At 45.7% G+C, this 144,179-nt stretch overlaps 1 protein-coding gene across 1 annotated transcript; it reads right to left on the reverse strand.

Moving 5' to 3' along the window:
* Positions 1 to 5,660: 5,660 nt before the first annotated feature.
* LOC143995846 (vomeronasal type-2 receptor 26-like) lies at positions 5,661 to 106,777 on the reverse strand. Its single transcript, XM_077490564.1, has 6 exons — positions 106,486 to 106,777; positions 89,567 to 89,855; positions 53,637 to 54,416; positions 16,535 to 16,750; positions 13,618 to 13,741; positions 5,661 to 6,951 (listed from the first exon to the last, which is right to left on the reverse strand). The coding sequence occupies exons 1-6, from the start codon at positions 106,749 to 106,751 to the stop codon at positions 6,059 to 6,061; spliced, it is 2,568 nt and encodes an 855-aa protein (XP_077346690.1). The 5' UTR covers positions 106,752 to 106,777; the 3' UTR covers positions 5,661 to 6,058.
* Positions 106,778 to 144,179: the final 37,402 nt, after the last annotated feature.

A 144,179-nucleotide genomic window follows, 5' to 3' on the forward strand; every position in this document is an offset into this window, starting at 1 on the left:
CTTATATATATATATATATATATATGGACTTTACTCACTGTCCCCTCCCCTCTTATCTCTTCATATTAACTCATGCATTGTCTCCCCTAAACACACGGTCATGCCCGGCCCTGCACTACTTTTTCTTTTCTGTCTTTTCCATTCCGGGCCTCACTTTCTTATTGGACCTCCATCTACTTCCCAGCCTCTAATATACTACATTTAGGATATTTCTGATATGCATGTATACAGTGGGGAGAACAAGTATTTGATAAACTGCAGATTTTGCAGGTTTTCCTACTTACAAAGCATGAAGAGGTCTGTAATTTTTTTCATAGGTACTCTTCAACTGTGAGAGACGGAATCTAAAAAATCCAGAAAATCACATTGTATGATTTTTAAATAATTCATTTGCATTTTATTGCATGACATAAGTATTTGATCACCTACCAACCAGTAAGAATTCCGGCTCTCACAGACCTGTTATCTTTTTCTTTATGAAGCCTTCCTGCTTTCCACTCACTACCTGTATTAACTGCACCTGTTTGAACTTGTTACCTGTATAAAAGACACCTGTCCACACACTCAACCAAACAGACTCCAACCTCTCCACAATGGCCAAGACCAGAGAGCTGTGTAAGGACATCAGGGATAAAATTGTAGACTTGCACAAGGCTGGCATGGGCTACAAGACAATAGGCAAGTAGCTTGGTGAGAAGGCAACAATTGTTGGTGCAATTATTAGAAACTGGAAGACGTTCAAGATGACAGTCAATCTCCCTCAGTCTGGGGCTCCATGCAAGATCTCACCTCATGGGGCATCAATGATCATGAGGAAGGTGAGGGATCAGCCCAGAACTACACGGCAGGACCTGGTCAATGACCTGAAGAGAGTTGGGACCACAGTCTCAAAGAAAACCATCAGTAACACACTACGCCATCATGGATTAAAATCCTGCAGAGCACACAAGGTTCCCCCTGCTCAAGCCAGCTCATGTCCAGGCGCCTCTGAAGTTTACCAATGACCATCTGGATGATCCAGAGGAGGAATGGGAGAAGGCCATGTGGTCTGATGAGACAAAAATAAAGCTTTTTGGTCTAAACTCCACTCGCCGTGTTTGGAGGAAGAAGTAGGAGTACAACCCCAAGAACGCCATCCCAATCGTGAAGCATGGAGATGGAAACATCATTCTTTGGGGCTGCTTTTCTGCAAAGGGGATGGGACGACTGCACAGTGTTGAGGGGAGGATGGATGGGGCCATGTATTGTGAGATCTTGGCTAACAACCTCCTTCCCTCAGTAAGAGCATTGAAGATGGGTCGTGGCTGGGTCTTTGAGCATGACAACGACCAGAAACACACAGCCAGGGCAACTAAGGAGTGGCTCCATAAGAAGCATCTCAAAGTCCTGGAGTGGCCTAGCCAGTTTCCAGACTTGAACCCAAAAGAAAATCTTTGGTGAGAGCTGAACGTCTGTATTGCCCAGCAACAGACCCGAAAACCTGAAGGATCTGGAGAAGGTCTGTATGGAGGAGTGGGCCAAAATCCCTGCTGCAGTGTGTGCAAACCTGGTCAAGAACTACAGGAAACGTATGATCTCTGTAATTGCAAACAAAGGTTTCTGTACCAAATATTAAGTTCTGCTTTTCTAATGTATCAAATACGTATGTCATGCAATAAAATGCAAATGAATTACTTAAAAATCATACAATGTGATTTTCTGGATTTTTGTTTTATATTCCGTCTCTCACAGTTGAAGAGTACCCATGATAAAAATTATAGACCTCTACATGCTTTGTAAGTAGGAAAACCTGCAAAATCGGCAGTGTATTAAATACTTGTTCTCCCCACTGTATGTTGTCTTTATAGCGTTTTAAACAAACCCCTTATCACATCTATACCATCCAGAGAACAAACAGGCTCCCCATATTTTCAACAGATTAAACCCAAGTAAGCGACCTATAAAGTACCTTGAATTCATCAGCTGGTCATACTATGTTATGTGTTTTTTTGAATACTCTTAGTGAACTATCATTATTACTTTATAGTTTCTGAGGTCTCTTACCCTCCTATATGGGAGGTTTAGCATTAAATCCTATGCCCTTGGCGTGGGCTTGTGAGGCACCATTGGACGACCCCCCTTCTGCTCCCCCATTTTACTTTTATGGTTTTCTCCAAAACACATTTGGAGATTGGATGCTCTGTATTTGCTTGGTAGGTACAGTTTTGCTGTTGTGTTGATTTGAATACTGTGATGATATATCTTTTGTTGTTTCATTAGTACTATTAGCACGCTTTTCTGATGAAGCCAAAGATGGTGAAACATGTTGATCTACAAGTATGATAGAAATTTCTCCATGCTACATACCAACATATGGTTAAACCTATGTACAATATCTCACAAAAGTGAGTACACCCCTCACATTTTTGTAAATATTTTATTCTATCTTTTCATGTGACAACACTGAAGAAATGATACTTTGCTACAATGTAGTGAGTAGTGAGTTTACAGCTTGTATAACATTTTGTGTATAACAGCTTGTGTAAATTTGCTGTCCCCTCAAAATAAGGCAACACGCAGTCATTAATGTCTAAACCGCTGGCAACAAAAGTGAGTACATCCCTAAGTGAAAATGTCCAAATTGGGCCCAATTAGCCATTTCCCTCCTGCAACACTAACGAGTCATGCAACTCATTAGTGTTACAATGTCTCAGGTGTGAATGGGGAGCAGGTGTGTTAAGTTTAATGTTATCACTCTCACTCTCACATACTGGTCACTGGAAGGTCAACATGGCACCTCATGGCAAAGAACTCTCTGAGGATCTGAAACAAAGAATTGTTGCTCTACATAAAGATGGCCTAGGCCAGTGATGGCGAACCTTGGCACCCCAGATGTTTTGGAACTACATTTCCCATGATGCTCAGCTACACTTCTGAGTGCATGATCATCATGGGAAATGTAGTTCCAAAACATCTGGAGTGCCAAGGTTCGCCATCACTGGCCTAGGCTATAAGAAGATTGCCAAGATCCTGAAATTGAGCTGCAGCACGGTGGCCAGGACCATACAGCGGTTTAACAGGACAGGTTCCACTCTTAACAGGCATCGTCATGGTCGACCAAAGAAGTTGAGGTCACGTGCTCAGCGTCATATCCAGAGGTTGTCTTTGGGAAATAGACATATGAGTGCTGCCAGCATTACTGCAGAGGTGGGGGGGGGGGGGGGTCAGCCTGTCAGTGCTCAGACCATACACCACACACTGCATCAAATTGTTCTGCATGGCTGTCCTCCAATAAGGAAACCTCTTCTAAAGATGATGCACAAGAAAGCCCGCAAACAGTTTGCTGAAGACAAGCAGACTAAGGACATGGATTACTGGAACCATGTATGTGGTCTGATGAGACCAAGAGAAAATTATTTGGTTCAGATGGTGACAAGCGTGTGTGGCGACAACCAGGTGAGGAGGACAAAGACAAGTGTGTCTTGTCTACAGTCAAGCACGGTGGTGGGTGTGTCATGGTCTGGGGCTGCATGACTGCTGCCGGCACTGGGGAGCTACAGTTCATTGAGGGAACCATGAATGCCAACATGTACTGTGACATACTGAAGCAGAGCATGATCCCCTCCCTTTGGAGACTGGGCCGCAGGGTAGTATTCCAACATGATAACGACCCAAACACATCACCAAGATGACCACTGCCTTGCTAAAGAAGCTAAGGGTAAAGTTGATGGACTGGCCAAGCATGTCTCCAGACTTAAACCCTATTGAGCATCTGTGGGGCATCCTCAAAGCGAAGGTGGAGGAGTACAAGGTCTCCAACATCCACCAGCTCTGTGATGTCGTCATGGAGGAGTGGAAGAGGACTCCAGTGGCAACCTGTGAAGCTCTGGTGAACACCATGCCCAAGAGGTTTAAGACAGTGCTGGAAAATGATGGTGGTCACACAAAATATTGACAATTTGAGCCCAATTTGGACATTTTCACTTAGGGGTGTACTCACTTTTGTTGCCAACGGTTTAGACATTAATGGCTGTGTGTTGAGTTAATTTGAGGGGACAGCACATTTACACTGTTATACAAGCTGTACACTCACTACTTTACATTGTAGCAAAGTGTCATTTCTTCAGTGTTGTCACATGAAAAGATAGAAGAAAATATTTACAAAATGTGACGGGTGTACTCACTTTTGTCAGATACTGCATTTTTTAAATGAAAGCTTTTTTATTTTTAACAGTAGTTTGTAAAACAAATGAATCACACCTAAAAAAATCCCCCCCCTGGTTATACTAACCTATTATCTGATTCAAGGGAAATACGGTATTTACATTTTTGGCAGTACCCACAAAACTCTACACCTCTAATATTATAGGCACTCGGACCTTACCCTGACCCTACGTTTGCATTACTGCATTCAGACAAATACCGCTGGATGCAAAATTCAGGGTTCTGTACCTACTCTTTTCAGCTAAACCCAATATTGTTATACTTCATGAATTTCCTTTCACAACCCAGTATATTCAACACTCTTAGGCCGCGTACACACGGGCAGACTGTTCGCCCAACTTTGTTTGTCAAACATTTCGACAAACAGTCCGCTCAAAATTTGCATGAACGGACTTGACCACACACGATGAACGAACAGTCCGCTGAAAGCGTGCGCGATGACGTGAACGGCATGTACGACGGGACGAAAAATACGACGTCCAATACACTGCAATGCAACCTTCGCCGTGTAAATCCTTTCTGAGCATGCGCGGAACTTAGTTTGACGAACAAGCCTACACACGAGCGGACTGTCCGCTCAAACCAAGATCAGCGTACTGTCTTACGGAAATTCCGAAAAACTTTGTTCGTCAGACTGTCCGCTGAAACTGTCCGCTGAAGCCCACACACGAGCGGACTGTCCGCTGAAACACTGTTCAGCGGACAAAGTTGGGCGAACAGTCCGCCCGTGTGTACGCGGCCTTAGAGACTTAAACTATCAGTCTGAAAAGGGAAAACTACTAGCATCAAAAAATGTACTACTACCAAAAATATGCTCTATCTTGGTCCATATGGTTAAATAACCCAACTGTACTGTATAAGACTGATGACATGTACTTACATTGCCTTCTCTTACTGACTGGAACTATTTCCTTGCTTTATTAGTTCACTCCCTTATTTGATTACCCCCCCCCCCCACTGTCTTTTTCTACTACCCAGGCTTAACCCCAAACCTTAATCCTCCCTTCCTACACCCCCTTCTACCCAACCTTAACCCCAATCCTTAATCCTCTCTCACTATACCCCCTTCCCCCTACATCCCCAGGATGAAGACATTGGTTCTACACCAACACTACTGGCTGTGAGCTTATTTTCAGTCTAATAATTCTATCTGGCCTGTTTTTCTTCATAATTCTGCTCTTGTCATTCATTCTGCTGTAATTTGTACGGCTTCATCCTTCTGTACCCCTCTACTGTTTTATAAAGTCAATAAAAACTATTGTACATAAAATGAAGTCAACTCATCACCTAAAATGTGAACTTACTGAGAACATGTTCTCATCAACTTCAACTAATATTACAAATTATTGGAGAATACACCAAGCCAAATTAATTTATTAATATAGCTGGATACATCTGCATACAATAATAAATATGAATTATGATATTACAAGCAGTTTATAAAAGAACATGTTTAATATTTACCTTTCTGGAGGGTGGTGAGTAAAAATTTTACCATCTTGAAAAGCGATGGGTGGTGCTGGTATCTGACACTTTGTGATGGTTTTCTTCCCCTCTGGACTCTGTGGTTCCTCCTCACTAAGTGACTACTTTGTCCTGTAGTGATGTAACAGCCGGTGGAAGGAACCACTACACCCAGCAGGGGACAAGGTTTCCAACAAACCCAAAGTGTCAGATACCAGCGGTGTCCTTAGTTCTTCAAGAGAGCAAACGGTAGACTCTTCATCTACCTCTCCGGGAGAGTAAAAGTTTAAAAGTAATAATGTTCATTCTCAATATGCTAACGAAATACTAAAATTAACAATAATAGAGATAAAGCTATAACTACTGGTAACCCAATGTTCCTCCATAAATATTAGTGGATAACTATTTTTACATTTAGGTCAGGTCTGAACAGAATTTGGTAACATTTGTAGAAAAATATACAGCCAAGAAGTCCAGAACTTGATGCCATTATAGCAAACACCTCCACAGCCACCATGTATTTCCCTCTGGTGCTCAGGTAGGCCGGGATCATCGCAATCCAGACACTGCAGAACACCAGCATGCTGAAGGTGATGTACTTGGCCTCATTAAAACTGTCCGGTAATGTCCTGGCTAAAAAAGATATAATGAAGCTCACAGCTGCCAGAAGCCCCATATATCCCAGGACAGAGTAGAAGCCGATAACTGAACCCTCATTACACTGAATGATGATCTTTCCCTGATAAGAATGAGTGTCCTGATCCTGGAAGGGGGGAGAAATAGACAACCAAGAGACACAGATTATGACTTGAACCAGTGAGAAGACACAAATGATACAATTGGGCAGTTTTGTTCCCATCCATTTCCTCCAGGGACTCCCAGGTTTGGTGGCTTTAAAAGCAATACACACCATGATACTTTTGGCAAGTAAAGAAGAGACAGCAACTGAGAAGATGACTCCAAAAGAGGTTACACGTAGCATGCAGGTCACATCTACCGGGCGGCCAAGGAACAAGAAGACGCAGAGGAAGCTCAACATGATGGAGACCAGGAGAAGATAGCTCAGGTTCCGGTTATTGGCTTTAACAATTGGGGTGTCCCTGTAATGTATAAATAACCTCAATATTAAACCAGTCAGAAGGCAACAGAGGATGGAGACGGGTGAAAATACTGCAACAATTGTATCATCCGTGTAGGAGAGAAATTCCACCAATTTTGAAACACACCTATCCTTCTTCTCATTTGGCCATTCATCATCAGGACATTTCATGCAGTTTTCACTGTCTGCAGGAAGAACAATATAAACACAATGAGCGTCTGGGCCAGAGCTTCTGAGAAAACATAGGTACATAGTTAGTCTGGTTGGTACAATCCTATACCCACAGTTGGTCCAGGGGAAGGCAAAAAACCCAAGGAAACGTGATCCAATTTGCTCCAACAGGGGGATTCCCTGGATCAACATTACCTATAAATGTTATATTTTGTACATTTAGGAAAGAATACAGGCATTTTTTTAAAGCGATCTACATAGCTGGCCAAACCAAGCTCTTGAGGTAGTCTATTCTAACATTTGAACAGCTTTTACTGTGAAGAAACCTTTCTGTATTTGTAGATTAAATCTCTTTTCCTCTAGATGTAAAGAGTGCCCCCTTATCCTCTGTGATGACCTAAACTGAATAACCCAACACCAAGTTCACTATAAGGACCACTTGGAGATCATATTCCCCTAATCTACTCTTCTCAAGAGAGAGTAAATTAAATTCCTCTAATCTTTCCTCATAGCTGAGCTCCTCCATGCCTCTTATCAGTTTGGTTGCTCTTCTCTGCACTTTTTCCACTTCCCCGATATATTTTTTGAGACCTGGTGCCCAAAACTGAACTGCATATTCCAGATAAGGTCTTACTAATGATTAGTACAGGGGCAAAATGATATCTCTCGCTCTCTGGAGTCCAAACCTCTCTTAATACAAGACTTTGCTCGCTTTGGAAACTGCAGCTTGGCATTTCATGTTATTATTATGCTTATGACCTACCAAAACCCCCAGATCCTTCTCCACTATGGTTTCTGACAGTTGTACCCCCCCTAGAATGAATGATGCATGCAAATTCTTAGCACCAAAGTAAAGTATTCCCCCCCTTGGCATTTTTTGTGTTTTGTTGCCTCACAACCTGGAATTAACATGGATTGTTTGAGGATTTGCATAATTTATTTTACAGAACATGCCCACAACTTTGAAGATTTTTTTTCTATTATTGTGAAGCAAACAACAAATAGGGCAAAATAACAGAAAAAAATCGATGTGCATAACTATTTACCCCCCTAAAGTCAATACTTTGTAGAGTCACCTTTTGCGACTATCACAGCTCCAAGTCACTTTGGATAAGTCTCTGAGCTTGTCACATCTTACCACTGGGATTTTTGCCCATTTCTCCTTACAAAACTGCTCCAGCTCCTTCAAGTTGTATGGTTTGCACTTGTGAACAGCAATCTTTGTGTCTGACCACAGATTTTCTATTGGATTGAGGTCTGGGATTTGATTAGGCCATTCCAACACATTTAGATGTTTCCCGTTAAACCACCCAAGTGTTGCTTTAGAAGTGTGTTTGGGGTCATTGTCCTGCTTGAAGGTGAACCTCCGTCCTAGCCTAAAATCACATACAGAGTGGCACAGGTTTTGCTCAGGAATATCCCTGTATATAGAACCATCCATCTTTCCCTCAACTCTGACCAGTTTCCCTGTCCCGAATGCTGAAAAACATCCCCACAGCATGATGCTGCCACCACCATGTTTCACTGTGGGGATGGTGTTCTTTGGGTGATGTGATGTGTTGGGCTTGCGCCAGACATACCGTTTTCTTTAATGGCCAAAAAGTAACATTTTAGTCTCATTGGACAAGAGCACCTTCCTCCACACATTTTGGGAGTCTCCCACATGCCTTTTCGCAAACTCAAAACGTGCCATTTTGTTTTTTTGCTGAAAGTAATGGCTTTCTTCTGGCCACTCTGCCATAAAGCCCAACTCTATGGAGCGTACAGCTTATTGTCGTCCTATGTACAGATACTCCAGTCTCTGCTGTGGAACTCTGCAGCTCCTCCAGGGTTACCTTAGGTCTCTGTGCTGCCTTTCTGATTAATGCCCTCCTTGCCCGGTCCGTGAGTTTTGGTGTGCGGCCGTCTCTTGGCAGGTTTGCTGTTGTGCCGTGTTCTTTCCATTTGGTTATGATAGATTTGATGGTGCTCCTAGGGATCATCAAAGATTTGGATATTTTTTATAACCTAACCCTGACTTGTACTTCTCAACAACATTGTTCCTTACTTTTTTGGAGAGTTCCTTGGTCTTCATGGCAGTGTTTGGTTAGTGGTGCCTCTTGCTTAGGTGTTGCAGCCTCTGGGGCCTTTCAAAAAGGTGTGTATATGTAATGACAGATCATGTGACACTTAGATTGCACACAGGTGGACATCATTTCACTAACTATGTGACTTCTGAAGGTAATTGGTTGCACCAGAGCTTTTTATGGGCTTCATAATAAAGGCGGTGAATATATACACACATGCCAATTATCAGTTTTTTATTTCTGATAAATAGTTTTATGTATATATTTTTCTAATTTTACTTCACCAACTAATGCCGCGTACACACGATCGGAATTCTCATCCGAAAAAGATGTTTTTTCCGACGGAATTCTGCTCAAGCTTATCTTGCATACACAAGGTCACACCAAATTCCGACCACCAAGAACGCAGTGACGTACAACGGGGCTATAAAAGGGAAGTTCAATAGCCAGTGTGCCACCCTTTGTGCTCCTTCTGCTAATCTCGTGTTTATCTTGTGTTAGTAGAAGTTTGGTGAGAGACAATTCGCTCTTTTCAGACTTGTGCTTTTTAAGATCATTTTACTGCTGTTCAGTTTGTGCTTGTGGGTTTGTATCTGTTTTTCGGTGCGTTCCTGTCTGCTCGTTACTGATTTTCAGCTTGCTCTTCACAGGCCTTGCTGTTCTTCAGTGCATTCTATTTAGTTAGTTCTGACCAGCCGACCGCTTTGAAGCCTTGTTGCGGGTACGTACTCGTCGTAGAGTTTGTGCTGTGCGGGGGCTTGGTGCTGGGCTTCTAGCTTTGACCCAAGCCCAGTTCATGAACAGGGCAAGGAGGAGTTCATGGACCAAGAATTGTTTGCTCCAGCATAACCAATTCTCTCACATGCCTTTGCTACGGGAGATCCAGAAGAATAACCCTGATGATTTCAGGAATTTTCTCAGGATGACGGACCCCGTTTTTCATTGTTTGTTGGCTTTGCTGTCCCCGTATATCAGCAGGCAGGATACCTGAATGCAGCAAGCCATCACTCCTGAGCAGAGGCTAGACGCCACTTTGCGGTACTTGGTGATTGGGAGAAGCCTGCAAGATCTCAAGTTCTCAACAGGCATCTCCCCCCAGGCTCTGGGGATCTTTATTCTAGAGACCCGTTCTGCCATCATCCAGGTCCTGCAGAAGGACTATATTAAGGTAAGATTTCTCCTTTAACATCACATTCTATGTATTTAATGTTTGCTAATATATTATATTTCTTTCATCATTCCCTAATTACCATGATTGTAATATGCTGTGAATTTTCTCTTTGTCCCCATGCATGCTGGAATTTTTAAAAGTTTTTTTTTGTCCTTCATGCATATTTGCATTCACTAACCTCCCCAGCATGCTATCCTGGGCCCATACACACTTAGCCTAGTCACTTAACAATTTATTGTGTGAGCTCCATTGTAGTGCTTTACCCTAAACACCTCCTAAAATGTGTACAAATGTTATTTGTGTCCTTAAATTCAGGCAGAGTGGAAGAGGCTTATTTCGGAACCCCCCCCCAACCGCTAAGTCAGCTGATAACAATACTCTATCTGCTGACTTTGCCAAACCCATACACACTATACCGACCTCTTTTGTGGTCAGATTTAGATGAACTCCCCAAAGCATGTAGTGAAAATGCCTGCCTGAATACTTTCAAATGGTACTGTTTAAAGTTTTGTTCTCCAATTATCTCGATAGGTAATTGCAGAATTTAAAAGCACGTCCACATCGTCCCACCACCCCATTCGGGGTCATACTATTATAATTAGAAGGGGTTTCATAGTATTGTGTTGATGGCGGTGGTGTCGGTGACACATATTTCTCTATGTGGACATGAGGATGAATGGCCAGGTGTCGAATGGTGGAGTCTTTGCCCGGATCGAGTTCTATTGACGTCTTGAGAGTGGTAGCTTGGAATTGCCACCTCCGGAGAACGTGGAAGGACTGCCATTTATCTTCATTGCAGATAAGGCATTTGGTCTGGGTGACCACATGATGAGACTATTCCCCCACTGGACCCTCACCCCAGAGAAGAGGGTTTTTAATTACTGGCTGACCAGAGCCAGAAGAGTCATGGAGAATACGTTTAGGATCCTGGCTAGCCGGTTCTGCCTAATTCAAACAGTCATAAATATGGCGGAGTACAAACTGAACCACATAATTTTATCTTACTGCATCCTGCATAACTTTTTGAAATGCAATAATCCTAGTTATGTTGGTTCAGTTGGGACTGAGGCTGGACTTCAGGAAACCATGACGGCCCTGGAAACTGGCTGTCCTGGCTTGCCACCCCCAAAGCCCCCATGAAGTGTGAGAAAAATATGTAGACTATTTTAAAGGGTAGGGGGGCCATAGCTTTGCCAGCAAATTTTGAATACATTTTCTCTTTTATCAGATAAAATCTTGATTTTCATTTACTGCTTGGGTTTATTTTTGCTTTCGCCTAGGTTTCCCTAGTGTACTTGTAGTGCCAAGTGGTTTTTCCATTATTAAATAACACCCATTGCCACTGTAAACACCAACTTAACACATATTATCATTGAAAGAAGAAGCCACACATTGTTGAGTATAAAACCCTTTATTCCGTGCACATGTACATATGCATAGTAAAACATATTTTGGTTAAAAACCCAAATTCTTGGTTTCATAAAGTTTTTTTTTTTTTAGGGTACATAAACAGGCATGTTTCAAAATAAAACATACACAACTCAGGAACTTACAAAGTTCAACATTGAAAAACTGAAGGCAATATCAGACATTATAGTGTCCAAAATGTGTTGCTATTGCCTTCATCAGATGGTGTGAAGTCACCCCTGTAAAAGCCAAATTTTGAAGATGCACACAAATTGGAAGTCAAACTGGGGATTTCCCTCCTGATCTCATGCCTAATGTCAACATGTGCTATCTCCCATCATGGAGGATTAATGGACGTGTTTTGGGGGTGCAACCACTTCCTCTCACATACTAGAGTTGCGAGGAAGGGGTTGCAGGCACAAAACACGTACATTGATATCCCCTGATGGCAGATAGCACATGTTGACACACTGTGTGCATCTTCAAAATTTGGCTTTTAAAATGTGTAAAAAATGTGTCCACAAACTTACAAAATGGTGGCATTTTTGGGGTATTTATATTTTTCCTAGTACATCAATCATGTTCTTCCGTTTTTGTTCAATCTCATTTGTTTTTTTGCTTTATAAAGTCTAAATCACGACTACAAAACATTATGTCCTGGATTACCCTTTGGGCACTGTCACTGGTGAAATGATGTGACTGTTCTTCCACAACCTGCACATCACCTAAAACAAAAAATACACACCATGTATTATAAATATGCAGGCATACATCTATTACCTGAATCTGGGGTGTCAGACACTGACCTGTTGTGGTGTTAATTTCAACCACCTCTACTTCCTCCACATCCTCAGGTTGTGACCTCTGTTCCCCTTCTTCAGGAGATGCGGGGTTCCTGGTGTCCTCATATTTTCTGAGTCTTTGCTCCCCTATGAGAATGAAACAAAAAGGTATACTTAGCATACAGATATTCGAGGCCAGAATTAGGAATATGAAACATTGCTTGGAAGTGGGATACAATTGTCTGTTTTGGCAGAGTTCAAAGCTGAAGACATGATATTTTCCCTTACCAAAGCTGGAATACTTACCTTTTTTGGACAAGTTTCACACATGTAGACACCCCAAGTATCCACTGGAGCACCTGTGTGGGACACCCTAAAAAGTTTGTTCTTGTGCCCCACACTAGTGCTCCTGAGTCCAGATGTGTAAAGAGCTGCTGAGTGTCCTCTCCTTACATTACACTGAATCAAGTTTGCAATTCCTTCTGGTTTCAAACACATCTAGACAACAATGTCCTAAACTTCTTGAATACAAATTAGCACGACCAAATGTAGTTAACCCTGTATCTGCCAAAAACATTGTATTTAGTTGACAAACGAACAATGTTTACTACTACTACTAATAATAATAATAATAATAATGACACACGGCAACTACTTACTTTTTAGAAGAACTCTCTTGATCTTTCTGTACTGATCCTGCTCCCTCAATTTCAGATGTGGCCATCATTTCCTCAATTGCTCCTTGGATCGTCGTATACCAAAAGACTGCAAGCCAGGCCTTCTCGTCCATCATTAGTGCCTGACCTCACAAATGAACTTCTGGAAGAATGGTCAAAAATTCCCATAAACACACTCCTAAACCTTGTGGACAGCCTTCCCAGAAGAGTTGAAGCTGTTATAGCTGCAAGGGGTGGGCCAACTCAATATTGGACCCTACGGACTAAGACTGGGATGCCATTAAAGTTCATGTGTGTGTAAAGGCAGGCGTCACAATACTTTTGGTAATATAGTGTATATGTGAAGCGTTGCATACATTTATGGTGCTATATAAGTACCTTTAATAAATAAGTAGTAGTAGCAAAATATAACTGGGCAGGGCTGATACCATTCTTCTGATTTCAGTCTACAAAATCCTGTGTGCAGTCAGCCGACAACAGGACTAAATACATTTCTGGCAGGATCAACAGGTATCTTTCTTTACTTTCAGGAACCTTTAAAGTGATAAAACATGGGAAAAATGTGTACAAACTGTACCTGAAATGTTGGAGATCTCTCCTTCTGGACATGGAACGCACTCATAGCAGCATTTATGGATGGAAGATCCATACTTTTTTCTGCTGCCAGGTAGACAGGGATCTGAGCACAAAGATACCGGAACCTGAAATCAGATATTATCATTATTATAATGTAAATGTTGATCATTTCTCATGAGCCTATACAAACTAAGTGTTACAAATAGGAATGAGGTTCAGGTTTTCCTCTCCAATGGATTCAAGGTGAATTCTGCAGGTCTGAGATCCATTCAGGGGTCGGTATTTTGTGCGTTTTCATTCATTTGTGGTGTTTATTGATTTCTGTTGTATGTTGATAGGGCCTCTATTTTTGGATAAAGTTCACTTTCTTTTCTTCTAAATTTCAGCTCCCCTATGTACCAATATGCCATTAATGTACTACTTTTCCAGAAATAAAAACGCTTTATGTTTATCTTACACATCCCTTACCTCAGTGTCTAGCTGGATATATAAAAACATTTCTCCATTACTTCCTGGACAGACCTTGGGACATGACCCCGGAAGGAGTTTACCAGCTGACCTCACTAGTACACACCCTGCATCATCTATCCTCCTACTCCCCCACATCTCTTCCACCCCTCACCAGGTGTGCGGTTTTCCTATGCAATCAGTGAATACCATTGTCCCTAAATACACAGCCATAGATCGTTCATTTGGCAGAGTGTACAGGAGCTGAGCGATCAGATAACAGCCTATGTAGATAGAGCTGTAATATTGAAAATAGGGGAAGTATGTCCTGGGTTCTGCAAAGCTCACCATGCGCTATACAATATCCTTTAGATGTACCATCAACTACACTATATTAACAAAAGTATTAAGATGCCTGCCTTTACAAGCACATGAACTTTAATGGCATCCCAGTCTTAGTCCATAGGGTTCAATATTGAGTTGGCCCACCTCTTGCAGCTATAACAGCTTCAATTATTCTGGGAAGGCTGTTCAGAAGGTTTAGGAGTGTGTCTAGTTGAATGTTTGACCATTCTTCCAGAAGAGCATTTGTCAAGTCAGGCACTGATGTTGGACAAGAAGGCCTGGCTTGCAATTTTCAATCTAATTCTTTCCAAAGGTGTTCTATCGGGGTGAGGTCAGGACAGTCAAGTTCCTCCACCGCAAACTCACTCATCCATGTCCTTATGGACTTTGCTTTGTGCACTTGTGTGCAGTCATGTTGGAACAGGAAGGGGCCATCCCCAAACTGTTCCCGCAAAGTTGGGAGCATGAAATTGTCCAAAATGTCTTGGTATGCTGACACCTTAAGAGCTCACTTCACTGGAACTAAGGGGCCAAGCCCAACCCCTGAAAGAAAACCCACACCATAACCCCCCCCCCCCCCCACCACCACCAAATGATGTTGAACTCTACGGACTAAGACTGGGATGCCATTAAAGTTCATGTGCGTGCAGTTGTCCCAATACTTTTGGTAATATAGTGTATGTAGTGCAGGGGCCTGCCTGATTGAATATAGAGTGATTGGATAGATGGTGTGTCATCCTATTATATAGTTTTGGTTAATCTAAAGGAGATTGTACAATCAGATTGTATAGTGAATGGCCACCTTCATACATCTAAAATTAACTAGTTGCGCTTTCAGTACCATCAATTGTTAACGGCACACCAAAACACAGAAGCAAATACACTTTTGCCACCTGAAAAAAATGAGCAACAAGTGCATCAAAACGCACAGTAAAAAACTTGCAGCCCGTAACATGCCAAAATGTCCCATGAGCTACTTTGCCACGTGTACGCGCGTGTCACGGGAAAAAAAGAGCCAAAGAACTAAGTGTGGGATCTGAAAGTGAAATTGGTGTGCTTACACAAGAACAATAATGTTCTATTCACATCTGTGCATTTCCGAACGCATGACAAACCACGCAGAAAATGCATGCCCTGCCTTGCATTTTAGAAAAGCGCTGAAAACGCACCAAAAGTGTATAGCTGGTTGCTAAGTAGCAGGTCGGGAAGCTGAATGTCCTTAACAACCGATGAGCCATCAGCTGTCAGCAGGGCAAAAGAAATTGCCGGCTAAAAAAAAAATTGTAAAAAAAAAAAAAAATGGCGTGGGGGTCCCCCCCAAAATCTATACCAGGCCAATTCAGGTCTGGTATGAATTTGGAGGGGACCTCATGCCATTTTTTCTTTTCATTTTGGCTTGGTAAAGTGGACACTGCGGGTAAGGAGTTGTCTCCGGGCTGAAGTTATCACGGCCGGAGGCCTATTACGGTAGCGGGCCGGCAGTGTAGAAGGTGATATGTGATTTGGGGAAGTGCCGTACAAGACCACCGGGGAAAAGAACTGATAGTTTGTTTGGGTTATTATTATTATGGTTAATGTTGATATATATATATATATATATATATATATACAGTATATATATTTATAATTTTGTAAATAAAGGCTGCTATGGCCAGTTATACCCCAAATAAGCAAGTGTGGTCTCGTTCTTATAGTTAAGAGGGCAGAAGATGGGTTGGGGTGTAATAAAGGGGTAGCAGTCAATTACCTAGGGTGGTGTACCTCTTATCTGCACTGGTCAAGTAAATTCCAGTATATGTATTTTATTTTTTACCAAAAACACGTAGCAGAATACATATTGGCCTACATTTCTGAAGAAATTTGATTTTATTGGATATGTTTTATAACAGAAAGAAGAAAATATATATTATTTATCTATACACAAAATAGAATATAAATACTGTTCTACATCCACAAAATTACCGCAATCATCAATCTTCACTGACTCGGAAAAATTACCCCTTTCATGGACATCCACATTTGCTAGTACTGTATATCTTAAAACAAGGCTAAAAGATCCCAATAAATCCAAATGATGGATCTCCTCAGCAAACAATATAAACAGAAAACATCGAGTCATTTCTTACTTTGCCAGTTTTCCAGAAGCGGGGATTACTCATATTGGGAAATGTTTCAGGCACATAGTCTGGGCCAAGAAGAGTGGAAACTTTGTAAAGATGAAGATGTGACCGGTTAACACAAAGCACGCTGATTAAATAAAGTTTAGTTGGATTTTCATTCTTCTCATTAAAGTGGATATTGGTTCCGTCCCTGTAATGAACATTCCTCACATATTTGTGCAGCTTTTCATGGAAGACAGAAATACACACATTATTATATACAGTTATACAAAGTCTGAGATAAAATACAAAGTGGTCAGATTCAATGTACTAGTTGGCTATTCTATAAATGTGAATAGAAATGAAGGAATCAGGAGAATCACGCATTGTTTATTTTTTAATTATCGTGCCATGTCTCCATATACATCTCTCTGATATGAAAAGAATCCTCCAACCCACTAATCCTGAGAATCAACCATTTGTTTTATTTTCAGATTGGATAATTTTGTATATATATATATATATATATATATATAGATCTATATGGATATATCTATATAGATCTATATATAGATAGATATCTCTCTCTCTGTCATCTCTGGCAGGTGCTAGAATGCAGTCCATTTAAGTGCCAATTCTTTCTTGGAACCAGCCCATTGGGAGTGTCCTCTTGCTGTGCATTCTGGGAGAGGGTACTTAAGGTGCTGACGTCACGTCCTTCGGGGGTTCCGGTCCAGAAGTGCTTTCTGGACCATTTGGTCCTCCTGACCAGCCCCCAGGGCTCTCATGGCCTGGGGTGCGGATCCACCCAGTTCCGAGTCTCGGGGCTGGCTGGCCCGAGGCAAAGTAACTGAAAGGAGGATTCGGAAAGGTGGTCCAGTGCCGTCTCGGTTTGTGGACAGGCCTAGCAACTGGAGAAGCATCAAGGGGAGGACTCTTCGAGAGAAGGCCACGCAAAGGCTGGCTTCTCAGAGGGAGCCTGGAGGCTTAGTTGAAAGACCCCAAGGGAATCTGACCTCATATGGTATTGCCAGACCGGCTGCAAGATACTGGTAGTGTATGAGGGTTCTCTAAGTTTGTCTATATCTTTCAGTTATTTAAGTGTTCTACAACAAGTCTGTGGCAGAGACTTTATTCAAGTGTCCTATAGCAAGTCTGTGGCAGAGATTTCACTTTGAGCACTCTATCGGCTGCTAGGCCTAGTGAGAGAAGGACTATCCGATAAGGGTGAGGATCCAGTTGTGAATGCCTATTCTCTTGATTTTCTAATGTGAGATACTCTTTTCTACTTGACCAAGTTCCAAGAGTACCTGGACTTTCTACCTAAACCCTCTAACCCTACTTTGAGAGACTGTGTTTCGTTTATTCTTCTTTGCAAATAAAAATCCCTATAATGGATCTGGTGTCAGTCTCTGCAGTTCTTGGGCCATCTACCTCAGGAAACCCCTAGACATTCACGAGGTCAAGAAGGTAACAGTAAGCCCAATCAAATCAGCCGCTCCTTCGGGAGTCAGTGCTACATATACATACATATACATATACACACACACATATATATATATATATATATATATATATATATATATATATATATATATATATGTAGCACTAACCCCCGAAGGAGCTGCTGGTTTTGTTTTTTGTTTTGTTTGGGCCTGCACTTTGCTAATGAACCCCCCTTTTTACTTGATTCAGTCCCCTTTAAACAGCTGTGGTGCAATATGAATATGTAATGAAATGGTGAGAGATAACCCCACAATACAATATAATATACCTGTATTATTACCAGGATACCCGATGGCTCTACCTGCTGGGAGAAAAACAATACTCCACACAATTGAGGTACTTAACCATAGATATACCTTACTGTAAATTAGGATAAACAGGTGGTTACAATAATTGTACTGTCACTCTAACGTAAAGCAACAGGACAATGAATCAGCACAATAATTATACCAGGTGAAACTACAAGGGAGCTCCCCCTACTTTAAAAGCTAGTTGCAAGATCTTGTTAATAGTACACAGTCTTTAATCTTCATTTCTTCTGCTAGCTATGATGGCCTTTTATAATTTGTAATCCAAATGGTAAAGAGGTTAGGCTGAACTTAAAAGTGATCCTGTCACTATCTCTGAGACTACAAATCCCAGCGAACACTGTATATGAGTTTATCTGAATGCAAATGTGTAACAAAAATGTGGGCTGCAGCCCGCTCACCAACTGGATCTCAAGTCCCGTTCAACAGCTCTGGTCTGTTGCACTGTAGTTTGCTGCAATGCCAGATGACTCCACTGGGTGAGCCGGGTCCTATCATGCCCCCGGGAAGTGTCTCTGGATCTCTCCCGATCCGGTCACCGTGTCTCTCACATTGTCAGATGACTGGCAATGTCTGTCACTCCAGCGCTCTGCAATGGCTGTAGGCCGCTCCTCCTTAAGACCTCCTCGCGGGTCCTCACAGTCAGACTATCCGTACGGAAGAGGCCTAAAATGGCCACTTGGGCCCCTTTTATAATCTACCCAGCATGTTCTGTCTGTTCTGTTCCAGGTGACCATGGGTAGGGCACCTGGCATTCTGGGTAGGCATAGGTCAAATAAAAGGAACATAATCATAGTCACTTCTTATGATGCTTTCCAATGTTCAAGAAAGAAAAATCCAAGTCCATTTCTTGATATTGGCCGCTAGATGGTGCCAAATACTAAGTCATGATAATGTCCATAGACTTACATTATAATAAATTTAACATAGGATCAGTAGGCAGAGATGTCAGTGCCACACATATAGATATATCTATAAATATAAAAAAAAAAAAAAAAAAAAATATATATATATATATATATATATATATATATATATATATATACTCTGCATTTAGTATAGACTAGATATTCAGAAAAGAGTCTATATTCAGTCCAGTCCATGCCCCACACTATAATATAAGGCTGCTGCTTTCATGGCGGCCGTATATAGTATATATGAATGGAGATTATGCAAGTAGTTAGTGTCAGTGTAGTACGTATAATACAATTCAAAGTATATAGTGCAATCAGTGTTGTAAATATAATACAGTTCAGAGTATACAGTACAGTCAGTGTAGCATATATAATACAGTGGAGAGTATATAGTGCAGTCAGTGTAATATAATATATAAATTGCTAGCACTTGAACTGCTGCCTTTTCAGTTAATAGATTTGGCCCCTCTTCCGTGAGTTTGTGGAATGTGTGGTTCCTCAGTGGCAGGTTCCCAAACGCCACTTTTTCTCATGGAAGGAGATTCCAGCCCTCTACCGGCATGTGGAAGGCAATGTCTTGGCCTCGCCGGACAGGGCAGTATGTGGTAAGGTGTATATTGCCACTGACTCATGGTCCAGCAGGCATGGACAGGGACATTACCTATCTTTCACGGCGCATTGGGTGACTCTTCTGGCAGCTGGGAAGGATGCAGGACACCACGCCTCAAAAATGCTACTACTGGTGATTCTGACACACCTCTCTCCTCCACCCGCCCCTCTTCTTCTTTCTCCATAGCCTCTTCCTGTGCTTTGTCCTCGAAACCAATGGTGCTCCGTAGGCGTTCAAGAGGCTACGCAAGTACCCATGCAAGATGATGCCATGCGGTGCTTGCTCTGGTGTGCTTGGGGGACAGGAGCCACACTGGGACAGAGATTCTGTCAGCTCTGCAGGGGCAGGCTGAGAGGTGGTTGACGCCATGCCAGCTTAAGCCAGGCATGGTGGTTTGCGACAATGGCACCAACCTCCTCTCCACCCTCCGACAGGGACAACTGACCCATGTGCCCTGTTTGGCTCACGTCCTTAACTTGGTGGTGCAGTGGTTCTTGGGCAGGTAGCTGTGCTTACAGGATGTCCTGAGGCAGGCCAGGAAAGTCTGTGTGCATTTCCGCCGGTCATATGCCAATGCTCGGCTGGCTGACCTCCAAAAAGAATTTAACCTGTCCAAGAGCCGCCTAATCTGTGACATGCCCACCAGGCGGAACTCAACGTTGCCCATGCTGCAGCGGCTGCACATGCAGCAGAGGGCCATCAATGAGTACCTGTGCAACTACAGCACCAGGACAGTGTCAGGGGGGCTCGGGTTTTTTTCTTCATGCCAGTGGGCCATGAACAGGGATGCATGCACTGTCCTGTCACCATTTGAGGAGGCCACGAGGATGGTGAGCAGTGACAGTGCATCAGTGACACTGTCCCTCTTGTCCACCTGTTGGAGTACACGCTGCGTGGAATAATGGACAGGGCACTTGAGGCAGAACAGAAGCAGGAAGAGGAGGACTTCCTTACCTCTCAAGACCCCCTTTATCCTGCTGGCCCATCAATCACACAGGAGGAGGAGGATTGTGTCAGCATGGAGGTGGAGCCTAGCACTCAGCATCAGCAGCAGTCTTTAAGGGATCATTTACAGTCCTAACAAACCCATGGACTTGTATGTGGCTGGGAGGTGGTGGCTGCGGATTATGTCGTCCTTAGTGACCCAGAGGACTCCGGACCGAATGCCTCAGCTAACCTCCGCTGCATGGCCTCCCTGATCCGGCAAAGCCTGTGGAAGAATCCTTGTATTCATTGGATCAAGGAGAGGGATCATTACTGGCTGGCAACCCTCCTTGATCCACGTTACAACGGTAAGGTTGTGGACCTTATCTTGCCATCGCAGAGGGAGCGGAGGATGAAACATCTTTGGGAGGCCTTGCAGAAAGGTCTGTACAATGCGTTCCCAGAGACTGGGAGGTTACAAATTTCTGGTCCTGGACAACGTGTTGCTGAGGCTTCGGTCAGTCACAGAAGGAGCGGTGGAGAAGGTGGCCGTCTGACTGATGCGTTCAGACAATTTTTTAGTCTGCAGCCCCAAGGTATGATCGGTTCCAGCAACCATCGCCAGCGTCTCATTTACATGGTACAGGAATCCTAAGGGGCAAGATCTGAATTGGACACCTTTCCCACACCTTTCTTTCAGAACGCATCATTCAGTGCTGCTGGGGGCTTTGTAACCGATCACAGGGTGTGCCTGTCCACCGACTCAGTTGATCGACTGACCTTCATAAAAATGAATCAGTCTTGGATAACCACCGGCTACCAAGCACCTGATGCTGATGTAACCGAATAATTTTTTTAAAAATGTCAGATCCCTTCAAGACTGCCTATGCTGATGCTGAGTGACTATCCTGTTATGCTGAGTGACTATCCTCTTCCTTGATCATGCTGATAGCTTGTAAGAACATTTTTGGTTCTGGGCACCGCCACCAGTGGCTAAGGCCCAATTTTTCTGCCCCTGTTTAACAGGGGCGTGTAATTACAATTTTTGATGCAATGCTTTGCAACAGGGCTCATTCCTGCGCTCCAACTAGAGTATCTGTGAGGGGTTGCAGTGTTGTGGCACCAGCACCAAAGGCCCAATTTTTCTACCACTGTTCAACAATGGCATGTAATTACAATTCTTGATATAATAGTTCACAGCAGGGTGCTCCAGCGCCCACCAAGATTAACTGTGAGGGCTTACAGTGTTGTGGCAACACCAACACCTAAGGTCCAAATTTCTGCAGAGCATATAGGACAGGCCTATATTTTCAAATATCCAACTTACAAACGACTCCTATTTGCAAATGGAAGGAGACAACAGGAAGTGAAATGAAATCTGCCCCTAGGAAGGGAAATTCTCTCCTGTAAGCCCTTGTACACATGGTCGGACATTACGACAACAAAATCCGTCGGATTTTTTCTGATGGATTTTGTCCGAAACTGGTGTTGCATACACACGGTCGGACAAAGTTGTCAGAAAATCCGATCGCTCAGAACGCAATGACGTTCGTTTGTTGCGACGGGACTACGTTGCGGCTAGTAGCCAATAGCTTTGGTTTCATAATTTGATCTGAGCATGCGTGGCACTTTGTCCGACCGGAATTCTCTACAAACGATCAGACAAAGTCCGATAGGATCATGTTGACGGAAAATTTCAAAGTTGTCAGAAAATCCGATCGCTCAGAACGCAATGACGTTCGTTTGTTGCGACGGGACTACGTTGCGGCTAGTAGCCAATAGCTTTGGTTTCATAATTTGATCTGAGCATGCGTGGCACTTTGTCCGACCGGAATTCTCTACAAACGATCAGACAAAGTCCGATAGGATCATGTTGACGGAAAATTTTATATCCAGCTCTCAAACTTTGTTGGTCGGACATTCCGATGGAAAAAGTAAGATGTAGCCCACACACGGTCGGATTATCCGACAACATGGTCCGATCGAAATTTAGTTTCCCATGACGGGACGCTGCCCCGATACGAAATGAGTGTATGGAGTACTGGCTAGGGTTCAGGTGAAGGTTGCAGAGAAGTATCCTCATGTGCTTCATGAATTGGTCGGTGTTTAGGGGCTTGACAGGAAAGGGTAGAAGGGCAGAATGATGCAGAATGAAATGGTCTTTGCAGTGGACCAACTGGCGTTTGCGTAGCGCTTGGCCTGCAGGGCTGCTACAAGTGAATTCTCCGGGTCGTGAGAACCCTTAGAAGGCCAGGCACATGGCTGCTTGTAGGACCATACTAGGGAGGAGACCGAATGGCGATGTAGCCAGGATGGTTGACATACCCCTAAAGATGTCTCCTGTTATGGGTAGGTGTTTGGCGCTGACCACTGGTTGGAGCCTCTGAGTGCCACATAGAATGGCCTGTATTGCGTGAGACGTAAATAAGGAGGGTTTTGTGGGGTCCCAAAGGGACAAGAAATGTTGGATACTGCCTAGGTATAGCCGAATGGTGTTGTGGGATAGAGTTAGCTTAGCATGACAGTGTGAAATGAAGGCCAGTATCTGTTTGATACTAGACGTTTCTTTGGAGTGATGAGTGAGGAACTTGTTGAAGGCCCTCCAGGCTGTCTGGTAGGCCTTGAGGGTGTTGCGGGAAAGTGAGGAGTTGATAACCCGAGTTGCTGTCTGCAGATGTTGAGCTAGTCCAGGGTCAATTGAGACCAGGCCGGGATAGTGGCTGATACAGGATCGGCTCCGGGCATCTGTTCAAAAAATGATATGTAGTTAAAACGGGAGAGTGCATCTGCAGCAAGATTGCGCTTGACCGGAACAAATGAACTATAAATATTAAACTGAAACTGTAATGACAGCTGTACCATCCTACGCAGGAAGGACATGATTGCAAGAGATTTGCCTTTATTTATAATTTCTGCTGTGGCAAGGTTATCGGTAGTGAAGGCCACGGTTTGCCCGGTCCAGCTATGGCCTCAGAGCTGTGCGGCTGCCACTATAGGGTAAAGTTCGAAGAGGGAAGATGCATTGGTGAAACCGGGTATAGCTAGTATCTGTGGCGGCCAGGGAGCTGCAAACCAGAGATGGCCAAAAATTGTCGTGAAGTCTGTGGACGCCGCTGCGTCTGTCACTACCTGGGGTGACAGGGAAGACACGGTGGGAATGAATAATGATATACCGTTCCAGGTGGAAAGGAACTCCTCCCACATTGAGAGGTCCACTACTGCTGCGTTGTTGAGACGGGATGTTGTGTACAGGAAAGGTACACTAGTAGGCGGGACACAAAGGAGCAACCCTGTGGTGCGCATGGCAAAATTGAGCATCCCAAGAAGGGATTGCAGTTGCTTTTTGGTGCACCCTCTGGTGCTGGTGAAGTCACGGAGGACCGCCCTGGTGCAGGTCAGTTTGTATATATATATATATATATATATATATATATATATATATATATATATATATATATATATACACACACACATACACTGAAGCAGGAAGCAATATACATTGGCCCGGAAGTGAATCTGTACACAGGAACATAGTTGCCAACTGTCCCGAATTTCCCAGGACGATCCCGGGATTAGGATCCTTATCCCGAATTTATTTTGTCCCGGGAAATGTTCCGGTAAATTTGGTTTGTCCACGATAATTTCGCCGCCGGCCGCTAGCAGTCCACGGCCGGCGGAGAAATTGTCTCCTCCGGCCGCCATTTTAAAGAAGACCAGAAGCTGGTCTATAGAGATGCTGCGGCGCCGCACACCCCCGCTGCTAGTGTCTATGGAAGATGGGCGGCACCGCAGTTCAAACTGTCTTTCCGCGAGGCAACGACAGTCACGGCGTCCGGAGGATCTGTCGGGGGCCAGTCAGCGTGAGTCTGGAGATGTCGGGGGCCAGTCAGAGTGAGTCTGGAGATGTCGGGGGCCAATCAGAGTCTGGAGGATCTGTCGGGGGGGGCAGTCAGAGTCTGGAGTATCTGTCAGGGGCCAGTCAGAGTCTGGAGGATCTGTCGGGGGGCCAGTCAGAGTCTGGAGGATCTGTCGGGGGGCCAGTCAGAGTCTGGAGGATCTGTCGGGGGGCCAGTCAGAGTCTGAAGGATCTGTCGGGGGGCCAGTCAGAGTCTGGAGGATCTGTCGGAGGGCCAGTCTGGATGTCAGGGGGGCACCAGATGTTAGGAGGACTGATGGGGACACCAGATGTAAGGAGAGGCTCCGCTGATGGAGACACAGATGTGAGGAAGGCTGCTCTGATGGGGCACCTGATGTAAGGAGGGACTCTGCTGGGGGCACCTGATGTAATCTGGTGGCAGGCAATATGGCTAGTGACGCGCTCATGGCTCCCACTGATTCGGCATTATGGTGAGTTGAATGATTTCATTTTATATTACAATGTAATAATAGAAATAATGCGCTTCAATCATCCTGACACCATAACAATCATGGATGATTGAAGCGCTAACACCAGGTATTTGGAGTATCTTTATCTGCTGATTGTCAAACTCTGGAAAACACATATTGCTATTGTGGTGTAGGACCGGGGGCTGCTGTCCCTCCATCCCTCCCTCCCCCCCCCCTTTCCCTCTCCCTCTCCATCCCGCATTCATCTCAGACTCTAACCACAACCTTTCGAGCCACGCCCATGTAAGCCACACCCACTATTTTACGTAAACCACGCCAATATTATACCGAGGCGTGCTGCGTGCGTCGCATTTTCACCTTTCCCTGTGCCATGCCTATATCTGCATACCCCGCCCCCTAATTATAATACAACTCCGCCTACTGCCAAAAAAGTGTCCCGAATTTTTTTTTTACAATGTTGCCAACTATGCAGGAAGTAGGTGTGTGTTTTGAGGCCAAATCATTTAGACATACACACATGACCCAGACAAACACCACCCTATGTAAATATAAATAAAAAATTATCCTATTTCGCAAATAAGGATCATCTCTTCCTCAGAGAACAGTGAGCGGGGCATGGTGGTGGGAAGAAATTAGTAGCAGTACAAGCAACTTCCTGTAGGGGCGTGATATCATTCCTGTGTGCTGTCCCAGCACAGGTGCATACCTCCACGCACACAGCAGTTGCGCATCTCACATACACAGCGGTCACGTATCTAGCTGTAAGAACCCAATTTTTATGGAAATGAATAGGAAAGCAGATGCAGATTTCCAGGACTGGACCAACCAATGTTTCTAGTGAAAGGCAACTGGTGTTTTCTATTAAACAAGGTCTAAATTTGCCATTGACATGTATCACAGTTGAACTTAGGAATGTGTCTTTGCAAAGTTAAACTAAATGAAATCCTTTCAGATTTTTTGCTTGGGGATAGAGTGCAGAGGGATTAGAAGTCTTGTCAGTTTTTGGGGATGTCTGCACCCCCTGGTAGGGTGAAGATAACTCACAAATTTTGCCGGTTTCTCCTTCAAATGTATTCACTTCCTGTCACAAACAGGAAGCGAGGGTAAAACCCTACCAATGTCTTTCCTTGGGGACACACAGGTCAATCGAATTAGTGTCCCCATTAGGCAAATTGCACTCTAGCACTTTGCTGTGCACACCCCAAATTATTAGGTATCTTGAACTTTGGAGTTTATTTACTTAATGCAAATCCACTTTGCACTGCAATTGCACTTGGAAGTGCAATTTCTGGAGATCCAAGGGGGACATGCAAGGAGAAATAAAAAAACATCATCTTTGCTTCTACATGATTGGATGATAAAATCACCAGTGCTTCCCCTCAGATTTGCAGTGAGTACACTTGTATTGCAGAAAGGATTTGCCTTTAATAAACCCCAAAATACCTAATAATTTGGGGTGTACATGACAAAGTGCTAGAGTGCAATTTGCCTAATGGGGACATTAGTTAGGTTGACCTGTGTGCCCCCATGGAAAGACATTGGTAGGGTTTTACCCTCACTTCCTGTTTGGCTATGTGACAGGAAGTGAAGCCCAACCTAATAGACAAGCAGGTTTCTAATACTCATTTGTTAACCAGTGTGCTAAAATGGAAAATTGAATACTTACCACTCTGTAGTTTTTCTTTCCTGGTTCCTATCCATGGCAGCATACACACAATCCATGCATATTCTACCATGAAGGCACCAGGAAAGTAGCTTTTATGCCGCGTACACACGACCGGACTTTTCGATGGACTAGGTCCAACGGAATGAATCCGTCAGATATTACAATCGTATATGGACTCCAGCGGACTTTTTTTCTTCAAAAGTCAGTCGGACCTAGAAATAAAACATGTTTCAAATCTTTCCGATGGACTCGAGTCCGGTCGAAAAATACGTTCGTCTGTATGCTAGTCCGACGGATGAAAACCGTTGTTAGGGCAGCTATTGGCTACTGGCTATGAACTTCCTTATTCTAGTCCGGTTGTACGTCATCACGTTCAAATCCATCGGACTTTGGTGTGCTTGTGTGTGGCCAAGTCCGTTTGTTTGGAAAGTCTGTCGGGAAGACCGTCGGACCTGGTCCATCCAAAAGTCCGGTTGTTTGTACGCGGCATTAGACAAATCACACCTTTGTTTGTTTTGCCATGCCAATCAGCCTAGTTAAGCTGCAGGTGGAAAATATGTTGCATGAAAATTGTTTGGGGGGTGTAAAATCCATTACTTGGATTGAGCATGCATCTGCAAAACAAATTATTAACAAAACTCATGAAACATAAAAATTTTCTACAAATTGTATTGGTCAACAAAACAGGATCTAAAGGGTGTTTTTTTTTGTTTGTTTTTTGGCAGGGGCAAGATATAATTTAATATTATTTGATTTATGGTTATTTTTAATACAGCTTGAGCTATAAAAGCTGAGTTGTTGAGTAGTTGAGTTTATTATTTATTCCTCCAGGATCTGGCTTCCCGATTCAAGCAGCTTCCGGTCTGGGAACCCCGTGTCAGCAACCTCAAGTACAACCAGCGGCTGCACCTATTCTGGTCGCAGTCGCAGCCAGACATTCACTACAACTACCAGCTCCGTCCCGTTTCTCTGAGGACTCCAAGGCCTGCAGGGGGTTCCTCAGCCAATGCACTATTCATTTTTTACTCCAACCCCAAAATGTCCTGTCAGATCAGATGAAGGTAGCGCATATTATATCCCTCCTGTCCAGCAAGGCGTTAGCCTGAACTTCCCCTCTGTGGGAACTGAATGATCCAGTGGTTTCTAGCCTGTCTGATTTCTTGAAACTTTTTCAGAATATCTTCGAGGAACTGGGTCGTGTCTCCTCAGCGGCCAGCACCCTTTCACATCTCCTTCAAGAGTCTGCTTCTGTGGGACAGTACGCTTTTCATTTTCGTACTTTGGCTGCTGAGCTGAGCTGGAATAATAGGGCTTAGTTGCAACATTTTTACATGACCTCTCTGATAGAGTGAAGAGTGAATTAGCAGGAAGAACTATCCCTGCTGATTTGGACGGTGTCATCACCATGTGTACCTAGATCGATATTAGCTTTCAGGAGAGGACCCTGGAAAAAAGATGCCAGCACTCCCCATTCTTTAGGCAGCCTGAGTTCCTTGTGCCCTCTCTTCGACCTGAGGAGCACCTTCTTCCAGCTGAGGAACCTATGCAGCTGGGCTGGACCAAGTTATCCCCTGAACAACACGCAAGGCGCAGAACTCTGCTCTATTGTGAGTCCAAAGGTCATTTTCGTGGCACTTGCTCTCTTCGTCCGGAAAAACGCTTGTATCTAATACATCTGGAAGGTGGGGTATTGGACCCTGAAATATCACCTTCACCTTCTTGTCATCTTCTTTCTGTGTTCCTTTATGTCAGCGCTTCCTCTTATTTGGTCTTAGCATATCTGGATTCCAGAGCCGCTGGCAATTTCATGGACTGGGGAACTGCATCTTCCATGAGATTTACCCTTTTGCCCCTCACAACGCCATTGGTGGTCTTGGCGATTGATGGCACTGTTCTCCCAGGGGGCCCTATCTGCTTCCAGACCCTCCCTGTTAAGATGTCGGTAGGGACACTTCACCAGGAGTGGATATCCTTCCTTATCTTACCTAAGGCCTCATATCCTATTTTAGGTCTTCCTTGGTTATGGCTCCATTCTCCAAACGTTGATTGGACTGCTGGACAGATCCTGGCTTGGGGTTCCTCCTGTTCCTCCTCCTGCCTACTCAAAGTTGCCCCAAAAGGGAAACTTCCTGTTGCCACCTTCCCAGTATCTTCTGCTCTTCCCGCTGCATATAGCGATTTCTGGGATGTGTCCTGCAATAGTCGGGCTAATGCACTCTCTAGGTCATGTGGCACTCTGGATGAGGAGCCCACCTGTGAACTTGAGCCGATCATTCACTCCAGTTTGCATAACCATTTACCTCTCCCTGTCCCTTGGACACACAGCCAGGCTAACTTGTCCACCAGTTTCACAGTCGCTACACCCTGCGATGCGATTGTGGTAGTTGCTGCACCTGGCGATGCTATTCAGTCGGCCTCTGCACCAGTTATGCCAGTCCAGCCTATGCCCAGTGAGCTTCCTGCTTTTTCTTATTCAGAAACTTATGTAACCTGGCCTCAACCTACTACTACTACTACATCCATTCAAATCTGTCTAAGATGCTCAATCCATCCTTTGTATAGACTGCCTCATTTTTTCAGAGCTCTCTGCATTCTGCTTGTGTTTCAGCTATCCAGCTTGACACGTCACCTTCTAACCAACCTGGTCTCAGGGATCCACTGACCTCTGCCCTGTGCTGGATGTCCAGCTCATCTTTAAGGGTCTAGGGGACCCTGCTAAGACTCCTGATGGTCTTCTCATGCCCTTACCCATTCCTAAAAAGCCTTTAGTCCTCAATAAGTCCTCTCCCTACCTTCGTGTCGGTCTGTGAGGATAATCTAAAGTATGAGGTTAGTCAAGTTCTGGATTCCGTGAAGGAATTTCATTCTTCAGTACCTCGTACGTTGGAAAGGGTTTGGTCCTGAGGAGAGGTCTTGGATCACTGCATCTGAGATCTTTGAGCCTCGTCTGTTGAGAAGGTTGCATCTAAAGTTTCCCTTTAAGGCTGGACCCAGGTGGGGGAGGGGAGGCCTCGTAAGAGGGGGGGGGGTACTGTCATGGTTATGCAGTAATGTTTTTCTGTCAGCTGACCTCTCCATGTGTTCAGATTAAGAGGCCAACCACTCTCACCTGGCTGCTTAAGTAATCTCTTCTCAAAGCATGGCTCCACCCCAGCCCATATCAAGGATCTCTATTTTAAACTGTGCACTGCAAGCCAGCTCTGCTGATCAATATTGTGTGATTTGGCTTCCGTGTGCTCGTTGCTCTGTGTCTTACGTCTGATCCAGTTTACTGATCTTGGCTTGTCTGCAACTCCTCTTTAAGTGTTTTTGGGATCTCAAATCTGTGTAAGACTATCTAGGCTGCCTAGCTTTGTGGGTTTTGGTTTTATCTTGATGTAATTGATTGATAAAGATTTTATGGGCACAATTAATTATTTCCCATGATGCTTAACTATACTGCAGAGAGCATGACCATCATGGGAAATGTAGTTCCAAAACATCTGGGGTGCCAAGGTTCACCATCACTGCTCTATATGGTTGCGATGTGAAGGCACAACCAACCCCACTTGTTACTTCTATCCAAAATCTGCAAAAGAGACACCAGATTTTATCTAGAAATTTTTTTTAATCTTGGCCTGAGTGTACTATAATTGCCTCAGTTTGCAGTGCCGACTTGGAACTATTGTCGTGTGCTTGGTTCAATTTGCAACCCCACAAATGTGGAAAAAACATCTAAAAATCCCTATATACATTGATCTGTGTGATCTTGTTGAAAATCCCCCCATGTGCTTCCCTGGGTGAAAGATACTGGAGCTCTGCAGGAGATCTGACATACCTTTCAAATATGTGTGAGTATATACAGTTGTGCTCATAAGTTTACATACCCTGGCCGAATTTTTGATTTCTTGGACATTTTTCAGAGAATATGAATGATAACACAAAAACTTTTCTTTCACTCATGGATAGTGTTTGGCTGAAGCCATTTATTATCAATCAAATGTGTTTAATTTAAATCACAATCACAACAGAAACTACCCAAATGACCCTGATCAAAAGTTTACATACCCCAGTTCTTAATACCATGTATTGCCCCCCTTAAACATCAATGACAGCTTGAAGTCTTTTGTGGTATTTGTGGATGAGGCTCTTTATCTTCTCAGATGGTAAAACTTCCCATTGCTCTTGGCAAAAAGCCTCCAGTTCCAGAAAAGCCTGGAGCTGCATGAGTGAAATGAGGTAAGCAGAAGGCTGGCATGAAAGGGTTAACAGGGGACCATCTATTGGTGGTTGTTTGGTTAGCCTGGATTGGGTAAGGGGCAGTCAGGGGAGGGGGCCGGAGTTAATGTGAGGGGACGTCCCCTTCCTTCCTTCAACACAACATGGGGAGAATTTTAGGAGGCTGTGTGTGTTCCAGGTCTGTGCGGCAATTGTAACCCAGAACTGGCAATGGCAGACTTTGACAACCTTCTAGCGCGGTTAAGGTTGGAGGTGGCGGCACGGTCCCCGGGGTGGCTGGAGGAGACTCTAGGGAAGGTACTGGGAATGGTGGCAGAAGGTCCTGGCCTCCGGAGCATTTCTCGCCCAACTCCACTCCCAGGGCACAGCAGCAGGAGCGGAGCTCTGTACGGGCTCCATCGGGTGGACCGGCAAAAAAGGTGGCCAGAAATACTAGGGGCAGCCGGGCCAGCGTATCTCCAGGCGGGCGGGCAGCAACACAAGGAGGCCAGGATAACATGGTGGGGGGCTCAACCATGCCTACACATCGGGAACAGGTGGGGGCGGGCCCGGACTCCACCCACCGAGGCATCTCGGGCAGGACAAGCCATCAACGGGGGAGATCTGACCTTGCGGTGGCCAAGCCTTTTACCCCCATGGCCAGGCCACCCCAGGGGTCAAAATCTGCAGCCCAGGAGGAGTCACAACCAGTGGAGGCATCTAGCAGGGCTGAGGTGGACCACACCAGTCCACGCAAAGCGGCAAGGAAATCAGCGGATGGGTATGCAGCCAGGAAGAGTGTGCAGGCAGCTGCTGGTCCTTCGGCATCCAGTGCAAGACCACCTGGAGGGCTTTCGGAGGAGGAGGAAGATGTTGCTGGTCAGAGGTTTGAAGGAGAACTGACGGGGTCCGAGGACTATCTACCTTTGAGGCAAGCTCCAGCGGGAGAGACGAGGAGGTTGGCTGGTGGGTTCGCCCCCGTGCAGCCCGGTAAGTCACGTTTACTTTTAACTGCAGTGGGGGAAGTGTTTGACAGTGGGGTGGCAGTATGTGGGGGTAGGGGGGTAACCCAGCTGGGGGCAGCGGGCGGGCATGCAAGTCCAGGTGAGGCTGCGCCAGCGGCGGGCGTGGGTCAAAGTCCTAGAGCGGAGGTGGACAACAGCATGTTGGGTTTTCTGGCGGGGATAAAAATTAGTTAGCAGGTTCGAGAAGAACGACAGGGCTCTCGCCAGCCCGGCAGCAGCCTGGGTTCCACCTCCAGGGGGGTTGGGAGTGACCTCAGGGCCCGGGGTGGGAACAAATATGACCACACCGGCAGCGGACACTTTAGTAGGGGTTGGCGCGGTGCCGGAACAGCCGGCTCCACCCAAGACCACAGGCGTCAGTGATGCCGCAAACAAGCAAGACATCTTCCGTTTGGCGGATTCTGCAAAATGCGAGGTGTATGTTTGTTTCGAGGGGCCGTTGGGTGCGCATCTGAAGCCAGAAGTGCAAGAGAAGATATGGAAAATGGGGAATACGTAGAGATATTTTCCTTTCTGCCGCTTGAGAAGTTCAACCTGGATAGGGTGAAGCCCGATGATTCCAAAAAAGAAAATGAAGAAAAAAGGAGGTATAGATTGATCCATTGATTGATTGATTGATTGACACTGGCCATGATTGCAAGCGTTTGCAATCATGGCCAGTGTCACTGGTGAAAAGAACGCTGAGCATTGTTCAGCTCTTTTTTGCTACATGGATTCAGTCGGAGAGGCATATAGAGTATACGGGGGCACAGCCTGGTTGAGATACAATGAACAATTTAGGCAACGGAGGGCAGTGCGGCCGTAATTGAGGTGGGATCATAAAGACATCAGTCTTTGGATGCGGCTCATGACATCGGCGAGGGCTCCGGGTCAGTTTTTTCAAGGGGGGGCCGGTGGACCTTCTTCCTCAGGACAACCAGCCAATAAGAAAAAGGGGACGTGTTGGCAGTACAATGAGGGGTCCTGCAGGTTTGGAACCTCATGCCGGTACAAGCATGAGTGTTCAGGTTGCGGGGGGACTCACCCCCGTCCTGCTTTAAACAAGGTAAGGGACGTGCCGGAGATGCTGCGCACAAGAGGGAGGACGCCGGTGAGAGTGGAAAGGATGCAACCGTTTCTCGTTAGATACCCGGATAAGACAGCGCCGCGTTTGCTTGAGACAGGTTTTGATGAAGGTTTTAGGATTCCAGGTAAGTTGGAGACGGTTCCTCCGGTGTCGCGCAATTTGAAATCAGCAATGATACATCCGGGCGTAGTTTCAACGAAACTGTGTAAGGAAGTTGAATTGGGGAGTATGGCCAGCCCTTTCCCAGCCCTTCCGATTCCGGATTTGGTGGTCTTCCCATTGGGGGTGGTGCCAAAGGAGGAACCTAACAAATTCAGGCTAATTCACCACCTATCCTTTCCAAAAGGGGGGTTGGTTAACGATGCCATTAGGCCAGAGGATTGTACGGTCAGCTACACTTCATTTGACGTGGCAGTAGGCTGGGTTCACCGGGGAGCACTGATGGCAAAGACCGACATCGAATCGGCTTTCTGACTGCTCCCGGTTCATTCGGAAAGTTTTCAGCTCTTAGGGTGTCATTGGAACAAATGCCTGCCAATGGGATGCTCGATATCCTGCGCCCTTTTTGAGACGTTCAGTTCTTTCGTCGAGTGGGTGGTGAGAGATGTGGCACAGGTGAACTCGGTCATCCACTACCTTGATGATTTCCTCTGCGTGGGTCCACCAGCTTTGAAGATCTGCGGGGTGCTCCTAGCTATGCTGGAACACATTGAGGAGCATTTCGGAATACCATTGGCGCTGGAAAAGACGGAGGGGCCAAGGAAAGTGATCACTTTCTTAGGTATTGTCTTAGACTCAGAGGCTATGGAGTGCCGATTGCCGGGGGGGACAAGCTGGAAGACCTAAAGAAGGTGATAGCAGAGATGTTGGGGATGCGTAAAGTGCAGCTCCGGGCCTTACAATCCTTGTTGGGGAAGCTAAACTTTGCTTGTTGGATACTGCCAATGGGTCGAGTATTTTGCCGGCGGCTGTCATCAAGCACGGCCGGGGTGAAGTCGCCCACACACTTTGTGCGCTTAGTGAGGATGCACAGGGACGACTTAAAAATTTGGCATCCTTTAATGGGAGGGCACTGTGGATGTTTGGCTCAGTCAGCAACTTCAATTTGGAGTTGGTCACAGACACCGCTGGATCATCGGGATTTGGAGCCTTCTTCCACTGACAGTGGAGTGGGCAGGTGACTGCAGTCCTGGGTTGGCGCAGGGTTTACAAAAAACCTGGTGCTCCTGGAATTTTTTCCAGTGGTACTAGCGGTAGAATTGTAGGGCGCTTCTTTCAGGGATCTGAAAGTGCTTTTTCACTGTGACAACATGGGAGTAGTGCAGGTTCTTAACAGGGTATCGGCATCATCTCTGCCGGTTATATGATTATTGCAACACTTGGTGTTGCACTGCCTGCAGTTAAACGTTTTTATACATGCGGTGCTTTTACCTGGTGTAGAGAACGTGATAGCTGATGCATTATCTCGCTTTCAGTGGGACAGGTTCTGGGAGTTGGCGCCGGACGCGGAGCAACACGGAGTACCTTGTCACGGATGGTTATGGTAGACTGCATTGGAAAGCTCACAGGTTGGATCAGGAGGTCGGTGACCGAGACTACGTTGGCGGCATATGGTAAAGTATGGGAAGAGTGGGTTGCCTTTATTGAGGGTACAGGGGAAGAGCCGGCTGGTCCCAAGGTGAGGTTATTACTATTGTATTTCATAGCTAGACATATAGAGGATGGGGTCTCAGGGTCATCACTGAGTAAGAAGATGGCTTTTTATTTAAATGGCAAGGGCTTCCGGATTTCACAAAGGATATCTGGGTGCGCCAGGCTCTAAAAGGGTACAAGAAGACAATGGGGCGCAGAGGCATCAGGCAACGGTGTCTTTCGAGGTCCTAAGGTGTATGTTGGAGCAGTTGGGAGGGGTATGTTCTTCGGCTTATGAGACAGGGTTGTTTAGGGTGGCCTTCCTATTGACGTTTTTTGGGGCATTTAGAATTAGTGAGTTGGTTAGCCCCTCCAAGAAGGTTCAAGGGGGTATTCAGCATTGGAATGTAACATAGGAGGAGCTGACGGTTACGGTCCTCTTGCGCCGGTCCAAGACGGACCAAGGAGGAAGAGGCAAGAGGATACTGATATTTGCAGTGGCAGGTTCCCCCTTTTGTCCGGTCACAGCAGTAAAGGGGTTTTTGGAAAGTAGGACCCTGGTTGCGGGGTCCATTTTGGTACATGAGGATGGTTTTCTTCTTTCCAAGTTCCAATTTATAACAATTTTCCGGAGGTGTTTGAGGAAGTTGGGGTTAGATGACAAGGAATTCTCGTCTCATTTCTTTAGGATAGGGGCGGTGATGGAGGCAGCCAGGCATGGTATGGATGGGGATGCAGTTAAGCGTATTGGGCGATGGGAATCCAATAGGTTTAAATTGTACATTCGCCCACAACTTTTGGTTAGTCCTGTTCAGGCAGAAAAGTGGGGACCTTGAAAAGGGGAATATACATGTCAGGTTTTTGAGTTCATGGTGGAGTGTGTGTTTTCTTCTATTCCAGGTACAGGGCCATATTTGATTTGGATTTTGGGACACTCTAATGTGTGCTGGGGGGGCAAGAAGGGCAGTTGTGAGGTCGAATGGTCGTCAACTTGGGTTTTCCAGACGGGAAGCCTGTGTTTGATTGCTGGGATTTCCGGGGATATTGTGGAGCAGGATGGTCACAGAGGCACAATATTTTGCTAGGCTCAGCAGGCCCCCGGATGTGTTAATTCTACATGTGGGGGGGAATGATCTAGGGGTCAGATCTATGTTAGATGTGACTCGCAACATGAAGTTTGACATATCGTGGCTGCATATGGCATTCCCCGAAATGATTATAGTTTGGTCAGACATGGTGGCTAGGACATCATGGAGGATGGCCAGATCTGTCATAGGGGTGAACAGGGCCAAGCGCAATATTAACCCCTTCCCGCCGAGCGTACGCAGATCTGCGTACTCGGCTTCCGGGGGGTATACCGGGATGATGCCCGCACCTGCAGGCATCATCCCAGTACCGTTTTTTACAGCGGGCGATTGGCTTTCCAGCCATAACAACCGATGCGGCTAAAAGCCGCTCGGCTGTTATGCCGGAGGAGCGGGAGGGGACGTCCCCCCCTCCCGCCGCCTCTCGCTGCTGTTACCGGTGCTCCCGCTCGATCGGGAGCACCGATCAGTGGTCCGATGCCTCCGGCTGCTGCGGAGGAACTGGAACGAAGCCGTAATCGGCTTCGTTCCAGTCTCCTCATCGTAAACACGGAAGCAACGTCATGACGTCACTTCCCGTTTACTCGGCTGCCAATGGCGCCGGTTTTAAAAAAATATCCGGTATTCAGAATCGCCGTTTTCGGCGATCTGAATACATTGAAGTGTAAAGGAGGGGTGGGGGGTCTTTTAGACCCCCGATCCCTCCATTAAGAGTACCTGTCACCACCTATTACTGTCACAAGGGATGTTTACATTCCTTGTGACAGCAATAAAAGTGATCAAATTATTTTATTTTTTTTTTAAAACAATTTAGTCGTTTTAAAATAAATAAAATAAATAAAAAAATAAAAAATAAAATTTCAAAGCGCCCGCCGTCCCCGCGAGCTCGCGAAGCAAAGTAAACACATACGGAAGTCGCGCCTGCGTATGTAAACGGTGTTCAAATCACACATGTGAGGTATCGCCGCGATCGTCAGAGCGAGAGCAATAATTCTAGCAGTAGACCTCCTCTGTAACGCTAACCTGGTAACCGTAAAAAAAATTTAAAGCGTCGCCTATTGAGATTTTTAGGTACCGTAGTTTGTCGTCAATCTACAAGTGCGCGCAATTATAAAGTGTGACATGTTTGGTATCTATTTACTCAGCGTAACATTATCTTTCACATTACGCAAAAAAATTGGGCTAATTTTACTGTTTTTTTTTTTTTTTATTCATGAAAGTGTCCCTTTTCCCAAAAAGTTGCGTTTAAAACACCACTGCGCAAATACCGTGTGACATAAAATATTGCAACAATCGCCGTTTTATTCTCTAGAGCCTCTGCTAAAAAAATATATATAATGTTTGGGGGTTCCAAGTAATTTTCTAGCAAAAAATATGGATTTTAACTTGTAAACACCAAATTCCAAAAATAGGCTTAGTCATGAAAGGGTTAATAGAGACATTAGTAAGTTTGTGGTAAAACATGGGGGTTTAGGTATAAGGCACAAGGACCTTGAGGTGGAGATCTGGAGGTATTTAAGGGGAGATGGAGTACATCTTAATGATGTAGGGGTCGACATGTGGACCCTTGGGCTGCAGGATGGTGCGCAGAGAGCATGGCGGGTGTGGAGGGGCTTCCAAGGGTAAGGTGTTTCCCTTGGAAGCTGTGGCTGAGGTTGGTCTTTGCTGGTGAAGCAAGATTTGTGGAAGGATGAGCTCAGGACCCGGTGGTGGGATGGGTTCTGATTATGGTATCCCATAACGGAGGTTATCTGGAGATTGGTTATGGGGGCGCTGTGGCAAGTGGGCGTCTCTGAGTCAGCTCGTCGGCTTGAGGCCGTATATTCCACTTGAGAGGTTCCGCAGCGTAATTTTGGAATACATTATGGTTTGATGGAGGACCTGCAAAGACCAACGCTCGGAAGGATTGATGGTTGTTTTGCATAACAGATGTTGGTTATATATTGTTTATGTTAATTATATTATTTATATATATATATATATATATATATATATATATATATATATATATATATATATATATATATATATATATATATTTATAAGTTTGTTAATAAAATAAGGCTGCTACAGCCTTTTTACTCCAGAAGTTGTTTGGCTATTATTTAAGGTGGGACAAGGTGGAGTATAAAGGAGGCAGTTTACACGAACTACACGTTTGAGATCTCCCCAGAGAGGCTCAATGATATTGAGGTCAGGAGACCGAGATGGTCACTCCAGAACCTTCACCTTATTCTGCTGTAGCCAATGACAGGTCATCTTGGACATTCCGACATGACAATGATCAAAAACACAAGGCCAAGTATGTCCCATGTGCAGCTTCCTGGCTGATGAATGCAAATGTTCCTCTGGTATATTTTAGATAACATACTGCATTCACCTTGCCAACAATTTTGACCGCATTTCATGTGCCTTTGTAGCTCACACATCCCCAAAACATGAGCGATCCACCTCTATGTTTCACAGTAGGAATGGTGGACCTTTCATCATAGGCCTTGTCAGGGCTTTTTTTCTCAGAGAAAAGGTGCAGAAACTCATCCTCTCTGTCCACCTCTCCGCCCCAACCATGCCCAAACTCTGCCCCAACACCCAAACCCCACCCCCAGCCACACCTTCCTTAGAGGAGAGATTTACAGAGGCTCCAACAAATTGTAATGAGTTAAGGCTTAAAACTGTGTATCACATAAGGAAAATTCCCCAAATCCCCCCCAGCTCTCCTCTCATAACAAATCCCCTCCTAGCTCTCCTCTCATCACAAATCTCCCCCCAGCTCTCCTGTCATGGTTATGCAGTAATCTTCCTCTGTTTGCTTACCTCTCCTCATGTGTTCAGACTAAGAGGCCAGCCACTTCCACCTGGTGGTTTTTATAACCTCTCCTCTAAGCGTGGATCCACCCCAGACCCAACCCTATATTAACCTGTGCACTGCAAGCCACCAGTGCTGATCAACCATTGTGTATTTGGCTTCCTGTTTCCTGCTTGCCATGTGCTCTATGTTTGTCTGTTACTGACCTTGGCGTGTTCTTAATGATTCCTGTCTGATTTTGACCTTGACCTGTTGGTGTGTCCCCGACCATCCCTGTCTGCCTGTGACCCTGAACCTTTGGCGTGTACTCTGTTGTTCCTAAACAGAAGAAAAAACAGCGCCAATCTAAGTGCAGTATTTTTAGATCACAGACATTTAATTTGTAAAGTTATACACTCACTCTCTACCAGAAAGTTTCAGGCACATCATGTTTTTTTAAAAAGGTCTCTGGGGGACATCGCAGGGCTCCCGAGGAGAAGCGGTTTCTCATTCGGCTGTGTCTCTCGTCCGGTGGCGCCGGTGGTTCCCAGCGTCGCACGGCCCGGTGTAGCAGCGTCAGGGAGGTCCGTTCGTTGGTACGTTGGGGGCGCTCTGCGATGACGTTCGTTATGGTTTACGTTGCACGCGTTCGGAGCATGCGTGCTCCTTCATCAGGCATCTGGGTCACCATATTGGAAGTGGTTTAAATAGGGAGAAGAGCAGTTCTAATTGGTCGTTCGAGTTCAGGTTCCACCTTGTGGGGCGGAACTGTTCCGACCAAGGCATGGTGTTGATAAGCTATGTGCTGCAGGCTTGTTGTATATTGTTATTGTGTGTGTGTCCATAGAGGAACAGTTTAGTTTGTGTGTATATATAGATACAAATTAGAAATGTGGAAAAAATGATAAAAGTTGTTTTTTTTTATTATTTGTTTAATTGTTTTAGAAAACACGAAGATATTTATAAAAAGAATTTTGTAAAAAGAGTACAAAAGGAAATAGATTTATAAAAGAATTAATATAAAAAATTATTAGAAATTGAAAAATAAAAATAGAAATAGAAATAAAAATAAAAATAAAAATAAAAATACCAATGAAATTAAAAATAAAAATAAAAATAACGATAAAAATATAGATAAAAAATATTCAATAAAAAGTAGGAAGTGTTTTTTATGATTGTATATGTGTGTGCATTTCGATTCACGTACACACACTTTTATGTACACATATATACATACACACATACATATATATATATATATATATATATGTGTACATACATACACACACACGCGCGCGTGGACCTACATGCAGTGGGATCTGAAAAGGCACGTTTATTCTGATTTGTGGTAGGGAAGGCGGGGGGGGGAGGAGGAAAAGGTGAGGGGAGCGGATTCTAAGTCTCATTAAGAAAGTGTGATGGATACAAATTAAACAACTGAGTTGATTTCTATGTCCTCGTTGAGGCCTCCAGGCGTGAGGGTGTCTAACGTATATATCCAAAAAGTTTCTCTCTCGCAGAGGCGTTTAAAACGCTCTGCGAGGGGGAAGGATCCAGGTATCTGTTCAAGGGCCCAAACTTGCATGCCCTCTGTGGACCCTTGATGGTGTTCTTTAAAGTGTCGTGGGATAGTGAGATTGGAATCCCCTTCTACTGATCGGCGATGTTCGCCGAACCTCTTTCTTAGGGTGCGAATGGTGCGTCCTATATAAAGTAGGTTGCAAGGGCAGCGGATCGCATATATTACAAACTCAGAGGAGCAGTTGTAAAATTCTTTCAGTTGGTATGTATTGCCCTTAGTGGTAAAGGATTTTTGGCGGTGGTGGACGAATTTACAGGTAAGGCATTTTAGTTTCTTGCATTTGTAAGGATTGAGGTATGTTGAAACAAAATGGTTGACCTTATGTTTTACTAAATGCTTGTATTTTTCTATCCTTCTCTTTAAAATAAGGACTAGTCATCTTTAGTCACGTACGCATAAGGAGAGGCCGCATCAGCCCTAAAAAGCAGTCTACGCCCAGAAGATTGTCTTATCAGCTGATAACACCCGGAGAATTGTCTTTACTTTGAAAATGTTGTTTTTTTTACATTTGCTGATGTTTGCCCTTTTCTGTCTATAAAAGATGTAATAAACAAGCCTCAGAGCCACAGTCAGTCAGAGACAGTTAGAGTTAACGACGGACTTCTGAGCAGAAATACTGAATACTTCTGTGTCTCTTTGCTCGGATAAGAACTCTAACTAACAATTGGGAAACGGTAACATAACCTGACAAATAGGTGACTTGTTGAGGTCACACCTAACATTTCTGGCGCCGCGAACACGGACTCGCTGAAGAAACTACAAGAGGCGAACGAACATAAGGACGGAACGAAATGGTCGGGCACATCAAAGAACCACAGACAAATCCTGCGCAGGTAAGAAAAGCTTTATTTTCTTATAAACTCTGTGCTTCTTAGATTTGTGCCCACCTGATCTGTCTGAATTGTTCTTCAGGTAAACACCAACCTCTGTAGTATGCGGGTCTTGAACTTAATATTTTGGCTTATGTTACCGTTGTTTCTTGTCTGTCTACTTGTCATCTGTCTGTTGTGAATGAGATAAGCTCTGTTTGTATGGTGTGAATTGAAACATATATCATCCCAATGGGTAACGGAATGCGCCCTTAACTCGTAAGAGTACTTTGGGGGTCCGACACTTAAGTTTGATATACGCTTTTTGATTCATGAGCCTAAAAACGGGTTGAAAGTATAAGTCCTGACTGCCTCGATAAAGCAGGAATAAGAAACGAATGCTGAGAGATTCCATGGTAATGGGACGGGAATAAAGGTCTCCACAAAGTCCCGGAGACCTAGTCATATGTGTTTGGCCACCAAAAGGGAATGCTTGTATATGTTGTAGCCGTCAGTCTGGTCATAATATTTGTCAGTTGGCTAGCATATAAGGTAATTCGATTTCAGAAATCTCATCTAGGAGAGGTTTTTAGTATTTTGGCACCCTAGGAGGAGAAGGCAACGAGACACTTAGTAAGTGATCCAAACGCCACCTAGGCAGGACTGTCAAAATGGGCCAGACACATGGTAAACCCCAGGAGGAATCTCAGAAATGTTATGCTGTTAAAGACATAATTACAATGTTGTATGGGAAGGATAAGGCACAGGGCACAAATAGGATTCTCAAGAAATTGGGGATGGATGGAGAAAATGGATTAAGTGTAGAAGGTTGGGAAGAAATAAAGAAAGACAGACAGGGAGAGATATTGCAGAACAGATGGGTATCACAAATACGATGTTTAATTAAGGTTTCCAACAGGGCTAAAGAGGAGGGATGGGAGTATTGTCAGGAAAAAGGTGGATGGGATATGAAGGTCCGACACAAAAGTCTTCCTTCTGCTCCCGGCGATAGGGTTAATACGGGAGATACTCCACCTCCTTATAACACCACCACACCAGGTAATGAAAGACCAAAACTTTATCCTTCCTTAAGAGGAAGAGGATGGGTATGCCGAGTATGCGGTACCCAGAATACAGACTGGGCACAGGAATGTGTACATTGCGGCGCTCAAAGACCAGAGCCCGTAGCTCCAGTCCATAGTCGGACTAGGGTAATACAAGTAAATAATCCAAATGCGGGTCAAGCAGGACAGCCACCTACAGTGACCCGACAAGTCGTTCTGAGGACATGGACACCTTGGTCGGCTGACACTCTTATGGCATTAATACAGAATGCTCCTGATCCCGTAGCAAAACCTGCCGCATTCTGTAGATTCGTGACACAATTACTAGACACACATGAAGCGACTTGGCAAGATGGGGAAGATATATGTAGACATAAAATGACACTAACGATGTTTAATCAATTTATGAATGAAATTGCTCCACATAGACCGAATGGGGATCCTACCACAGATCCACCAGGAATACACCCTCGTCATATAGACTCTAGACCCCTGTTTATTGCTCAGTTACGAGAATTTTGCCAAGGGAAACAGCAGGAAAGGGGTTCGACAGCGCCCATAAAACAGGCCCCAGGTCAGACTGTTACAGAATTTTACCTCAACATGGAAAGCATGATGGCTGACGAAGGTCTAGATTTAGCCTTACCCGTCACCATTAGGGCTTTCAATCGACAGTTTATGGAAGGACTAGTACCCCAAATAGGTGACAAACTGAAGGCATGTACTCCCGAATGGAGAGCCATACGGGACAGAGGAACATTGTTGCAGAAAGCACAAGGCATAGAGGCTGATTTAGCAGAAACTAAACCCAGAAGGACACCGGGAGTTAACACTGTTGCCCGGGTCAATGAAGGAGGGAATTCCTCCCGTAAACCTCTTACCTGTTATTACTGCAACAAGGTGGGACATATAAAAAGAGACTGTAGGAAAAGGATAAAAGACGAACAGGAAGGAAACACGGACAGAGACACGAGGGACTACAGACAGAGGCGTACCAATGATAGGGACGATCCGACCGCATGACTTGCCCCAGTCCTAGCTGAATCAGAGAACAAAATGCTCCACATGTTGATGAAGGTGGAAGGTAAACATATTCCTTGTTTGGTTGACACAGGAGCGTCACGCAGTCTGTTGTCTGATTCAGTAGTCCCTCCACACATGACGTCCCGTGACACCATACCCATAAGTGGTTATGACGGTCTTTTGACTGATGCCCCACTGACTAAACCTTAAAAAGTAAAAATAGGGGGAATGGCAACCACCTGACACTTGTGTATTGTTGCAATATGTAGATGACCTATTGTTATGTTGTCCGGATAACGATACTTGTTTAAAAGCCACTCTATCATTGTTACAATTCCTGGCTGAAAAAGGGTGCAAGGTGAATAGAACTAAGTTACAGGTATGTCAGAAAAAGGTTGTCTTTTTGGGCCACTGTATATCCCAGGGTACTCGACATCTCACTGAAGACCGAGTCCAGGCCATAAGACAAATGAATATCCCACGCAATTTTAAGCAACTTCGTATGTTTCTGGGAATGGTGTCATATTGTAGACAATGGATACCACATGCCAGTTCTCTGATGCAGCCATTATATGATTGCTTGAAAATAGTACCCTATGTACTCACAGAAGCAGGTCATGAATCTTTTAGCACCTTAAAAAGGTTACTGATTTCGGCACCTGCGATCGGGATCCCTGATTATACCAAAACATTTCATTTGTACATTGCTGAAATCACGGGACACGCAACAGGGGTGTTGACACAACAACACATCAAACAAAGGCCGGTAGCATACTTCTCGGCGGCTCTCGATCCTGTCTCTAGAGGATCACCGTCCTGTGTACGAGCAGTTGCAGCAGTGTCAATTATCATTGACAAATCCTCAGAAATTGTCTTAGACAATCCTGTAGTGGTACAAACCACACATGACATACACGCCATCTTATCACAGGTCCAACCAAAACACATATCAATGGCAAGGCAGCTGCGTCTACAATGCACTTTGCTCCTACCCCCCAATGTTACCTTTCAGCGATGCACTTCTTTTAACTTAGCACAGCTTTTACCATTACAGACAGATTTGACAGGGGGGAGTAATGATGATAATGGTGTAGATACAGCACAAGATACTCAGGATTCTGACACACTTTCATTTCATGACATAACATCTGATGAACACGATTGTTTTCAACTTATGGAACAAGAAACCACGGGGTTCCCACATGTCACAGACATACCCATTGCAAATGCAGAACACACACTGTACATAGATGGTAGTAGATTTGCCGATGACAAAGGTAAATATCACACAGGTTATGCTGTGGTAACGGACACACAGGTAATTGAGGCAAAGTCACTACCAGCACACATGTCGGCACAAGAAGCGGAACTAACCGCTCTAGAGAAAGCCCTAGAACACTTGGAGGGACAAGAAGGGAACATTTACACTGATTCCGCATACGCCTACGGTGTGGCACATGATTATGGCCACATATGGAAAGCTAGAGGTTACCTTACAGCAGCAGGCACACCTGTTAAACATGGTGAAGGAATCAAAAGAGTCCTGAACAATCTTCAAAAGGTTATAAGAGTAGCCATCATGAAGATAGCGGCACACACGAGCGCAAAAACAACTGAGGCAAAAGGAAACGCATTTGCAGATTTAACTGCAAAGAAGGCAGCTCTAGGGGAAGTAAGCCCTGAGACCTTAGCCACGGTACAGGTGAGTATGCCCGAAACCACATGGCAGCAGCTAATCGAACTACAGGAACAAGCAGGGGCTATTGAGAAGGACCGTTGGGTTAAGGAGGGAGCTGCACCAGGCCTTGACAATGTATGGAGAGAAGGAGACAAAATATGTCTACCCGGTTCTCTATACCCCGCAATGGCAGCGGCTGTTCACTTACCCACTCATGTCAGCTCCAATTCTATGTATAGGATTGTAAGCCAAGGATGGCTAGCCCCTGGATTCAGTAGTACTGCAAGGAACTACTGTGCTGCATGCCAAATCTGTCTGATTAATAACCCAGGACAGAGAGTGAAAACCCCACGTAAACATCAGGTCCGGGCCCAATATCCCTTTCAGAGACTGCAGATTGACTACATACAAATGCCTAAGAGCGGCCCCTTTGAATTTGTTCTCGTGTGCATCTGCCTATTTTCAGGCTGGCCGAAAGTTATCCTGTGAAATCAGCTACGGCAAAAGCCACCGCCAAGAAACTGATTACTGAGCTGATACCTAGGTTTGGTCTCCCAGAAACAATAGAATCAGATAGGGGGACACATTTCACGGGAGAAATAATGCAAAATGTGATGGCAATGTTAGGGGTTCAACAAAGTTTTCATACTCCTTACCACCCACAGAGTTCAGGATCAGTAGAAAGAGTAAATGGTACAATCAAGCTGAAAATACAAAAAGCTATGCAGGAGTTGAACAAACCATGGCCTGAGTGCCTACCCTTAGCTTTGTTCTCTATTAGGTACACCCCAACAGGAAAAACAGGGTTATCCCCATATGAAATACTGTTTGGAAGTGCACCTAGATTAGGTTTATATTTTCCTCAAAGTATGCAATTACAATGTGATAGTTTAACTACGTATGTAATACAGTTGCAACAGCGTCTGACTAAAATCCACAAGAGTGTGTATTCTTCTCTTCCAGACCCTAATTCTGTCACAGGTACACACGATCTACAACCAGGAGACTATGTGTATGTAAAGAAACATACCAGAAAGACACTGGAACCAAGGTTTGAAGGTCCTTTCCAGGTGCTATTGATTACAGCAACCTCAGTGAAATTGGAAGGGAAACCTACCTGGATCCACGCTTCTCATTGTAAAAAGGAGCCAGTTGGCAAATGACAACATGTATCTTTTTATTGTTTCAGTAATTCTGGCTAATAGTTTGGTTACCTCACAGAATAAAATATACAAGGATGAAGGATTTTCTAAAAAAATGTTATTACTGAAGTTTAAATATGCTTATGCCCAGAGTCAGGATATGAGAAATGTTGGATTTGTAGCAAATTACACCCCAGCACAGCAAGTATACCACTGATGGCAGTTCCTATAAACTATACTGATCTTGCTAACAGTAGCATTAACAATTAGAATTACATGAATTAGCAATTGAAAGTATGAGTGCAGCATTGACAGGACTCTGTGAAACTACTGAGGACTATGAGTGCTGTACTTGGATACATAACACCAGCATTGAGGTACCTGATTATTATGACATCATTGCACAACACCGTACGGAAGTAAAGAATTTACAAGAGAAGGCCCGAAATATTGGTCGCGACTGGGATCTGTTTGGTGGAACTTTTAGTTTCTCAGGGTTATTCTCTTGGGTTAAGAAGGCAGCAATGACGATTATAGTGGTGCTCTTATTCGTATTTTTCTTTTATGCATGCTTTAAACTGCTCATATGCTTTTGCAAGAAAGCCAAGGTAAATGATGCGGAAAAGATGGAACTTTTGTGAAGATAGGTAGATTTAGTTTCTTGACATCACCCATCTGTCAGAAAAGCCACTCTTCCTGAATTTTAGATGTTGGTACTGTCCAGGGGGATGGGTGTATACCCCTCTGACAACTCGCGGTCAGGGAGAGTACTTTGGATATAGGCTGACTAGAACTTGTTCAGGTGGACCCAGGGCAAGAGGGAGGGGTGATGTCAAAGGGGGAAATGTAAGGATTGAGGTATGTTGAAACAAAATGGTTGACCTTATGTTTTACTAAATGCTTGTATTTTTCTATCCTTCTCTTTAAAATAAGGACTAGTCATCTTTAGTCACGTACGCATAAGGAGAGGCCGCATCAGCCCTAAAAAGCAGTCTACGCCCAGAAGATTGTCTTATCAGCTGATAACACCCGGAGAATTGTCTTTACTTTGAAAATGTTGTTTTTTTTACATTTGCTGATGTTTGCCCTTTTCTGTCTATAAAAGATGTAATAAACAAGCCTCAGAGCCACAGTCAGTCAGAGACAGTTAGAGTTAACGACGGACTTCTGAGCAGAAATACTGAATACTTCTGTGTCTCTTTGCTCGGATAAGAACTCTAACTAACAATTGGGAAACGGTAACATAACCTGACAAATAGGTGACTTGTTGAGGTCACACCTAACATTTCGGTACATGCCCTTCAGGGTAAGGAATGTCCTGAGTGGCTTTGGCTTGTTATCGGTTTTCAATTTGCTCGGGGCGATAAAACTTTTTACGTTGCGTGCTCTACGATATGTAATATTGGGGGTATCTGTTATAGAGGTTTTTAGTAGAGGGTCTTCTAGAAGGATACTCCAATGGTTTTTGAAGATCTTTTCCATTTTTTTGTGTTGGGAGTGATATTGGGTGATGAATCTTCAAACCTACATACGAGATGGTACACACCTATTAGAGATTCTAAAAACTTACTCCTGGGAGCCCACCTACCAGTGGGTGTCCTTGGATGTCAATTCCCTCTATACTTCAATTCCCCATGCTGTTGGCCTTCGGGCAGTAAAACACTTCTTAGCCCTAGACCCATCCCTAAAAACTGCACAAGCAGATTTCATCTTAGATTCCACAAAGTTCTGCCTCACCCACAATTACTTCTCTTTCAACAAAAAATTTTACTTGCAAACCCAAGGGACAGCTATGGGCGCCAATTTTGCACCTAGCTATGCAAACCTGACAATGGGTTTTTGGGAAACTTTATACATCTGGAACAACAATCCATACACAGAACATATTATATACATAGGTCGCTACATAGATGACATTATCATCATATGGGACAACACCGGACCACCCATAGACGACTTTGTTTCACATTGTAACGCCAATGATTTAGGCCTATCTTTCACTTTTGAATCCAGTCCAGACAGCTTACCCTTTCTAGATCTTGAACTTTGCCATATCAACAAAACCATCTTCGCAAGAAACCACATTAAACCCACTGCAGGAAATTCATATTTACACTTCCAAAGTTGCCACCACCCAAGGTGGATCACCAATATCCCTAAAAGTCAATTTAATCGTTTAAAACGAAATTGCACTCATAACTCAGATTACATCGAGCAAGGTACCCTGTTTAAAAGAAAATTTGAAGACAAAGGCTATCCCCCCACCCTAGTAGATAAAGCCTTTACCAAATTCCTGGACACGCAGCTAGAAACACACCCGGTTACATCCCAACCATATGAAACCATGCCGGACAAACTGACTGTCCATTCCCAAACCCACAGCACCAGATTCATCACCCAATATCACTCCCAACACAAAAAAATGGAAAAGATCTTCAAAAACCATTGGAGTATCCTTCTAGAAGACCCTCTACTAAAAACCTCTATAACAGATACCCCCAATATTACATATCGTAAAGCATGCAACGTAAAAAGTTTTATCGCCCCGAGCAAATTGAAAACCGATAACAAGCCAAAGCCACTCAGGACATTCCTTACCCTGAAGGGCATGTACCAATGCAAGAAACTAAAATGCCTTACCTGTAAATTCGTCCACCACCGCCAAAAATCCTTTACCACTAAGGGCAATACATACCAACTGAAAGAATTTTACAACTGCTCCTCTGAGTTTGTAATATATGCGATCCGCTGCCCTTGCAACCTACTTTATATAGGGCACACCATTCGCACCCTAAGAAAGAGGTTCGGCGAACATCGCCGATCAGTAGAAGGGGATTCCAATCTCACTATCCCACGACACTTTAAAGAACACCATCAAGGGTCCACAGAGGGCATGCAAGTTTGGGCCCTTGAACAGATACCTGGATCCTTCCCCCTCGCAGAGCGTTTTAAACGCCTCTGCGAGAGAGAAACTTTTTGGATATATACTTTAGACACCCTCACGCCTGGAGGCCTCAACGAGGACATAGAAATCAACTCAGTTGTTTAATCTGTATCCATCACACTTTCTTAATGAGACTTAGAATCCCCTCCCCTCACCTTTTCCTCCCCCCCCTCCCCCCGCCTTCCCTACCACAAATCAGAATAAACGTGCCTTTTCAGATCCCACTGCATGTAGGTCCACGCGCGCGTGTGTGTGTATGTATGTACACATATATATATATATATATATATATATATATATATATATATATATATATATATATATATATATATATATGTATGTGTGTATGTATATATGTGTACATAAAAGTGTGTGTACGTGAATCGAAATGCACACACATATACAATCATAAAAAACACTTCCTACTTTTTATTGAATATTTTTTATCTATATTTTTATCGTTATTTTTATTTTTATTTTTAATTTCATTGGTATTTTTATTTTTATTTTTATTTCTATTTTTATTTTTATTTTTATTTTTATTTTTATTTTTCAATTTCTAATAATTTTTTATATTAATTCTTTTATAAATCTATTTCCTTTTGTACTCTTTTTACAAAATTCTTTTTACAAATATCTTCGTGTTTTCTAAAACAATTAAACAAATAATAAAAAAAAACAACTTTTATCATTTTTTCCACATTTCTAATTTGTATCTATATATACACACAAACTAAACTGTTCCTCTATGGACACACACACAATAACAATATACAACAAGCCTGCAGCACATAGCTTATCAACACCATGCCTTGGTCGGAACAGTTCCGCCCCACAAGGTGGAACCTGAACTCGAACGACCAATTAGAACTGCTCTTCTCCCTATTTAAACCACTTCCAATATGGTGACCCAGATGTCTGATGAAGGAGCACGCATGCTCCGAACGCGTGCAACGTAAACCATAACGAACGTCATCGCAGAGCGCCCCCAACGTACCAACGAACGGACCTCCCTGACGCTGCTACACCGGGCCGTGCGACGCTGGGAACCACCGGCGCCACCGGACGAGAGACACAGCCGAATGAGAAACCGCTTCTCCTCGGGAGCCCTGCGATGTCCCCCAGAGACCTTTTTAAAAAAACATGATGTGCCTGAAACTTTCTGGTAGAGAGTGAGTGTATAACTTTACAAATTAAATGTCTGTGATCTAAAAATACTGCACTTAGATTGGCGCTGTTTTTTCTTCTGTTTATATATCTTTTACAAGGTACCTTCTACCCTTGAACATGCTGCCTACCTGCCTGTGCTAAAGAAACCCTCCCCTTTCTATGGCTATTTTCACAACTACTAACTGTGGACTATAACCTATGATCCTGTCAGCTACCTATTACTCTTGCTACATTTACTGACATATTCAGCAAGGATTGCAAAACTCTGTGAAAAAGCAGACTTGAAAACCCTAAATCCGCTATACACACTAACTATAGCAGGTTCTTTCCCCCCCCCCCCCCATCCCCCTTTTTTCCTCCTTCACTCCTCCCATCCAGGACATATATAATCCAGCAGCGCAACGCACAAAAAAACATTTTTTTACTCTGTTGTTCCTGTCTGCTAGTTGCCCTGACCTCCCCTTACTATCCTTGTTGTTCCAGCCTGCTGCTTCCTTCTCCTGTAGTCTACTGTGAGTGTGAGCTGTGAGACCCTAGGGGCAGCGACCTGGAGCCAGACTGCAGCGAAGTCCATCCTCACCACTGGAGGCTCTGGTGAACACCTGCTGGCTCTTAGACTCTGTGCCCTGGGGAATCTATGCTCTAGCTCCCACTGGGATCTGTGTTAGTGATCCAGTAGACCTGTGTCCTGAATCTCCCTGGGTACAATCCGCAGCAGTCAGTCCTAAGGTCCACTACCTAGCGGTGCACTTCTGACTCCTACGGAGTGCATCTATCACCTGGTCTCAGGTGACCTAATATCTCCTCTCATAACAGATCTCCCCCCAGCTCTCCTCTCATCACAAATCACCCCCCGCTCTCCTCACATCACAAATCCCCCCAGCTCTCCTCACATCACACATCTACCCAACTCTCCTCTCATCACAAATCTCCCCCCAGCTCTCCTCTCATCACAAATCTCCCCCAGCTCTCCTCTCATCACAAATCTCCCCCCCAGCTCTCCTCTCATCACAAATCTCCCTCCAGCTCTCCTCTCATCACACATCCTCCCAGCTCTCCTCATCACAAATACCCCAGCTATCCTCTCATCACAAATTCCCTCCTAGCTCTCATCTCATCACAAATCCCCTCCTAGCTCTCATCTCATAACAAAACCCCTCCTAGCTCTCCTCTCATCACAAATCCCCCCAGCTCTCATCTCATCACAAATCCCCCAGCTCTCCTCTCATCACAAATCCCCCAGCTCTCCTCTCATCACAAATCCCCTCTAGCTCTCCTCTCATCACAAATCCCCCAGCTCTCCTCTCATCACAAATCCCCCCCAGCTCTCCTCTCATCACAAATCCCCCCAGCTCTCCTCTCATCACAAATCCCTCCAGCTCTCCTCTCTGTACAAATCCCCCCAACTCTACTCTCATCACAAATCCCCCCCAGCTCTCCTCTCATCACAAATCCCCCCCAGCTCTCCTCTCATCACAAATCCCCCCAGCTCTCCTCTTATCACAAATCCCCCCAGCTCTCCTCTCTGTACAAATCCCCCCAGCTCTCATCTCTGTACAAATCCCCCCAACTCTACTCATCACAAATCCCCCCAACTCTACTCTCATCACAAATCCCCCCAACTCTACTCTCATCACAAATCCCCCCAGCTCCCTTCTCTGCACAAATCCCCCCAGCTGCCAATGAAACACCAGAATGTATCCAAAAAATCTCTAATCTTTTTACGAGTGCATTAAAAGTGACCTCATCCTTCAGACTGGCTCCTCAAGCCTTGTTTACAAAATAAAGCCTGCAGGGAAAATCAATTTAAATTTCCTTTTTTTTTCTTTATAAATATCAGTTTTGCTGCAGCAGGTTCTATACATGCTACAGATGCACCACTTTACAGGCAGACTAATTCCACGTACACACAAGCAGATTTTCCGTCAGAAAAATCTTGGATGGTTTTTCCGACGGAATTCCACTCAAGCTTGGCTTGCATACACACGGTCACACAAAAGTTCACCAAACTTTCGACTGCCATGAACGCAGTGACGTAAAACACTACGACGAGCCGAGAAAATTAAGTTCAATGTTTACGAGCATGCGCCAAATTGTTTCAGAGCATGCGTAGGAATTTTGAGCGTCGGACGGAATTGCTACAGACGATCAGAATTTCCGATCGAAACTTTTTCTGACTGAAAAATTGAGAACCTGCTCTCAATCTTTTGCTTGCGGTAATTCGGCCAACAAAAGTCCGATGAAGCATACACACAAAAACTCTCATCGGTAATTTGCTTTGCTGAATTTCTGATTGTGTGTACGCGGCATAAGGGGACCTCCCAGGCACTTTATTTAAATTTTTATTTTTATTTTTATTGTTTCACATTAAAATCACAGCTCCTTCAAAAACAATTTTTTTAAAAACTTTTTTTGCATGGATACATGTCCCCCAGGGCAATACCTGGGCCCCCATATCCGTTTTATGGACAATAACTTGGATATAAGCCTTCAAAATGGGGACTTTTGATTTTTCAAGTTCGGGTCCCATAGACTTTAATAGGGTTCACTGTTCAGGCCAAAACTTTTGTGATGTTTGAGAGATCTAGTGTGAACTGAACCCAGGGGTGTTCAGCCAATCTCTACTGAGGAAGGAGAATGGATCTTGGAGGCAGTTTAGCTGCCTGTAGAAAGATGAAGTGCCCAGAGTGCAGGTGAGATGCCAGGAAGAGAGGTGAGGTGTTGCCCTGTAGTGAAAACATTGATGTGGTTTTCCACAAAACGGCACCTGTGGACACCATTTTGTTAAAAACCACAGCTATGTTGTCAGTGTAAAGCACAGGGTGATGGGTGGAGTTATCATGGCATCACACATGTCTGGATTTATGTAGCAATGGCTGCTGTGCTCCCAAATACCAGATTGTACCGGTTCAAAGAACACATGACTGAACAATGGTGACATCACTTTCTCGATAAAACTTTATTGAGCCAACCAAAGACACACTGCTGTGCTCACCTGAAGACCACCCTTCTCTGAGATGTTTCACCCTTATGGGTTTAGTCCTAGAGACAGGGGCTCATAATCAAAATGCGTAAAATCTTTAAAAAGACTTACGCTCTTTATTAAAACAATAAAAATAGTAAAAACAAATCAATAAATTCCAAACAAAAGGTGATTGCAGTTTTCATGATCAGCTAAACAGTAAAGCCACATTCACACTTGTGTGACTTTGGACTGCATAGTCGCATGACAAGTCACACCCCATGTTTCCCAATGAGCACCATTCATATCTGTGCGAATTAAATTTGCAACGACTTCAAAGTAGTTTCTGCACTGCTTTGGTCAGACTTTCATGTGACTTGAGTGCCATAAGCTTTCAATGTAAACCATCAAGTTGCATTCAAGTTGCACCTGCATGTTACACATGCGACCTGTATGCGACTCTCTAGAGCACAAACAATCACATTGGTCAAAGCCAAAGTTGCACTCATTCAAAGTCTCATCAAAATTGCATTGGACTCAAGTCGCACTGTAAAGTCGCAATGGAAAGCACGCGATTTTGAAGTCGCACGAGTGTGAATGGATGCTATGAGGGATCTCGCTTCATTTACATAATTCTTATATAATATAATATAGGATAATAATAATAAAAACACTTATTATTTAACTTACTTTGTGCTGGAATCCATGCAGTTTAGAATTATTGGTCATCATGTACATGCCATGTAGAGCTCTGGCCAGAAGATATACAGCCAGGTATGCAAAGGAAGGTAAAACTGTAAAAGTATTTAAGAATGACCAATCTGTTGAATTAGGACAAGGTTTGTAAGGATGCTTAAAGAATATTTTAAAAACATCATTTTTGTATAGATTTGTGGAGAGGCACTTACATGTGAAAATCAAAATATCGTCCATTATTGGGTCATGTAAGCGTTTAGGATACTTGCTATGACTATAAGTATTCTTGTCTAGCTTGCATTTTGGTGACCATAAAAATATGAAGCTGCAGTTGATTAGTGTAATGTCATCGAAAAACATAATAGTTATTTTACTCCATGATGGTGGAAAAATAAATGTGATATTTCCTATAACAGAGCGCATACGAGAAGCAAACCGATGGAATTCATGTGTGTAAGGCCCACACACTATGACAACTTTAGCTGTTGATTCCCTAACAATCTTTAATTTCTGAATATCATTTTCAATATTCCCAATGAGTGGAATGATATATGATGTGCAGATCCCATGTTGGCTCATCATATTACTCAGTTCTTGGGACTCCTCATCACCGTTGCCATCATCTGATGAGAATATGCCAACCCAATTCCACCTTAAATGCCGCAATAACGTAAAAATAGGGGCATAATGGACCCGGTCGTCTGGTATAGCACGGAATAAAGTCGGATATATTTTTCTATCACTCAGGGGAGTGTCAATGACTCGATAAGTGATCTGGATAAGATGTTGGGAAATATTTTAATGGGATGTTATTGTAGAGCTGACATCCTTGCTTACTGATGTGATTATGCATGTTTTAATACAGGGGTGCCCAACCAGTGGCCCGCGGAGCCCTCTGATGTGGCCTGCGACCTCCTGCTCTGGGATGGCGGGTTTGCAAGCCCAGATTGCAGGTTGTCTACCAGCCATGCCAGAGCATCAGTGTTGTGAATGAAGCCAACGGTAGAGGGAGCAGGCAGCTGCGGAGCAGAGCCGAATAAGCCCATATTTACTGTATAGCACCAACTCCTGTCATAGGTGGCATGGGACAGAAAGTTTATTACTAATATCAGTGTATATATGGGCATATCTGTTCTGCAGTGGTTACTTGGCTGCTTTTAAATTGATCCGTAGGTGTAGCACAGTGTACCTGAGGCTTACCTGCACTGAGCCATAGACTTCTGGTTTTACCTGTGGGAAGGTGTACCACACCTGCAGGATATGATAGAATTCTATGGCAAAGTACAGCCAGCCTGCAGGAAAGCCACAGGTGCGGGTAGACCGCAGACCATCAGTGTAATAGCCTTAGGCCTCTTTAACATGATCTGTCTGACCCAATTGGACCCTCCATTCACCTCCATGGAGTGGCAGATGTAAACAGACTTGTGTGCATTTACATCTGCCTCCTTCCAATCCAATCTGCTAAAAAAAACAAAAGTGTATCCACCCCATTCCATTTGATCAGATGAGAGGGCCCATAGAGTAGAGTGGTCTGTGTCTGTTTCCGCTTTGCATACGCAGAGTGGACGCAGAACTGTCATCTGCTCATTGTGGCCCACGACTGGCTACTAAGTCGTTTAAGTGGCCCTCACTCTTCAAAAGGTTGGGCACCCCTGCTTTAATATGAGGTATATGGACATTACTGTGGTTTCTTACTAGAGCCATCTAGTGGCCAAATATGGGTAACGCACCTGTTTATCATTTACCTCAGAACAACCTAAAGACTTGTACAGGAAGTGGCTGTTTGTTTTGGATTCTGAAGGTTGACCTCGTTACCCAGGAGTCTGTGAACCCTCTCTTACGCAGTGCATGCTGGGTAGTGGATATAAGGGACAGCAGCGGCCATTTTAGGTCTCTTGGGACCACGATGCCTGCCTGTGCTGATCTGTGAGGAGGTTTCCGGGAGACAGCTGCAGACATTCACAGCGGATTGCAAACCTGCTTGTTTGCAAGGTGATTTGACGGAGCCTGAGAGCTGGTGATCAGATTGACGAGGCCCAGAGACGCTTATCAGAGGACCAGATCCAGTCAGCAGAGTGACACAGAACATCTGCCCAGCTGATACAGAAGCAAGCTACAGTTGCCGGATCAAAGTCATCACCCAGAACTCCAATCCAGTTGGTGAGCGGGTTACGACCCACCGTTTGTTAATTTGCTGCACACAGTTAGACTCACTTACAGGCCTCCCTGGAACCTGACATTGAGCAGGCTTGAGGCCTACTTCACTTTAGTGCCCAAGAGTTGTGTATAAATTCTTGGAGTTATACCTGGAGTACCTTAAGCTAACTCTTACCTACCTTTTAGATTACAAATATCAGAGGAGTCATCTCTATCTAGCGCAGAAAGAAGATACGGGCGAGAGTACTTTAAGTGAGGCCTCATGTATAACTTTAAAGCTCCCAGGTTTAGATACATAGAAATATATATATATCTTTCATATTGTATTTGTCTGTTGATTTATATTGTACTGACATCCTACGTTGGGATGGCACTGCAATCTCTGTAACCACCTGCTTTAATATACTTGCAGTAAAAATATTTCTGGTTAAGTGCCCAGTTGTGTGGCGTACTGTTTTTCCCCACCAGGTGGAGCCAGAGGATCCTGAGGGTATTATACAGGTACTTTACATTGTTTTATATTGTACTGTGCCAAGGGGATTGAGTCAAGTTAGTGGGGTTTCTTGGTAGAGTGCAGGCCCAATTCAAACCAGCAGCTCCTTCGGGGGTCAGTGCTAGCGAAGCATTTAGCAGCCATAACCCTCAATGGGGCGGCCTTGACTTTTGGGCTTACCCGTTACCTCAGCTTGGCTTGTACTTCCTGGTCTAGGGGTTCCCTGGGTCAACGACTTTGGACACTGACACCATAAAAGTCCTTTAGAAAGTTTTTTATTTGCAGGGGTAACATCCAACAAACACAGTCTCGTATGGGAACAGAGGGCAAGGGGGAAGAAACTCAGGCACCTTGAACTGCTAATCACTAGAAAGTCTCTAATACAAACCAGAGACTAGCTACTCACAGCTGGGTGTCTCAAAGCTGAACAAATCTCTAGCCAGAGATTATGGCAGTCAGCACTTTAATCCTGAACTTGCAAAGTCTCTAACCTTGAACAAATTTGCAACCGAAAGTGAGCGGGAACCTTTCCTCAGTACCTGGGACGTTCTCTGTCTCCTTGGCAGTACTGGAAAAGTGTGGATTCGTTAATGTCCTTGACAACCCAGCAACCAGGCACTTCTTGGGATGCCAGCTTGTTGGCCCTCCTACGAAGAGTCCTCCCCCGATCACTTACATGGGCTGCGGTGCCCCTCCAAGTTGAGAGCACACCCAGACGCCTTGAATCCTCCCTCAGTTCCTGCGCCTCGGACCAGCCGGTTCCGAGACTCAGGAACAGATGGATCCTTACCCCAGACCATGCAGGTCTAATGGGGCTAGTCAAACTGACCATGTTGTGGGGCAGCATGTGCTCCCGTGATGGGACCCCTCGCGGGGCTACCCTGGTCTGGATTCAGGAACAGGCAGCTCTGGCCTAACGAACGAACCCCAAACACATGATTTCAGCCTCTTAAGTACCCTTCCCCAGACTCGTCAGCGGGGCCAGACTCGCCCACTGATTAGCTCCGAGGAACGCTGATACCCAAAGCGTCCAACCAGGCCTGGTTCTGGTCCTGTCATGTGCACCTAACTGTATACATGACCAGGCAGAACCCTAACACAGCCCAGCCAAACTGAGGCCAAAGTTAAACTTGCACAATCAACCCTCAGAACCCCTTTACTGTTCTGAGGAAAAAACGAAATTTGCACATAGCGGACACTTTGTCAAAAGTGTCGCCGCTACATTATTATTCAAACATAGTAAATATGAGAAATTAAATATATAAATGGCACACAATGATCTCTTGTCATAGTACAAGAAGTACTTGTCAGAATTGATATCATAGAGATCTAAGTGTATGACAGCACACAATGCCTACTTACCTCCTCCAGACTCACATCCAGCTTTTAAGGTGGTTGTAAACTCCATTCATTAAATGTGACCTAGGCACATATATCTGTAGTGTTTACTGATCTCTCTACAAAGCTCTAAGGGCCATGTCTTTCTGCTGCTCCATTCCTCTGTTATCAGCAGAGTCACTTTTGACAAGTAATCAGACACACGAGATAACAGCAGCTGAAAATTTGTTTCAGGCGACAAAGCTGTAAAGGGGGGCATAAGCACAGCTGTGGTGGGGTGGTGTGAAGGGGGCAGAGGACACTATTGTGGGGGGTAATGTAAAGGGCAGAAGACACTAACTACTATGGGAGGGGTGGTGTGAAGTGGGGCAGAGGACATTGTTGTGGGAGGTGATGTGAAGGGGGCAAAGGGCACCGCTGTGGGGGGGGGGTGATGTGAAGGGGCAGAGGACACCGCTATGGGGGGGTGATGTAAAGAGGGCAGAGGACACCACTGTGGGGGGGGGGGGTGATGTTAAGGAGGCAGAGGACACTACTGTGGGGGGTTATGTGAAGGGCCAGAGGATGCTACTGTTGGGGGAATGATGTTAAGGGGTGACAGAGGATACTGTTGTGATGGGGGATTGAGATATGCAGGGGGACTGAGGATGTAAGAACGAGATTGTGATACAAAGGAGGGGGCTGTCATGTAAAGGACAGAGTCATTGCACAAACAAGCAATTTGGACCTCCATGAATTTTAATTCAATATCCCTGATGTAAACAAAAAAAAAAAAAAAGTGAAAGAGATGAAGTTCTAGTGCAATAAATAAGTTTACTAGTAATAAAATCATAAGCAGAGTATGTACTCAGATGTGACCAGTAGGGATGATTTTGGTGTTCGAGTCGAACATATGTTCGACCCGAACTCCGGCTGTTCGCCTGTTCGGCAAAGCCAAAACTCTGTGGGCCATTCGTGCCAAATTCGTGTGGCGCTCACGGCCCACAATGCACTGCGCCATTACAGTGCATTGCTGGCTCATGATTGTCCAAGCAGGCACTATGACCCCCATGCTTGGCCAATCACAGCGCCGGCAGCGAAGAGAGCCATAATTGGCCACAGGCAGGATGCCTGTGGCCAATTATAGCTCAGGGGGTTTAGTACATGCCCCACACTATATAAGGCCGCCAGCGCGGCGGCCTTGTGTAGTGTGTTCCGGCGTGCAGGGAAAGAGCTAGATAGTGTGTTCTTTTCTCAGCCATCTGCAGGAGTTAGCGGGTATTGTGGGTGTTGTGTGCCTCCAGCACAGTATACACCTATATCTACCCTTTATTGCTGGTGTTCTCTAATACGGGCATCTGCAGGAGTTAGTGGGTGTTGTGTGCCTCCAGCACAGTATACACCTGTATCTACCCTTTATTGCTGGTGTTCTCTAATACAGGCATCTGCAGGAGTTAGTGGGTGTTGTGTGCCTCCAGCACAGTATACACCTGTATCTACCCTTTATTGCTGGTGTTCTCTAATACAGGCATCTGCAGGAGTTAGTAGGTGTTGTGTGCCTCCAGCACAGTATACACCTGTATCTATCCTTTATTGCTGGTGTTCTATAATAAAGGCATCTGCAGGAGTTAGTGGGACGCATGGAGTGGTGGATTTGGCAACTGCATGAATAAGGTTAAGCACTTTGGTAGTGTTATCCCACGCCTCTCGAGCCGGGATAAATCCAACCTAATCCAAATGTATTAGTTCCAGCATGAACCAGATTAGTCTATTGGCCAAGATCTTTGTGGACAGTTTAAGGTCCACATTCAAAAGCGATATTGGCCTATAGCTACCGCACACCGCCGGATCCTTGCCGTCTTTTGGTATAAGGGATATGTGGGCCCTTAATGAGTCTTTGGGTAGAGAGTTTCCTTCGCCTAGACCGTTAAACATCTTCACCATGTGAGGGCCTAATAGTGGTAGGAGAGTAGGAGAGTTTGGTAATACTGTAGGGTGTACCAATCCGGGCCTGGAGATTTACCTGGTTTCAACCCAATAACCGCTCGCTGTAATTCCTCTATCGTAATGGGGTCCTCTAGGTCTGTCTGTGCTTCTTATGATAATTGAGGGATCTGGGAAGCTATGAGGTAGTCTGTTATCGTTCGTTCATTTTGTGGTCTAACTGGTAAGTTATATAAGGAAGCGTAGTAATCTCAGAATTCTTTTGCAATCTGGGTTGGAGTGGTCTTTCTTTGTCCCTTCGGATTGATGATTTGTGGGATATATGTATTAAGTCGTTGGGCTCAAACTGCTCAGGCCCAGAGCTATCCGCATTTATTTCCTGACTCGTAGGCAAATTTTAAGCAAATCTGTAAGGCCGCCTTATCTCTATAGTTTAGCAAATCAATGACTTGTTTCCTAAGGGACATCAGTTCCATTTCTAGGGAGGCGACTGGTGTTTTTTTATGTTTCATTTCTACTTCATGTATCTTATGAAGGAGGTTGAGAAGCAATTGTTCTCTTTCCCATTTAATACGCGCGCCGTGTTTGATTAGTATTCCCCTAATCACAGTCTTGTGGGCTTCCCATAGGATGCCTGGATCACAGTCTTCTGTGTTGTTAATGTGAAAGTAATGTTTCAGTTTTGTCTGGACATCCGTCAGTACCTCCGGTGTCTGTAAGAGGCTCTCATTTAGTCTCCAGAATCTGGTGATCTGGGCTGAAGGCAAACAGTAACACAAAGTGATAGGGGCATGGTCTGACCATGTGATTTTGCCTATCTCGACATTTTGCACCACTTCCAGTTGGCCATGCGGGACTAAAAAATTGCCTATTCTCGAGTATACTTTATGGGGAGACGAGAAAAAGGTATAGTCTCTTTCCCCCGAGTGGTGAAGTCTCCAGATGTCTATGAGTTGAGCGTCACGTAAGTCTTGCATTATGCGCCTATGTATGCCTGTACGTAAAGAAGAGGAACTTGAAGAGGTGTTTACTGCAGGGACCAGGGGTACATTAAAATCTCCCCCGAAAATCAGCCGGCCCTCCCTAAAGCCAGTGAGCCGAGTCAGTGCGTGGCTAAGGAAGGTATCTTGTTGATCGTTGGGAGCGTATAAAGTAGCTAGTGTCACTTTAGTGCCTTGTAGCAGTCCCTTAATGAACACATATCGACCGGCAGGGTCTATTAGAGTGTCGCTACACGTCCAGGTTATTCTACCTGAGATAAGTATGGATACACCCTTGGATTTAGCCACTGCATTGGTGGCATGGTACACCTGCGGGAAATGTCGGTTCTTGAGGAAAGTAAGGTTGCCTGTCCTAAAGTGAGTCTCTTGGATGAATGCTACATCGGTCCGAGCCCTTTTAAGGTCATTTAACAGCATACAATGCTTTTCGGGTATATTTTAGTCCCTTGGCATTCAGCGAGTAAATATTGATATTGGTTGATATAGTTACCTGGTTTAGGAAGGGGTATAGGGATGTGCAAGAGGGGTGGGAGAGACGGGGGAGGGAAGGTGTATGAGGATAGATCAAGGTAAGTAAGAAAAAGAGAGTGAAAGATAAAGAGGTAGTAAGAGAGAGTCTTATTGGAGTCTTATCTCAGCTGGGATCTCCAACCCCACTATACATTCAGTCCTCTCTGAAACCTGCTCTGAGAGGAATGAAGGTGTAGAATTAGGTGTGTCACAGCCAAGTAGTTGCAGGCACTCTGCTAGCAGTACACCGATGTCCAATTGTAGCAGGCAAATTTCCATGCCCCAGTTGCTGGACCGTCAAAAGAAGTTCAGTCCCAGCCATCCACATGCCCAGCGGTTGAATGCTAGCTTGGCTAAATTTCTAGCACTTCAGCTGCTGCCTTTTCAGTTGGTAGACTCGGCCCCCTTCCGTGAGTGTGCGGTTCCTCAATGGCAGGTCCCCGGCTCTCTACCGGCATGTGGAAGGCAATGTCCATGCCTCGCTGGACATGGCGGTCAGCGGTAAGGTGCATATTACCGCTGACTCATAGTCCAGCAGGCATGGACAGGGATGTTAGCTATCTTTCACGACCCATTGGGTCACTCTTCTGGCAGCTGCAAAGGATGCAGGACAAGGTGCAGTAGTGTTGGAGGTTGTTCCGCCACCATGCCTCCAAAATGCTACTACTGGTTGTGACACACCTCTCTCCTCCACCCCCTCCTCTTCTTCTTCCTCCATGGCCTCTTCCAGTGCTCTGTTCTCGGAACCAGCGGTGCTCCGTAGGCGTTCAAGGGGCTACGCAAGTATGCAGGCAAAAAGAGGCCATACCTTGCTTGCGCTAGTTTGTCTGGGGGACAGGAGCCCCGCTGGGGCAGATATTTTGTCAGCTCTACAGGGGCAGGCCGAGAGGTGGTTGATGCCACGCCAGCCTAAGCCAGGAATGGTGGTTTGTGACAATGGCACAAACCTCCTCTCCACCCTCCGACAGGAACAACTGACCCATGTACCCTGTGTGGGCAGGCACTCGGGCTTACAGGATGTCCTGAGGCAGGCCAGGAAAGTCGATTTGCATTTCCGTCGATCGTTTAATGCCAGTGCTCGGATGGCTGAGCTCGAAAAGGAGTTGAACATGCCCAAGAACCGCCTTATATGTGACATGCCCACCAGGTGGAACTCAACGTTGGCCATGTGGCAGTGGCTGCACACACAGCAGAGGGACATCAATGAGTACCTGTGCAACTACGGCACCAGGACAGGGTCAGGGGAGCTCAGGTTTTTTTCACCACACCAGTGGGGCATGATCAGGGATGTATGCACTGTCCTGTCACCATTTGATGAGGCCACAAGGATGGTGAGCAGTGACAGTGCATGCATCAGTGACACTGTACCTCTTGTCCACCTGTTGGAGCATACGCTGAAAGGAATAATGGACAGGGCACTTGAGGCAGAACAGAGGCAGGAAGAGGAGGACTTCCTTGCCTCTCAAGGCCCCCTTTATCCAAACAGTGTTCCTGCTGTCCCACCCATCACACAGGAAGAGGAAGAGGAAGAGGAGGAGGAGGCTTGTGTCAGCATGGACGTGGAGCCTGGCACTCAGCATCAGCAGTCTTTTAGGGATGATTTACAGTCCCAAGAAACACATGGACTTGTACATGGCTGGGAGGAGGTGGCTGCGGATCATGTTGTCCTTAGTGACCCAGAGGACTCCGGACCGAATGCCTCAGATAATCTACGCTGCATGGCCTCCCTGATCCTGCAAAGCCTGCGGAAGGATCCTCGTATTTTTCGGATCAAGGAGAGGGACCATTACTGGCTGGCCACTCTCCTTGATCCACGGTACAAGGGTAAGGTTGCGGACCTTATCTTGCCATCACAGAGGAAGCAGAAGATGAGACATCTCCGGGAGGCCTTGCAGAAAGGTCTGTGCAACGCGTTCCCAGAGACTGGGAGGTTACAAACACCTGGTCAGTCACAGAAGGAGCGGTGGAAAAGGTGGCCATCTGACCAATGCGTTCAGACAATTTTTTAGTCCGCAGCCCCAAGGTATGATCAGTTCCAGCAACCATCACCAGCATCTGATTTACATGGTGCAGGAATACCTAGGGGCAAGGTCAGACTTGGACACCTTTCCCACCGAAAATCCTCTGGCTTACTGGGCCTTGAGGATGGATAACTGGCCAGAGCTTGCACAGTATGCAATTGAGCTACTGGCCTGTCCTGCATCCAGCGTTCTTTCGGAATGCACCTTCAGTGCTGCGCCTTTCCACCGACTCGGTTGATTGACTGACCTTCATAAAGATGAATCAGTCTTGGATCACCACCAGCTACCAAGCACCTGAAGCTGATGTAACCGAATAATTTTTTTTGAAATGTCACATCCCTTCAAGACTGCCTATGCTGATGCTGAGTGACTGTCCTGTTATGTTGACTGACTATCCTCTTCCTACTCAATGATCCTGCTGATATCTTGGAAGAACATTTTTGGTTCTGGGTGATGCCACCAGCCCAATTTTTCAGCCCGTTTAACAGGGGCGTGTAATTACATTTTTTGATGCAATGCTTTGCAGAAGGGCTCATTCCTGCACTCCAACTAGAGTATCTGGGAGAGGTTGCAGTGTCGTGGCACCAGCAAGCAGTGCCTAAGGCCCAATTTTTCAGCCCCTGTTCAACAGGGGCATGTAATTACAATTTTTGATGCAATGCTTTGCAGCAGGGCTCATTCCTGCACTCCAACTAGAGTATCTGGGAGAGGTTGCTGTGTCGTGGCACCAGAAAGTAGTGCCCAAGGCCCAATTTTTTTTTCAACTAGAGTATCTGGGAGAGGTTACAATTCTTGCTATAATATTTCACAGCAAGGCCCGTTCCTGCGCCCACCGAGAGTAACTGTGAGGACTTATAGTGTTGTGGTACCAGCACCACCACCACAACCACCAAAGGCCCAATTTTTATACCACTGTTCAATAATGGCATGTAATTACAATTCTTGATATAATCGTTCACAGCAGAGCATATAGGGCAGGCTCCTACTTTCAAACATCCAACTTACAAACGGAAGGAGACAACAGAGATGGAAAAAGATGGACGGCCAAAAAAATTATACAGGGGTTATAACCCTTCCCTATGTTTTCCAAAAAGCTTAAAAAAAGATTTTTTAACTGAAGCTACACTTTAAAAATGTACCAGTTCAAAATTACAAACAGATTCTACTAACACAACAAACCTACACAGTCCCTGTCTTGTTTGCACCGCCTGTATACTGCAGTTCTGAGTATAGAGGGCCTTTTTTTGGGGTATGGGGTTCCCCTTAATATCCGTAGAAGACCCAAAGGGGCCGGTAATGGGCAGGGGGGCTACCCATGCCATTTTTCTCAATGATTTTCATCCGTATTGCTGGAACCTGATATTACATTAAAACCGCAAGCAGTATTAAGTGACTTTTTTTCTGTTAAATGTCAATTTGTGCAGGGACTGGTCTAAACACGGGAAACACGTGGCACTTCACAGGCATACTATAGACACCCTTAGGCATGATATTTAAAGGAATATTTCACTTTTTTTTCACTTTAATCTTCATTAAAATCAGTGCTCCTGAAAAAACATCAGTTTTTAAAAACGTTTTAGGCATTGACCCATGTCCCCTGGGGAAGGAGCCTGGTCCCCAAACCCTTTTTAGGACACTATCTTGCATATTAGCCATTAAAATTAGCACTTTTTATTTATAGACTTCAATGGGGTTCGCCCGTTCGAAAGTTCTGGTGCGAACCGAACCGGGGGGTGTTCAGCTCATCCCTACTAGAAACCCTCTACTACCAACCCAAAGCACAGGTTAGATTACAGGGACACCTCTCAGAACTGTTCCCCATCCATAAATGCATGAGGCAGGGATGTCCCCTCTCCCCCCTTCTTTTCTCGCGATAAGACTCCACCCAGATATCCATGGGGTGCGCTGTGGCCAATCAACGCACAAATGCGCATTGTTCGCGGACAATGTCCTCCTCTTTATTACTTTCCCCCTTCTCAACCCCCAACATTATCCAACTACTTCATGACTTCAATTGGTCTCCTGCATCTTTGTACATATTGAGGATCTGTATGTGAAGTGAAGGATATTTTGTTTTTGACGTGTCGTAAAGATGCTCTGCATGTCCCTTTCCCACGCTTCTAGGCATTGTAGTTGATGGTCATCTGGTGGCGTGATCAATAGTTGGTATGTGGCGGACAAGGCATGGGTCATGACTCCCTCCTCTGAACAATACGTTTCGTAAGAGGTTAAGGTTTGGTCTAAATTTCCGGGTGGAGGCATTGATTTAAGAAAATTATTCAATTGGAGAGCCCTCCAGAAATCTAGATGAAATGGGCCATCGGGACTCATAAGTTTGGTTATGGTAGACCACTTACCACCTACGAGAAAGTGGGAGGCTTGGGAGAATCCAGAGGTCCTCAGGGAGCAAAAGGTGGGCTCTTTGTACCCAGGGGAGAACTCTGGGGTTCTCAGGATCGGGCGGAGTGGGGAGTCTGGTGATGTAAGGCAGGAGCGTATGAAGAGAGATGCACATGTGCGTGTGGTTATGCCTGTCAGGGGATGGTTTTTCATGTCTCCTGGTAATAAGTTATGGCACCAGGGCGCTCTGTTCAGGGGTATGTCACATTGGGCCTGTTCCAGTCAGGTCCATAGTTTGGTGGTCTAGTGATGGTCCCAGTCACTAAGTCACCAAGTCTGGTCAAGTGGATTGCTTGGTCAAGTGGATTGTCAAATGGATTGCTTGGTAATATTTGCAGAGGTCTGGTACTGCTAGACCTCCATAGTGCTATTCTATTCTAAACTTTTCTAATTTGAATTCATTCTATACAAAATTCGAATTTCGGAAGATGGTTTCTGAAATTCGAATTTCGTATAGAATGAATTTGAATTTGAATAGAAAAGATTAGAATAGAAAATAATAGACTAGAAAAACAATAGAACAGAACAGAATAAAATATAATATAATATATATATATTTTATTCTATTCTGTACTATTGTTTTTCTAGTCTATACTTTTCTACTCTCTTCTAATCTTTCCTATTCAAATTCGAATTCATTTTATATGAAATTTGAATTCATTTTGAAAGATGGTTTATATATATATATGAAATTCAAATTTTGGAAAAGGGATATGTAGAAATAGAATTAAATAGAATGAAATCAAATTCTAATATAGAAAAGACTAGAATAGAAAAAACAATAGAACAGAATATATATATATATATATATATATATATATAAAACCATCTTCCAAAATTGGAATTTGGTACAGAATGAATTAGAATAAGAATAGAAAAGATAGATTTCTATTCTATAGATAGATTTCTATTATGTTCTATTGTTTTTCTATGCTATTCTTTTACATTATTTTCTATTCTATTCTAATCTTTTCTATTAGAATTTGATTTCATTCTATACGAATTTCGCTAAATTGTTATATATATAGTTTACTTTTTCAAATTCTGTCAAATTTTTTTGAATGCGGTAGAATTTTTTCGAATTTGATAGTTTTTTCGAATGCAGTCAAATTTTTTTGAATGCGGGCAAATTTTTTCTAATTCGAATAAAACTAAACAAATCCCGAAAACGAGTGTAACGAATGCAACATGTTTAAATAAACAAATTTAGTTAAATAACGAATCAAAACTAAACTAAACAAATTTTTTCATCCTGTACATGTCTAATGTTGAGCTGGGAGTGTGACCTTGAACTTAATTGGGATCTAGACTTCTGCCACTCTAACTTCGCCCGATCTTTCAAGGGTATTTTAAATATTTCCTTGATTGAAGTTAGCCTCAAGGTCGTATCCTGCTGGTGCCTCGTATCTACCCATCTAGCCAAATATTACCCACAAGCTTCTCCCATATGCTTCAGAGGATGTGGCCACATGGGCACTCTCCTACATATTATGTGGGAGTGCCCTAGAATCAGAGTTTTACTGGAACAAGATTTTTATCCTCATTCGCAAAACCAATGTAATTGCGATTAAGCAGGATCTGATGATTGCTTTACTCAATTGCCTAAACCCTAAAACCCCTAAGCCTACTCAGACTCTGATTCGCTTCATCCTCCTAGGCACCAACATGACTATTGCCCGGGCCTGGAAATCTCCGGCAGTTTCCTTCCGCTTAACTAAACAGAAAATCTCACTGATAATGTCGCAGAAAAAGATCACCAACACCATCCTTGACACGGTTGACAAATTTAAACTCACCTGGGAACCCTGGGCTACATACATCAGGGTCTCCCTGTAAACCAGGATTACAAGCCACAGATCATCTTCCTCTCCAAGGCAAGACTTAGGCTCCTTGCACCATTAGCCTTCCATGCATATCCTCCTCTCCAACTCCCAGCCTTCCTCTCGGCTCTCTCCCCCTCTGCTTTCCTCTTTCTGTCCTTTCTCTTCTCTTCTTTCTCAATGCCAACCTTCGCCGACACCCGGTGCGGGCAAAAACCCCCACAGGCATTTATTCTGTTACACCTCGGAAGGGGCCCTTACTGTCTTTTCTTTTTTTTTATTATATACCCCAAAATGATCCACTTGACCCAGGATGGGATACATTTTTCTATCCTATCTGGGTTCTTAGTCTAGCCTGTTAGTTGATTGGTTACATAGTTAGCCCTGAACTCGGTAATGCAAGTGCCTGATCTACTAACCATAGTTCTACTAATGCCATTGAAACACTGTTTTTTTTATATATATTCTCTGGGTGGCCGGACCTGACTACCTCCTGCACTGCTTGATCCCGAACAGGGTGCAGGAGGTGGTGGGGACGGAAACCCTTTAGATATTCTGTTAAAAGAGTGAAAGGCATGGTTCAACACTGTTAATCCTTGTTTGCTGTATACAAACTAATTTTGGATGTTGTTGTTGGTCCATATTTGTACTGATGCACATTTCCAATAAAAAACATTTTTCCAAAAAAAAAAAAAAAGTTTGGTTCTCCTATTATTATCTTGATAGGTAATAACAGAATGTTAAAATGTGCTTCCATTTGTACAGTGTGTATTTATATTTTTGTATTATGACACTTCTTACCTGTCCAGTGGGCTGCCAATAGTGTAAGTGAGGAGGGGCTGGCCAAAGTATGACACATTATTTATGCATTCAGCATTCATGTTATACTGATGTTGGCCAAGAATGTTTGTGTCTAATCTACTTGCAATGTTTATGTGCAAAATTACTATTTTTATTTCTTGTTTGACTCCACATTTTCCTTCAAGGCTACAGGAATGGCAGACTGTGGCCTCTCACTTTGCCACCCATTGGGACTTTCCCAACTGTGGAGGGGCAATTGATGGGAAACATGTCCACATAGTCCAACCCCCCAACTCGGAGTAATACTATTATAATTACAAGGGGTATAATAGTATAGTGATGTTGGCGGTGGTGTCGGCTACTTAGGAGTTCCTCTATGTGGACATGGGGAAAATGGGCAGATGTTAGATGGTGGAGTCATCACCCAGACAGAGTTTCACAGCCGTAATCAGAAGACAATACCTCCTGAAGACAATGTGGAAGGACTCTTGTTAATCTTCGTTGCGGATGAAGCATTTGCACTGGGGGACCATCTTATGCGGTCATTCCCTAAGAGGACCCTTACCCCGGACCAGAAGGTTTTTAATTACCGGCTGGCCAGAGCCAGAAGAGTGGTGGAGAATACATTTGGAATAATGACCAGCCGGGTCTGCCTATTTATTACACCCATACACATGGTGGAATATAAACTGAATCATATCCTTTGTTGCTGTGTTTTCTACAACTTTTTAATGAGAAATTCTTTCAACTATGTTGCCTCAGTTGGGTCTGAGGCCGGACTTATTAATGATCAAACACTGACGGCGCTTGAAACTGCCTGTCCTGGCTTGCCCCCACCCTCTCCCCCCCAGCGCCCATGAGGTCAGAAATAAAAGATAGAATAATAAGAAATATAAAATACATCTGGTACTTTGTGGGTAGGAGAGCCATTGATATGTCAGACAATGTCTGAGACATTTTTAAAATAAATTTATTTTTGAAACTGAACTAATATTTGCTTTCATTTACTGCTTGGGTGTCAGGAAAGGTTCCCTCCGCTGGTAATATCAATCATGTGGCATGCAGTACTGCGATCCACCAGCAGGTGTCTCCTGCTGGAATTATGTCATCTTTGGTCCGCAGTACTGGTGTCCACCAGCGGAGGGATCCTGGCAGTATGGAGCAGGTATTGCCCTCTGCAGTCAGGCGTCACATGACTGACAGCAGCCATTATAAATACCAAGCAAGTTTATATACACTTCGCCTTGGTATTGTCCTTGAGCCCTGACCTGATACCTGATACCTGATACCTGTTACCTGTTACCTGTTACCTGTTTCCTGTATCCTGCCTCTTGTACCTGTTCCCTCTCTCCTTGTCCCCCTATTCTGCTTACGTCCTATTTATGACCCCGGCCTGGCTTGACTACGATTCTGGTTCTCCCTTTTGTTACTTTATACTGGTTTACTTGCTTATCTGCACTGTTTGGTTGTTAGTTTGTTCACTTAGTTTGTATTGGTGGTGTGTTCACATTTATATGCGTTTGCTTAATAAATTTACCTTCACTTATTTGTGTCTGGTTCACTTGTCGCAGTTACACAGTTCTGGTCACATCTGGTTCATGACAGAATACCAAGGCCATTCCTGACCAGAAGTGGCTGCACAGGGGAACCATTTGCTTTAGTTTGGTTGCAAACATGAATGCTGATGAGATCATTTATTTTTCTCTGCTGGCATCTGAGAGTGGTGATTATTGCCGCCAGGTCTTGAAAGAATGGTCTAGTGACCAGTTGTTTGCAGCTATGCGTTTGGCTCACTCCCTGGTCGATCAGGGTTATACATTGTTTGAGGAGGTGCAGCCTTTGATAAAGATCTGTACTGAGCTAGCCCTGCCCTGTATCCCAGATGGCCGTGATGATTTCACTCCTCCTTTTGATATGAATCAGGTTGTATCTTTAGTATGGCTTTTTGAAGATGATCCTTCTGATTTTTGTGAACACTACTCAGCCTGTTCCCCACAGGTGATTGCTGAGTGCATTGTATCTGCTCAGTCTTTGGTTAGACAGGGAGGCTTAAAACTTCAGTTTGTACAACCCATACTTTCAGCATGGTCTGACATGGTGCAATCAGCCCCAGCCAAACAATCCACCTCTGCCATCAGATATGAGCCTACCCAAAAGTATGTTTCCCCACCAGCCATGTCAGCCTCAGTTGCACCCCAGTACACGCTGCTCCCAACCAAATACTCCTATCCAGTCTCAACTCCCTGTACTTATCCTGCATTCAACCCACCTGCTTCCTCTCCGCTGTCTACAAACCCACAAGTTCTTTCCCCAGCTACTGGTACCTCTTCTCTGCCATATCGCAATCCTCCTTTCCAGTCTGCTGCACCCCTTATTTACAGTCCTGTAGTCACTGGTACCTCTTCTCTGCCATATCACAATCCTCCTTTCCAGTCTGTTGCACCCCTTATTTACAGTCCTGCAGTCACCTACAGAGCTTCAGTAGCTAAGCCAAAGAAAAAGCGAAAGTTTTTCCCAACCAAAATGATCTTACCATTAACCCAACCTGCCTCCACACCTACCAATCTGTCCCAGCCCGGAGTGCCAGAGCCGGAGTTCCAGCCAGACGCCTTCCAGCCTGATGTCCCGGCCTTCCAGCCAGACGCCTTCCAGCCTGATGTCCCGGCCTTCCAGCCAGACGCCTTCCAGCCTGATGTCCCGGCCTTCCAGCCAGACGCCTTCCAGCCTGATGTCCCGGCCTTCCAGCCAGACGCCTTCCAGCCTGATGTCCCGGCCTTCCAGCCAGACGCCTTCCAGCCTGATGTCCCGGCCTTCCAGCCAGACGCCTTCCAGCCTGATGTCCCGGCCTTCCAGCCAGACGCCTTCCAGCCTGATGTCCCGGCCTTCCAGCCAGACGCCTTCCAGCCTGATGTCCCGGCCTTCCAGTCTGATGCCTTCCAGTCTGATGCCCCGGCCTTCCAGTCTGATGCCTTCCAGTCTGATGCCCCGGCCTTCCAGTCTGATGCCTTCCAGTCTGATGCCCCGGCCTTCCAGTCTGATGCCTTCCAGTCTGATGCCCCGGCCTTCCAGTCTGATGCCTTCCAGTCTGATGTCCCGGCCTTCCAGTCTGATGCCTTCCAGTCTGATACCCCGGCCTTCCAGCCTGATGCCTTCCAGTCTGATGCCCCGGCCTTCAAGTCTGATGCCTTCCAGTCTGATGCCTTCCAGTCTGATTCCCCGGTCTTCCAGTCTGATGCCTTCCAGTCTGATGCCCCGGCCTTCCAGTCTGATGTCTTCCAGTCTGATGCCCCGGCCTTCCAGTCTGATGCCTTCCAGTCTGATGCCCCGGCCTTCCAGTCTGATGCCTTCCAGTCTGATGCCCCGGCCTCCCAGTCTGATGCCTTCCAGTCTGATGCCCTGGCCTCCCAGTCTGATGCCTTCCAGTCTGATGCCCCGGCCTTCCAGTCTGATGCCTTCCAGTCTGATGCCCCGGCCTTCCAGTCTGATGCCTTCCAGTCTGATGCCCCGGCCTTCCAGTCTGATGCCTTCCAGTCTGATGCCCCGGCCTTCCAGTCTGATGCCTTCCAGTCTGATGCCCCGGCCTTCCAGTCTGATGCCTTCCAGTCTGATGCCCCGGCCTTCCAGTCTGATGCCTTCCAGTCCGGTGCCCCGGCCTTCCAGTCTGATGCCTTCCAGTCCGGTGCCCCGGCCTTCCAGTCTGATGCCTTCCAGTCCGATGCCCCGGCCTTCCAGTCTGATGCCTTCCAGTCCGATGCCCCGGCCTTCCAGTCTGATGTCCCGGCCTTCCAGTCTGATGCCTTCCAGTCTGATGTTCCGGCCTTGCAGTCTGATGCCTTCCAGTCTGATGTTCCGGCCTTGCAGTCTGATGCCTTCCAGTCTGATGTTCCGGCCTTGCAGTCTGATGCCTTCCAGTCTGATGTCCCGGCCTTGCAGTCTGATGCCTCGCAGTCTGATGTCCCGGCCTCGCAGTCTGATGTCCCGGCCTCGCAGTCTGATTCCTTCCAGTCTGATGCCCCGGCCTCCCAGTCTGATGCCTTCCAGTCTGATGCCCCGGCCTCCCAGTCTGATGCCTTCCAGTCTGATGCCCCGGCCTTCCAGTCTGATGCCTTCCAGTCTGATGCCCCGGCCTTCCAGTCTGATGCCTTCCAGTCTGATGCCCCGGCCTTCCAGTCTGATGCCTTCCAGTCCGGTGCCCCGGCCTTCCAGTCTGATGCCTTCCAGTCCGATGCCCCGGCCTTCCAGTCTGATGTCCCGGCCTTCCAGTCTGATGCCTTCCAGTCTGATGTCCCGGCCTTGCAGTCTGATGCCTTCCAGTCTGATGTTCCGGCCTTGCAGTCTGATGCCTTCCAGTCTGATGTTCCGGCCTTGCAGTCTGATGCCTTCCAGTCTGATGTCCCGGCCTTGCAGTCTGATGCCTCGCAGTCTGATGTCCCGGCCTCGCAGTCTGATGTCCCGGCCTCGCAGTCCGATTCCTTCCAGTCTGATGTCCCGGCCTCGCAGTCCGATTCCTTCCAGTCTGATGTCCCGGCCTCGCAGTCCGATTCCTTCCAGTCTGATGTCCCGGCCTCGCAGTCCGATTCCTTCCAGTCTGATGTCCCGGCCTCGCAGTCTGATTCCTTCCAGTCTGATGTCCCGGCCTTGCAGTCCGATTCCTTCCAGTCTGATGTCCCGGCCTCGCGGTCCGACGCCTTCCAGTCTGATGTGCCTGCTGTCCAGCCTGATGTGCCCGCCTTCCAGCCTGACGTGCCGCTGCCCGCCTTCCAGCCTGACGTGCCGCTGCCCGCCTTCCAGCCTGACGTGCCGCTGCCCGCCTTCCAGCCTGACGTGCCGCTGCCCGCCTTCCAGCCTGACGTGCCGCTGCCCGCCTCCCAGCCCGATGTGCCAGCTTCCCGGCCCGATGTGGTTCTGTCTGCTGCCCTGCTTGAAGTGTCTGTTACCCAACCTAATGTGACTTTGCCCATAGCCCAGCTTGACGCAGTGGACTTTCCCCAGCAACTGCTAGTTGGAGCGTCCGGAGGTCGCTCCTTTGAGGGGGGGTACTGTCAGGAAAGGTTCCCTCCGCTGGTAATATCAATCATGTGGCATGCAGTACTGCGATCCACCAGCAGGTGTCTCCTGCTGGAATTATGTCATCTTTGGTCCACAGTACTGGTGTCCACCAGCGGAGGGATCCTGGCAGTATGGAGCAGGTATTGCCCCCTGCAGTCAGGCGTCACATGACTGACAGCAGCCATTATAAATACCCGGCAAGTTTATATACACTTCGCCTTGGTATTGTCCTTGAGCCCTGACCTGATACCTGATACCTGATACCTGTTACCTGTTACCTGTTTCCTGTATCCTGCCTCTTATACCTGTTCCCTCTCTCCTTGTCCCCCTATTCTGCTTACCTCCTATTTATGACCCCGGCCTGGCTTGACTACGATTCTGGTTCTCCCTTTTGTTACTTTATACTGGTTTACTTGCTTATCTGCACTTTCTAAAATACAATGTGAAATTAACAAGGGACACCAACACCAAACAATCTCCTTCAGGTTAAAAAATACAAGATAATAATGGTGTTGTGGTAACTTGGCACACAAAACTCACACAAAACATTATGGAGATCAACAAAAAAAAAATACAGGAGAGTTTGATTAAAAAAACAACCACAAAATAATTAAAAATCTAAAAACATTAAAAAAAAAAAAAAATTTGGGAGATCTGACAAATAAAAATGTTATATTCATGAAATCACGAGAAATAATAAAGAAGTTTGTGTGAATATGAGCAGCAAAACAATTTCATTCTTCTACCATTATAAAGAAGAGAATGCGCTGCATTAACCACTTGAGGACCGCCGTATTGCCAATGTACGTCAGCACAATGGCACAGGCAGGCATAATCACGTACATCTACGTGATTGCCTTCCAGCGGGTGGGGGGTCCGATCGGACCCCCTCCCGCTGGATACGGCGGTCCGATTCGGTCCAGGAGCGCTCCGTGATGAGGGGATGGCCGTTGGTTTTCGGCCACCCCCTCTGGATCGCTCCTGGCCAATGAGAAGCTTCCTCCCCTGTGTATTGTTTACACAGGAAGGAGGAAGTGATGTCATTCTCCTCGGGGCGGTCTTTTTGACCGGACTACGAGGAGAACAGTAAAAGTAAGTGTGCACCAACACTACACTGACATGTAGGTACACACAGGCACACAAACCCCCCCCGATCCCCCCCCCCGATCGCCCCCCGATCCCCCCCCCCCCCCAGTCACAGTGTCACTGATTGCATTGATCATTTCTTTACTGATCAATGCATTCAGTGTCAGTTGTGACAGTAAAAACTGTCAGGACAGTTAGTGTTAGGTCCAGGGTAGCCCCCTATCACCCCCCAATAAAGATTTAACCCCCTGATTGCCCCTAGAGTTAACCCTTTCACCCCCTTTTGCCAGTGTCACTAAGCGATCATTTTTCTGATCGCTGCATGTGTCGCTAGTGTCGCTAGGTAGCTAGTTATTTTTTTAGGTTCACCGCCAGGTTTTTATAGCGCTAGGTACCCCGATATACTACCCAATAATGTTTTTAACCCCCTGATTGCCGCTAGTTAACCCTTTCACCCCCTTTTGCCAGTGTCACTAAGCGATCGTTTTTCTGATCGCTGCATTAGTGTCGCTACAGTCGCTAGGTAGCTAGTTATTTTTTTAGGTTCACCGCCAGGTTTTTATAGCGCTAGGTACCCCGATATACTACCCAATAATGTTTTTAACCCCCTGATTGCCGCTAGTTAACCCTTTCACCCCCTTTTGCCAGTGTCACTAAGCGATCATTTTTCTGATCGCTGCATGTGTCGCTAGGTAGCTAGTTATTTTTTTAGGTTCACCGCCAGGTTTTTATATCGCTAGGTACCCCGATATACTACCCAATAATGGTTTTAACCCCCTGATTGCCGCTAGTTAACCCTTTCACCCCCTTTTGCCAGTGTCACTAAGCGATCGTTTTTCTGATCGCTGCATTAGTGTCGCTACAGTCGCTAGGTAGCTAGTTATTTTTTTAGGTTCACCGCCAGGTTTTTATAGCGCTAGGTATCCCGATATACTACCCAATAATGGTTTTAACCCCCTGATTTCCGCTAGTTAACCCTTTCACCCCCTTTTGCCAGTGTCACTAAGCGATAATTTTTCTGAACGCTGCATCAGTGTCGCTAGTGTCGCTAGGTAGCTAGTTATTTTTTTAGGTTCACCGCCAGGTTTTTATAGCGCTAGGTACCCCGATATACTACCCAATAATGGCTTTAACCCCCTGATTGCTGCTAGTTAACCCTTTCACCCCCTTTCACCAGCGATCACAGTATAAGTGTCACTGGTGACGCTGGTTAGCCAGTTAGTTATTTAGGTTCCCCGTCAGGTTTTTATATAGCGCCAGGGACCCCCATATACTACCTAATAAAAATTTGAACCCCCTGATTGCCCCTAGTTAACCCTTTCACCACTGATCACCGTATAAGTGTTACGGGTGACTCTGGTTAGTTTGTTTTTTATAGCATTTTATATTCAAATCCGGAAGGCAGTGCTTGGTTTTCGGGGTCCCGTACGTGGCTAGGCTCCCAAAAAGTCCCCCACATGTGGTATCCCCGTACTCGGGAGAAGCAGCAGAATTTATTTTGGGGTGTAATTTGACTTCTGCACATAGCATGTGTGAGCAATATATCATTTAGTGACAACTTTGTGCAAAAAAAAAAAAAGTTTGTAATATTCCCGCAACTTTTGGCAAAATATAAAATATTCCATGGACTCAACATGCCTCTCAGTAAATAGCTTGGGGTGTCTACTTTCCAAAATGGGGTCATTTGGGGGGGTTTTGTGCTATTTTGGCATTTTATGGCCTTCGAAACTGTGATAGGTAGTGAGGAGTTAAATCAAAAATTTGCACCCTTAGAAATCCTGAAGGTGGTGATTGGTTTTCGGGGTGCCGTGCGCGACTAGACTCCCAAAAAGTCCCACACATGTGGTATCCCCGTACTCGGGAGAAGCAGCAGAATGTATTTTGGGGTGTCATTTCACATATGCCCATAGCATGTGTGAGCAATATATCATTTAGTGACAACTTGGTGCAAAAAAAAAAAAGTTTGTAATATTCCCGCAACTTGTGGCAAAAAATAAAATATTCCATGGACTCAACATGCCTCTCAGTAAATAGCTTGGGGTGTCTACTTTCCAAAATGGGGTCATTTTGGGGGGTTTTGTGCTATTTTGGCATTTTATGGCCTTCGAAACTGTGATAGGTAGTGAGGAGTTAAATCAAAAATTTGCACCCTTAGAAATCCTGAAGGTGGTGATTGGTTTTCGGGGTGCCCTGCGTGACTAGACTCCCAAAAAGTCCCACACACGTGGTATCGCCATACTCGGGAGAAGTAGCGGAATATATTTTGGGGTGCAATTCCACATATAACCATGGCATGTGTGAGCAATATATCATTTAGTGACAACTTTTTGTAAAAAAATTTTTTTTTTTTTTTTTTTTGTCATTATTCAATCCCTTAGGACAAAAAAAATAAATATTCAATGGGCTCAACATACCCATCAGCAATTTCCTTGGGGTGTCTACTTTCCAAAATGGGGTCATTTGGGGGGGATTTGTACTGCCCTGCCATTTTAGCACCTCAAGAAATGAGATCGGCAGTCATAAATTAAAAGCTGTGTAAATTCCAGAAAATGTACTCTAGTTTGTAGACGCTAAAAATCTTTTGCGCAAACCAAAAAATATACGCTTATTGACATTTTTTTTACTAAAGACATGTGGCTGAATAAATTTTGCCCTCAATGTATGACTAAAATTTAGTTTATTCGATTTTTCTTATAACAAAAAGAAGAAAATATCTTTTTTTTTCAAAATTTTCGCTCTTTTTCCATTTATATCGCAAAAAAAAAAAATCGCAGAGGCAATCAAATACCATCAAAAGAAAGCTCTATTTGTGGGAAGAAAAGGACGCAAATTTCGTTTGGGTGCAATATTGCATGACCGCGCAATTACCAGTTAAAGCAGCGCAGTGCGAAATTGCAAAAAGACCTCTGGTCCTTAAGGTGTTTATTGGTCCGGAGCTGAAGTGGTTAAACAATGTAAAACATTGCAGCGTGACGAATGTGCCATATCCATTACGAACGCTAGTTTTACCAGACCGAGCGATTCCGTCTCAGAATTTACGCAAACGGATTTTGTTGTTGGAAAATTTTAGATCCAGCTCTCAAACATTGTGTGTCGGAAATTCCGATGGAAAAAGTCAGATGGAGCCTACACACGGTTGGAATTTCCAACAACAACAGTCCGATCGTGTGTACAGGGCATTAGATAGAATTTTTATTGATCTGTGTTCCATCAGTTACCATGGTTTATGGGCATACTAGTCGTCTAGCTCCCCTCCACTGTAAGGTATATTTAGCCTTCTCCAAAATGGCCACCAGAAAAGCCTGAGGAAGGAGCACGCACGCTCCAAACGCGAAGCACCGCCTGCTGACTCCGTTCCCAGAAGTGACGTCATTACAGAGCATCACTGACCCACGCTCCAGCTCCCCAGAGGCGCTGAAATCCAACAGTACAGCTGTATAAAGCTGGACAACTGATCGCCTCCACCAGCCAGTGATGCCCAGCACTATCCCGGAACAGTGCGGGTGAAAATTGTAGTACATACACCCATGCCTGAAAATGTTAAACATGTGAGGGTTTTTTATCTTACCTTTTACTATTAAATAGTTAAAACCTGCTGCATTTAGAGGGCGACCGTTGTTTGTCTTTTACTTTTATTAGATATAAAAATGAACTTTCTCTTTTTTTATGATCACATGTTCTGTGTTTTCAGCTGCATAAGAGCTTGGGGAGGAGAAACAGCAGCACATTGAACCCAGTGAATGGCTGTGTGGGTGGAGGGGGCATGTCAGCACAAGTCTGATCAATAGAGGAGAACAGGCTGAGTTCCCAGCGCAGCTAGAGAACTGACCACACTGTGCTATCATGCTATCACACAAAGGAAGCAATACAAATAAAACAGAATACCAGTACATGGTACAGCACGGGTGCATATCAGGAATATAAAATGTTGGGCTAACATATTCTTTAACCCCCCCCCCGCTAGCTCGGAGAGCACCCACGGTCCATATCTGTTTTGAGAATGTTTTCTTACAGCTCCTGATTATTGAGCTTATATTCTGGGCACTGGATCCAAATCAACAGAAGATAACGCTAAGAACCTACCAAAGGGCCATGGTGAGTTCAAGCCACCTAGATTGTTCTCTCATTCAAGCAAATAAAACAATTAGAGTAAAGTGAAAATTTCTTCTGCGTTACTATATAAGTTAATGCACGTGTGAATAGTTGCTGCTTAACAAGCTTAGACCTCTTGATATAATGACAAGTGCAGTGAGAAAACACATCGAGGCGGAGCCTGTGACATCATTACATCCATCTAGGAAGCAGTTCACGAGCCGCTGGGGACACAGGGCCGAGGATCTGCGGAAGTTTTAGTGATCCAGGGATTGTCCATTGCCCATATTTTTTGGTATTGCCCAGTAATTAGACAGTTTTGGGAAGAGGTTTGGAAAATCTCTCAACTGTTTACTGAATATTATCTTATGGAAGACCCAGCCTTTTTTCTATTACAATGAACACACATCCCACTAGAGAGATACAAGAATTCAATGCTATGTCATCTATGTCATAAAAGCTGCATCACCACTTGCTGGAAGGAAACAGGGGTGCCACGAATTTCGCAATGGTTAAACAAAGTAAAGAAAATTGGAATCATGGAGAAATTGATCCCTATGCCTTCGGAGGAAAGGGAATTTATAGTGCAAGTCTGGGCCCCATGGGAAACATTTTTACAATCAGAGGTGGGGAAGAGGTTGATTGGAGAGGAGGCTGAGGATTAGACTAATTGGTCGAGTGATGTGAACCTTACCCTTTGAGGGGTGGGGTCGGCTTACTCCCCTTATCTCCATCTTCCCTATTAGTGATGGGCGAACGGTTTGCCCGGCGGTCGTTTCGTGGCGAATCTCGGCTGCTCGCGGTCCGCCCGTTCAGCGGACTATTGGCGCCGTTCGCCCGGCGGACTTCCAGGTTTACTGTGTAAAAGAACTTTGACCTATGATGACACATCCATCATGGGGTACAGGACAGCCAATTGAGACAATACAGCACATGGACACTTGGACATTCCCCCTAACTTATAAATACACCTGATCCGGCGGCCATTTTACATTCTTTCTTCTGTCACTATAGGGAGAGGTTGCTGTGTGGAGCAGGGAGAGATTGCAGTGACCCAAATCGCTAGCTATTTGGTACACAAAAGTTCTTTTCAGGACTGGTATAGGTGTTAGGTGTAGTTCCTGATATAAGTTTGAGGCACTGCTGTGCTACTGATTGTTGCAGCAGCCTGAGTGTCTTTTGTCAGTTTAGAGAAAGGGACAGGACGGTGTGTCTGCTGTAGGGACAGTCAGTTTAGTCATCATCATTAGCTGTTACTATCAGCTCCACAAAAGTGCTATTCCAGTTATTGTTCCAGTAGCCTCTGTTTTGCCAGTTTATATAGGGACAGGCAGGAAGCAGTGTGTGAGGCAGTGAGGGTCAGTTTAATCAGTAGTTGTTACTATTAGTTCCACAAAGGTTCTTTTCAGGACTGGTATCAGTGGTATGGTAATAGGCTTGTACACGTATAATATTCTTTCTTCCAAATATAGAAAGAATATTATACTTGACTGCTGCCCTTCTGCTGCAGTCTGCTAATCATTCACAACCCACTTGTTCCACAAAGCTCCTTATAAGGACTGGTAACTTGGTCTGTCTAGGGTGCTACAGTACATAGGGTTGAGTGAGGTACAGTCTGCTATTCTATAAGGACTGGTATCGGTCCACAATACATAGGGTTGAGGTGCACTACCGCTGACCTCTGCCCTATACTGCAGCAGTCCTTCATCGGTATAGGGACTGACGTACAGTCTGCTAATCACTCACACACAACCTACTTGGTCAGCAAAAGTCCTTATAAGGACTGGTAACTTGGTCTGCAAAGGGTGCTACAGTACATAGGGTTGAGTGAGGTACAGTCTGCTATTCTATAAGGACTGGTATCGGTACACAATACATAGGGTTGAGGTGCACTACTGCTGACTGCTGCCCTATACTGCAGCAGTCCTTCATCAGTATAGGGACTGACGTACAGTCTGCTAATCACTCACACACAACCTACTTGGTCCACAAAAGTCCTTATAAGGACTGGTAACTTGGTCTGTCTAGGGTGCTACAGTACATAGGGTTGAGTGAGGTACAGTCTGCTATTCTATAAGGACTGGTATCGGTCCACAATACATAGGGTTGAGGTGCACTACTGCTGACCGCTGCCCTATACTGCAGCAGTCCTTCATCGGTATAGGGACTGACATACAGTCTGCTAATCACTCACACACAACCTACTTGGTCCACAAAAGTCCTTATAAGGACTGGTAACTTGGTCTGTCTAGGGTGCTACAGTACATAGGGTTGAGTGAGGTACAGTCTGCTATTCTATAAGGACTGGTATCGGTCCACAATACATAGGGTTGAGGTGCACTACTGCTGACCGCTGCCCTATACTGCAGCAGTCCTTCATCAGTATAGGGACTGACGTACAGTCTGCTAATCACTCACACACAACCTACTTGGTCCACAAAAGTCCTTATAAGGACTGGTAACTTGGTCTGTCTAGGGTGCTACAGTACATAGGGTTGAGTGAGGCACAGTCTGCCATTCTATAAGGACTGGTATCGGTCCACAATACATAGGGATGAGGTGCACTACTGCTGACCGCTGCCCTATACTGCAGCAGTCCTTCATCGGTATAGGGACTGAGAGTTTTGTCACAGGGTCATTTAAAAAATGACAGGCAGAGGAAGAGGCAGGTCCTTCCGCAGGGGTGGTAGGGGTAGGGGTAGGGCAGGAGCAACAGGCTTGAGCCAAAGTGGGAAGTTGCAGAAGGTGCGTTCAATTACTTTAAAGGACGCACCAGACTTGGTTGAGTGGCTCGATCTGCATCCTCTTCTTCACTCTCTGCTATGTGCACCCCCAAAGACACTACCACCAACAACACCACCACCACCACCACATACCTTCCGCTTGAGTCACAGGAATTATTTTCCGATCCATATCAAGACATTTCTGATGTGCAGCCAATCTTGGTATTGGATCAGGAAGAGGAGGCAGCAACAACCGCTACTCAGCAGTCTGACGACAGTACCCAGATCAGCCCAAGGAGGAGGGTGGTCCCCGGTGTTGCTGCCTAATCCGAGATCTCTAATTATAGCGGTGGGGAAGGTGACGTCGATGATGACGTGTCTAGTGATGTCACGTGGGTGCCCACAAGAGAGGAAAAGGGGGGGAGTTCAGAGGGAGATATGGACCAGCAGATAGGGAGGAGAAGCAGGAATAACTTACATTGCACAGGAGGGACAAAGCAGACTGCAAATGTATCAGGAGCGAGTCATCGACCATGTACGGTCACATCTGGTGCTCCCAGGACACCGGCACATTGCTCCGCAGTGTGGGCTTTTTTTAATGTGTCCGCTGTTGACAATAGCGTTGCCATGTGCAATCAACGCATTAGTCGCGGTAAGCCCAACACTCACCTAGGGACGACCGCCTTAAGAAGGCACATGAGCAGCCATCACCGAGCCGAGTGGGAGCAACGGAACACACAAAGCCACACTGCAGGCTCTCACCGTCCAGCCTCGTCTTCTACTTCTCCTTCTCCTCTCTCCTCACAATTGTCCTCCACTCCACCTTCCATCACGCCAAGCTCACGTTTTTCTGCAAAAAGGCAGGCTTCCGTGGGCCTAATGTTCGAGCGTAAAACAATGATGACACCGGATAACCCTCTTGCCCAACGGTTGACGGCTGGCTTGTCAGAACTGATAGCCCGCCAACTACTGCCATATAAACTGGTGGACTCGGAGGCCTTTTGCAAATTTGTGGCCATTGGAACACCACAATGGAAGGTCCCAGGAAGGAAGTATTTCTCAGAGAAGGGCATCCCAGAGCTATATGGCCATGTTCAGCGGCAAGTGAATGTATCTCTGGCACACAGTGTCGGTGCCAAGATACATCTGACCACAGACACGTGGTCTAGCAAACACGGGCAGGGAAGGTATATCACTTTTACTGCCCACTGGGTGAACTTTCTGACGGCCGTCAAACATGTAACCTGTGGCACCCGTGTAGATTTGGTTTTACCGCCACGGGTTGCATGCAGGCCTGACTCTTCTTCTCCTCCTCCTCCTACTACATCCTCCTCCCTCACCTCCTCAGCTGACTCCTCCTTTTCCGCTGCTAGCGTCTCTTCTGCTGCACCGCCCAAGCTCCCCAGAACCTATTCGACATGCCAGGTGAGACGTTGCCATGCCGTGCTTTGTCTGTTGTGCCTGGAAGCCTGGAAGCCAAGAGCCACACTGGCCCTGCACTCCTTTCAGCTTAGCGTTCACAGGCAACACCGCTCAATTTAACAGTTGGTAAAGTGGTGTGTGACAACGGTGCCAATCTGCTTAGCGCATTGAAACAGGGCAAAATCACGCACGTGCCATGCATGGCACACATCTTAAACTTGGTCGTGCAGTGATTCCTTGTCAAATAACCTGGGGTCCAGGACATCTTACGGTAGGCAAGGAAAATCTCGGCCCATTTCAGAAGATCTTACACGGCCATGGCTCGCCTTGCTGACATTCAGCGGCGACACAATCTGCCGGTCAGACGTCTTATTTGCGATTGCTTGACGCGATGGAACTCAACCTTCTATATGCTTGATAGGCTGCTCCAGCACAAACGTGCAGTTAACGTCTACCTGTATGAGCTCTGCGGCAGAACCGGTTCTGGGGAGCTGGGGTTTTTTTCACCGCGCCAGTGGCTGCTCATGCGCGACGCATGCAGACTTCTGCGGCCATTTGAGGAGATCACCAAACTGGTCAGTGGCAGCCATGGCACCATCAGTGACATGGTAACTTATGCCTTCTTTATGGAGCGTGCATTGCGTCGTGTCATTGATCAAGCTGTGGAGGAGCAGGAGCGGGAAGATGAGGAAGTCGCAATGCTGGATGAATTCCCAGGGGGGGCTACTCTATCTGAGACAGGTCAACAACAGGAGTCTGAAGAGGAGTCAGAGGAGGATGGTGCCGGGGCGGATGAGGAGGAGCAAGAAGAGCATGCTTTAAACCTTTCTGGGATCCCTGTTGTGCGTGGATGGGGAGAGGAGAATGAAGAGGGCGACATTATCCTGGATGATGAGCAGGAGCCAGGCCACCACACCGCTTCCAGTTTAGTGCAAATGGGGGCCTTCATGCTCCAGTGTTTTAATAGGGACCCCCGTATAAAAAGCATAAGGGTCAAGGACCATTACTGGGTGGCAACGTACTTAGACCCCCGGTACAAACACAAAATGGCGGAAATGCTACCACCGTCACAGAGGGCTGTCAGAATGCAGCACTTCCAGGCCTTGCTTCGAGAAATGCTGCATTCTGCTTTTGCGTGTGCTGGCAGAGGAGCAATTCCCACTCCCAGAGAAGGAGTTGCGGGTACCAATCCAACAGCGCCTGCAAGAAGAGGCCGGTTTGAAGATGTGTTGGTAACTTCGGATATGAGGTCATTCTTTCAGCCGACCCATCGACAGGTGTCATCCGGATCCAGCATCAGGGAACGCCTAGACCGTCAGGTGTCCGGCTACATTGGGTTAACGGCCGATGTGGACGCTCTGAGGAGTGATGAACCCCTGGACTACTGGGTGGGCAGGCTTGACCTCTGGCCAGAGCGTGCCCAATTTGCAATCGAACTGTTGGCTTGCCCCTCATCCAGTGTCCTGTCCGAAAGGACGTTCAGCGCAGCAGGGGGGGATCGTGACCGATAAGCGTACTCGCCTAGCTCACAACAGTGTTAACTACCTCACATTTCTAAAAATGAATGAGGCATGGATCTCGGAGGAATTCAACACATGTGACCAGTAGACCATGTATATGTCTATAAACTATTTTTTTAATCGAGCACAGAAACCTTATTTCTTCATTTGGCTCACTTCCTTGTCCAAAAAAAGCACACCGTACTATATGCCGTACCCTCCTCTTTGAAGAGGTTGAGCGGTGTCATATTTCTACTGGGGCTGCTTATTATGAGGGGCTCCCACCATCCCTGTGCTGTGCTGACATCCTCCTGGGGCTGTACCTCTGCTGTGCATATCATGAGGGGCTCCCACCATCCCTGTGCTGTGCTGACTTCCTCCTGGGGCTGTACCTCTGCTGTGCATATTTTGAGGTGCTCCCACCATCCCTGTGCTATGCTCATTATGAGGGGCTCCCACCATCCCTGTGCTTTGTTGACTTACTCCTGGGGCTGCTTATTTTGAGGGGCTCCCACCATCCCTGTGCTATGCTGACATCCTCCTGGGGCTGCTTATTATGAGGGGCTCCCACCATCCCTGTGCTATGCTGACATCCTGCTGGGGCTGCTTATTATGAGGAGCTCCCACCATCCCTGTGCTATGCTCATTATGAGGGGCTCCCACCATCCCTGTGCTATGCTCATTATGAGGGGCTCCCACCATCCCTGTGCTATGCTGACTTCCTCCTGGTGCTGCTTATGGTGCAGGTGTCAGTGCTGTATATCACGGTTCTGATGTCAGTGCTCTCTATCACGGTGCTGTTGTCAGATCACTCTATCACGGTGCAGGTGTCATTGCTGTATGCCACGCTGCTGGTGTCAGTGCTCTCTATCACGGTGCTGCTGTCAGTGCTGTATATCACGGTGCTGGTGTGAGTGCTTTATGTCACGCTGCTGATGTCAGTGCTCTCTATCACGGTGCTTCTGTCAGTGCTGTATATCACGGTGCTGGTGTGAGTGCTTTATGTCACACTGCTGATGTCAGTGCTCTCTATCACGGTGCTGCTGTCAGTGCTGTATATCACGGTGCTGGTGTGAGTGTTTTATGTCACGCTGCTGATGTCAGTGCTCTCTATCACAGTGCTGCTGTCAGTGCTGTATATCACGGTGCTGGTGTGAGTGCTTTATGTCACGCTGCTGATGTCAGTGCTCTTTATCACGGTGCTGTTGTCAGATCACTCTATCACGGTGCAGGTGTCATTGCTGTATGTCACGGTGCTGATGTCAGTGCTCTCTATCACGGTGCTGTTGTCAGATCACTCTATCACGGTGCAGGTGTCATTGCTGTATGTCACGCTGCTGATGTCAGTGCTCTCTATCACGGTGCTGCTGTCAGATGACTCTATCACAGTGCAGTTGTCATTGCTGTATGTCACGCTGCTGGTGATCATCTCCTGCACCCTCTTCTTTGCCTACCCTGGTCCCTGACCTTCCCTCTCCTCCATTGCCTTCATGCGCTCAACAGTCCTAAATTGTCACAACAATTTCCCATATAAAAAAAGAATGCTTGTAGTTGTCGATCCCAGATTCACCTCATACATGTGTTATGTCATTGGCCATGTGGTGGGACTATGTTTGCACAGCTATTAATTATTTTATGGCTGCAAATTAGACCTATAGGTTTGCAAAGTTCGCCTCCCATTGAAGTCAATGGGGCCCGCTGCGAACGTTCCAGTTCGGCCATGTTCGCGAAACGTCCCGTCGGAAGTTCGTCCATCACTATTCCCTGTCCTCTTTTTGTTCCCCCTCCCCCCCCCCTTTTTTTTTTTTCTCTCCCTCTTTAAGGGAGAAGGAAGAGGATCGCTATGGGGAATTGATATTGTATTGATATTGTTTTGTTGATAAAAACGGCAGGAATACATTATGTTGTTTTCTTATTGATGTTGTTTAATAGAACTTGTGGTTACCAGAAAGTGTTCTGTATATTTAATTATTATTAACAACTTATGTTTCGTATTTTTTGCAAAGAAATAAAGAATTAAAAAAAAAAAAAAGATCCATGGATTGTCAATTTTTATCATACAAGCACTTTACCTGCATGCACCAGGACAGTGCATCTGTAAATGTGAGTTCTTTACTGCGGTTTTATTAAAAGTTGTTTTTAAACTGTAAAAATGTTGAGTTTTTTCCTGCCCTTATGACATATAACTATGAGGAACAGCATCTGAGTGATTGGAAGTTCTTATGAGGATAGAGGAACAACAGATTGCTGGATTTATACCCCTGAATAGGGATGAGCTGAACATCCCCCTGTTCGGTTTGCAGCAGAACATGTGAACAGGCAAAAAATATGTTTGAAACACGCGAACACCGTTAAAGTCTATGGGACACAAACATGAAAAATCAAAAGTGCTAATTTTAAAGGCTTATGTGCAAGTTATTGTCCTAAAAAGTGTTTGGGGACCTGGGTCCTGCCCCAGGGGACATGTATCAATCCAAAAAAAAGTTTTAAAAACTGACGTTTTTTCGGGAGCAGTGATTTTAATAATGCTTAAAGTGAAACAATAAAATACATTTCTAAAGGAAAAAAAAGTAATTTAATAGTACTCATGGCTATAATGAATTGTCGGTCCTGGCAATACACATAAAAGTTCATTGATAAAAACGGCATGGGATTCCTCCACAGGGGAACCCCCCCCCGAACCAAAATAAAAAAAAATGAGTGGGGGTCCCCCCAAATTCCATACCAGGCTCTTCAGATCTGGTATGGATTTTAAGGGGAATTTTTTTTAAAAAAAATGGCGTGGGATCCCCCAAAAATCTATACCAGACCCTTATCCGATCACACAACCTGGCAGGCCACAGGAAAAGAGGGGGAGATGAGAGAGCGCCCCCCCTCCTGAACCATACCAGGCCACATGCCCCCAACATTGGGAGGGTGCTTTGTAATAGGCCCCCAAAGCACCTTGTCCCCATTTTGATGGGGAGAAGGGCCTCATCTCCACAACCCTTGCCGGGTGGTTGTAGGGGTCTGTGGGCAGGGGGCTTATCGGAATCTGGGAGACCCCCAGATCCCGCCCCCTGTGTGAAATGGTAACGGGGTACATATGTGTGAAAAAAAGACAAGTCCTTTATTAAAAAAAATTTAAAATAAAAATGTCCCACGAAGTCTTCTTCTTCTCTCGCTCCGACGGACTGAAAAAGAAAAAAAAAAAGCAGCAAGCTGCCTACGACCTGCCTCCACGGGAGGCACCCGCCATAATGACCGACCTCTCAGGTGGCAGTTCTTTTATAACTGAGGGGACAAGGGACAAGGTGCTTTGGGAGCTACCCCAAAGCATCCTCCCAATGTTGAGGGCATGTGGCCTGGTACGGTTCAGGGGGGAGTGCTCTTTTGCCCCCCTTCTTTTCCTGCGGCCTGCCCAGTTGCTTGCTCAGGTAAGGGTCTGGTATGGATTTTTAGGGGGATCCCCACACATTTTTTTTTTTTTTTGGTTCAGGGTTCCCCCGTGGGGGAACCACATGCTGTTCTTATCAATGAAGTTTTGCCGGGACCCACAATTCATGCGCCACTTTACAGGCATACTATAGACACCCCCCAGGTATGAAATTTAAAGTAATATTACACTTTTATTGTTCCACTTTAACCACTTGCCGCCCGCCCTATTACAAAATGACGGTGGCAAAGTGGTTGCATAATCCTGATCGGACATCATATGACGTGATCAGGATTATGAGCCGCTGCGCGCCCCCGGGGCCGCGCATCGCAGCGATCATTGTTGTGGGGTGTCAGTCTGACACCCTGCAACTACGATCTCGGTAAAGAGTCTCAGACGGAGACTCGTTAGCACGTGATCAGCCGGCTGATCACAGTGTAAATAGGAAGAGCCGGTGATCGGCTTTTCCTCACTCGCGTCTGTCAGACTCGAGTAAAAAAGAGCCGATCGGCTGCTCCTCTGACAGGGGGGGCCTGTGCTGATCGATTATCATCACAGCCCCCCCGAGGATGCCCACAATGGGCATCACTGATTGGCATGCATTATTGTTTGGCACTGATTGGCATCCATTAGTACAGTATATTATAATACAATGCCGCCTATCAGTGCCCATCCGTGCCGCCTATTAGTGCCCATCCATGCCACCTATCAGTGCCCATCCATGCCCACCTGTGCCGCCTACCCATTCCCATCTGTGCCGCCTACTCATGCCACCCATCCATGCCAGCTATCAGTGCCAATTTGTGCCAGCTATCAGTGCCCATCCGTGTCGCCCATCAGTGCCACCCATCAGTGCTGCCTATCAGTGCCCATCAGTGCCGCCTATCAGTGCCACATATCAGTGTCCATCAATGCCACCTCATCAGTGCCACTTCATTGGTGCCACCTCATCGGTGCCCATCAGTGCCGCCTTATCATTGCCCATCAGTGTATCCCCATCAGTGAAGGAGAAAATTTACTTATTTACAAAGTTTTAAAACTGAAATAAAAAAACATTTTTTTTTTCAAAATTTTCGGTATTTTTTTATTTGTTTAGCAAAAAATAAAAAACGTAGAGGTGATCAAATACCACCAAAAGAAAGCTCTATTTGTGGGAAAAAAATGATAAAAATTTAATTTGGGTACAATGTAGCAAGACCGCGCAATTTTCATTCAAATTGCGACAGCGATGAAAGCTCAAAATTGGTCTGGGCAGGAAGGTGTTTAAGTGCCCGGTATTGAAGTGGTTAAGCAATATTAAAATCACTGCTCCCAAAAAAAAACGGCCCTTTTTAAAACTTTTATTTGCATTGATACATGTCCCCTGGGGCAGGAGCCGTGCCCCCAAACACTTTTTATGAAAATAACTTGCATATAAGCCTTTAAAATTAGCACTTTTGATTTCTCCCATAGATTTTTAAAGGGTGTTCCGCGGCTTTCGAATTTGCAGCGAACAGCCAAAATTGTTCGTTATTCAGCAAACAGTCGAACACCCAATGTTCGAGTCGAACTTACATATGACTTGAACATCAGGCTCATCTTTACCCCTGAAGGAAAGGTGCCATTAGACCCTATTGTGGGTCTTCATATGAGGTGAGAACATATAGAGAGCGGTGGAGGACACGGTGGTGTGCTTGATCACTTATTTTGGATTTGTCACTTATGAAGATATAGACACGTGCACTGAGATTAGTTTTTCTCTTGCATTTAATGTCTTGAATCTACTAGCAACAGTCACTATACATGTATATATATATATATATATATATATATATATATATATATATATATATGGACATTATTTTTGCATTTTGCTAGATTATATAGATTGTTTTCACTTTTGATTATGTTCACCTAATTGACTCATTAATACACCTGCTGTTCAGCTGGGCGTGGTTGTACTTCACCATTTTAATTAAGTAAAGTTCTGGGACCCAGTGGATTTGTGGATACTGGTCACTGAATCATTTCCCCAAGTTATAATATTCTGTGGACCTGAAATATTCAAATTTCTGTTAATTCCGATCTGCACTCATTCTAGAACAGGAAAGCTACAATAAATCCATCTAGATTGTACTAAGCCATCTATTGGACCTTCCATGTTCCATATATAATATACCAAAGTGATCACTTACCTGTGTATACCGATACAGATTAAGTAACTGGGCCAATGCCTGATTTGTATTGCGAGAGCTGTCACCAATAAAACCAACCACTTCTCCACGTCCTCTGCAGTAATAGTTAGGAGCTTCCTTTTCTCCAGACAATATCTTTATGGCATATCCCAAAGTTTTCATTGGATCATTACATGTACTAAATATATGATAGCCCAGGGTAACATTGGGCAGAATGTTGAGGTCATTGTTAATCTGATTTACAAGTGCCATCATCGCCAAGATGCTTATGTACTCCTCAATGTCAGGACTGCAGGATATTGAGAGGTTTTCAAACCATAACCATAATAATTAAAAGTTAAACGGCAATTGCAGACAACATAAATTACGAACCGTAAACTGCTAATGATATCTGGTAAACATGGTAACTTTTCAAATTTGGAAATCTCTATTACTCAGTGACCTGGGGGTGCGGGGATGAACAGTGCTGGAAGAGGGGTGCAGGGATGAACAATGCTGGAAGAAGGGTGCAGAGGTGAGCAGTGCTGGAAGAGGGGTGCAGAAGGTATAGAGGTGAGCAGTACTGGAAAAGGGTTGCAGGAGGTACAGAGGTGAGCAGTGCAGAAAGAGGGGTGCATGAGGTGAGCAGTGCTGGAAGAGGGGTGCAGGAGGTGCAGAGATGAACAGTGCTGAAAGAGGGGTGCAGGAGGTGCAGAGGTGAGCAGTGCTGGAAGAGGGTGCAGGAGGTGCAGAGGTGGGCAGTGCTGGAAGAGGGGTGCAGGAGGTAGTGCAGGAAGAGGGGTGCAGGAGGTGAGCAGTGCTAAAAGCGGGGTGCAGGAGGTGCAGATGTGAGCAGTGCTGGAAGAGGGGTGCAGGAGGTGAACAGTGCTGGAAGAGGGGTGCAGAGATGAGCAGTGCTGGAAGAGGGTGCAGGAGGTGTAGAGGTAGGCAGTGCTGGAAGAGGGATGCAGGAGGTAGCAGTAGCGGAAGAGGGGTGCAGGAGGTGAGCAGTGCTGGAAGAGGGGTGTAGAAGGTGCAGAGGTGAGCAGTGCTGGAAGAGGGGAGAAGAGGTGAGCAGTACTGGAAGAGGGGTGCAGGAGGTGCAGAGGTGAAAATTTCTGGAAGAAGGGTGCAGAGGTGAGCAGTGCTGGAAGAAGGGTGCAGGAGGTGCAGAGGTGAGCAGTGCTGGAAAAGGGTTGCAGAAGGTGCAGAGGTGAGCAGTGCTGAAAGAGGGTTGCAAGAGGTGCAGAGGTGAGCAGTGCTGTAAGACGGCTGCAGGAGGTGCAGGGGTTGACATTGCTGTAAGAGGGTTGCAGGAGGTGCAGGGGTGGGCAGTGCTGGAAGAGGGGTGCAGAGGTGAGCAGTTGTCAGGGCTGGGCTCAGCCCTTCCTTTTCAGAGTTGGCCACTCAGCTGTCGGCTAATTGCCAGCTCCTATCTCTCCACAGTTACTCGGCTGTTGATGATATCCTGCCCGTCAGTCCTGCCTACTTAAGCCGTTCAGCCCAGTGGATCTCTGCCTTTACCTCTGTACCCCTCTACTCTTCTTTCCTACCACTGTAACTCCCTGCACATCTGCCCCACCTCTGTACCCCCTGCTCATCTGTCCCACCACTGTAACCCCTTGTACATCTGCCCCACCTCTGTGCCCCCTGCTCATCTGTCTCACCACTGTAACCTCCTGCTCATCTGCCAGATTAATGTTCCCCCTTTCTCATCTGCCCCATCACTGTACCCCATGCACATCTGCTCCACCACGGGAACCATCTTCTCATCTGTCCTAAGATTGAACTTATCTGCTAATCTGCCCCACCACTGTAACCCTCTTTCTCTTCTGCCCCACCACTGTAACCCCCTTCTCATGTGTTCCACCCATGTACCTCCTTTCTTCTCTGCACCCCTTGGCACATATGCCCACCTCTGTACCTCCTGCTCCTCTGCCCCACCGCTGTACCCCCTACTCATCTGTCCCACCGATGTACCTCCTTTCTCCTCTGCCTCAACACTAAACCCCCCGCTCATCTTTCCCACCACTATATAACCTCCTTCTCATCTGGCCCAACACTGAACACCCCCTGCTCATCTGCTCCATCACTGTACCCCCCTGCTTTTCTGTCCCACTGCTGAACCTTTTTTTCATCCCTCCCACCACTGTGCCTCCTGCACATCTGTCCCACCACTGTACCCCCCTGCTCATCTGTCCCATCAATATACCCATTTTCTCATATATCCCACCACTGTATCTCCCTGCACATCTGCTCCACCGCCATATCCCCATGCTCTTCTGTCTTACTGCTGAATGACCTTCTGATCTGTTTGGGGACCCGGCTCCTGCCCCAGGGGAGAGGTATCAATGCAAAAAAAACGCTTAAAAACTGCAGTTTTTTCGGGAGCACTGGTTTTAATGACACTTAAAGTGAAAAAAAGTGAAATATTCCTTTAAATATCATGCCTGGGGGGTGTCTATAGTATGCCTGTAAAGCGGCATGTGTTTTCCGTGTTTAGAACAGTCCCTGCACAAAATGACATTTCTAACTGAAAAAAAGTCATTTAAAACTGCTTGCGGTTTTAATGTAATGTCTGGTTCCGGCAATACGGATTAAAATCATTAAGAAAAATGGCATGGGTAGCCCCCCCCTTCCCATTACCAGCCCCTCAGCGGATATTAAGGGAAACCCCGTACCCAAATTAAAAAAAGGAAAGGCGTGGGGCCCCCAGGCCCTATATACTCAGAACAGCAGTATACATGCGGCAAACAAGACAGGTACTGTGTAGGTTTGTTGTGTTAAGTAGAATCTGTTTGTAATTTTGAACTGGTACATTTTGAAAGTGTAGCTCCAGTCAAAAAAACAATTTTTAAGCTTTTTGGAAAACATAGGGAAGGCTTATCACCCCTGTATAATTTTTGTTGGGCCTTCCGTCTTTTTTCATCTCACTTCCTGTTGTCTCCTTCCATTTGCAAGTAGGAGACGTATGTAAGTTGGATGTTTTAAAGTAAGGTCCTGCCCTATATGCTCTGCAGAAATTTGGGCCTAAGGTGTTGGTGTTGCCACAACACTGTAAGCCCTCAAAGTGACTCTTGGTGGGCGCTGGAGCGCCCTGCTGTGAACTATTATATCAAGAATTGTAATTACATGCCATTGTTGAACAGTGGTAGAAAAATTGGGCCTTAGGCACTGGTGCCACAACACTGCAACACCTCACAGAAACTCTAGTTGGAGAGCAGGAATGAGCCCAGCTGCAAAGTATTACATCAAAAATTGTAATTACACGCCCCTGTTAAACAGGGGCTGAAAAATTGGGCCTTAGGCACTGGTGCTGGTGCCACGACACTGCAACCCCTCACAGATACTGACAATTGCGTGGTTGTGCAACGTGGCTCCCAAACAAAATTTACGTCTTTTTTTTCCACAAATAGAGCTTTCTTTTGGTGGTATTTGATCACCTCTGCAGTTTTTATTTTTTGCGCTATAAACAAAAAAAGAGCATTTTTATTAATTTTTTTTTATTAGTAATGGCGGCGATCAGCGATTTTTATTGTGACTGCAAAATTATGGTGGACACGTCGGACAATTTTGGCGCGCGATTTTGAGACCATTCACATTTCTACAGCGGTCATTGTGATTAAAATTGCATTGATTACTGTGTAAATGTGACTGGCAGTGAAGGGGTTAACACTAGGTGGCACTGTAGGGGTTAAGTGTGTCCTGGGGAGTGTTTCTAACTGTAGAGTGGATGGGCTAGCTGTGACACATCACTGATCAGCGCTCCCGATCACAGGGAGATCTGATCAGTGACACTGTCACTAGGCAGAATGGGGAGATTTTTGTTTACATTAGCATTTCCCCGTTCTTTCTCTCCATGAGTCCGCGGGACCCGTGACCCAACTCACGGAGCTCCCAGCCGGCGGTGCACATGCGATGGCACGGCTGCAAATTTAAAGGGACGTACAGGTATGCCCATTTGTCCAGCCGTGCCATACACGTACGTACATCGTCGTGCGCCGGTCGGGAACTGGCTAAACAACTGACATTTCTGAAAAAAATTCGGAAGAAAGTCTCCTCCCTCCATCAGGGACATGTAGAAATGTGGAGACTTTAATGCCATCCCAAGTAAAGAATTGGATCTATCTAGCGAGGCAAATCACCATAGACATAGAGCAACCTTGGCCCACTTCATTACATCTGTGAGGAGGCTTCCTAGAGACAGCGGCCTGCAGCCATCATGGAACGTCAGCCTGTTTGTTTGTAAAGTGACCTGACGGAGCCTGAAAGATGGTGACTGGATTGAGAAGGGCCAGAGACAATCAGCGGAGAATCGGAGAAGCGGATTGATTCAGGGGAGCGATACAGAGTGTCTGGCCCAGCTGATGGAAAGGCAAGCTACAGTCACCAGATCAAAGTGATCACGCGAAACTCCGATTCAGTTGGTGAGCGTGTTACGGCCCGCCGTTTGTTAACCTTTGCACGCAGTTAGACTCACACACAGGCCTCACTTGAATCTGTGGTTCCACGGAGGAGGAACAGAGCAAATTACATTGAGCAGGCTCGAGGCCTATCTACCTTGGCGCCTCAAGCGTTGTAAATAAGTTATTGGAGTTACACCAGGAGCATTTCAGCTTAACCCTCCATAGACTTTGGATTACAAATAACAAAGGAGTGACTTTAGCTAGAAAAGAAAGAGGACCCCGGATAAAGTACTTTAAGTGAGGCCTCACATATAGCCTTTAAAGCAGGGGAAGCTCCGAGGTTTATATGCATAAATATACATTTTATATTGTTTTATATTGAAATATATTGTGTTGTCGTCCTATGTTGGGATGACAGCACAATTTCTTTAATCACCTGTTTTAATATTTTTGCAGTAAAGATTTTTCTGCTTAAGTATCCAGTTGTGTGGCGTACTGTTTTTTCCCCACCCGGTGGAGCCAGTGGATCCTGAGGGTATAATACAGGTACTTTGCATTGTCTTATATTGTACTGTATTACATTGCACCATAGCTGTGCCAAGGGGATTGATACAAGTTAGTGGGGTTTTTCGGTAGAGTGCAGGCCCAATTTAAACCAGCAGCTCCTTCAGGGGTCAGTGCTACATGTGGGGGCTCGTCCGGGATCTGTCACTCTACTAGCAAGCCCGTCCCTTGGTATTACCATGGATCCAGTCAAAGCGGTCCAGTGGTGCGAAGCAGAAGGGACATGCTCAGAAGCGAGCGTGGCCACCGAACTTCCAGGAAGCGACTGGGGAGAGAAACAGGTCAAAGAGGTGGTACAAGCATTATCCCCAGACAAAAAGGCGTATGTGGTCACAGTGAAAACAGATCATGGCACCGGTTGCACCTACACACTGATAGAGTGGGGACAGGACATCCCTGAAAGCTTCCATGGTGCCAGTATAAAATTGTCTGAAAGGACAGAACTCCTACTGACACACCCAATCAAACAAAAAGGGGACTCTCCCAGTCAAAAGCAGTTGGAACCTTTATATAGGAAAGTCGGGGCTTCTGGTAAATCACAGGCGGAACAACAGTTGGCTGATCTAAAGAGACAGTATCGTGATATACAAGAGAAGTTTTAGGAGACCTCCAGATTGATGGCCGAATGCATCAGTGGGAACCGTGCCTCTCTGGAGGATCAGACAGGTGACCAGGTGATGCCTAACCCTGTGAAGGCACAGAAAAGACGCACTTCGGGTCGCTTGCAGGAAGTAACTGTCTTACACCAGCCTCCTACACCAAGTAGAGTTGGGGTTACAGAAAGGATATCTGGAATCCAAAATTAGGGAGGCTGTAATCCATGCCATCAGCCCAGGTTCCAGTGTCAGGGATATGTTGGAGAGAAAGACTGGAATGGGCCTGAACCAGTTAATGAGGATACAGAAAAGTTACTATGAGGAGGAAGACACCGCTGAACTGTATCAAAAACTGATGAATATGACTCAGGATAGTAAAGAGACTCCTCAAAACTTCCTATTCCGGGTTATTGAGCTAAAGGACCACCTGGAGCCCAAAGAACACTTTGGAGCTGAGCTAATTCAGAGGAAATTCCGTAGATCTGTGACTACAGGATTGAGGAGTGATAATATCAAGATGGCTCTAAAGCAGTATTTGGAAGACCCCTCTACTCCAGATGAGGTACTCATCGAGAAGGTGAATGAAGCAGATAATATGGAGATTGAGAGGGACCAAAAACAGAGGAAACTTCAATCCCCTAGCACCTCAAGTGGTAAGGTGCAGCAGGTAGATGTCCCCTCAGACACTTGGGAACTCAGTGTACTGGCAGCAGGCACTGAACAAGGATCATGGCTTTTGCCTACTCACCACCTTTCCGCAAGTCAGATTGGGCTGGAAAAGTTGCTCCAGACCCAGAAAGAAATACTAGAGACGATGACAATGTTGATGACTTGTCTGGCGAACCCCCAGACAGAAGAAGTCTCGTCACAAAAGGCTCTGGAGACCTCTAACCGCCCCACGAAATCAGTACAGAGAATCTGTTTTAAATGTGGAGGAGTAGGACATCTCAGGCGAATGTGCCCAAGTCTAGTAGTTCAAGCAGCTGGCGGAAAACTTCAGAGGGCCCCAGTGAAGGAGTCAACTGGGCACCCAGTTGCTGTAATTAAATCCACACCGACTCCCACACCTCAAATCTCAGGGGGTGCAGAGAAGCAATGACGGAAGAGAGAGAGACCCCCAAAACCTAGGGTGAAAATACAGGCCACCAAGTAGGCCAAAGGTACCACATTCAGTGGGATACCCCCCAAGCTGGTGGGACCCTCCCCGATTGTCCTCATTCCAGTTGAGGGGATCTATACAAAGGCTCTGCTGGATACTGGAACCCAAGTGACTTTATTGTACAGGGACTTCTACGACCGACATCTCAAGCACCTGCCGCTACAGAAATTGGAGGAACTGGAAATATGGGGGTTAGGCACTCAGAGCTCTTCATATGATGGCTACCTGTCGGTCAGACTCACGTTCGATCCAAGTACAGCAGGAGAGGCTGAGACATTTGACACCTTGGTCGTAGTGTGCCCTTGCCCCCTGGGGGCCGGCAAAAGTTCCCTTATTATTGGGATGAATACTGACTTGGTAAGAAGGCTTCTTAAACCACTGGTACTCCAAAAGGGACCCCCCCCGCCTACTAAAATACATTCGATGTGGAATGTGATGCATGGCACGTGTGTAATTTTGCCCTGTTTCAATGCGCTTAGCAGATTGGCACCCTTGTCACACACCACTTTACCAACTGTCAAATTGAGCGGTGTTAGCCACTGATCTGCCTGTGAACGCAAAGCTGAAAGGAGTGCAGGGCCAGTGTGGCTCTTGGCTTCCAGGCACAACAGACGCAGCACAGCATGGCAACATCTCACCTGGCATGTCGAATAGGTTCTGGGGATCTTGGGCGGCGCAGCGAAGAGACGCTAACAGCGGAAAAGGAGGAGTCAGCCGAGGAGGAGAGGGAGGAGGATGGAGCAGGAGAAGAAGAAGCAGGCCTGCATGCAATCCATGGCGGTAAAACCAAATCTACATGGGTGCCACGGGTTACATGCTTGACGGCCATCAGAAGGTTCACCCAGTAGGCAGTGAAAGTTATATACCTTCCCTGCCCGTGTTTGCTAGACCACGTGTCTGTGGTCAGATGTATGACACTGTGTGCCAGAGATACATTCACTTGCCGCTGAACATGGCCATATAGCTCTGGGATGCCCTTCTGTGAGAAATACTTCCTTCCTGGGACCTTCCATTGTGGTGTTCCAATGGCCACAAATTTTCGAAAGGCCTCCGAGTCCACCAGTTTATATGGCAGTAGTTAGCGGGCTATCAGTTCTAACAAGCCAGCAGTCAACCATTGGGCAAGAGGGTTATCCGGCATCATCATTTTTTTACGCTCGAACATTTGGCCCACGGAAGCCTGCCCTTTTCCAGAAAAGTGTGAGGACGGCATGATGGAAGGTGGAGTGGAGGACAATTGTGAGGAGAGAGGAGAAGGAGAAGTAGAAGACGAGGCTGGACGGTGAGAGCCTGGAGTGTGGCTTTGTGTGTTTCGTTGCTCCCACTGGGTTCGGTGATGGCAGCTCATGTGCCTTCTTAAGGTGGTCGTCCCTAGGTGAGTTTTGGGCTTACCACGACTTATGCGTTGACTGCAAAGGCTGCAGATGGCAACTCTATTGTCAGCAGCGGACACGTTAAAAAAAGCCCACACTGCGGAGCCATGTGCCGGCATCCTGGGAGCGCTAGATGTGACCGTACATGGTCGATGACTCGCTCCTGATACATTAGCAGTCTGCTTTGTCCCTCCTGTGCAATGTAAGTTATTCCTGCTTCTTCTCCCTATCTGCTGGTCCATATCTCCCTCTGAACTCCCCTCCTCTTCCTCTCTTGTGGGCACCCACGTGACATCACTAGACACATCATCATCGACGTCACCTTCCCTACCGCTATAATTAGAGATCACGGAGTAGGCAGCAACACCGGGGACCAACCTCCTCCTTGGGCTGATCTGGGTACTGTCGTCAGACTGCTGAGTGGCGGTTGTTGCTACCTCCTCTTCCTGATCCAATGCCAAGAGTGGCTGCGCATCAGAAATGTCTTGATATGGATCAGAAAATAATTCCTGTGACTCAAGCGGAAGGTATGTGGTGGTGGTGGTGTTGTTGGTGGTAGTGTCTTTGGGGGTGCACATAGCAGAGAGTGAAGAAGAGGGTGCAGATCGAGAGGATGAGGAGGGTACAGAAGAGTAAGGCTGAGTGAGCCACTCAACCAAGTCTGGTGCGTCCTTTAAAGTAATTGAACACACCTTCTGCAACTTCCCACTTTGGCTCAAGCCCGTTGCTCCTGCCCTACCCCTACCACCCCTGCGGAAGGGCCTGCCTCTTCCTCTGCCTGTCATTTTTTAAATGACCCTGTGACAAAACTCTCAGTCCCTATACTGATAAAGGACTGCTGCAGCAGAAGGGCAGCAGTCAACAGTAGTGCACCTCAACCCTATATATTGTGGACCTATACCAGTCCTTAAGGAATAGCAGACTGTACCTCACTCCACCCTATGTACTGTAGTACCCTATACCTTACCAGTCCTTATAAGGACCTTTGTGGAACTAGTAGGTTGTGAATGATTAGCAGACTGTACCTCAGTCCCTATACTCATAAAGGACTACTGCAGCAGAAGGGCAGCAGTCAGCAGTAGTGCACCTCAACCCTATATATTGTGGACCTATACCAGTCCTTAAGGAATAGCAGACTGTACCTCACTCAACCCTATGTACTGTAGTACCCTATACCTTACCAGTCCTTATAAGGACCTTTGTGGAACTAGTAGGTTGTAAATGATTAGCAGACTGTACCTCAGTCCCTATACTCATAAAGGACTGCTGCAGCAGAAGGGCAGCAGTCAGCAGTAGTGCATCTCAACCCTATATATCAGTGATGGCGAACCTTGGCACCCCAGATGTTTTGGAACTACATTTCCCATGATGCCCTGGCACTCTGCAGTGTAGTGGAGCATCATGGGAAATGTAGTTCCAAAACATCTGGGGTGCCAAGGTTCGCCATCACTGCTATATATTGTGGACCTATACCAGTCCTTAAGGAATAGCAGACTGTACCTCACTCAACCCTATGTACTGTAGTACCCTATACCTTACCAGTCCTTATAAGGACCTTTGTGGAACTAGTAGGTTGTGAATGATTAGCAGACTGTACCTCAGTCCCTATACTCATAAAGGACTACTGCAGCAGAAAAGCAGCAGTCAGCAGTAGTGCACCTCAACCCTATATATTGTGGACCTATACCAGTCCTTAAAGAATAGCAGACTGTACCTCACTCAACCCTATGTACTGTAGTACCCTATACCTTACCAGTCCTTATAAGGACCTTTGTGGAACTAGTAGGTTGTGAATGATTAGCAGACTGTACCTCAGTCCCTATAATCATAAAGGACTGCTGCAGCAGAAGGGCAGCAGTCAGCAGTAGTGCACCTCAACCCTATATATTGTGGACCTATACCAGTCCTTAAGGAATAGAAGACTGTACCTCATTCAACCCTATGTACTGTAGTACCCTATACCTTACCAGTCCTTATAAGGACCTTTGTGGAACTAGTAGGTTGTGAATGATTAGCAGACTGTACCTCAGTCCCTATACTCATAAAGGACTACTGCAGCAGAAGGCCGCAGGCAGCAGTAGTGCACCTCAACCCTATATATTGTGGGCCTATACCAGTCCTTAAGGAATAGCAGACTGTACCTCACTCAACCCTATGTACTGTAGTACCCTATACCTTACCAGTCCTTATAAGGACCTTTGTGGAACTAGTAGGTTTTAAATGATTAGCAGACTGTACCTCAGTCCCTATACTCATAAAGGACTGCTGCAGCAGAAGGGCAGCAGTCAGCAGTAGTGCACCTCAACCCTATATATTGTGGACCTATACCAGTCCTTAAGGAATAGCAGACTGTACCTCACTCAACCCTATGTACTGTAGTACCCTATACCTTACCAGTCCTTATAAGGACCTTTGTGAAACTAGTAGGTTGTGAATGATTAGCAGACTGTACCTCAGTCCCTATACTCATAAAGGACTACTGCAGCAGAAAAGCAGCAGTCAGCAGTAGTGCGCCTCAACCCTATATATTGTGGACCTATACCAGTCCTTAAGGAATAGCAGACTGCACCTCACTCAATCCTATGTACTGTAGTACCCTATACCTTACCAGTCCTTATAAGGACCTTTGTGGAACTAGTAGGTTGTAAATGATTAGCAGACTGTACCTCAGTCCCTATACTCATAAAGGACTTCTGCAGCAGAAGGGCAGCAGTCAGCAGTAGTGCACCTCAACCCTATATATTGTGGACCTATACCAGTCCTTAAGGAATAACAGACTGTACCTCACTCAACCCTATGTACTGTAGTACCCTATACCTTACCAGTCCTTATAAGGATCTTTGTGGAACTAGTAGGTTGTGAATGATTAGCAGACTGTACCTCAGTCCCTATACTCATAAAGGACTACTGCAGCAGAAAAGCAGCAGTCAGCAGTAGTGCACCTCAACCCTATATATTGTGGACCTATACCAGTCCTTAAGGAATAGCAGACTGTACCTCACTCAACCCTATGTACTGTAGTACCCTATACCTTACCAGTCCTTATAAGGACCTTTGTGGAACTAGTAGGTTGTAAATGATTAGCAGACTGTACCTCAGTCCCTATACTCATAAAGGACTGCTGCAGCAGAAGGGCAGCAGTCAGCAGTAGTGCACCTCAACCCTATATATTGTGGACCTATACCAGTCCTTAAGGAATAGCAGACTGTACCTCACTCAACCCTATGTACTGTAGTACCCTATACCTTACCAGTCCTTATAAGGACCTTTGTGGAACTAGTAGGTTGTAAATGATTAGCAGACTGTACCTCAGTGCCTATACTCATAAAGGACTACTGCAGCAGAAAAGCAGCAGTCAGCAGTAGTGCACCTCAACCCTATATATTGTGGACCTATACCAGTCCTTAAGGAATAGCAGACTGTACCTCACTCAACCCTATGTACTGTAGTACCCTATACCTTACCAGTCCTTATAAGGACCTTTGTGGAACTAGTAGGTTGTGAATGATTAGCAGACTGTACCTCAGTCCCTATACTCATAAAGGACTACTGCAGCAGAAGGCCGCAGGCAGCAGTAGTGCACCTCAACCCTATATATTGTGGGCCTATACCAGTCCTTAAGGAATAGCAGACTGTACCTCACTCAACCCTATGTACTGTGGTACCCTATACCTTACCAGTCCTTATAAGGACCTTTGTGGAACTAGTAGGTTGTAAATGATTAGTAGACTGTACCTCAGTCCCTGTACTCATAAAGGACTGCTGCAGCAGAAGGGCAGCAGTCAGCAGTAGTGCACCTCAACCCTATATATTGTGGACCTATACCAGTCCTTAAGGAATAGCAGACTGTACCTCACTCAACCCTATGTACTGTAGTACCCTATACCTTACCAGTCCTTATAAGGACCTTTGTGAAACTAGTAGGTTGTGAATGATTAGCAGACTGTACCTCAGTCCCTATACTCATAAAGGACTACTGCAGCAGAAAAGCAGCAGTCAGCAGTAGTGCACCTCAACCCTATTTATTGTGGACCTATACCAGTCCTTAAGGAATAGCAGACTGTACCTCACTCAACCCTATGTACTGTAGTACCCTATACCTTACCAGTCCGTATAAGGACCTTTGTGGAACTAGTAGGTTGTGAATGATTAGCAGACTGTACCTCAGTCCCTATACTCATAAAGGACTGCTGCAGCAGAAGGGCAGCAGTCAGCAGTAGTGCACCTCAACCCTATATATTGTGGACCTATACCAGTCCTTAAGGAATAGCAGACTGTACCTCACTCAACCCTATGTACTATAGTACCCTATACCTTACCAGTCCTTATAAGGACCTTTGTGGAACTAGTAGGTTGTGAATGATCAGCAGACTGTACCTCAGTCCCTATACTCATAAAGGACTACTGCAGCAGAAGGGCAGCAGTCAGCAGTAGTGCACCTCAACCCTATATATTGTGGACCTATACCAGTCCTTAAGGAATAGCAGACTGTACCTCACTAAACCCTATGTACTGTAGTACCCTATACCTTACCAGTCCTTATAAGGACCTTTGTGGAACTAGTAGGTTGTGAATGATTAGCAGACTGTACCTCAGTCCCTATACTCATAAAGGACTGCTGCAGCAGAAGGGCAGCAGTCAGCAGTAGTGCACCTCAACCCTATGTATTGTGAACCTATACCAGTCCTTAAGGAATAGCAGACTGTATCTCACTCAACCCTATGTACTGTAGTACCCTATACCTTACCAGTCCTTATAAGGACCTTTGTGGAACTTGTAGGTTGTGAATGATTAGCAGACTGTACCTCAGTCCCTATACTCATAAAGGACTACTGCAGCTGAAGGGCAGCAGTCAAGTATAATATTCTTTCTATATTTGGAAGAAAAAATATTATACGTGTACAAGCCTATTACCATACCAGTCCTGAAAAGAACCTTTGTGGACCTAATAGTAACAGCTACTGATTAAACTGACTGTCCCTCACTGCCACACACAGCTTCCTGGCTGTCCCTATTTAAACTGACAAAACACAGGCTGCTGGAACAATAACTTGAATAGCACTCAAAACTATATACTGTACTACTTTACCATACCAGTCCTGAAAAGGACTTTTGTGGACCTAATAGTAACAGTTAATGATTAAACTGACTGTCCCTGCTGCACACAGCATCCTGTCCCTCTCTCTACACTGACAAAAGACAGGCTGCTGCAACAATCACTAGCACAGCAGTGCCTCAAACCTGTATCCTGAACTACACCTAACACCTATACCATACCAGTCCTGAAAAGAACTTTTGTGGACCTAATAGCTAGCGATTTGGGTCACTGCAGTCTCTCCCTGCTCCACACAGCAACCTCTCCCTATAGTGACAGTAGAAAGAATGTAAAATGGTCGCCAGTTCGGGTCTATTTATAAGTTAGGGGGAATGTCCAAGTGTCCATGTGCTGTAATGTCTCAATTGGCTGTCCTGTACCCCATGATGGATGTGTCATCATAGGTCAAAGTTCTTTTACACAGTAAACACGGAAGTTCGCCGGGCGAACAGCGGCAATAGTCCGCCGATTGGGCAGACCTCAAACAGCCGAAATTCGCCGCTTAACGACCGCCGGGCGAACCGTTCGGCCATCCCTAGTCCTGTACACCGTGATGGATGTGTCATGGGTCAAATTTCTTCACAATGTAAACAAATATGGCCGCCGCGAACAGCGCCAGAAGTCCGCCGGTTTGGCGAATGGCGAACGAGCAAAATTCGCTGCGAACCGACCACCGGGCGAACCGCAAGCCCATCTCTAATTGTCACATCCCTCATCTATCAGAAAAGCTCCGTACCTGAACAAATTCGCTCTGACACAGTTAGCAGACTGCACAAAAGACTTCTCCCCGATATCCTCGCCCCTACCCAAACAAACCCGCAAACCCCCAAAGAAGATATCATGTATGCCCCAAAAACAGAATTAACCGTGACACCCGATACCATTGTCCTCTATGTCCTAACTATGTCTGGCCTCTGTATAGGAGAGTACTTCTGTGGCTACCATACTTCAATTCAATGTTAGTGAAGGTATGGTGATGATATTTCCCTTGTTACTACCTACCATTTCCCTGCCAAGTTTATGTCTGCTGCCTGGACCCATTTGCCTGCCACTCCCTACCACCTGAACTGACCCCAGCCTGTTAATAAATGATGCCTCTGCCTGCCCCTTGAACTGTTTATTAACCAAATTTCTATCTTCCTTCTGAACTGACCTCAGCCTGTTAATCTCTGCCTGCCGCGTGAACTAACCTCAGCCAGTGGCGTCACTATGGTTGGTGTCACCCACTTTGGAAAAAATTGGTGTCACCCCTTTCCACCAACTATAGTCCCCCCTCAACTAACTGCAGACCCCCCTCCATTTAGTACAGACCCCCTCTCTCAGTACAGACCCCCCACTAAGTACATTGGTGCAGACCCCCCTCCATCAGTGCAGACCCCCTCCATCAGAGTAGACTCACCCTCCATCAGTGCAGAGTGCAAACCCCCCTCAGTGCAGAATGCAGACTCCCCTCAGTGCAGGCAGTCCTCCATCAATGCAGACCCTCCATCAGTGCAGACCCCCCCCCAGTGCAACTTTAGTACATTCTACTTTACAGACCTCAGAACAGCGCGGGATACAGCAGTGTGTACCTTGGACCCCCTCTCACACAGCGGAGCCGACCTAAGCCGCCTCCCCTTTCTGTAGTTGTAAACTGAGAGGAGGGGGAGGCGGCTTCAGTCCACTCCACTGTGTGAGACAGCTGGCGAGAGACACAAGACATCAGTGTGGGGGGGGGGTGAGGACTATGCAGCGTTAGCAGTGCCGCTGCCCACAGGTATCACCCCTCTGGCGGGTGTCACCCGGTGCAGCCAGCACCCCCGCCCCTAAGTGTTTGGTGTTCTTCAGTTTTTTTTCACTGTATATTAATTGGTTTATGTGAAAGTTATAGCATCTGCAAATGATGATATATATAGTGTGTTTGTGTGTGTGTGTGTGTGTATATATATATATATATATATATATATATATATATATATATATATATATATATATACACACATACATACTGTCATTTCTTTTTAAATTATTAATGGCATCATTAAAAACTTATAGTGGGACTGTGATATTGCGGCAGAAAATCTGACACTAACTGACACTGGATAGCAACTGACATCACCAGTGAAACTAATATACTGGCTGGGAAAGGGTTATCACCTAAGGGGCAATGAAAAGGTTAACTAAGTGTCTAACAAATTTAATTTGTGTTGCTTTTATTAGTAGATGTGGCTGATATTCCTGTTCATTCCTCACATTTCAAAAATTTGTGGCATAAAAGAAGACTCTCTATGCCTCTTAGCCCCTGTACACACAGTCGGACATTCTGCCAACCAAATCCGTCGGATTTTGTCTGACGGATTTTGTCCGTCGGATCTTGCCTGAAACTGTTGCATACACACGGTCGGACTAAGTTGTCGAAAAATCAGATCATTCAGAACGTGATGACGTAATTTCCTTACGATGGGACTTCGTTCAGGCTAGTAGCCAATAGCTTTGATGTAGGAATTTGATCTGAGCATGCGTGGCACTTGGTTCGATCAAAATTCTCTACACATGATCGGAGTATGTCCGATCGAACCAGTTGGTCGGAAAATATTTCCAACAAGTTGGAAAATTGGGTCCGACGGATATTCCAACGGAATCAGTCCGATGCATACCACACACAGTCGGATTATCCAACAACACGGTCCGATAGGACACATTCCGACGGATTCTCCGACCGTGTGTACAAGGGCTTAGAAGATACATTGAGGTGTTTGCTTTCTAAAATATGTTTCTTTTGTGGGTGTTTCCACTGTCCTGGTGCTCCGCACCTCCAAACATGTGTTAGGTAGTCAGGAAATTAGATGTATAATGTATGTCCCTAGAATACCTGAAGGTGCTCATTGGATTTTGGGCCTGTCTATGTGGCTAAGCTGTATAAAAAAAAAAGTTTCACCATACCCAGGAGAAGTAGCCGAATGTGTTTTGGGGCGTAATTGTAGGTATAGCTTTGCTGTGTGTGAGAAATAACTCAAAAAGCCGACGTTATGGAAAAACACATTTTATTAACTTTCATCTTTTTCCCAAAAATCTTGGCAAAAATTACTGATCAATTTTCAAATATATATACCATAGTTTGCAGACTCTATAACTTCCACAAATACTAAATAATATACACTTATTTGGCTTATTTTCTACCAAAAAAAACAGAATACACGTTAGTCTACATTTATGAAGAACGTTTATTTATTTGCAAAATTTTATAAAAAAAACTAAGAAAAACATGTTTTTTTTTTTATATTTCACTATTTTTTATAGTTTATATAGCTAAAAGTAAAAAACCCAATGGAGATTAAATATGTGCTATCTGTCTCAAAAAAATATAAAAATTTGAATTTGGGTACAGTGTTGACTTACTGCTATGCTGTGAATAGCCTTTATTGTGAACATGCCTAAATAGTAGGAGATCATACACACAAGTTATAGAAAGTCAGCACACCTCCCTCCCTCTCTCCTGTAAAAGATGGAACCATCTGCAGGATCCGTCTATAAGGACATGACATGACTATTTATCAGAAATCCCAGCATGGTCTGAAGACACAATATTATGGAAGTCCCATGTATTAAATGCATATTGGAGAAACACAGACTGGATTCTAATGAGGAAACAATATATAAAACATCAGCAGATACATTTTGTAACTTTTCATAAAACAATACGGTGATAATGAAGACAAATCATTCTATTTATCTACAGAGAGAGTGAGATGAGAAATAGAAACTTACTCAGTACAAAAGGAAAAGGATTTAGAACCATCCAAACCAATTCTTACTTCTTTAATTTTTGTAGTGAATTTGCTGAACAAGTGAGCAGAGACTAATCCTCCAATGATGAAATATCCCTTCTGGTAATATTCATGCTCAAACCACGGCTTTATCCGATCAAGTCTACAAGCAGATGCTGATCTCCGGGTCAATGCTTCTCCATAGGATGTGATGGGAATGATGAGTATTGGCAGTAAACAGACACAGAAGACCGGAGAACATTTCATGGCACACAGGAGATCCTCTCAGTCACCGGCAGCTCTGCTCAGAAGTAGATGCAATCACCGGAACTTTATACACATCGTCTGAGACCGACTTACACTACAGAACAAAGAACGGAAAAATAGTAACTTCAATCTGAAAATATAATATCTATATCAGACAGTGTAACTAATCGAATAAAGTTTATTCATTTTCAGGATATACTTCCCAATATACAGTGACTACAAGTAGTATTCAACCCCCTGCAGATTTAGCAGGTTTGATAAGATGCAAATAAGTTAGAGCCTTTAAACTTTAAACAAGAGCAGGATTTATTAACAGATGCATAAATCTTACAAACCAAAAAGCTATGTTGCTCAGTTAAATTTTAATAAATTTTAAACATAAAAGTGTGGGTCAATTATTACTCAACCCCTTGGTTTAATATTTTGTGGAATAACCCTTGTTTGCAATTACAGCTAATAATCATCTTTTATAAGACCTGATCAGGCCAGCACAGGTCTCTGGAGTTATCTTGGCCCACTCCTCCATGCAGATCTTCTCCAAGTTATCTAGGTTCTTTGGGTGTCTCATGTGGACTTTAATCTTGAGCTCCTTCCACAAGTTTTCAATTGGGTTAAGGTCAGGAGACTGACTAGGCCACTGCAACACCTTGATTTTTTCCCTCTTGAACCAGGCCTTGGTTTTCTTGGCTGTGTGCTTTGGGTCGTTGTCTTGTTGTTGGAAGATGAAATGACGACCCATCTTAAGGTCCTTGATGGAGGAGCGGAGGTTCTTGGCCAAAATCTCCAGGTAGGCCGTGCTATCCATCTTCCCATGGATGCGGACCAGATGGCCAGGCAGGCCCCTTGGCTGAGAAGCAGCCCCACAGCATGATGCTGCCACCACCATGCTTGACTGTAGGGATGGTATTCTTTGGGTCGTATGCAGTGCCATCCAGTCTCCAAACGTCACGTGTGTGGTTGGCACCAAAGATCTCGATCTTGGTCTCATCAGACCAGAGAACCTTGAACCAGTCTGTCTCAGAGTCCTCCAAGTGATCATGAGCAAACTGTAGACGAGCCTTGACATGACGCTTTGAAAGTAAAGGTACCTTACGGGCTCGTCTGGAACGGAGACCATTGCGGTGGAGTACGTTACTTATGGTATTGACTGAAACCAATGTCCCCACTGCCATGAGATCTTCCCGGAGCTCCTTCCTTGTTGTCCTTGGGTTAGCCTTGACTCTTCGGACAAGCCTGGCCTCGGCACGGGAGGAAACTTTCAAAGGCTGTCCAGCCCGTGGAAGGCTAACAGTAGTTCCATAAGCCTTCCACTTCCGGATGATGCTCCCAACAGTGGAGACAGGTAGGCCCAACTCCTTGGAAAGGGTTTTGTACCCCTTGCCAGCCTTGTGACCCTCCACGATCTTGTCTCTGATGGCCTTGGAATGCTCCTTTGTCTTTCCCATGTTGACCATGTATGAGTGCTGTTCACAAGTTTGGGGAGGGTCTTAAATAGTCAGAAAAGGCTGGAAAAACAGATAATTAATCCAAACATGTGAAGCTCATTGTTCTTTGTGCCTGAACTACTTCTTAATACTTTAGGGGAACCAAACAGAATTCTGTTGAATTGAGGGGTTGAATAATAATTGACCCTCTGAATAAACTTTTCACTATTTAAAAAAAAAATTAAACAAAGAAATAACATTATTTTTTGCTGCAGTGCATTTCACACTTCCAGGCTGATCTACAGTCCAAATGTCACAATGCCAAGTTAATTCTGAATGTGTAAACCTGATAAATCTGCAGGGGGTTGAATACTACTTGTAGGCACTGTATATATATATATATATATATATATACTGTCAAGGCAGCCATCAGAAATTTTTGCGCCCCTTACACAGCTTTAGGCCTGGGCCCTCCTCTGAGCCTGACCACCAACATTCCCCAGGGCTTGCCCATGGGCCATCCTACTGAATCCACACATCGGCCACCCCACCTGTGCGCACTCAGCCCCCCTCAATCCTGTATATATGTAAGCCTTCCACACACCTGTATATATGCCAGCCCCCCCACACACACACACACACACACACACCTGTATATATGTCAGCCCCCCACACTTGTATATTTGTCACCCCCCCCACACACACACCTGTATATATGTCAGCTCCCCGAATCCTACCCTGCGGCCCAGTCTCCGAAGGGAGGGGGTTCATGCTCTGCTTCAGTATGTCACAATACATTGTGGCATTCATGGTTCCCTCAATGAACTGTAGCTCCCCAGTGCCGGCAGCACTCATGCATCCCCAGACCATGATTCTCACACCACCATGCTTGAATGTAGGCAAGACACACTTGTCTTTGTACTTCTTAACTGGTTGCCGCCACACACGCTTGAAACCATCTGAACCAAATAAGTTTATCTTGGCTTCATCAGACCACAGGCTATGGTTGAAGTAATCCATGTCTTTCTTTCTCGTACATCACGGGACACAGAGACTCAGTAATTACTGATGGGTTATAGGGTATCACTAGGTGATGGGACACTGGCACACCCTAGACAGGAAGTTCAATACCCCATATAACCCCTCCCCCTACTGGAGGTACCTGAGTTTTTTCGGCAGTGTCTTAGGTGTTGGTCACAAGTAAAGATGTGCTGTGCTGAGCTCCGCTGGATATCCTTACTGGGGCCAGCTATGCAACCGAATCCATTCAAAGTGTCTTTTCCAGACCGAATTGGATGGTACCCAGGCCTCGTGTCCGAAGAAACAAGGTTTTACCTGTAATGCTTCTCTTTTTAGAGAGCTGGACCCTGGGACCCAGTATTTGTTTTTTTCAGCCATATACCTGGCAGGGTGCTTTACGGGCCCAGAACTGCGGATCCCCCTATTCAAGGGGGCCCCAGTCTCTAAAGGTTTTTTTCCTAACGGAGACCCTGCAGCTGGATAAGGTAAGGGACACTCCTCAAGAATTTTTCTAATTCTAGTAGGTTTTCTCCTTTTAAGTAAATGTATGCTATGCCTATAGTCGCCACCGGGGGCTGCCAAGAGCACATACCTTTCATGCCTGATCTGTCTGCTTGGTGTCCACACTCTATGCTCCTCCAGCCATGCTCCAGGAAGGATGAAGGTAAGGGTCTTTTTTTCCTTTTGGGATTCTCCCTCCATGGATTAGGGGACTGAGACAGGCCTGGGCAGAGAGCGGTAATATGCCGCGCCACCCGCCTCCATCCGCCGCCATTACAGAGGCTTCACATCCACCGGCCCTTCCCTCTCCTCCAGCCTCCCCTCCATGCTTGAAAGCAGGGTTAGAGCCTCTGCTTGCATGGGAAACGCTTGTTTTTAAAAACGAGCGGGGGGGCGGAAGTGGTCGGAAGGGGGGGGGGGGGGGCGGCTCACTAGGCTACACAGGCTTTAAAGTGCACTCTTTTTCAGATGCGCACAGCCTATGGAGGGACACAGAGCTGACAGGCGCATGTGAGTGTGGAAGACACAGGCATTTCCAGGCAGCATTTACTTAGGCAGCAGACTGAGTCTTAGTAGAAGCTGAACTACAGTGCTCAGCAGTCAGTGCATTTTTTTGTGGTACCTCTACCTTTTGTTTCTTTGCACTATGGGTAAAGAGTTACAAGTACCCCGAAGAATAGGGGCTCTAAGGGGTCCCCTTCAGCCTCTGAGGACCCCCACTCTGCAGCACCTTCCCCCCCTGCAGGACCCAGGGAGGCTGGCCAGGGAGAGCCATCGGGGTCAGGGGCTGCAGCTGCTTCTGGCACTTCAGCCCCTGTGTACATTACACAGGAAGTTTTTTCCTCAACCATAAACGGTTTAGAGGAAAGATTAGTGGCCTTAATCGCATCTTCACTCAGTGGTAGAAAACGTACTAGGCCCCCTCTGTCACCCAGGACCCTCAGAGTGAGGAACTTTGAGATAAAGGAGAGGAATCCCCCTCAGAGGATCAGGAGGAGACTGATGATTCCACTTCTGAGAAATCTAGTGGAGAAGGACCCTCTTCAGCTTCTCAGAATGAGAAGATGTTGGTGCAAATTCTTGCTGAATTGGTCCGTTCCACGTTTAAGTTACCCGTACCTGCGTCAGTTAAAGAACCCACTTCTTCTCTGGGTTCACTGAAACCTCCTCATACTGCACATGCTTTTCCTGTTCATGGTTTGCTGGAAAGGCTTATCTTTTCTGAGTGGGATCACCCAGATAAACATTTTTTTCCTCCTAAAAAGTTTTCTACACTTTATCCTGTGGAGGAAAAATTTACTAAGATGTGGGGTATACCGGTAGTTGATGCCGCCATTTCCTCCGTAAACAAAAGCCTGACTTGTCCTGTTGACAACGCTCAGATGCTTAGGGATCCAACTGATTAGAAAATGGAATTCCTATTAAAAAATGTTTTCTCCTTGGCAGGTTCAGTAGCTCAACCTGCAGTGGCAGCAATTGGAGTCTGTCAATATTTGAGAGACCATGTTAAACAGGTGCTTAAAGCTTTACCTGAACAGCAAGCCCGGGAGTTAGCTAACCTACCAGCAGCTTTGTGTTTTGCTGTTGATGCTATCAGAGATTCTATCCTTCAGACCTCTCGCCTTACGCTTGGATTGGTACACATGCGTAGAATCTTGTGGCTGAAAAATTGGTCAGCCGAATCACCATGTAAGAAACTCCTGGCGGGATTTCCCCTTCGTGGTACAAAACTGTTTGGAGAAGATTTGGAGAATTATATCCAAAGGATCTCTAGTGGGAAAAGCACCCTTTTACCAGTCAAGGAGTAAACGTCCCTCCTTTAAACGGGCGCTTTCTCCAGTGCCAGGGTCATCAGCCTCCAGGCAGTCACGACGGCCTCCTCCGTCAGGCTCTAAGGTTGAAACTCAGAGTCAACCCCAGGGACAAAAGAAGTCCTAAGGGAGAAGGTCTTCAAGACAAAACGCTAAGACCTCCTTATGAAGGGGCGCCCCCGCTCACTGTGGGGAAGACTACTAAAGTTCTCAGGGCTCTGGCAGGAGGAATTTTGGGACAAATGGGTGGTCTCCACAATAACTCTAGGTTACTGTCAGGAACAATGAAACAGACAGAGACAGAAGTACAATCAAATCACACTTGTTTATTAATAAAAATAAAAAGGTAAATAAAAAAAAGCGTATTTGAGCATAGCCAGTAGGGATGAGCCGAACACCCCCCCGGTTCGGTTCGCACCAGAACTTTCGAACTGACCCCAAATTCGTACGAACTTTAGAACCCCATTGAAGTCTATGGGACTCGAACGTTCGAAATTAAAAGTTCTAATTTTAACGGCTAATATGCAAGATGCTGTCCTAAAAAGGGTTTGGGGACCTGGCTCCTACCCCAGGGGACATGGGTCAATGCCTAAAATGTTTTTAAAAATGGCCGTTTTGGCGGGAGCACTGATTTTAATGACGATTAAAGTGAAAAAAAAGTGAAATATTCCTTTAAATATTGTGCCTGAGGGGTGTCTGTAGTATGCCTGTGAAGTGCCACGTGTTTCCCGTGTTTAGAACAGTCCCTGCACAAAATGACATTTAACGGAAATAACGTAATTTAAAACTGCTTGCGGTTTTAATGTTATATCTGGTTCCTGCAATATGGTTGAAAATCATTGAGAAAAATGGCATGGGTAGCCCTCCCTGCCCATTACCAGCCCCTTTGGGTCTTGTACGCATATTAAGGGGAACCTCGTACCCATACTAAAAAAAAGGAAATACGTGTGGCCCCCAGGCCCTATATACTCAGAACAGCAGTATACAGGCGGTGCAAACAAGACAGGGACTGTGTAGGTTTGTTGTGTTAAGTTGAATCTGTTTGTAATTTTCAACTGGTACATTTTTAAAGTGTCCAGTCAAAAAAAACTATTTTTAAGCTTTTTGGAAAACATAGGGAAGGGTTATCACCCCTGTATAATTTGTTTTGCCGTCCGTCTTTTTTCATCTCACTTGCTGTTGTCTCCTTCCGTTTGCAAGTAGGAGATGTTTGTAAGTTGGATGTTTGAAAGTAAGGGGCCTGCTCCATATGCTCTGCAGAAATGGCAGAACAAGGTGTTGGTTTTGCCACAACATTGTAAGCCCTCAAAGTGACTCTTGGTGGGCGCTGGAGCGCCCTGCTGTGAATGATTATATCAAGAATTGTAATTACATGCCATTGTTGAACAGTGGTAGAAAAATTGACCTTTGGTGGTTGTGGTGCTGGTGCCACAACACTATAAGTCCTCACAGTTACTCTGGGTGGGCACAGGAACGGGCCCTCCTGTGAAATATTATATCAAGAATTGTAATTACATGTCCCTGTTAAACGGGCAGAAAAATTGGGCCTTAGGCACTGGTGCTGGTGCCACCACACTGCAACCTCTCCCATATACTCTAGTTGTAGTGCAGGAATTAGCCCTGCTGCAAAGCATTGCATCAATAATTGTAATTAAACGCCCCTGTTAAACAGGGGCAGAAAAATTGGGCTAATGGCATCACCCAGAGCCAGAAATGTTCTTCCAACATATCAGCAGAGGAGGAAGAGGATAGACAATCAACATAACAGGACAGTCACTCAGCATCAGCATAGGCAGTCTTGAAGGGATGTGATATTTAAAAAAAAGTTATTCGGTTACATCAGCTTCAGGTGGTTGGTAGCTGTGGGTGATCCAAGACTGATTCATCTTGATGAAGGTCAGTCGATCAACTGATTCGGTGGACAGCCGCACCCTGTGATCGGTAACAAAGCCACCAGCAGCACTGAAGGTGCGTTCCAAAAGAACGCTGGATGCAGGACAGGCCAGTAGCTCAATTGCATACTGTGCAAGCTCTGGCCAGTGATCCATCCTCAAGACCCAGTAAGCCAGAGGATTTTCGGTTGGAAAGGTGTCCAAGTCTGACCTTGACCCTAGGTATTCCTGCACCATGTAAATCAGACGCTGACGATGGTTGCTGGAACCGATCATACCTTGGGGCTGCGGACTAAAAAATTGTCTGAAAGCATCGGTCAGACGGCCACCTTCTCCACCGCTCCTTCTGACCGATGCCTCAGCAACATGTTGTCCAGGACCAGGAGTTTGTAACCTCCCAGTCTCTGGGAACGCGTTGCACAGACCTTTCTGCAAGGCCTCCCGGAAATGTCTCATCCTCTGCTCCCTCTGCGACGGCAAGATAAGGTGGGCAACCTTACCCTTGTATAGAAAAAGAAAAGAAAATCTGCGCTACAGTGAAGAAAACAAACGAAAAAAATCTTTGTCATGCAGCAATTCAAATTATATACCAAAAGATGCTATATAAAAAACTTGAAAGGAAAAGTGATAGAACTGCGCAATCCTTAATACTTAAATCAAGGTGTAGATATACAATAAAGTGCATATGTGCTCTTTGTTGTTGGGCAAAGTATTACACTACATCCCAACACACAAATGTATTAGTGACATAAACCCAAACAGTGCAAATGAGACCACATATAAATAACACCGGTTGTTATAAAATAAGGTCACTAATGAAATCTCAATAAAACTAGTGTTTCAAAAAATATAAATATGTGCAAAAATTATGTTGAATAAAAATCAAAGTAAAAAAGCTCATTAAAGTCCAAATAAGTGAGTTCAAACAAACGAATATCCACAGTGACTTGTCCGAAAGTCCAAACAGGTGTAGTCATGGAACAAGGATTAAGTGCACCACCACCGTGTAGATAACAAAATGGCTCCTTACCAGATGCCCCAGTAAGGAGTGCCTATCATAGGGGTCAAGCCCAGGTATGTATCCGACTTCAAAGGATAAGGGACCACTGGTGCCGGACTCAGACGAATTTCAACCAAGGAACAGATGTTCACCATAAGAAGGAAGCAAACAATCCAAAATAGTGTAACACCATTTATTAAAAAAAGAAGGTAAAAAAGAGTGCACTTACAGAAGTAAATGGACACAGAGCATATCGTTAATGGAAAAGCGTCGGCCGATCACAAACTCCAAACGATATCCTTATTCGGTTGCAGCTTCCAATGAGGCAAAAAGCGTGTCACGCCACCCAACGCGTTTCGTGAAAAGATCACGTCGTCCTGGGGTATACCCCAGGACGACGTGATCTTTTCACGAAACGCGTTGGGTGGCGTGACACGCTTTTTGCCTCATTGGAAGCTGCAACCGAATAAGGATATCGTTTGGAGTTTGTGATCGGCCGACGCTTTTCCATTAACGATATGCTCTGTGTCCATTTACTTCTGTAAGTGCACTCTTTTTTACCTTCTTTTTTTAATAAATGGTGTTACACTATTTTGGATTGTTTGCTTCCTTCTTATGGTGAACATCTGTTCCTTGGTTGAAATTCGTCTGAGTCCGGCACCAGTGGTCCCTTATCCTTTGAAGTCGGATACATACCTGGGCTTGACCCCTATGATAGGCACTCCTTACTGGGGCATCTGGTAAGGAGCCATTTTGTTATCTACACGGTGGTGGTGCACTTAATCCTTGTTCCATGACTACACCTGTTTGGACTTTCGGACAAGTCACTGTGGATATTCGTTTGTTTGAACTCACTTATTTGGACTTTAATGAGCTTTTTTACTTTGATTTTTATTCAACATAATTTTTGCACATATTTATATTTTTTGAAACACTAGTTTTATTGAGATTTCATTAGTGACCTTATTTTATAACAACCGGTGTTATTTATATGTGGTCTCATTTGCACTGTTTGGGTTTATGTCACTAATACATTTGTGTGTTGGGATGTAGTGTAATACTTTGCCCAACAACAAAGAGCACATATGCACTTTATTGTATATCTACACCTTGATTTAAGTATTAAGGATTGCGCAGTTCTATCACTTTTCCTTTCAACCTTACCCTTGTACCATGGATCAAGGAGAGTGGCCAGCCAGTAATGGTCCCTCTCCTTGATCCGAAGAATACGAGGATCCTTCCGCAGGCTTTTCAGGATCAGGGAGGCCATGCAGCGTAGGTAAGCTGAGGCATTCAGGACGGAGTCCTCTGGGTCACTAAGGACAACATGATCCGCAGCTACCTCCTCCCAGCCACGTACAAGTCCACGGGTTTCTTGGGACTGTAAATCATCCCTACAAGACTGCTGCTGCTGCTGATGCTGAGTGCCAGCCTCCACCTCCATGCTGACACAATCATCCTCCTCCTCATCATCCACTTCCTGTGTGATAGGTGGCACAGCAGGAACACTGTCTGGATAAAGGGGGCCTTGAGAGGCAAGGAAGTCCTCCTCTTCTTGCCTCTGTTCTGCCTCAAGTGCCCTGTCCATTATTCCACGCAGCGTATGCTCCAAGAGGTGGACAAGAGGTACAGTGTCACTGATGCATGCACTGTCACTGCTCACCATCCTTGTGGCCTCAAACGGTAATAGAACAGTGCATGCATCCCTGATCATGCCCCACTGGCGTGGTGAGAAAAAACTGAGCTCCCCTGACCCTGTCCTGGTGCCGTAGTCGCACAGGTACTCATTTATGGCCCTCTGCTGCATGTGCAGCCGCTGCAGCATGGCCAACGTTGAGTTCCACCTGGTGGGCATGTCACATATAAGGCGATTCTTGGGCAGGTTCAACTCCTTTTGGAACTCAGCCAGCCGAGCACAGGCATTAAATGATCGGCGGAAATGCACACATACTTTCCTGGCCTGCTTCAGGACATCCTGTAAGCCCGGGTACCTGCCCAAGAACCGCTGCACCACCAGGTTAAGGACGTGAGCTACACAGGGCACATGGGTCAGTTGTCCCTGTCGGAGGGCGGAGAGGAGGTTGGTGCCATTGTCGCAAACTACCATTCCTGGCTTAAGCTGGCATGGCGTCAACCACCTCTCGGCCTGCCCCTGCAGAGCTGAAAAAACATCTGCCCCAGTGTGGCTCCTGTCCCCCAAACAAACCAGCGCAAGCACGGCATGGCATCGTTTTGCCTGCGTACTTGCGTAACCCCTAGAATGCCTACGGAGCACCGCTGGTTCTGAGGACAGAGCACTGGAAGAGGCTATGGAGGAAGAAGAAGAGGAGGGGGTGGAGGAGAGAGGTGTGTCACAACCAATAGTAGCATTTTGGAGGCGTGGTGGCGGAACAACCTCCAACACTACTGCACCTTGTCCTGCATCCTTCCCAGCTGCCAGAAGAGTGACCCAATGAGCCGTGAAAGACAGGTAACGTCCCTGTCCATGCCTGCTGGACCATGAGTCAGCGGTAATATGCACCTTACCGCTGACCGCCCTGTCCAGCGAGGCAAGGACATTGCCTTCCACATGCCGGTAGAGAGCCGGAATCGCCTTCCGTGAGAAAAAGTGGCGTTTGGGGACCTGCCACTGAGGAACCGCACATTGTACAAACTCAAGGAAGGGGGCCGAGTCTACCAACTGAAAAGTCAGCAGTTGAAGTGCTAGCAATTTAGCCAAGCTAGCATTCAACCGCTGGGCATGTGGATGGCTGGGAGTGAACTTCTTTCGCCGGTCCAGCAGCTGGGGCAGGGACATTTGCCTGCTATAATCGGACGTGGGTGTACTGCTAGCAGAGTGCCCGGAAACACTTGGCTGTGACACACCTAATTCTACACCTTCATTCCTCTCAGAGCAGGTTTCAGAGAGGACTGAAAGTCTAGTGGGGTTGGAGATCCCAGCTGATGAGGAGCAAGGAGAGGTCCGCTTTGTTCTTTGGTGTGGGTCTTTCAGGTACGTTTGCCAACGAGCTGCATGGCAGGTCAACATATGTCTGGTCAAGCATGTGGTGCCCAAGCGGCTGATGTTTTGGCCACGCGAGATACGCTTGAGACATATGTTGCAAATAGCAGCGGTGCGATCTGATGCACTCGTCTCAAAAAAGGCCCACACCAAAGAACTTAACGCGCAGAGGCAGTGCCCTGCACAGGTGGAGCTCTGCGGTGTGATTCAGTCGGTGTGCTGCCCCTAAGCTGGCCCCTGGAGGACATGTGCCTCCTCCTCCTCTCTCCTACCAGGCACCCACGTGGAGTCAGTGCCCTCATCATCCCCTCCCTCTTCATCGCTGGAGCAAACCTGGCAGTATGCTGCAGCTTGCGGAACATGACTTCCAGATTGCTGTCCTTCTTGAGCATCCCCTCTCTCTGCATTCACGCTACTGCCTTCCTCTAGCTGAGTATCATCATCAGAGCCTACAAAACACTGGGCATCCTCCTGGAGCATGTACCCAACACTGTGCTCAAAGAGTTCAGGAGACTCCTCAGGAGGACGTGGTGGGTCTAGGGAAGGAGTCACTGATGATGACATTGAGACGAGGGAAGACGATGCGTTGGCAGCTGCTTTGCTAGTACCCTGAGACTGGGTGAGAGAGGATGAGGAGGATGAAGAGGGCTTGGTCATCCACGCCACCAAGTCATTGGCATGTTGCGGCTCAACATGTCCAGCTGCCGAAAAGAAGGACAAGCGTGTCCCATGGCCACGTGCTGATGATGACGATGCACCGTGTCCACGACCATCACTGTTGTCTCTAGACACAGAGCCTGCTTGCCCTCTTTTATCGGCTCGCGCCTATTGCGCCTATCTGCCTCTCCTTGCTGGCCTTCCAGACATGGTAATGGCCTGAAGGGAGAAAACCAGCAATTGGGAAGTGTATATTGTGCTGGAGGCACACACAACTTCCACTAACTCCTGCAGATGGCAGATGGCTCAAATAGAGAAGAGCTATGTAGGCGGATATAGCGGTGTATACTGGGTTCAGAGCACTCAGACAGCACGCACAATCTTCTACCGCTGACTGCAAGCTCTATTTAAAACGAGCAAGATAGTTTGCTATATAGGTGGATATAGCGGTGTATACTGGGTTCAGAGCACGCAGACAGCACGCACAATCTCCTAACGCTGACTGCAAGCTCTATTTAAAACGAGCAAGATAGTTAGCTATATAGGTGGATATAGCGGTGTATACTGCGTTCAGAGCACGCAGACAGCACGCACAGTCTCCTAACACTGACTGAAAGCTCTATTTAAAACGAGCAAGATAGTTAGCTATATAGGTGGATATAGCGGTGTATACTGGGTTCAGAGCACGCAGACAGCACGCACAATCTCCTAACACTGACTGCAAGCTCTATTATAAAAGATAGATATATCGCTAGCTATATAGGTGGATATAGCGGTGTATACTGTGGTCAGGGCACGCAGACAAAAACCACTACAGAAGAGCAAGAACGAAAAAATCGGCCGATAACGATCGGTGTATACTGTTTCGAAGGTACACAGAACACCCACTAACTGCTACAGACGCCAACACACTACACAAAGCGGCCGCGCTGGCGGCCTTATATAGTGTGGGGCGTGTACTACACAGCCTGAGCTATGATTGGCTACAGGCATCCTGCCTGTGGCCAATCATGGCTCTCCTCGCTGCCGGCGCTGTGATTGGCCAAGCATGAGGGGTCACAGTGCATGCTTGGCCAATCATGAGCCAGCAATGTACTGCGCCATCGCAGTGCATTGTGGGCCATAAGCGCCACACGAATTTGGGGCGAACGGCCCATAACGTTTGGAATTCGCCGAACAGGCGAACAGTCGATGTTCGCGTCGAACATATGTTCGACTCGAACACGAAGCTCATCCCTAATAGCCAGAGTCCAGTAGCCAGATTGGGCAGTCAGCCAGTCCAAAGTTCATAAACCAGATCGGGTAATCAGCCAGTCCAGACGTCAGGGACCCAAGGAGAGCAACTGCCAGCAAGATAGAAGCCAGGAGGGATGTCAGCAAGCCAGTCTTGGAACAAACAGCAGGAGATGGTTCCTAGGGATGTGACCAACGCGAAGGCAAAGGGAAGAGTGAGCTGGAAGGCTTTAAATAGGCAGGTCAGATGAGCATCATCGGGAACAGCTGGTAACTGTGGAAAGAGAAGAGAGCTGGCAATTAGCCGACAGCTGAGCGGCCAGCCCAGAGGAGGAAGGGCTAAGCCAGCCCTGACAGTTACAAACTAGAACTCCGAGAATTCCCTTCTCCTCATTTCCTCAGATCAAATGTGCCCAGAGACCCAGAGAAAAAGAAGTCTCTCCTTCTAGCATTGGAGCGACTATTGTCGCAAAAAGTTATCATGGTAGTTCCCATGCAAGAGCAGGGAATGGGGTTTTATCCAAACCTTTTCACGGTACCAAAGCCAAACGGAGATGTCAGACCCATTCTAGATCTCAAAGATCTAAACTGATTTCTAGAGATACGGTCCTTTCGCATGGAATTGATCCAAGCGGTAGTCTCCATCCTACAAGAAGGAGAACTTCTGGCATCAATAAACATCAAGGATGCGTACCTGCATGTACCTATTTTCCCTGCTCATCAAAAATTCCTGTGTTTCAAAATAGAAAAACGCCACTTTCAGTTTGTAGCTCTGCCTTTCGGGCTAGCTACTGCACCTCGGGTGTTTACAAAGATCTTGGTCCCTCCTCTGGCCAGATTAAGGGCCCAAGGTATAACAATAATAGCATACCTAGACGACTTGCTCTTGATAGACCAGTGGGTAGCCCGTCTGGACCAAAATTTGGTCACCACAATCAACTATCTGGAATGCCTAGGTTGGGTCCTCAACTTAGAGAAGTCTTCTTTAAAACCAGTAAGAAGACTAGAGTATTTGGGTCTGGTCATAGATACAGCCCAGCAGAGGGTATTCCTACCCCTAGCAACGATCAGTGCTATTATAGAAGGGATTCAGGTAGTCAGGGCAAACAAGGGTCCTTCTATTCATCTTTGTATGAGGTTGTTGGGGAAGATGGTGGCTTCATTCGAAGCAGTTGCTCAGTCTCATTCAAGGCTACTGCAAAACAGTATCCTATCGGCCTGGAACAAGAAGGTTCAGGCGTTAGATTTTCTGATGCATCTGTCCCCTACAACGCATTGGAGCCCCAGCTGGTGGTTGATACCCGAAAATCTGCGGAAAGAAAAATCATTTTTACCAGTTACCTGGACAGTGGTAACAACAGATGTCAGTCTTTCGGGTTGGGGGCAGTCCTGGAACAGTCGACTGTCCAAGGGAGACGGTCCAAGACCGACCGAGAGTGCCTTACCCATCAACATGCTGGAGATCCATGCGGCGTATCTAGCCCTAAAAGCCTGGTACTCAGGTTGCAGGGTTACCCTGTCAGGATCCAGTCCGACAATGCCACAGCAGTGGCTTATATCAATCACCAAGCGTGCACCAAGAGTCGTGCAGCTCAGGGAGAATTAAACCTAGATCTTAATCTGGGCAGAAAGACATATGCCATGCATATCGGCAGTTTTCATTCCAGGGGTAGAGAACTGGCAGGTGGACTACTTGAAGCGCCAGCAGTTAGTCCCAGGGGAATGGTCTCTTAACCCCAACGTCTTCTTGGCCATATGCCAGAGATGGGGGTTCCGGATGTAGATCTCTTTGCGTCCCTGGTACAACAAGGTCGACAACTTTGTGTCAAGAATGAGGGATCCTATTGCATGCGGGACAGATGCGTTGGTAACTCCATGGCATCAGTTCTCTCTGATTTACGCATTCCCTCCTATTCTGCTACTGCCAAGACTTCTTTGCAAGATCAGACAGGAAAAGAAGTCAGAAGAGCTTGGTATGCAGTAATAGTGAAGATGGTGGTAGGCTCTCCTTGGACCCTACCATCCAGTCCAGACCTGCTATCCCAGGGACCGGTATTCCACCCTACCTTACAAACACTAAATTTAACGGTTTGGCTATTGAAACCCACATTCTGAAGAATCGTGGGCTTTCGAGCCCTTTGATATCTACCTTGATTAATGCAAGATAGCCAGCTTTCAGAATGATTTATCATAGAGTCTGGAAAGCATATGTCTCCTGGTGTGAATCCAGGGGTTGGCACCCCAGAAAATATGTCACAAGCAGAATCCTCGAATTCCTGCAAAATGGGTTAGAGATGAAACTGGCGTTGAGTACCATCAAGGGCCAAGTCTCGGCCTTATCGGTTCTGTTTCAACATCCACTTGCTTTGCATTCTTTGGTCCTTAGCTTTATACAAGGGGTAATGTGCCTTAATCCTCCAGTTAGGGCGCCTCTGAACCCCTGGGATTTGAATTTGGTTCTGTCAGCTTTACTGAAGCAGCCTTTTGAACCGATACATCAAATTCCCTTAGTTCTGTTGACAAGGAAATATTTCTGATGGCCATTTCCTCTGCCAGAAGAGTATCAGAATTAGCGGCCCTCTCTTATAAAGAACCGTATCTGATAATGCACAAGGATAGAGTGGTGTTATGCCCTCATCCTAGTTTTCTACCGAAGGTGGTCTCAGGTTTTCATCTAAACCAAGATATTGTTCTGCCTTCCTTTTTTCCAAATCCCTGTTATACGGAAGAGAAGTCACTACATTCTTTGGATGTAGTGAGAGCAGTCAAAGCCTATCTGGAAGCGACTGCTCAGGTTCGCAAAATGGATGTTTTGTTCGTATTTCCAGAGGTTCCTAAGGCCGCGTACTCACGAGAGGATTGTCCGTCCAACTAAGTTCGTCAGACAATCCGACAGACAGTCCGTCCTAATTTTGAATGAACGGACTTGACCACACACGACGAACAGACAGTCCGCCGAAAGCTTGCGCGATGACGTGTACAGCACGTACGACGGGACTAGAAATACGACATCCAATACACAGCAATGCAACCTTTCGCCGTGTAAATCCTTTCTGAGCATGCGCCATACTTAGTCCGTCGAACTAGCATACTCACGAGCGAATTGTCCGCTGAAACCAAGTTTGGACGGACTGTATTACGGAAATTCCGAAAGACTTAGTCCGCCAGACTGTGTCCGCTGAAGCCCACATACGAGCGGATTGTTTCAGCGGACTAAGTTGGACGGACAATCCTCTCTAAGGCCGCGTACACACGGGCGGATTGTCTGCCCAACTAAGTTCGTCAGACAATCCGACAGACAGTCCGTTCAACTTTTGAATGAAAGGACTTGCCCACACACGGCACTTTTTGAGTGGACTAATACGGCGGACTAAGTCCGCCATACTATCTGCCCAACTTTTGAAATGAACGAACTCGCCCACACACGCGGAGGAAAGTCCGCTCATTTCGAGTGGGTATCCAGGTAGGCGGGGCCCGCGACGGAGACGTCGCGGGCCCTGCCGCCTGGTATGGACTTAAAGGGGAACCCCAACGCCGAAAAAATCGGCGTGGGGGTCCCCTCAAAGTCCACAACAGACCCTTGTCTGAGCACGCTACCCAGCCGGCCAGGAAAGGGGGGCGGCGACAGCGGCGACAGAAGACCGGGCCACCGCCTCTAAAAGAGCTATAAGAAGGCGCGGTGGCCCGGCAGAAGAACCGAAGAGGGGGACAAGACCCCCGAAGTCGGGAGAAGAGGCCGGCGACGGGGAGGAAGAAAGCCGGACTCCTCCGCTATCAAAAGAGCTACAAGAAGATAGCGGAGGAGTCCGGCGAGAAGACCCCCGAAGACGGAAGACCCCCGGAGCTGTGCAATAAAATATTTTATCTTGTGTGTTGTTTTTTTTTTGGTACTTTTATTTTACAGGTGAATGGGTAGGGGTACATTGTACCCCATACTCATTCACATAGGGTGGGGGGCCGGTATCCGGGGGCCCCCTTATTAAAGGGAGCTCCCGGATTCCGATAAGCCCCCCGCCCGCAGACCCCGACAACCAACGGCCAGGGTTGTCGGGAAGAGGCCCTTGTCCTCATCAACATGGGGACAAGGTGCTTTGGGGTGGGGGGGCCGCGCGGCCCCCCCTTCCCCAAGGCACCCCCCATGTTGAGGGCACGCGGCCTGGTACAGCTCAGGAGGGGGGCGCTCGCTCACCCCCCTTTCCTGGCCGGCCGGGTAGCGTGCTCGGACAAGGGTCTGTTGTGGACTTTCGGGGGACCCCCACGCCGATTTTTTTCGGCGTTGGGGTTCCCCTTTAAGTCCATACCAGGCGGCGGGGCCCGCGAAGTCTCCATCGCGGGCCCCGCCAACCTGGATACCCGCTCGAAATGAGCGGACTTTTCTCCGGGCAGGAAAAGTCCGCTCATTTCAAAAGTTGGGCGGACTGGCACACACACGGGCGGATTGTCCGTGGATTGTCCGCCCAAATGCGGGTTCAGCGGACAGTCTTTCTAACATTCCGAAAGACTTAGTCCGCCAGACTGTCCGCTGAAAAAGTCCGCTGAAGCCCACACACGAGCGGACTGTCTGCTCAAATGTGTTTCAGCGGACTAAGTTGGACAGACAATCCGCCCGTGTGTACGCGGCCTAAGAGAGAACAGGCAGCATTGAAATCTACCATTGCTAAATGGATTCGACAAGTAATTGTTCAAGCTTATGGTTTGAAGCAAAAGATTCCGCCTTTTCAGATCAAGGTGCACTCCCCTAGGGCTATTAGTGCTTTGTGGGCGGTGCATCACCAGGCCTCCATGGCTCAAATCTGCAAGGCCGCAACCTTGTCATCGATCCATACATTCACCAAATTTTATCAGGTGGATGTGAGAAGGCATGAGGACATCGCCTTTGGGCGTAGTGTGCTGCAGGCAGCGGTACAGGGTCCTCAGGTCTGATTACACCCTATGTTGTGTGGTTTCCCTCCCCTCAGATAGCATTGCTCTGGGACAACCCATCAGTAATTACTGAATCTCTGTGTCCTGCGATGTATCACAACGAAAATAGGATTTTTATAACCGCTTACCTGTAAAATCCTTTTCTTTTGAGGTACATCATGGGACACAGAGGTCCCTTCCCTCTTCTAATACACTTAATTTGCTTTGCTATAAAACTGAGGTACCTCCAGTAGTGGGAGGGGTTATATGGGGGATTGAACTTCCTGTCTAGGGTGTGCCAGTGTCCAATCACCTAGTGATACCCTATAACCCATCAGTAATTACTGAGTCTCTGTGTCCCGTGATGTACCTCAAAAGAAAATAATTTTACAGGTAAGCTGTTATAAAAATCCTATTGTAGTCTTCAGCAAACTGTTTGCGGGCTCTCTTGTGCATCATCTTTAGAAGAGGCTTTCTTCTGGGACAACAGCCATGCAGACCAATTTGATGCAGTGTATGGCGTATGGTCTGAGCAATGACAGGCTAACCCCCCACCCTTTCAACCTCTGCAGCAATTCTGGCAGCACTCATACGTCTATTTCCCAAAGACAACCTCTGGATATGATGTGCACTCAACTTCTTTGGTCGACCATGGCGAGGCCTGTTTTGAGTGGAACTTCTCCTGTTAAACCGTTGTATGGTCTTGGCCACCGCACTGCAGCTCAGTTTCAGGGTCTTGGCAATCTTCTTATAGCCTAGGCCATCTTTATGTAGAGAAACATTTCTTTTTTGTCAGATCCTCAGAGAGTTCTTTGCCATGAGGTGCCATGTTGAACTTCCTGTGACCAGTATGAGAGAATGGGAGCGATAACACCAAATTTAACACACCTGCTCCCCATTAACACCTGAGACCTTGTAACACTAACAAGTCACATCACACCCCGGGGAGGGAAAATGGATAATTGGTTCCGATCGGGACATTTTCACTTAAGGGTGTACTCACTTTTGTTGCCAGTGGTTTAGACATTAATGGCTGTGTGTTGAGTTATTTTGAGGGGACAGAAAATTTATACTGTTAGCCCTTGTACACGCGGTCGGACATTCCGACAACCAAATTCATCGGATAAATTCCGATGGATTTAGTCCGGAAGTGGTCCAGAAGTGGTGTTGCATACACACGGTCACGGACTAAGTTGTCAGAATTTCCGGTTGCCAAGAACGCGGTGACGTAAGCCGCATACGACGGGACTGGAAAAGGTAAGTTCAGCACCTCGTCTGGCACCCTTTGGGCTCCTTCTGCTGATCTTGTGTTTATTGCGTGTTAGTAGAAGTTTGGTTAGAGACGATTTGCGCTTTTCAGATTTGTGCTTCAGATCGTTAGTGCTCTTCAGTTTGTGCTTGTAGTCAGTTAGCATTTGTTGGTCATTGTGGACTATATCTTGGTATACAGTACGCTTTGATTTTCATTGCTTATTGTCTGCTCATTTCTGGTTTTCAGTTCGTTTTTTCAGGCCTTGCTGTTTATCGGTGCCTTCTGTTGTCCGTTCTGACCAGCCGACCGTTTTAAGCCATGTTTCCTGTACATACTCGTCGTAGAGTTCGTGCTGTGCAGGGGCGATTGGTGTTGGGCTTTTAGCTTTGACACAAGCCCGGTCCATGAACAGGGCGAGGATGAGTTCGTGGACCAAGAATTGGTTGCGACAGCGTGACCAGTTCGCGCAAATGCTTTTGCTTCGCGAGATCCGGGAGAATAATCCTGATGATTTCAGGAACTATCTACGGATGACGGACCCTGTTTTTCACCGTCCGCTGGCTTTGCTGTCCCCTTATATCAGCAGGCAGGATACCTGCATGCGGCAAGCCATCACTCCAGAGCAGAGGCTCATCGCCAAGTTGCGTTACTTGGCGACAGGGAGAAGTCTTCAGGACCTCAGGTTCTTGACAGGCATCTCCCCCCAGGCTCTGGGGATAATTATTCCAGAGACCTGTTCTGCCATAATTCAGGTCCTGCAGAAGGACTATATGAAGGTAAGTTTTCTCCTTTAACATCACATTCTATGTATTTAATGTTTGCTAATGTGTTGTATTTCTTTCCTCATTCCCTAATTACCATTATTGCAATATGCTGTAATTGATATGCTGTGCCCCTTTGTCCTCATGCACGCTGGAAGCTTTTCAAGTTCCTTTTTTTTTTCCTTCATGCTTATTTGCCTTCACTAACTTCCCCAGCATGCTCTTCAGGGCCCATAAACCTATAGCCTAGTCACTTAGCAATGTATTTTGTCAGCGCCATTGTATTGCTTTCCCCTAAACACCCCCTAAAATGAGTACAAATGTTATGTGTGTGCTTAAATTTATGCAGAGTGCCAGAATTTTTTTTTTTTGGTTGGGCCAAACTCATTAGGAACCCCCCTCCTCCCAACTGCTAGGTCAGCTGATAGCAATCCTCTATCTGCTGACTTTGCCAAACCCAATACACACTATACCTACCTTTTTTCTGGTCAGATTTATGGATGAATTCACCAAAGCATGTAGTGCAAGGGCCTGCCTCAATACTTTCAAATGCTACAGTTTAAAGTTTTTTTTTGCTCCTATTATTATCTTGATAGGTAATAGCAGAATGTCAAAATGTGCTTCTATTTGTTCCTTTTTTTTGTATTATGACACTTCTTACCTGTCTGGTGAGCTGTCAATAGTGCAAGTAAGGAGGGGCTGGCCAAAGTATCACACATTATTTATGCATTTAGCTCTCAATGAAGTGGAGAGGGTTACCTGTCCAAAACACCTCCCCCCCTCATTTTTTTCAATGGGCCATCAGATGGGGGGGATGGGGGGTGATGAATCTGATAAGGGGACCTTATACTTTAGGCTTTAAATACTAATTTCCCAAAATGTTATACTGATATTGTCCAAAAATGTTTGTGTCTAATCTTCTTGCAATGTTGATGTGCAAAATTAGTCATTTTTTTCTTGTTTCACTCCACAGTTTCCTTCAACGCCACAGGAATGGCAGACTGTGGCCTCCCACTTTGCCAGCCCTTGGGACTTTCCCAATTGTGGAGGTGCAATTAATGGTAAACACGCATCGTCCCACCCCCAACTCGGGGTCCTACTATTATAATTACAAGGGGTATAATAGTATCGTGATGTTGGCGGTGGTGTCAGCGATGTATGACTTCCTGTATGTGGACGTGGGGAAAAATGGCCGTATGTTGGATGGTGGAGTGTTCACCCCAGATGACGACTCCGTAGTCGAAACATGTTGGATGGACCTCTTTGCAGACATCACTTTCCTTCTATTCATGTACATGTCATTTTGATATCTACAAAATGTGAGTTTCCTTTATACGCTTGTTTAATAAAGTGCGCTCTGAGACGGAATCACACTATGTTGGGTTTTTATCTTTATGGTTACATGTACGATACCATTGCTCTATCTTTTATTGGATACTGATGAGGTGTTCATCCAATTGATGCGGTGGTGCTAGTTGAGTTTGTTGATTGTCTACACCTATTGAATTCCATATATAAGCCTACAAGACTTGGGGGGCGTACGTAAGTCCAAGTTTTCCGGTAAGCTTCCCCCATTCTCACGGTGGTGTTGGTGATGCATGCATGAAGAGTACACTTTTGGAAGATCTTTCTTCTGCAAATTTAATTTGGATTTCACAGTTTTGGACTTATTTTAGCACTTGCACACTTTTTAAGAATGACCTGTGACAAATTGTTCATCTGTTTACTTTTTCCATTTATTTTCAATTTTATTTGCATTTAATTTAATTTGAATATATTTTCTATTTTGTAATTAATAGTTTGTACTTGGTTCCATGTTTAAGTATCACTAGGGGACACCTTTTGTGAATATTCCGTGAAGGACTATTCATTTTTCACGTTTTAGCATTGAGTCACTTATATTCATTTATATTTGTATTCTATTTAAATAGTTAGAACTTGGCTTCACGTTTTAGTATCACTAGTGAATATGTTTTTTCCATATTCAGTTTGAGATTTATGTGGGGACACATATAATCTTATATTTTTTTGGGCATAGCACTACCCATTAAATTTTCTTTTGTTTTATGCTTTTTTGTCTAGAAGCTGGGTTGGCAGCTTGACCAAAAAGTTTTCTATCACAGCGCAGTATACTTTTCAATATTATTTTCACTGTTTTTGAAAATGTAAAGATGATGCTAGCTAGTTTGGGATGTTTCAGACTTTCCTCAAAACATCAATGATGTTCTTAATTTTTTGTTGAACATCATTGATGTTTTTCTGTATATTCTCTAAATCGCAATTGCACCCCATTATCTCCCCAATGAGGATCTGGGCACTTTCACTGGTAAAATGTGATTCTTCTTCCACAACATCCACATCACCTAAAAAAAAAAACACACCATGTATTATAAATATGCTGACATACATTGATTAGCTTACCTGAAGCTGTGGTCTCCGACACTCACCTGTTGTGGTGACAATTTCGCCAATTTCGATAATCTCTCCTTCCTCCTCCTCCCCTGCTTCTGGTGTTAGTATTTCCTCTTCTTTGGGAGGTGTGGGGTCCCTGGTCTCCTCAGATGTCCCGAGTCTTCTCTCCCCTATGAGAAAGTAAAAAAGGAATACTTAACATACAGAGGGCAGAAATAGGAATATGAAACATTGCTTGGAAGTGTCATACAATTGTGTTTTTTGGCAGAGTTCAAAGGTGAAAACATTATTTTTGACACTTTCTAAAGCTGGAATACTTACCTGTAGTGTGAACAAATGTAGTCAAGTGCAAGGTGGCAAAACATCGTTTTTGGAGTGGGCTAACGAACAATGTTTATTACGAATGATTGAACCCATGAACATGAAAGTGGCCATTATAAACCGTACAACATTAAATCAAAGCACATGGAGCAGTATGCAAGCAGTAATAATAATAATATGAACACACGACAACTACTTACTTTTTTGAAGAACTCGCTTGATCCTTCTGTACTGATCGTGCTCCCTTAGTTTCAGGTCTGACCAGCGTTTTATCTGTTGATCCTTGGAACGTCGTACCCCAAAATTCTTCTGAAGACTCTTCACAACTTTAGTCATGATCTTGGCTTTTCTGATATTTGGGTTTGGGTAAGGTCCATACTTCCCATCATAGTCGTTCCTCTTTAATATATCCGCCATCTCCAACATCTCTCCAAAAGACATATTTGAGGCCTTAAATCTTCTCCTCCGGGATCGGGACATTTCAGGCTGCGGGCTTTCCTCGTCCTCCTCCTTGTTAGTGGAATTATTAGTGTGCACCTGCTGTATCTCCGCCATGTGCTCTCTCCACTGCGCCGAAAGAGAAGGGGCGGGGAATAGTCTATAAAGAACGTCAGGGGCGGGTGGAGTTTCACGCATGCACACTGTATGTACGTACGACACACACGTGTTGCGTTTTATAATCTGTGAGCAGAGTGAGGAGCTGACGCGCCGATCGTGCAAACGAAGGTACAATTTTTAACTTGGTACATCACTAGCCTATACTGCTTCTATATAGGCCTATGTTGGGACAAGATTTGGAGAGTTTAGCATGGCCTTATTATTAGGGTTTGTCTTGTGTTGTCTTTTGCAGAAAAGATGGATCCCTTCCAGAAATTGCATTTTATGGGGCTATTCATTGATCCGCTTAGGGAGCAGTCACCAGGACATCAGACTGGAAGGCAGGCATATCAGATTGGAAGGCAGGAACATCAGAATGGAAGGCAGGTAGGCATCAGGACATCAAACTGGAAGACAGGCACCAGGACACCAGACTGGAAGGCAGGCACCTGGGCATCAGACTGGAAGGCAGACTGGAACACTGGCAGCACAACTTCAGGCTGGAACATGGACACAAGGTCATCAGACTGGTCAGTAGGTACTGAAACATCGGACTGGGTAGTAGGCACTGAGGCGTCAGACTGGGTAGCAGTCACTGGCCAGGCTACCCTTCCTTATAACTGCCTGGACTAAATCTGAACTCGTGGAATCCCCCCCCCCTTTTCCTGTTCCCTCCTGCCTCACCAGGCCCCAACCTCCCCCATTCTTTTTCTTAGTGTCATATCTCCCCACATTCTTGAATTTTCCAGCATCACCCGATACTGGGTATTCTGCTCTACAAGACTCTGGTCCGGCCGCACCTGGAGTATACTGTCCAGTTCTGGGCACCAGTCCTCAGGAAGGATGTACTGGAAATGGAGCGAGTACAAAGAAGGGCAACAAAGCTAATAAAGGGTCTGGAGGATATTAGTTATGGGGAAAGGTTGCAGGCACTGAACTTATTCTCTCTGGAGAAGAGACGGCTGAGAGGGGATATGATTTCAATTTATAAATACCGGCCTTACCTGTGCACTCTCCCTGCGTGCGGAGTGGGCTGTGATCACCGAGTCACTGAGACTCGGGTGATCACCGATCTGAGTCCTGGCCCCTTACCATGTGATCAGCTGTCAGCCAATGACAGCTAATCACATGATGTAAACAAAATCTCGGTGATTGTTTTTACGCTGACAGCAGAGGAGAAAAAGAAAGCTGATCACCGGCTTATCTTAAAGGGACAGCGTTCTCAAAAAGGAAGAGGCAATTATGCCTCATTTATAGAGTAACAGTGCCCACAAGTGCCACCTATCGATGCCTACAAGTGCCACCTATCCATGCCCACAAGTGTCACCTATCGATACCCACCATTGCCACCTATTAATGCCCACTAGGGGTGCCAATCAGTGCCACCTAGAAGTGCTGCCTATCAGTGAAACCGATGAGTGCCCATCACTGCCACCCATCAGTGCCCATTACTTCCACCTATCAGTGCCCATCAGTGCTGCCTCATCAGCATACATCAATGACAGACAAAAATTACCCGTTATAAAATTTTTAAACAAAATAATTTTTTTTTATAATTAGCTTTTTTCAAAAAAAAAAAAAAGATCACACAGGTGATCAAATACCACCATAAGAAGGCTCTATTTGTGGGGAATTTTTTTTAAAAATATTCATTTGCGTACAGTGTTGTATGACCACGCAATTGTCATTCAAAGTGCTACAGCGCTGAAAGCTGAAAATAGGAGGGGGGTTTAAGTGCCCAGTAAGCAAGTGGTTAACAAGACCCATGTCCACTCATTAATATTAGAAGAAAAGAGGTTTAACCTTAGACTATGTAGAAGGTTCTTTAATGAAGAGCAGCAAGGATATGAAATTCCCTTCCACAGGCAGTGGTCTCAGCGGGGGAGCATTGAGTTTAAAAAAAAACTATTAGATAAGCACCTGAACGACCACAACATACAGGGGTATACAATGTAATACTGACATATAATCACACACATTGGTTAGACTTGATGGACTTGTGTCCTTTTTCAACCTCACCTACTATGTAAAAACGATGTAAAAATCACTCATCTTGGGCCAATTTCAGGCCTATCTCACTTATCAATATCGATATGAAGCTTCTGACAACAATCTTGGCGACACGCCTAAACTCGTTTCTCCCTCGTCTGATAAAAAAAGATCAGGTCGGTTTTTGTGCCCCAGAGCTCACACTCTCTCTCTCTAATCTATGCTTCTCTCCCTCGATATGACTAAGGCCTTTGATACCTTGTCATGGCCCTACCTTATGTCGGTTCTGCAACGTTTTGGCTTCGGGTCCCCGTTTATGTCCTGGATGTCGGCTCTATACGACTCCCCCAGAGCAAGAGTAAAATATTACGGGTTTGAATGCCCCATCTTTGATATTCGAAGAGGGACCCGCCAGGAATGCCCATTGTCACCCCTTCTTTTTGTACTGGCGCTGGAACCCCTGGCGGAAGCTATAAGAACGCACCCCGACATCAAGGGTATTGAAATAGCTGGTTCTCCCCATAAGATCTCCCTGTTTGCTGATGACATTCTCCTTTTTGTCACTTCCCCTAGAACCTCCCTGCCCAATCTCCACGCCCTACTACGGACTTTTGCATCACTCTCAGGGCTTCGGATCAACCCGTCGAAATCAAAGGCATTGTCGACCAACCTGACCCAGGAACTACTGAGAGACTTGCAAGCGGCCTTTCCCTATCAATGGGTCTCCTCCTTACCCAATTTGGGAATTTACACCACCTCCACATATCAGGCCCTATATCAGGCTAACTACCCACCACTGTTCAAGCGTTTATCGGATATGTTGACATCGTGGTCATCTTTACCCCTCTCATGGTTCGGGAGGATATCGGCCATCAGAATGGCATATCTCCCGAATCTACTATATTACTTTCGGGTCCTCCCAATCCCGATTCCTTCACACATCCTCAATATTCATCAGCGTAGGGTCTCAATAGACAAATCATGTTTGCTAAGAGAGCGAATGGAGGCCTTGCAGTCCCGAATCTAAGAGACTACTATATAGCAGCCACCATAGCACCCCCCTCTCATCTCCACGAGATGTACCAGCTCCCTCTGTGGGCTGCTATCGACCTACTCGACGTGGACCCCATCCCCATTTCCTCCTTACCCTGGCTCCCACCAAAACACCGCCCCACGATTACAGGGCCCTGCATGCTCCACACTTTGAGAGTTTGGGACTCAGTGAAGTATTCGGCAGGGTTGGCTTCTCCCCATCTCCCGCTGCTGCGACTCCTTCGTTGCCCCCTTTTCCCCCCGGGTCTTAATAACTCTGCACAGTTTAAATGGTGGACCCTCAATGGTTTCGTAGACGTTCATTCCTTACTCCTACTAGAATACTACCATTTGCAGCCTTGCGCTCGTCTCATGATATACCCTTAAGGGAGTATTTTAGATATCTCCAGATTCATCACTTCCTGCAAAGCCTCATCAAGTCCCAGGACGCCCCACACCGGTTGTCACCGTTCGAGAGCATCTGCAGATCCAGGCCTCACTCTCCTGGTCTGATTTCTTTAATATATTCAGCCTTGATCTCCGGGAAGAAACCCCCGGTGCGATCCTATCACCTGCAGTGGGAGAGGGACCTGGGGAAACAGCTAGATCCAAAGGATTGGCAGGCAATGACCCTAACCTTGTCAAAATGCTCATGCAACGTCACGATCCTAGAGAACGCCTACAGGGTCCTATACCGGTGGTATTACACCCCGACGCGCTTAGCCCGCTTTATTCCCACCTGCTCCTCTCTCTGTTTCAGGGGGTGTGACCAGGAGGGTACAATGGCCCATATTTGGTGGACGTGCCCGAAGGTGTGCAGATTATGGGTCAGGGTTTACGCGTTACTCCGCAGTTTACTCCGGGTGAACCTAAAAAGGGATCCTTTCGAGGCTCTTCTCGGGAAAGCAATACCAGAACTACTACGCTCAGAACGGCAGTTGGCACAGCATCTTTTTACCGCAACTAAGCCGACTATAGCGCGAGCATGGAGAACCCCGGCCCTCAGCTTTGAGGCAGTCAAAAACCATCTAAATGATGTCATGGTCAATGAAAAACTGTCTTCTGTTCTCTCTGACACTCATACCAAATTTCTTAGAGTCTGGCAACCCTGGATAGAGTACCACCATTCTCCCAGATTCGATACCACCTTGCTGTCGCTGTAGGAGCCCGGTGGGGCCCACCCCGTGGGCCCATCCCCCCTCCTCTTTCTGACTTCCCTCTCTTCCCTCCAGACCCCCCTATTCCTCTGTGGCTCTCCACACCTTCTGTCCCCTCCAATCTCCTCTTGTCCCTTAACTTTCCCCCTCCTTCCTTCCCTCCTTATTTTCATCCTTCAACTACACCAGATATGATCATTATAGACTTTAGTCATACTCCAGGCCGTGTTTGTGTTGCATATATGTGAAACCCAGGGTCTGTTTTGATCCAGGGAATGTGTACAAGGTTACCTGGAAATTTGCTTTAATTGTACTAAACTGAAACTTCCTGTACCAATCTTGTTACTCTACAATAAAAACTTTTGTAAAAAAAATAAAATAAAAAAAAATATGTAAAAAAAGTGGCTACAACTGGGTCTCTGGGCCACAAATAGGGAAGTGTGTGGTTATGGACCTTTGCCTATCCACCAGCAGAAGTGGGTGAGCCAAGGGGACCCCCAGTCAGCTGATAATCTTGTTGAGCTCCTTGAGAGGTACTTTGCCACTGAGAGCCTGGTCACCTCCCCTACAACCTCACTGACTTTCCACCCAAAGACTGTTCCAGGGGAAGTGGGTGGGAACCATGGCATGGAGACAGGGGAGAGAACTTTTGGTGCCAGGTCTGAAGATAAGTGTCCAAAACAAGGGAAATTGGTACTTGTAAACAGACTTTTGTGGGCCAATGCAAAGTGTTTTCTTTGTCAGGACTTGGGACATGTTGCAATAAACTGTCCAGTGACAGATGAACCTATGCAATGTGACTTATCTTTCAGATGGCAGTCTATGTTTGCTGCTGTTTCATGCGCTACCCCCATGAGGGTTGCTTAAAGATTTTTGACTCCAATGGTTACCCTGTCCTTACAAGTCTCCCAACACCTCTGACACCCTGGGTTCTGACATTTCTGAGTAAAATTATGGAGACACCAAGATATGAAGCAGTGATTGAGTAATTATTTCACTTAAAGGATAATTTCACCTTTGGGAACATGTTACATGTTCCACCTGTCTTCCCGGCCACAGCCAGCCTGAACGTTATCTTGATTGGGATATATCCATGAAAGGGAAATTTTTCAGTCACGACCCCCCAAATCTCCAGCTCTTCTAGCTTGCACAGGGGGAAGGCTCTTCAAATACTTGTCATAGAAGTCCCTATATAATAGTGTCACTTGTGTTCCAGGGTCCAGGTGGGCTTGGGTATAGACACCTCCCGCTTGTATGGATACAATGAGGGAGGGCCTTATCAGTCATTCTGGCAGATTAGCTTGTTTCCTAGAGCAGGCTAGGTTTCTTTCCTTCCTTACCTTTGTAGCACTAACCCCCCGAAGGAGCTGCTGGTTTTATTGGGCTTACCGTTACCTTTTTTTTTGCTTCTCCATCTAGGGATTCCCGTGGTAGATGGCCCAAAGAAATGTGGAAAATGACACTGAATCTTCTTTTGGGTTATTTATTTGAAACAGAAACAGAGTCTTTCAATAAGGGTAGAGGATTAGGAGCGAGTTCAGGTACTTTAGACTGCAAAGAATAAAGGAAGTCCTTCTAGAAAATCCAGAGAATAAAGACAGTTTCACAACTGGAATTTACATCCCCCGGATAGACCTCCTCTCACTAGGCATAGCAGCCGGTAGCGTGCTTGACAAAGTCTCTACCACAGACTTGTGATGTACACTTGAGCGTAGGATGTTTGACAAAGTCTCTGCTACAGACTTGTGATGTACACTTGAGCATTACTGAGGGACGTAGACAAATTTAAAGAACTGACATACGGTACCAGTATCTCTCAGCTGATCCGGCGATACCGTATGAGTGTTGATCCAGGTTGCATCCTTCAACTAAGCCTCCAGGCTCCTTCAGAGAAGCCAGCCTTGCACACAACCTTCTCCTGAAGAGTCCTCTCCTGGGGTTTTTCCAGTTGCTGGGCCTCTCCCTTCAGACGAGATGGCAGCGGACCACCTTCGGATCAATAGGCCCCGAAATCCACTCGGGCCTGTCCCTGCAGTTACGTTGCCTCGAGCCAGAAAGCCCCGTGACTCGGAATGCATGGTTCCGCACCCCAGGCCAGGAGGGCCATGGGGCTGGTTCAGGAGGACCTCCAGAACCGAACAGACAAAAAATAATCTCTGGAACACCCAAGTACGTGGTGTCAGTACCATAAATACCACCCCCACAGAATGCACAGCAGGAGAACACTCCCACTGGGCTGGTTCCGAGGGAATAGCGGCATTCATTACACCCAGCTATACAGCGTTTCCAATCTTGCTGGCGATGACAGCTACACCTGTGGTCAAGGAGAACCCAGTGCAACCCAGCTGGACTGGTACTGAAACCAGAAATTGGTTTCATTACCAGTCCAGCTGGCCTCCCCCTCAGCACGGATTACTGCTGGAATGAAACCGACCACCGCAGGCACTGGGGGGAGGCAGGGACGTACAGGTACACCCATATGCCTGCCCGTGCCATTCTGTCGACGTATATCATCGTGCGTCCGTCGGCATGTGGTTAAATTGGGATATTTATTATATCAAAAAGTTTAAAAATATTGTGTTTTTTTTCAAATTTGCAACTCTTTATTTGTTTATAGTGCAAAAAATAAAAACCATAGTGGTGATCAAATATTTCCAAAAACAAAGCTCTATTTGTGGGGGAAAAAATTATAAAAATTTCATTTGGGTACAGTGTTGCATGACCGCGTGATTGTCATTCAAAATGCGACAGCGCTGAAAACTGAAAATTGGCTTGGACAGGAAGGGGATGAAAATGCCCGGTATTGAAGTGGTTAAGTAACGTGCTGATCTGCTTTATGTACTGCACTTCATAGGGGAAAAAGCAGAACAGATAGTTGGATGTTCAACACCAATAGCAAACTAAGGTCACACATGTACACATTGAAATTCACTGTAAAATTGTATTAAATATTTTCATAATGGTAGTTTTAAAATAATAATATTGATATTTTTATTATTATTATTATTTTATTTATTTGTATGTATCATATTGCTATTCACCTAAACTGGATTGTTCAAGGAATAGTTAAAGTGAAGAGACATAATAAGACTCGTATGATGAGAGTTTGTATTGGAAAGCAGATGGTGATCAGTAAATTCAGCGTCTGTTTCCTGGGGGGAATCCGGCAGAAACTTTTATCCAATAAGATCTCAGGTTTGTTCTTTGGTGACGTAGTTGTTGTATTGTGAATGGAGCCGTCCCACCCCTGTAATCATGTGTCGTCTTGTGGACGTCTCTAGCGATCGCTCAGCTCAGGTGTCAGTAGTCCCGGGAGAACCGCACACAGAAGGTTTAGAATCCTCTAAAAATGAAGAATGATGTCACCGGCTTTACTATTCTCTACAATCTGATGCAATGTGTGAGATATTGTTTTCTCTCAGTCCGCATTTGGTGATCAGCCTCCAGAATATGACCTATCAGGGGAATCCAACACAACAGTCATAGTAAAAGATTTTACTGTATAAGACACAAGAAATACCAAATTCTAAATGTGTCTCTAAACTTTCATCCAATAGAATAATCTCCGGCTGTTCTCTGAAGTAAATGTTTAATAATATTTTACTAAAGAACTACTTTCCTGTATGAGCAATGCTGAGAGAAATAAAAGTTATACAATTTAGTTATTTCTTTTACTAGATATTCAGTATATATTATATTTAAACTTCATATGCAAGAATACAAATTCATGTAATTGTAATTAGCATGTAAAATATTAATAAAATGTATATGATAATTAAAGATGAAATGTACTGTTCAATAAAATATCAGTAATAATTATAATAATAACAGACTTGAGAAGAAAAGTGTGTAATACATACGGATGTTTTTCCATGAAATGCACCTACAGGGCCGAATATCACGGTTTTATCTTTGTCACCACTTCATCTCGTACACCACCTATGGACCATTCACATTTCACTATGAGCCTAGTGATTCAGCAATATCTTTTGTAATAGCGAAGTAATACATATATCCTTTTCTTAGGACAAAAAATAATAATTTTTTTGCCGATACTGCCTTGTTTTTATTTTTACGCAATCCATAGACAAAACAATAGCCAAACTTAACCACTTCAATACCGGGCACTCCCCCCCCCCCTTCCTGCCCAGGCCAATTTTCAGCTTTCAGTGCTGTCACATTTTGAATGACAATTGTTCAGTCGTGCTACACTGTACCCAAACACAGTTTTTATCATTTCTTCCCAGAAATAGAGCTTTCTTTTGGTGGCATTTGATCATCACTGGGGTTTTGCTAAACAAATAAAAAACAGACCGAAACCTTTTTTCTTTGTTTTTGTTATAAGTGTTGTAAATAAGTAATTTTTCTCCTTTACTGATGGGTGCTGATGAGGCTGCACTGACAGCCACTAATAAGGCGGCACTGATGGGCACTGGTGAGATGGCACTGGTGATGAGGCAGTAATATGCAGCACCGATAGATGGCACTGATGGGCATTGATAAGCGGCACTGATGGGTGACACTGGGCACTGATAGGCTTTATTGCTGGGCACTAATTTGGCAACCCTGGTGTCATGGGTTGGCAAACCTGGTGGCCCTTGGTGGGCATCCATGATCAGCATTCCTTGTGGCCATGGGGGGCATTCCTGGTGATCCTGGGTGGGCTTCCTTGGGTGGGCTTTGCTGATAATTAGCACAGACCCCCCCCCATCAGGAGAGCAGCTGATCGGCTCTCCTCTACTCGCATAATTTAGACGTGAGTGAGGAAAAGCCAATACACGGCTTTTCCTGTTTATACCACGATCAGCTGTGACTGGACTCAGCTGATCATGTGGCAAAGAGCCTCCGTCAGAAGCTCTTTACCCAGATCAGAGATGTGCTGTGTCAGACTGACACACCACATCAATGATCACCGCGTGGGTGGCGGGGGGACACGATCGCGGGTTATCCTGATCACGTCATATGACGTCTAGTCCGGATAACAGAACCACTTTGCACATGTCATATTGCTATATGGTGGGCAGGAAGTGGTTAAAGCCCAACTCCAGGATAAAGAGAAGCGGTAGAAATACCACTTGTGTATACAGTATATATATATATGATGCTGAGCTCCCAGCAAACAGGTGGCTAACTGAGCAAAAGTTTGAACATTTATATGAAGAACGGAACAGCCAAAACCTAAGTTTGGACCAAAACCTTCCTGTCCTCCTCCATCGTGTGGAAGGTAAGTCACTTAACCATGCACTCAGCAGGAGAGTTCAGCCTGAGCACAGACACATGGTCCAACAAGCAATGGCACAGATGTTATATACTGTATCATCCATTGCCCACTGGCAGCTGGAAAGGATGCAGTCTTCTCTCTTCCCTCATACAATCCTCTAAAACATGGGAACTATCTAAGAATAGCTGAACCGCCAGGTTGAGAAGGTTTGGTAGAGAAGGTACATTTGTGAACATTCCCAGCAAAACAGGTTGGTACTGATGTCCTACATGACTTTTCCTGGCAGAAGATGGAGTGCCACCACTTGGTCTGCCCCTGCAGAGCTTACCAAATTCTTGCCCCAGTGTGGATCCAGTTCCCTAGACATACCACACATACGTCTGTGACAGAGACTTGTTCCTGAGTTAAGCACCTTGTCAGCTGCTAGTCCTTGTGAGAGAGGGACTATCCAACTTGAGTGAACATCCAGCTGTGAATGGCTATTCTCTGGATTTAGTCAAGGTAAGCAAGTCCTTTATTTTTGACTTTGACACTAAGAGTACCTGAACTTTCTTCCTAATAGGCTTGTGCAATTCGTTTCGTAACGAATCGAAATTTCGGCCGAATTTTGCATCTTTCGGACATTCGGATGCATCCGAATGTCCGAATAAAAAAATAACAAATTACAACGAATATGAAAGACATATAACGAATGAATTCGAATGAATTCGACATGATTCGAAATTATTTCAACCGCATTCGAAATTATTTCAACTGCATTCGAAATTATTTCAACTGCATTCAAAATTATTTCAACTGCATTCGACATTATTTCAACCACATTCGAAAATATTTTGTGACCCGACTTTATTGCCATGTATCTCGGGGTCACTTGGTGCTAGACTGGATATGTTGTAGTGCTAGTATTATTGTGTTTGCATACCAAATTTGGGGTTTAGAGCTATAAGTGACCCCGAGATATGTGGCCCCAAAATCGGGTCGCAAAATGTTATTAGTTATTAGAGCAGAGAATAACATTTTGCAACCCGATTTTGGGGCCACATATCTCGGGGTCACTTATAGCTAGAGTTTCTAGCACCAAGTGACCCCGAGATACATGGCCCTAAAGTCGGGTCACAAAATATTTTCGAATGTGGTTGAAAATAATGTCGAATCATGTTGAAATAATTTCGAATCCGGTAGAAATATTTTCAAATTTGGTTGAAATATTTTCGAATGTGGCCGATTTTTCGAATTCGGTAGAAAACTAAACGAAATCCGAAAATGAATTTAAGGAAGTTAACGAATATAACTAAACAAAATTAATGAATTAACGAATTAAAACGAAATGAAACTAAACAAATTTTTTCCTTTTGCACATGTCTACTTCCTAACCCTCTGATCCTATTTTAAGAGACTGTTCGTTAACTACGTTTTTGCAAATAAAAATCCCTATATGTCGTCAGTCAGTCGTCAGTCTCTAAAGTTACTGGGCCATCTACCACGGGAACCCCTGGATGTAAAGCGAGGAGAAGAAGGTAACGGTAAGCCCAATCAAACCAGAAGCTCCTTCGGGGGTTGGTGCTACATATATATATATATATATATATATATATATATATATATATATATATATATATATATATATTTATTTATATATATCATACGGACTTCAATATATACTCTGAATTGCATTATATATGCACTATACAGATTGCACTATATACTCTGAACTGTATTATATGTACTAGACTGACTGACTGCACACTACACTGCACTACCTGCCTAATTTCCATTCATTCACTATATGCAGCCGCTGTGTAAGCAGCAGTTTTATATAGTGTGGGGCATGCGCCATGACTGGCCAAGAGCACCTAGCCTTTGGCCAATCATGGCTCTCAGAGCAGATCACACTGTGATTGGCCAAAGCAATTTCGCAGTGCATTGTGGGGTGCTCCGCAGAACTCAAATTTGCCACCAAAGCCCCGTATGTTTGTTTGTTCTGCGAACAAACATCCCATGTTCGAGTCAAACATCAGACATCACTATTTGTTATGACAGACCGTGTCCCAGCAGGGCAGAGAATCTATCTCAGATTGGTAGTTGTACAACAGAAGAAGAAGGAGAGATCTCACATTTTGTTGCTGTCCACCTTCCTCCCTCTATATATATGATGCTGAGCTCCCAGCAAACAGGTGGCTAACTGAGCAAAAGTTTGAACATTTATATGAAGATCGGAACAGCCAAAACCTAAGTTTGGACCAAAACATTCCTGTCCTCCACCATCGTGTGGAAGGTAAGTCACTTAACCATGCACTCAGCAGGAGAGTTCAGCCTGAGCACAGACACATGGTCCAACAAGCAATGGCAGAGATGTTATATACTGTATACTCCGTTGCCCACTGGCAGCTGGAAAGGATGCAGTCTTCTCTCTTCCCTCATACAATCCTCTAAAACAGGGGAACTATCTAAGAATAGCTGAACCACCAGGTTGAGAAGGTTTGGTAGAGAAGGTACATGTGTGAACATTCCCAGCAAAACAGGTTGGTACTGACGTCCTACATGACCTTTCCTGGCAGAAGATGGAGTGCCACCACTTGGTCTGCCCCTGCGGAGCTTACCAAATTCTTGCCCCAGTGTGGATCCAGTTCCCTAGACATACCACACATACGTCTGTGGCAGAGACTTGTTCCTGAGTTAAGCACCTTGTCAGCTGCTAGTCCTTGTGAGAGAGGGACTATCCAACTTGAGTGAACATCCAGCTGTGAATGGCTATTCTCTGGTACTAGAGCGGTAACATCTCCTGTGATAAAATCTATGTTTTTTTTTATGACTTTTTAAGATGTCTATTAATTTATTGTTATTTTTGTAAATAAAATTATATCTTTTTAAACAACAGTTTTTTGTAATTGTGACTAGAAAGTCCATAGCCCCTGTCATGCAATAGTTTGTCTGCTTACCTGTTCCCATGTGTTCATCTAGAGACCAGCCGACCCTCACCTGTCTGCTTTTGTAATCCATCCTCTGGCATGGCTCCACCCTAGCTCCTATCAGAGAGCTCTATGTTAACATGTGCACTGCAGGCCAACGGGGCTGATCAACCATTGTGTATTCATTGTGTGTTTGGCTTCCTGGTTCCTGCTTGCCGTGTGCTCTTCATTTGTCTCTGTTACCAACCTTGGCGTTTTCTCAATGATTCCTGTCTGCTTGTGACCTTGACCTTTTGAAATGTCCTTGACTATCCTTGTTTGCCTGTGATCCTGACCTTTTGGCGTGTCCCTGACAATTCCTGTCTGCTTGTGGTCCCGACCTTGGCTTTGTCCCTCACTATCCCTATCCTCCTGTTTCCTACTGTGGGTGTGAGATGGGGGACCCTGGGGGTCGCGACCTGGAGCCAGTTGCAGCCAAGTCCATCCTCACCACTAGAGGCGCTGGTGAACACCTGCTGGCTCTTAGATTCCGCGCCCCAGGGAATCTTACGCTCTAACCCCAGTGGGATCTGTCTCCCGTCTGCAGCAGTCAGCCGTAGGGTCCACAACCTTGCGGTGCACTCCTGATCCCTACGGTGTGCATCTGTCACCTCGCCTCAAGGTGACCTGACAGCCCCCTTTTTTCTCCTTTTCCCGTATGTCACAAATGTTTGCAGGGGAGTCACCAGGCTCAGGCCCCACCCCACCTTTCAGAGATGACTTCAGGTCCGCTCCGCCCTCTGAGTTTTCCGCAGCTGCACACGACACAGTCCTGAGTGCGGGTCCACATTGTAGTACTGTGGCTCCTGCTGGCTGGATGCAGGCCGGGTGAGCGGTTTCGCCACAATGACCACACCAGATCCAGGCACTGACCACTACATTCTGGGCACAGCCAACATAGCCGCTCCATCCCATCAATCATCCTGAGGGCAAATCCCCCGTGATGCTCAAACCGGACACTAGTATCGACTAGTGTCCACTCCTGCATGTCAGGCAACCAGGTCAGTGCTGGAAACGCATATGATCTCTCCGCCATCTCGCTCCTCTGCCTCACAGTATCTGCTAGCAGGTAACGCTGGGTCTCCTCTGGGGCGTGGCGCCACCCCTTCGCTTCCAGACAGGCTGGCATCTGTGAAATTGATAGGCAAGCACCTCCCCAGGTGTGTGGCTGTAACCCTTATTTAGACGAACTGAAGTTTGCAGACATACTGTAACTAGCAGGACTTGTCCAAGCATGTCGCCCGAAACCGCCTGTGCCCGGGCAACTGAGATCAGGTGACCACTGACCCTTTTGGTGGTTTGCAGTAGCAATAACAAAGTTTGTAACCCATGTCTCACTGAAAAGAACACTTTTAGCACAGTGCTGCCCGTAGGCACCCGCAGGCTTACCCTGATCACCCCAGGCAAAAGTAGACATCACCAGGCTCACTTTACTGTTCAATGCAGGAATTTGGAGCAAAAGTTCAAGATGTCCAGCATTAGCAGATCGCTAAACATATTTGTAATCAAACTCAAGACATCCAGCATTAGCAGATTGCTGGAAGTATTTGTAATCCATAGGCGCAATCACCCGCCGTGGTTGCCACAGGTGACAACACATGGTAAACAGTTCCTGAGTTGCAGGTTTTTGCACAAGTGTCCATCCCAGCTGCGGTTGGGGCAACTGGGCAAGCAGGGCAGCAAGAATTTGAACTTGAAGGCAGCTCCTGCTGGTTGCTATGGACACTTGTTGCTTTAATACTGAATAGCAGGCAGAGCACATAAATCCTTTGCTGGTTCAATCCCTCAATGGGGGTGGAACAAAGTACAGTTGCCCGGCTCCGTTAACTTTGGTTGCTAGGGGCAATGGCTGGCAGGTTACCTGTGAACAGACATCCCAGACGAGCTCCCAAATATAGAGGTACCCCCGTAGGGGCTGCTGAACATTATGGTCCGTCTATCACCCTGCCCAGCCAGGCATTCAATTCTCAGCAATCAGAGTCATTGAACAGTCCATGTACTTGTTTTTGTTTGTATTTTTATTTTGGGGAATTAACTTGGATGTGGATAGGGGAAGCCCAAATCCATAAAAACAACCCCACACCATAACCCCCCTCTCCATCAAATGATTTGGACCAATGCACAAAGCAACGTCCATAAAGACATGGATGAGCGTGTTTGGGGTGAAGGAATTTGACTGGTATGCACAGAGTCCTGACCTCAACCCAATAGAATACCTTTGGGATGAAATAGAATGGAGACTGCTGGCCAGGCCTTCTCGTCCAACATCAGTGCCTGACCTCACAATTACGCTTCTG

Source organism: Lithobates pipiens, unplaced genomic scaffold, assembly GCF_037356315.1.
Source record: "Lithobates pipiens isolate NorthernLeopardFrog02 unplaced genomic scaffold, aLitPip1_a1.2 Scaffold_19, whole genome shotgun sequence".
Lineage (NCBI taxonomy): Eukaryota > Metazoa > Chordata > Amphibia > Anura > Ranidae > Lithobates > Lithobates pipiens.

What these genes read in the sequence shown, in the direction of transcription:
- LOC143995846 (XM_077490564.1), bottom strand. Translation starts at nt 106,751, where the DNA reads ATGAAATGTTCTCCGGTCTTCTGTGTCTGTTTACTGCCAATACTCATC. An exon ending in TGCATGGATTCCAGCACAAA is followed by an intron (nt 16,751 to 53,636) that starts GTAAGTTAAATA and finishes TTCCATGAAAAG; the next exon opens with CTGCACAAATATGTGAGGAA. An exon ending in GCTTCTGGAAAACTGGCAAA is followed by an intron (nt 13,742 to 16,534) that starts GTAAGAAATGAC and finishes ATCTGATTTCAG; the next exon opens with GTTCCGGTATCTTTGTGCTC.